Source organism: Eleutherodactylus coqui, chromosome 13, assembly GCF_035609145.1.
Source record: "Eleutherodactylus coqui strain aEleCoq1 chromosome 13, aEleCoq1.hap1, whole genome shotgun sequence".
Lineage (NCBI taxonomy): Eukaryota > Metazoa > Chordata > Amphibia > Anura > Eleutherodactylidae > Eleutherodactylus > Eleutherodactylus coqui.
In genome coordinates, this window is record NC_089849.1 from 15,121,722 (window position 1) to 15,247,807 (window position 126,086).

Here is a 126,086-nt window from a genome sequence, read left to right on the forward strand (position 1 = left end):
TTCGGTCAGGAGGGGGGAGGAATGAACCCCAGGAGGGGAGAGGATCCAGTCGGGGTCCACGCAGCGTCACCCAGACTCCCCGGGAGGATGTGGATTATAGGAAAACCCGAAGCCAAACTAAAGCCAAGGTGAGTGCTGCAAAGGCACCTACAAGTGTCAGCTGGGGAGAGCGCAGCAAAGGTGAATCTGTTACTGCCATGGCGTCTCGGATAGCCGCCAATATAAAGGACTATAAGGAGGTTGGTAGGCAGCTGCAGAAGTATCGCAGGGAACTGCAGACTGCCCTGAGCGATCTAGACAAAGCCCCACAGGGAAGAAAAAAGATCGCTGCAGCAGAAAAAGTTAAAGCCTGCAAGGAGGCTGTGGACTTCTACAAGGAGGAGAGATATAGAATACTCCAAGCCAGCGGCCCATTTAAAGAGAAGCTCCTAAATGATGAGCGATTTGCTGGAATGGCGCACGTGAGCAGCGACAGCAGCTCAGACGAGTCGGAGGATCCACAGGAGGGGATGGCGATATGCTCTGGGGAGCAGCCGTCCCTACAGCAGGGGGGAACTGCAGGGAGCAGCATTCCTGCTGAGCAGGTTAGCCTGCCCCCCACATCGGAGGAGTCCAGTGCTGAGGACGCGGACGACGACAGCAGCAGCGGTGAGGGGGCCCTCATCATGCAGCAAATCATGCTGCAGGAGTCCCCCGAAAGAATGCACAATATGTACTTTGGTGACGACATGCCTGAAACATCGGCAAGCAAAAAGAAACAGAAAAAAAAGATGAAGACCACCGTGCAGGAGAGGTTTGTGTACGTCACCAAGCACTCCGGTCCGGCTGCAAAGTCAGATCGGGGTGCTAGCCCTGGTATACCCCTAGTCCCGGGCTCTGCAGTGGGTCCGGTGCAGGGGATTGGGGAAGAGAGGGTTAATGCGGCCCAAAACTCCATTCCTGCTTGTGCCAGTAGTGGGAATGGAGGCGATAAGGAGGCAGAGAAGGTCCGTGGGAAAGATGGAATGAGGGGTCGCGGCCAATCCGGAGGTGCTGGTGCTGATGGTTGCCCTCCAGTGGGAGGGGGGGGCAGTCCGGCATCAGGTTCCACCAGTGGCGGCTTGGCTGTCCCTCCTGTGTCCCTAAAACGCCTGTCAGGTGTAGAGGGGGCGCAGTGGGTGGTGGCCAAGTCTGCCGATCCTCCCACCCATCATGATGGTAACGTCATAACAAATAAGCAGCTAAAAAGAACTGCAAGTCCCAGAATGGCCGGGAAAATGGACGGAGCTAGAGCTGCAGGAACAGCTCCTACAGAGCATAATGTTGGACTCAAGGCTAACTCTTTCAGTGCTGGTCTCCAGCCTCATCCAGCTGGAAAGTGTAACATTAAGAAAAAAGGTGAAGCAGGTCCTGGTCCAACAAAAGGAAAATGTATGAATGATGTGAATGGGACAACCGTTAGTGCTACCGCTGCCCCTGCTCCCGCTTCCGCTCCCGCAGAGGCTTCGGGAGCTCCGGATGCCCCCAATCCCCCGGGAGGTATGACATCGGCTGTACGGGAGGGTGGGGCTTCGGGTAGTAGTCAGGGGATGGGCCAGGATCCAGTCACCCCTCCAGCGGCGACAACAGCTGGTAGAAGTTATGCCAGTGTCGCCGCTGGAGGGAGGGGGGATGCGTCCTCCTCGTCTTTGGGCTCTGGGGACGGCGTTTTGCAACAGCGCCTCCTGGAGGCCTTGAGGAGGGGGGAGAGCTCGATGAATGTAGGGGGCAGAGTTGTGGATTTGTCTCTCTGGGTGGAGAGACATGGTCTTGGTGCCTTCCGAGAACAAAGGGGGGAGACCGTCTGGTCCCTGCCGACAACCGGGCAGGACATTGGCCGTAGGAATGTGGCTCGTCTTCAGTGGAGAGGCAATGACGCGTGCCCATCCAGGAGTAAGGTGGTGGAGCTTCTGCTGAAGATGGGTTTCAGGGCAAATGACATCTATGCCCTGATCCATCCTTATGGCACGTCTGAGTTCGACATCAGCTTTGCTCGCCCGGAGGGCCTGGAGCTCTTCTGGGGGAATTATGAGCTGATGAAGGACGAGCCCGGCTGGCGCGGTTTCGCTGCACAAGTGGTAACCCGCCAGACTGGAGTCAAGAGAGTGACCGTTTTGACTCGTAACGAGTCCCTCTCTTGTTACGATATCATGACTTGGATAAGTCGGTACGGAGAGGTGGTGGATATGCCCAATAAGAACCGGGATGAACACGGCATCTGGTCCGGAGCCTGGACGTTTATGGTAAAACTTAAGCGTTCAGGGAATTCGGTGGCCCACATACCATCCGCAGCCTTCCTTGGCAGGGATCGTATCTTGGCCTTCTACCAGGGGCAGCCGAAGCTCTGTCACAAGTGCGGCGACCCCACACATTTGAGTGCAGCCTGTAATGTCATCAAGTGCGCTCTGTGTGGCGAGGTAGGTCATCTTGCGGCATCTTGTACAGAGATTAGGTGTCACCTGTGTGGTGACCTCGGTCACCCATTCAGTCGCTGTCCGCGCTCTTTCGCCAATGCGGTCATGGCCCCAGCGGAGGAGAGCCGTGAGGTTGCTTCTGCAGGGGAGGGGACCAGCAGAGGCGAGGGAGCCCAGGAGCCAAGGAAGAACAAACATGCTGGGGCAGCCAAGCTAAGGCGCCAAGAGAAGCGCGGAAGGGGCAGGGAGCTGGTGGAAACCCAGGTGGCAGGTGGGTCAATGCTGGCCCCTGCTCCGGATGCAAATCATGTGGCTGAGGCTCCAGGGGACAGGGAGCTGGATGAGGAGGTCAGGAGGATCCAAAGGGAGGAGGCTGCCACTTATTCAGATTCTTCCCACTATGAAAGTGTGGGTGAGGGCAAGGATGAGTGGCAAAAGAAAAAGCGCAAGCAGGGCTCCAAGAAAATGAAAAAAAGGGAAGGGAAATCTTCCCCTGCAACGGGCCAGGTGCAGGAAGGCAATCCAAACTCTCCTCTTGTTGGGCTCTCCAACAGGTACCAAGCTCTCTCGTCCTCGGAGGAGGCAGAGGTGGCCAGGACAAGCGTGGGGCCTACAGGGGGTGCTGAGCCTTCCTCTTGTGGGGGTTTGGTGACCTCCAGGGGGAGGGCTGGCCCAGAGCCCAGTGGCAAGGAGGACGAGGTTGAGGAGCCCCTTGCCATGGACCTTTCAGTGTCCAAGAAACGTGGCAAGGGGTCATCCTCAGACCCTGATGAGAAGGGGGGTGGGAAGAAGAAAGCCATCTAACTCGATCACCAATGATGGCGGCACCCGCTCCGTTGACGCTGGCATCCATTAATGTTGCCAGCATTAAGTCTGATATGGCTAGATTTGCGGCCTTTGATTTTCTCGGCCGCGTTGAAGCCGACATTTTGTTTTTACAAGAGACCAGGCTGCCAAATTTGGCAGCTGTGCATAAGGCAAGGAAGGAATGGAGGTCTGGTCCATCTTACTGGTCTCTTGCGGCCGAGCCATATAGCGGAGTGGCGGTACTTTTTACCGCAGCGGTTGAATGCCGACGGGTTATTGAGTTAGAAATAGGGAGGTGCCTGATCCTGGATGTTCTCATGAAGGGACAAGAGCTTCGGCTAATCAACATCTACGGTCCCCAAACCAAGCGGGACCGCAAGGATCTCTTTATGAGGATCAAGCCGTACCTTTTTTCCAGTCGGCAGGTGATCTTTGGGGGTGACTTTAACGCAGTCACGAGGACCCGTGACAGGGGAGGCTCCCTAGGCAAGCTGACTTATGATAGCGTCGCGCTTAATAGCATAGCTAGCGAAGCTCGCCTGGTGGATGTCCACATCCGGCACACCCCAGGCCACGCGGGTTTCACCTATTATAGAGGCGAGTGCAGGTCTAGAATAGACAGGTTTTATTTGAAGGAGGAAGCCATCTCTTCACCAGTCTCTGTTGTTGAGGTGGAATTCTCCGACCACTGTCTGATTTTGTTTTCCCTGAATGTTGCAGAGACCCCCCGGATGGGTAGAGGCTTATGGAGGCTGAATTCATCACTCCTGGAGGAAGCAGAGATAAGACAGTCCTTTGAGGATTTTCTGCAGAGCCAGGTACCATTACTGGATCTTTGTAGCAGTAAGTCAGAGTGGTGGGAGATGTTCAAGATCAGGGCGGCGAGATTCTTCCGCCAGCTCTCTAGCCTCAGGAGCCTGAGTAAGTACCGTCTTTATCAGGGCCTGAGGAGGAAACTCGAGCATCTCGTCTCGACTGGAGGTAGCCGCGAGGAGATCTCCAGAGTGAAGTCTTTGCTCAAAGGGTGCCAGTATAATAGGCACGCATCTTTGGTTTTTGAGAGGGACTTCGGGAAGTACCACTCGCCCGACCCTTACAGAAACTGCAAGATGTCAGTGAATCGTAAAGTTGTCACTGGACTGATCGACGATACGGGATCTCTGAACAGGTCCAGATCAGGGATTCTGGAAGTCATCAGATCCTTCTACTCGCACCTTTTGGGAAAGAGGGATCTAGATCGAGATGTGATGTCGGCTTTCCTGGCTGAAGCTGTTCCTGAGCCAGGGGATGACATCTCCCTTAATGTTTTGACAGAGGAGATCAACATAGAGGAAGTTAAACTGGCGATTGATGGGCTTGCGCTCAAAAAATCGCCAGGACCGGATGGCTTAACATCTGAGTACTATAAGACCTTTAAGGACCTCTTGAGTCCCCTCTTGACTGAGGTTTTCAATGAGTGTCTTTCCTCGGACACTCTCCCAAAGTCAATGAGGAGGTCGGCTTTGATCCTTCTGTCAAAGGGTAAAGACTCGAGCCGTATTGAGAACTGGCGTCCCATAGCGCTTCTCAATACGGACAGGAAGGTTCTGGCAAAAGTGCTGTTTAATCGGCTGGTCAAGTTTGCACCCCGGCTCCTCTCGGGCGCCCAGCATTGCTCTGTTCCAGGCCGTAGCACCTTTAGTGCTGTTCTAGGTGTCCGGGAGGCAGTGGAGCAGGGTAGGGCTGGTCACTGGGAGGGGTACTTGCTGTCCTTGGATCAGGCCAAAGCGTTTGATCGGGTTAATCACGAGTACCTCTGGTCTGTTCTTCTGAGATATGGCCTGCCAGTGGGGTTTGTCAATTGGCTCAAGACATTGTACGCGGGGGCTGAGACTTTCCCGCTAGTGAACGGTTGGGTCGGCCACCCATTTGAGGTTGGGTCTGGCGTCCGTCAGGGTTGTCCTCTGAGCCCCTTGCTGTACGTGTTTGCCATTGATCCTTTCCTTAGGATGATTGATGGTGGGCCTATGGCGGGGGTCGGGATGGATCGGGCGGTGCCGGAAGCCTCCCTCAGGGTGGCAGCGTACGCTGATGACGTCACCGTCTTTGTGTCCTCGAGGGGGGAGGCAGAGTACGTGATGGCAGAGGTGGATCGCTACTCGGAAGCATCCGGGTCCGGCATCAACTGGGATAAGTGCGAAAGTCTCTGGTTAGGAAGGGGAGATCCTACATTTAGTCTCCCGGACACTCTTCCAGTGCCCCAGGACTCGGCTAAAGTTCTCGGCATCAAATTTGGCCGGGGAGATTACCCCATGCAAAATTGGGTGGTCAGGCTCGATGGTGCCACTCAGAAGGTGGCCCAGTGGAAGGGTTGGTCTTTGACCCTTCGGGAAAGGGTTAACCTGATCAAAACATACCTGCTCCCTTTATTCATCTACCTGGGCAGCGTATGCATTTTGCCAGAACCTCTCTGGACCCGGGTCTACAACCTGTTCTTCCTAATGTTGTGGGGGAACAGGTTGAACCTAATTAGGAGAGATGTCACATATCGCACGAGGAGACTAGGGGGGTTATCTATGGTCAACCCCGTGGTGTTTCTCGTAAACACCTTTGTTAAGATCAATATAGGCAACCTCTGGCAAGAGAGGGCTCCTCCGTGGGTATTCTCCTGTTGGGGATGGCTTCGGCCTTTCTTCCAGGAATGGGAGACAGGAGGGCGAGTAAAGGATCTTCGCACGCCGCACGGGCATCTTCCGGCTTACGCTACCGTGGTTCTGAAGATGATACGTCGGTGGGGTCTGGGGATGTGGGAGATCAGAACTCTGTCGAGGAAACTCCTCGATAAGAGGGTTCTGTTGACCCATTTCCAGAAGCCCCTGGCGCTCAAGGACTGCCCAAGTCGGGACCTGGAGGGAGGGTTACGTTTATTGAATTCTGACAGGATCCCCTTGAAGTTTTGGGACTTGACTTGGCGCTGTTTCCACGGGAGACTGTATGTAAGGGGCAACTTGAAGAGCAGGCCACTGGTGGATAGGGGTTGCCCCCGCCAGGAGTGCAGCAACGTAATGGAAAGCATGGAGCATTTCCTGCTTCAGTGTCCCTTTAATACAGAGGTGTACAAACGGGTGGGAGCCTCCATTGGTTGGCCCAGGTTGGCACGCCTCTCGTATGCGGAATGGGTCTATGGGGCATTCGGGGACCTTGGTCGCAGGGACCGGTGCACTTTATTCTTAGTCAGCCTAGTGGTCAGGTTTCACATTTGGAACGCACGGTGTCTAGTTTCGACGGAAGAGAAAATCCTCCCCGTGGATGAGGTGAATAGAAACATCCTGGGTGACCTGGTGAAGGTGCGCTCTCTAGATTATGAGAGGTTGGGCACGACTAAGGCCTCTCTCCTATGGAGAGGGTTTGTATTTCGTTAGGGACAGTCTTCTTATTGTTAGGGTCTTTGTAGGGACAGAATAGGGAGAGGTAGGGACAGTTTTCTCTGAGGGTAAGTTTTAGGGAAGGAGTAGGGACATTGTAGGGACAGATTAACTATAGGGATAGTTTTTCTATTTGGTCGGTGCCCGGCTTATCATATCCAGTCCTGGTGGAGGGCTGTGTGTGACACTAGTAGAGTTTTTGTTTTTCGGTCAAAGATAAAGTATGTACGGCTGCAGGTAACTGAACCTTAGGCTTTCGGGTATTAATATGTAGTGTTGGTTTGTAGTTGTGTAGTATAAGAGATGTTATATGTTATGTTATGTTTTGTTTTGTATATAGGGCTAGGGGTTATAGATAGGTTGGGTGGGGGTTTATTGGGGGTAGGGGGGGGGGGGGATTTATGCCTCAGCCGTAGCTTGACACGTCCCGGACAATGAACACTGGGCACGGACTGTTGGTGCGGGCGTGGCCCTCAGGCTGCGGCGGGCAGGGTGTGTATGCGGTGCAGCTTGGCTCGTCCTGGACATAGACATTGAGCACGGACTTGGGATGCAGGCGTGGCTCCCGTGGCTGCACCGTAGGGGGTTGTTTGGGGTGTGTGGTGGTTTGGTCTGGATATAGGGTTAGTTTAGGATTATGTAAGGTTTTATTCTTTAGGTGGTGGGCATTAAAAAGAAAAGAAAAAAAAAAAAAATGGCAAAAAAAAAAAAAAAAGGTATTGGGTGGTTATTATTGCTATTACTTTTGTTATGGTTGTTTGCATTATTGTTATTATATAATTGCTTCGGTTATTAGTCGTTTTCTTTCTTCTTTTTTGGGATTTCTGGCTGGATCCTGTGAGTTAGGGATGTTTTCTCACATGTGTGTATATCGTTATATGTAGTATGTAGTGTATATGTATTGGTGAGGATGAGTGAGTGTAGTTTTGGAGTGCAGGTTGGTGTAGTGTGCTGTGTGTATTGTTTGGACCAGATGGACCTTTTTCTTTTGTCCTGCAGTAAGGCAAAGTACGGATAACACAAGTGATAATTTGTTTTTGTTTTGGTTTTATGTTTATGCCAAGTGAGCGATATTTATGTTCTGTTTATTGTTATGTTTTTCACTTTTATAATAAAAAGATCTACAGGATGTAACTCAGGATCAGTACAGGATAAGTAATGTATGTACACAGTGACTCCACCAGCAGAATAGTGAGTCCAGCTCTGGAGTATAATACAGGATAGAACTCAGGATGAGTACAGGATAAGTAATGTATGTACACAGTGACCACCAGCAGAATAGTGAGGGCAGCTCTGGAGTATAATACAGGATGTAACTCAGGATCAGTACAGGATAAGTAATGTATGTACACAGTGACTCCACCAGCAGAATAGTGAGTGCAGCTCTGGAGTATAATACAGGATGTAACTCAGGATCAGTACAGGATAAGTAATGTATGTACACAGTGACTCCACCAGCAGAATAGTGAGTGCAGCTCTGGAGTATAATACAGGATGTAATTTAGGATCAGTACAGGATAAGTAATGTATGTACACAGTGACTCCACCAGCAGAATAGTGAGTGCAGCTCTGGAGTATAATACAGGATGTAACTGAGGATCAGTACAGGATAAGTAATGTATGTACACAGTGACCCCAGCAGCAGAATAGTGAGTGCAGCTCTGGAGTATAATACAGGATGTAACTGAGGATCAGTACAGGATAAGTAATGTATGTACACAGTGACTCCAGCAGCAGAATAGTGAGTGCAGCTCTGGAGTATAATACAGGATGTAACTCAGGATCAGTACAGGATAAGTAATGTATGTACACAGTGACTCCACCAGCAGAATAGTGAGTCCAGCTCTGGAGTATAATACAGGATAGAACTCAGGATGAGTACAGGATAAGTAATGTATGTACACAGTGACCACCAGCAGAATAGTGAGGGCAGCTCTGGAGTATAATACAGGATGTAACTCAGGATCAGTACAGGATAAGTAATGTATGTACACAGTGACTCCACCAGCAGAATAGTGAGTCCAGCTCTGGAGTATAATACAGCTGTTTTTTTGAACAGCTGTTGGTTTGTTACAGTTTTATCTATTCTGGGAACAAACCTCTGTGAACTCCACAATCCGGATTCCAGGCTGATGCATTTTATCTGCCCTGACACATTGTAGCAAACTAGTACAGAAAAGAGATTTGTATGGATAATCGGGTTTACTTTACTATCTAGACTGGATAGAATTGTAGCAAAGCCTCAGCTGTGAGAACTGTTGGGTCTGTACAAGGTTTCAAGGACTGGAGGTGAGAAAGAATGTTCTCAATCACTGGCTGCAAGCGGAAAACCTGAAAGTGGATTAGCAGTTTGTAGCTGTTTCATTATACAATGGAGGGAGATTTCATTCCTCGTTTTGTGGTTATTAATGTTAATTGCAGATGATTCTGCAGGCTGGAATGTGATGCGATGTCAGCAGGATTATCTGAAAACCGAGCCGATATACATTCGTGTGAATGCAGCCTTAGGGCGGCTTCAGACGACCGTATATCGGACTGGTTTTCACGCCTGGCCGATATACGGTGTCCCTCTGTGTAGGGGGAGCGGTGCACTGAGCTCCCGCCCCCTCTCCGTCCCTCGGCACTATTTGCAATGGGAGGGGCAGGGTAGGGGCGTGGTTAAGCTGTAGGACTTAGCTCCGCCCTGCACCGCCCCCTCCCATTGCAAATAGTGGCAGGGGGCGGAGAGGGGGCGGGAGCTCAGTGCACTGCTCCTGGCTCTTCCGGACTCCTCCCCCTGCGGAGAGGGACACCGTATATTGGCCAGGCGTAAAAACCCAATGTTGTGCCGGAAAAAGCATGACTGAAATCGGTGGCCAAATTTATACGCTGCCGGAGCGATAGGTCTTGCCCGATCTTTTAGCCAATAAATACGCTGGCGCCTCCCATAGACTCCCATGGAAGCTGAGACTAAGGGAGGGGGAGGGAGTTTAGCTGCGTCCAGCACTGCAAAAAGATTACAGGCGCCTCCATATGGGCATTAAAAGTCATTCTGAGGATTTCTGCCGACCGATGGGTTTCCGCGCAGCAGCGTATTTTATCGTCAGGACGCCGCAGTTGCCCGTGTTAATAGACGAGAAAATGCTAATTAAATCTTTGACACGATCACTACTTTTCTTCATTCACACGTTTTTATGGTGCGTGTGGGCGCCCGTAAAAATACATACGCTCCTGTGAATGAGCCCTGATCAAGATCTTTGTTTGCTGTCAGGGAATGGAAACACTCTCATTTAAGCTTGAATCACACGGGCATTAGCACATTATGCGTGCATCTGCACGATGGGCATTGCAGTTTTGCACATGCCTGTGCGTGCTTTACTGTCATTTTTGCATGCGCATGTTGTGCATATTTGCACATGCAAAAAAACATATTTTCATTAGGGAATGAAGTTAAATAAGTGTAATATGTGCTCTGGTCGTGCGCAGTATGCTAGAAAATAAAATCAAATTATGCGTATAATACGCTGCAGATATGCCTTTGTGAGAATGAGCCCTTAGAGTTCCTTCACACAGACGTACATGCACGCCTCGGCACAATGGATTTGCTCTTTGAACTATTTTTTTTGCGCACACAGTGTCTGTATTTTACTGTACTTTTTCTACACGCAAGGCCTTTTTTTTGGCACAAGACAGAGCCACGCCCCACGCCTTCTATTCCGAGCGCCGGACGCAGCTAAACTCCTTCCCCCTCCCTTTTTTCCCCTCTCCCATAGAAGTCTATGGAAGCTTCTAGCCTATCTTCTTACACACTGTATAAAAGGGGCTGCTGTTTTCGGACGCTGATGTCCTATTTATCCCGGCGTGATTTTTTTACGCGCGTAAAAATCTCTCATCTGAATAAATCCATCGGATTCCAACGCTTCAGATGGTCAGGATTGTTGACGCGGCTACAATAGCCACATATATACGGTCGTGTGAATAAGACCTCAGGCCGGTTTCACATGGGCCATAAAATCACGTGATGCGAGAGTAAGTAAAAACGCAGAATTATGAAACCGATGCTTTTCAATGGATTCCCTCACATTTGGGATGTCTTCTCTCATGTGATCTGGAGTGGAAAAAAAATCGCATCCTGTCCGATCTTTCTGCGTTTTGCTCTTTTTATCTCCTATTTTCCCCTATGGAGCCTTCATTTGATCGCACTGCAGCGCACGAACTTGCGATCTTCGTATGATGGGATGCGTTTTTAACACAAGAAAGTCCTATTGTCTTTCTCGCGATAAAATCACAAGCGGCAGCGATGCTTTTGCGAATAAACAACTCGCAACCATCAGAAGCATCGAATTCCAATGCATTCATTCAGATGACCGATTTAGGCCATGTAAAAACATTGCGCCGGGAATTATAGGACATCGGCAATCGAATACACGGGCGGATAAAATAAGTCTTGCCCTATCTTTTAGTTGATATACGCTGATGATTCCCATAGGCTCCTATCGGAGCTGCAAAGAAAGGGCATAGTTAGACCTTAGAAGCCTTGCCAAGGATTTCTGCCGACTGATGGTTTTCTGTGCTGCGGCGTAATTTAGGGCGCAACTTCCTCACGTCTTTTTCTCATTCACGTGGTTTTCGGCCGCGACATGACCAGCATGACAATGCAGCGCTCATGTGAAAGAGGCCTCAGGGTACGTGTCCTATTTTTTTGCGTCCCCCGGAACACATCGTCCATTATTTTCAGTGGGACAGTCAAACACGTTGCATGCCGGCGATGTGATATTTCTCATTGAAATCAATGGAAAACACTTGCTGATCCTCCGAAGCGCGTGAAACAAGCGCCAGAAGATTGGAATTTCACTGAAGTGATGCGAGGCGTTTTTGCATGCAAATCATCTTGCATCCGTGGTAAAATGTATGTTGACATACGAGATATTGTGCCCGCCTGGATGAAAGTCGCCTAAAGCCTCATTCACACAAGCGTTTATATGCGGCTATGTAGCCAGGATAAAACGTTGGATGAAAATCGTTACCATGTGAAGCGTTGGATTCTAATACATTCATTCACATGGGTGGTTTTTGGGTGGGTGAAAAAATCACCCCATCAAATGCGTCAAATGACAGGACCTATCTATTGCCGAAAAACGCTGGAGGCTCCTATAGACTCTTATGGGAGCTGGAAAAAAAAGGGAGGGGAGGGAGTTTACCTGCGTCCGGCGCTACTGCTATTTAAGTATTAGAGTTATTACGAGGATTTCTGCCGACCAGCGGAATTCCGCGCTGCAGCATATTTTTCATGCGATACAGCCGTATGGATGAACAAGAAAACGCTAATTAATCTTGGGACTCGATCAGGGCTATTCATCGATGTGATTTTCGGCTGCGATGCGGCTGGCGTGAAAACGCATCACCCGTGTGAATGAGGCCTAAAAGGTACAATCATTGCTCAGTGAATTGAGGGGGCGCTGGAGCCCACCCGCCTCCATTTACAGTAAACAGGCAGTCGTTCATAGATAATACTGCCTGTTCAGATAGGCCGATCCGTCGGTTAGCATTCTGCATGCAGGAACTGAATGGCGAATGAGAAGTGAACTGATTGGGGTATTTCCCCTGAATGATATAGTTAAGGTTCTCACTGAATTGCAGGAATCCAAATGAATATCGGCTCGTGTAAAGGTGCCCTTCACATCCAGATGCTAAATACCTGTGCAGACCTAATACTTCTTACAGCTGAGGGTTTGTGCCCATTGTATCCAGTCTAGACTCCAGTAGTCTACAGAAGAGATGAGCGAGCGTACTCACTAACGCAAACTACTCGAGCGAGTATTGCCTTATGCGAGTACCTGCCCGCTCGTCTCTAAAGATTCTGGTGCCGGCGGGGGTGAGCGATGAGTTGCAGGAGTGAGCAGGGGGGTGTGGGGGGAGAAAGTGAGAGAGATCTACCCCCCCCCCCCCCCCACCTCCGTTCCTCCCCGCTCCCCCCCACCGGCACCCGAATCTTTTGAGACGAGCGGGCAGGTACTCGCATAAGGCAATACTCGGTCGAGTAGTTTGCCTTAGTGAGTACGCTCGCTCATCTCTAGTCTACAGTTTACTTGCCCTGGTACACTGTAAGAAACTAGCACAGAAGAGAGATTTGTTTTGGGGAGTGTATTTTCCTAATGGAGGATCATCTAGAGTGGATACAAATGTAGCAAACCCTCAGCTGTAAAAAAGATTAGGTCTGTTACTGTTAAAGGGGTTGTGGCATTAAAAATTATCTATTGTGTAAATCAAATTTTTATATTAAATATATTTTTTAAGAATTTTTTTGTATTTCGATGTCACAATCTATAATTAGAAAAAATCCTAACATCCTGCAGTTCTCACAGTGACCACTAGGCCTAATAATAGTCTGACACTTCATGTTCGGTAGAGAAAACTTCTCATTTCATTATCATCAGAGGCAGGATTACACTGAAAAATAACAACTGTATATAGATAACACAGGATCCATCATTCACAATAGGATGCAGTCACAGCTCACCTCCTCCTCCTTCCTGCACACTGCCCACTAGGCCTAATAATAGTATAACACTTTCTGTTCTGTAGAGAAAAGTCAGCCGCCCTCTCCTCATCATAGGAAGAATTACAATGAGGGCTGAAAGCTACAGTACTGTGCAAAGGTTTTAGGCAGGTGTAGAAAAAATGCTGCCCAATAATAATAATAATAAACTTTATTTGTATAGCGCCAACATATTCCGCAGCGCTTACATAGACAGGGGATACAGAAAGACAAAAGTACAAACATTACAGAACCACGGTTACATAGTAATCAGCTGATGGAAACAATAGGGGTGAGGGTCCTGCTCCAACGAGCTTACATACTACAAGTAATGGGGTGATACAGAAGGTAAAGGGCTGGAGATGTGCACGGTATGGCGGAGATGTGCACTGTATGGCGAGGTGGAGAGTGAGGGGTGATATACACATAGACAATGGTCAGACATTTAGCCGTGTGACGGCAGAAACAGTATGACTGCAGGAGCGGTTTATGTTGGCTAGCAGGGATTGCAGTCAGTAGGTCAGGGAGCATGTTATCAGGTGGAGTACAGAGGGGTTTGTTTAGGGTATGCGGTATGCCTCCCTGAAGAGGTGCGTTTTTAGAGCACGCCTGAAGTTCTGCGAGTCCTGGATTGCTCGGGTAGCCTTTGGTAGTGCGTTCCAGAGGACCGGTGCTGCTCTGGAGAAGTCTTGGAGGCGGGAATGAGAAGTTCGAATTAGAATGCTTCCAGAAATAGAAGAGTTAATAAATAGTTTATTGTTGTCAATTCTTAAAACATAAAGTGAAGAAATAAAAGAGAATCTAAATCCCATCAGTATTCGGTGTGATCACCTTTTACCTTCACAACTCGGTACACTTGCAGGCAGTCAGGGATTTTGTAGGATTATAGTCAGGTGTATGGGTAATCAATTATACCCAACAGGTGATAATGGTCATCACTATCACATGCAGTGGTGAAACACGGTCATTACCTAGAACAGCCGTGTAGGAGGCTTAAAACAGGGTCAGGGACAGCCAAACTGCTACAAAGGTGAGGTTGTGGAAGACAGTTTCATGTCACAGGTCATACACTATGGCAAGACTGAGCACAGCAACAAGACACATGGTAATTATTCTGCATCAGTAACATCTCTCCTAGGCAAATATTTCACAGCAGACAGGGGTTTCAGGATGTCCTCTTGAAGCTCTTTTGAAAAAGCACAAAGAAATGGGCAACATTCATGAAAGGATTGCAACTAAAACGCCATAGCTTCCATGTACAAACAAGTCCAAGTGACTCAAATATGCATGAAAACATAGGAACTGGGTTACGGAAAAACGGTAGCAGGCGTTCTGGACTGATGATCCACAATATGAAATATTTGGATGTAACAAAAGGCAATGAGTGTCTGCAGGCAGCAGTGAAGCATGGTGGAGAGCAGTACAATAATGAGTGTCTGCAGGCAGCAGTGAAGCATGGTGGAGAGTGGTACGATAATAATAAATATCTGCAAGCAGCAGTGAAGCATGGTGGAGAGGGGTACAATAATAAGTGTCTGCAGGCAGCAGTGAAGCGTGGTGGAGAGCAGTACAATAATGTGTCTGCAGGCAGCAGTGAAGCATGGTGGAGAGCGGTACAATAATGAGTGTCTGCAGGCAGCAGTAAAGCATGGTGGAGAGCGGTATAATAATGAGTGTCTGCAGGCAGCAGTGAAGCATGGTGGAGAGCGGTATAATAATGAGTGTCTGCAGGCAGCAGTGAGGCATGGTGGAGAGCGGTACAATAATGAGTGTCTGCAGGCAGCAGTGAAGCATGATGGAGAGGGGTACGATAATGATTGTCTGCAGGCAGCAGTGAAGCATGGTGGTGAGAGGTACAATAATGAGTGTCTTCAATAAAACATGGTGGAGGCTCCTTACAAGTTTTCGGCTGCATTTCAGCAAATGGAGTTGGTGATTTGGTCAGGATTAGTGGAGTCTTTAATGTTCAGAAACACAGGCAGATACTTATCCATCATGTGATACCAACAGGGAGGCGTCTGATTGGCTCCAAGTGTATACTGCACCAGGACAACAACCCCAACATCCAGCCAATGTCATTGAAGGTATTGTGTGTGACTATAAGAAAAAAACTTTTAAAGGCTGGACAGGTGATGAGATAAAAATCACAATGTACTCACCTGTCTTTAGCCCCCATGACCCAGCTGAGCCGCACTCACTGCCCTGTCTTCATCCACAGATAGCTACCACAAGTTAGGTGAACACTGCGGCCAATCAGAGGCTGCATCATCACCATCTGGGCTCCTGCCATCGGAGCTCACATCCCAGGCTTCATGATGCCAGGAGTTCGCTATCGCCTCTGATGCAGTATTTCGGAATAAACACTTTGAAGTCTGACTTGGAGCTGAGCGCTGAATCATGGAGGCGGGCCGCGCCGGCCTCTTCCCACCCGCATCATACAGAGTGACCGCTATATCCCTATACACAAAAGGGGAGAGAGGTGTCACTCTGTATGGTGTAGGGAAAGACCAGCGCAACAAGTACAGCGCCACTCAATTCACGTGGGGCATTCGGAGTGCACCATTGTCGAGATCGGTGGGTCTCAGTGGTCAGACCCGCAGTAAACAGACATTAATCCCCCTTTGGATAGGGATAAATGTCATTGGTGGGAAAATTCCTTTAAGGCTCTGTTCACATCCATGTTGGGTCCTCCATCGTAGAATCTGTCCTATCAGTCTAGGGTTGCCACCTGGCCAATAACTCACCAGCCGGCCAGTAATTAGGTGCAAAAACTGGTAAAAAATAAATGTCAACCATGCAGTATGCCCTCACTCTAGCTCCTGTTCGGCCATCGCTACTGTATACAGACGCTATGAACCTCTGACCTCCTGGCATGTATATCCTGTATGTCTGAGAAGATATAGGTGGAGGAGAAGAACACGTGGAATCTCTGTGGGTAGAAATACAGAGAGAAAAAAATACCAAAATACGGATAGGAGTTTTGTATAGACCACCAAAAGCAACAGAAGAAACTGAAACCTTACTATTAAGGCAGATAGAAGAAGTGTCACACTGCAACAAAGTAATTATCATGGGGGACTTTAGTTATCCGGATATAATATGGGGAGACAAAAGCTGCAAATCTAATAAGGGGAATAAGTTCTTGAGAACAATTAAAGATAACTCTAGAGATGAGCGAACACCAAAATGTTCGGGTGTTCGTTATCCGGAACGAACTTCCCGCGATGTCCGGGTGTTCGTTTCGAATAACGAACCCCATTGAAGTCAATGGGCGACCAGAACATTTTTGTATTTCGCCGATGCTCGCTAAGGTTTTCATGTGTGAAAATCTGGGCAATTCAAGAAAGTGATGGGAATGACACAGAAACGGATAGGGCAGGCGAGGGGCTACATGTTGGGCTGCATCTCAAGTTCACAGGTCCCACTATTAAGCCACAATAGCGGCAAGAGTGCCCCCCCCCCCCACTGTCAGCATAAAGATCGTTCTCCTCTGCCACAGCTGTAACAGCTGTAGCAGAGAAGAACGATGTTTGCCCATTGAATTCAATGGAGCGGCAATACAGCAGGTTCCACTGAATGCAATGGGCTGCCGGCGATCGCAGGATGAATGGTCGGAAAGGGGTTAAATATATAACCCCTTTCCTGCAATTCATCCAGAAATGTGTTACACTAAAAATATATACCGGCGTATAAGGCGACCGGGCGTATAAGACGACCCCCCAACTGTCACCTTATACGCCGGCAATACAGTGGAGCAAAGAATAAAAAGCATTACTTACGTTTTTAGATGATCTGCGGCGCTCCTGCAGGCTGTCACTCCCTCCTAATCCACGGCAGACAAGCTTTCTCTATGAAAGGCTTTAAATCCCCGCCTCCAGAAAGACACGTGCCTTCAGCCAATCACAGCCAATGACAATGATGTCATTGAATGGCTGTGATTGGCTGTGTTTCTGGAGGCGGGGATTTCAAGCCTTTCGTGGAGAAAGGAATACTTTGCCGTGGATTAGGAGGGAGTGACAGCCTGCAGGAGCGCCGCAGATCATCTAAAAACGTAAGTAATGCTTTTTATTCTTTGCTCCACTGTATTGCCGGCATATAAGGTGACAGTTGGGGGGTCGTCTTATACGCCCGGTCGCCTTATACGCCGGTATATATTTTTAGTGTAACACATTTCTGGATGAATTGCAGGAAAGGGGTTATATATTTAACCCCTTTCCGACCATTCATCCTGCGATCGCCGGCAGCCCATTGCATTCAGTGGAACATGCTGTATTGCCGCTCCATTGAATTCAATGGGCAAACATCGTTCTTCTCTGCTACAGCTGTTACAGCTGTGCCAGAGAAGAAGGATTTGTCTTCTATATGTTCTCAATGGGGTCGGCGCTGCTGCCGCTGGCCCCATTGAGCGCATATAGAATGCATCCATAGCGAACCGCGGGAGGGGCAGACTTTTATATCAGGCGGACACCTTATCTCCCCAGCCACTCACAGCATGGGGGTGGTATAGGGCTTAAACGTTGCAGGGGGAAGTTGTAATGCCTTCCCTGTCTTTATATTGGCCAAAAAAAAGCGCTAACGTCTCAGGGAAGAAAGTTAAAGTAACCCGGACACCGCATGGTGTTCGTTACGGATAACGAACATACCGAACACCCTAATATTCGCACGAATATCAAGCTCGGACGAACACGTTCGCTCATCTCTAATAACTACCTTACCCAACTTGTGCGGGAGCCAACTAGAGGGAGGGCCCCCCTGGACTTACTATTAACTAAAAAACTGGACCGACTCATGGGGGTGCAGGTGCAGGGACACTTGGGAAATAGTGACCACAATGTAATTAATTTCCAGCTGTCATTAAATAGGATGCATTATCAGGGAGCGACAAAAAATATATAACTTTAGTAAAGCAAAATTAGATCAGCTCAGAATTACTGTCAGTAACATTAATTGGGACAATGTCCTCAAAAACAGCAGTGCAGACGACAAATGGGAGAAGATTAAAACCATCCTAAATACCTCATGTGAGCAGTACATGCCCTTTAAAAATAAAAGAACCACAAGTAGAAGGAAACCAATGTGACTTGACAAGACGGTAAGGGGGCCAATAAACAAAAAAAAGAAAGTGTTTAACCCCTTAGTGACCAAGCCTGTTTGCGCCTTAATGACCAGACCAAATTTTGGAAATCTGACATGTGTCACTTTGACATAGCATAACTCCGTAAAGGTTTTGCATATCCAAGTGATTCTGACATTGTTTTTTCGCCACATATTGTACTTCATTTAGGTGGTGAAAATAGTCCGATAGAATTTGTGTATATTTATTAAAAGCGCCAAAATTGGGAAAATTTTGAAAAAATTTTCATTTTTTCACATTTTTAAAAGCGATATCTCAAATATGTGCAAACATACTGTACATTCACTGAGGGGGGTCAGGAGTATTTTTACCTCACAGATTTTTTTCAGGAATTAATGCAATTTAGAGGAGAAAAATAAAATTTCATGTTTTTGCAAATATGCCATTTAAAAGATGGGATTTTTTTTTCTATAATGCATATGAAAATGCGTATTTGCACCCAAAATGGATACCCTTGTTTGTCCTGTGTTCAGAAACATACCCATTGTATCCCTAATCTTCTGTCCATATGCACAATGGGGCCCAAACCGAAAAGAGCAGACGGTGACTTTCAGAACAGTCATTTTGCTTGAAGGCGATTTCAGCCCCATTGCCCAATTGTAGAGCCCTTGATGGACCAAACCGACAGAGAACCCCACAAATGACCCCATTTTGAAAACTAGACCCCTTGTCGAATTCCTCTAGGGGTGTACTGTGTATTTTGACCCCACGGTTTTTGAATGAATCTAAGCAAAGCAGAAGGAAAAAATTACGATTTTCATTTTTTTGGCAATCATGTCACTTTTAAACCCGTTTTTTTTTGTACAGCACACCTATAAATGAAGACTTTCACCCCAAAATAGATACCCCCGTTTGTCCTGTGTTCAGAAACATACCCATTGTGGCCCTAATATTATGTCTGTATGCACAACGGGGCCCAAAACGAAAGGAGCGGCCGGTGGCTTTTAGAACAGACATTTTGCGTGAAGGCGTTTTAGGCCCCATTGCCCACTTGTAGAACCCTTGAGCCGCCAAAACGACAGAGGACCCCCACAAATGACCCCATTTTCAAAATTAGACCACTTAACGCATACACCTAGGGGTGTACTGTATATTTTAACCCCACAGTTTTTGAATGAATCTGAGCAAAGCAGATGGAAAAAATTACGATTTTAATTCTTTTGGCAGTTGTGTCATTTTAAAAACATTTTTTTTGTACAGCGTACATAAGAATGAAAAAGTTCACCCCAAAATGGATACCCCCTTTTGTCCCGTTTTCAGAGACATACCCATTGTGGCCTTAATATTATGTCTGTATGCACAACGGAGCTCAAAAGGAAAGGCGCATAAAATTTCAACTGTCTTAAATTTTACGTAATCGCCATTATCTATTGGATAACGGCGATCATGTGACCGGGGACCGCTAACTGCTAACATTTAGTAGCCAGGAGCAAGGAGACTTTGAATTTCCAGGGCCCTCAACAGCTTTTGCGCTTGCGTCCGCCATTTTGCTAATGGGCACATGCGCCAAAGTTGGGGAAAGGTCCGTGGATAAAGATCCCGTCGGGGGACATCACCAGAGGCCTTACGTAAGTAATTTCACCTCCCCTTACGAATCTGATCTGTGATTGGAGGTGAAATTTTCACTTTTTTTACTTTTACGTGATCGCTGTTTTCAATTGGAAAACGGCGATCACGTGACCAGGAACTGCGTTTTACGGGCCCCGGTGAAATCTCCAGGCTCTCGGCTACATTTGGTAGCCAGGAGCAGGGAGATTTTAAATTACCCTAGCAATCTGCGCCTTTTGCACATGCGTCCGCCATCTTGGCGGTGGGCGCGTGCGCAGAAGCCGTGGTGAAGTCCACGGATAAATGCGGTGCCATAGGTACGTTATTTCATCTCCCCGCACGGATATGATCCGTGAAGGGAGATGAAACAAACTTTTTTTTTTAAACTTTTTAAAAACTTTTTTCAACTTTACATGATTGCTGCTATCCATTGGATAGCGGCAATCATGTGACCGGGAACCGCATACAGCGGCTCCCGGTGACATCCCTCTGCTTTCGGCTACACATGGGAGCCGGGAGCAGAAGGATTTTTAAATTTCCCGGGCCGCGCGCGCCCGATGTATGACGTCTGGCGCGCATGCGCAGAAGGCGCCGACGGGACCTGGAGGCTGGGACACCGCCGGTCATCATGGAGAAGGCGGGTGAGTACTTTCAGCTGCCCCGATGGATCCGATCCGGGGCAGCTGAATCTTTCACTTTTATAAACTTTTTACTAACTTTTATATGATCGCCGGCATTCGGTAAATGCCGGCGATCATGTGACCGGGGGAGGGGACCCGCGTCCCGGAATGGCAGCTCCAGGTTGCCGGCTACCTCCCGGAGCCGGCAGCATGGAGCTGCCATGTCCTCAGCTTGCAGGGCCTTAATCCCTGCAGGAAACCTATTTCTACGTCCTCAGGGAATAAGGCCCAGCAAGTGAGGACGTAAAAAGACTATGGGCCGGTCGTTAAGGGGTTAAACTACTAAAACAAGAAGGCAGCGAAGAAGCACTAAAATCGTACAGGGAAAAGAACAAATTATGCAAAGATAAGATCAAAATTGCTAAGGAAGAGGCAGAAAGACTGATCGCCAAAGAGAGCAAAAACAACCCGAAACTATTCTTCAATTATATAAATGGTAAATGGATTTGCACCGAAAGCACCGGCCCTTTAACAAATAATGCAGGAGCAACCATAGAAGACGATGTGGGAAAGGCAAATCTATTAAATATTTTTTTTCTCAACTACATTCACGAATGAAAAAGAAATGTCACACAAGATGCAGGGGATAAAACAAACCCCTGCTAAATATTGCATGCCTAGCACAGGAGGAAGTGCAGAGTCAGTTAGAGAGGATTAAAATCGATAAATTTTGCTGTGTCCTGATGAAGTACACCCAAGGGTTCCAAGGGAATTAGGTGATGTGATAGACAGACTGCTATTTCTTATATTTATGGACACTATTAAGACCAGGGTTGTACCATTGGATTGGTGCATTGCCAATGTGACATCAAAATACAAAAAGTTGTCTAAAAGTGAGCCTGGTAACTACAGGCCGGTAAGTCTCACTTCAATAATTGGAAAAATATGCGAGGGGTTTCTGAGAGATGCCATCCTAGAATACCTCAAGGAGAATAACGGAATAACTCCTCACCAGCATGGGTTCATGAGGGGTCGATCATGTCAGACCGATCTGATTGGCTTCTACGATGAAGTGAGTACTAGGCTGGACCTGGGCGAGTCTATTGATCTCGTATATCTGGACTTCTCTAAAGCATTTGACACCGTGCCGCATAATAGGCTGATATATAAAATGAGACAGCTCGGATTGGGTGAAAACGTGTGTAATTGGGTAAAAAATTGGCTCAATGATAGAAAGCAGAGGGTGGTAATAAATGGGTCGTACTCTGATTGGGCCACCGTCGCTAGTGGGGGGCCACAGGGTTCAGTATTAGGCCCCATTCTGTTCAATATATTTATCAATGACCTGATAGAGGGGCTGCACAGCAAAATATCAATATTTGCAGATGACACAAAATTATATAAGACAATTAATACAATAGAGGACAATGTGCGGCTACAAACGGACCGAGATCAGCCGGGGGCTTGGGCAGAAAAATGGCAAATGAAGTTCAATGTGGATAAATGTAAGGTTCTGCACATGGGCAGCAAAAACGGATGTCACCAATATACACCGAATGGGGTACTGCTAGGGAAAAGTGATATGGAAAAAGACCTGGGGGTACTAGTGGATTGTAGACTTAAAGGGGTTCTGACACTAAAAAAAAAAAATTTTACTCACCTTGCCTGGCCAGGACCGATCGCCAGGCATGTTCCTTCCAGCCGGCATCTTCTTCTGTGGCTTGTAGAAGCACAGCAGGACCGCTTCCTGCTCTGCTCCGTCCGTCAGCCACTTCCGAGGTGAACGGACGGGCCGCCCACAGCAAGCACGTCACAAGCAGTGCTTGCTGTGGGCGGCCCGTCCTGGCTGAACTCCGAGATTCTGCGCGTGCGCAGTGGAGACGCGGCCCGTCCTGACTCCTGTCAGAGGGCACCTCTCCACTGCGCATGCGCGCGATCCCGAAGCGGCGCGGCTCGTGGAGGAAAAAGCAGAAGAACAGCGCCTGCCGGGAGATGACCCCCCCTCCCCCCCCCCCCCCCCGATGTCAACAACAACAGGAGACAAGGTAAGTATTAGTTTTTATGCTTTAACAGCCATTAAATCGTGGGTTCCCTGTGTCCATTAGGCAAACCAGGGAACAATGGCTGCTAAAGCATAAAAACATTATTCATGTCAGAACCCCTTTAACTGGAGCAATCAATGCCAGTCAGCTGCTGCAAAAGCAAACAAAGTCTTGGGGTGCATTAAAAGAGGTATAGGGGCGAAGGACGAGAACATTATCCTCCCACTATATAAGGCACTTGTCAGGCCTCACATGGAATACTGTGTACAGTTCTGGTCACCGGTGCTCAGGAAAGATGCTACAGTACTGGAGGGGGTCAAAGAAGGGCACTATTACTATTTAGCCCACTATTGGGGGCAATGCTACTATTGTGGCCACTATTACTATTGAGGCCACCACTGAGGGCATCATTACTAGTGGGGGCCACTACTGGGGTTGTTATTACTATTGGAGTAACTGTTACTTTTGGGGCCACTACTAAGGGTACTTTTACTACTGGGATGCTGTTTCCTTTTTTTGTCTGCGCATTTCTCGTACGTACAAAAACATTGCACTGCTCTATTTTCCTGCCTATTTGCGCACCAAAATGCCCATAGAAGTCTATGGGAGTTGAGCAATATGCAACGGGATGCGCAATACGCTGCGCAAACCTTGCGAGAGAAGCACACGCCAGGACCACATTAGGCTTGATAGTCATTTAAATCAGGGTAGCGGGTGTACCCCACCCATGTGAACGTGCTGTGTCTGCGCAAATACGTAAAGAACGCAGGGACAGACGAAAACAAGCCTCATTCACTGCGCAAATACATTGCACGTCTGCTCGTCTGAAGCCGCCATTAGGGCTTAAACACATGAACGTATTTTTCTCCCATTATGCAGCCGTGATAATCACAGCCGCATACGAGACGAAACGAAACCGCGGATATCAATGGATGTCAGTGGTTTCATTTTCACTATCGGGATTCTCAGCCGTTAATTGTTAAACTGAGTAGAGAGGACTCGCGCCCATCTTCCCGTGGTTTTTTAGCGGCGGGGTAGTTGCGCATGCGGCCGCCTGAAACCGTCCTCACAAGCACAGAGTGAAAGTGGACCAAAATTGCGTATGCCTATGAGAACGATCCCTGAGTTCACACTAACGCTACAGCTTTCCGTTGTCCGGCCGGGTCCTAGAAGACCAACAATGACGTTTATAGAGATTTTTTTTATTTTTTACTACTTTTGCGCAATTAAAGAAAAAAAAACATTTTTAAAGAAAAACAATTGACTCTGTAGTGCCGCTTTCTAAGACACATCTTTATATTTCCGGCCTCGGAGTTCTGCGAGGTCTTGCGGTTTCTATCTGTAGCGGTTTGAGGTACACGAGACTTCTGGATTGATTCTTATGGTGTTTTTTTTGGAGGCGAACAAGAGAAAACTCGCAGTTCTGGCGTTAGTATTTTATATTATTATTATAGCGTTCACCATGCGAGATTAATGACAACATATTTTCATCATCCGGTCGTTACCCGCGCGGTAATACCGATTGTGTGCTGTTTAACCCCTTAAGGACACGGCCTGTTTTGGCGCTGAGGGCCAAACGATTTTTGGTAGATTTTAATCTCCCTTTTTCAAAAGCCATAATTTTTTGACTTTTCCGTCAACGCGGCCGTATGAGGGCTTGTAGTTTTTATTGGTACCATTTTTGGGTACATAGACTCTACTGTAAAACTTTTATTATTTGTTTTTATGATAACTGAGAGAAAACGCATCCATTCTGATCTGTCATGAAGAGGCACTCAATCGTGAGGATGGTACACTGCATTGTACGAAGCCTGCGGGTTTTGCGCAGAGAACACGCTGCACTAATCTGCCACCATGATGCCACTCGTATATATTGCGCAAAATATGCGTGCAATAATTATCGCATGTTCTACCTTGGCACATATTACACGCACACACACGCCAAGACAGCGCATGGCGATTGGCCGCACGCAGCCGGGACGCTATATCATTGCATACTTGCTGCGTGCCGCGAGTGTTTCTCTAACGGGCCGTACACGGTGATCTACGCTCATGTGAAGCCGCCCTCTGACAGCAGCCCATCAGACTCTACGACAGACATGGAGGCCTGTGTCCGGCTGCCATGGGAACCCATTAGTACCTTGCGATCGATCGCACTGCGGGGTGTCAATGGGGGACAGAAAAGACCCTCCCGCTGTCAGCTGCTAACATGCTGCAGATGCTATTGATTGTGGCAGGGAAGGGGTTAAACTGCCAGGATCTGAGGTTTCTCTGTGTCTGGCGGTTAGAGCAGGAGCCGGGCTGTCACTAGTCAGCTAGGCCACCATCTTAAAGGGGTTTTTTGAAGCAGCGCCAGCTGTCAGTGCCGGAGCGGAAGACGTTACTCCGAACCATGTAGTGACCGGCGCATGACGCTCTGGCGGTGGGCGATGACACGTAATGACGCGACACTTCGTGACGGCCGGCTTCTGTTGACTACAATGGAAGCCGGCTGTGAGTTTTTCCGCGGCAGTTAGAGCATGCTGCGGTTTCTTTCACGCTGCGGAATTCCGCTGTAGAACATTGAGCTATTGGGTTCAGTAGAATCTAATAGCTGCGGATAACGCAGCAGATTTCCACGTGACAGAAATCCGGCGGTGGGCATTAGCCCTTATGGAGGCCGTCCACAGCAACCAATCACAGCGCAGCTTTTATTTTAACTCAGTACTATAAAAAATGAAAGCTGAGCTGTGATTGGTTACTATTGGCAACAAAAATTACAGGGAAAGTCGGTGAGTTTTTGATTTTTAATCCCGCCAGTATTCGTCGCCGCGGGCTGGAGAACGCTCATGCGGAATGCCACTCCAGAACTGTGGATTTGTAGATGACACAAACAAACAGATTTGGCGTTTTATATATAAGATATTGTATGTGATGACTGTCTCGCACTGCAAGTTCCAGCATGGCCCCATGACATGAGCGCCCCCCACTGGTTACATAATGTTATCCTCCTCTGTGTAATATGCCGTTTATTTCATGTGGACGCAGAGCCCTGACATCAGCTCACACGCTGTCCCGCCCCTCCCTGCCCAGCGACCATTTCTATTGGACGCGGCTGCTGTCTGTCTTGTGGTGCTGGGCGGTGATTGGCGGGTGCGGGGCGGCAGGGCCTGGTTGCTACTTCCGCCTGGGTGTCAGTGGAGCAACGGAGTCCTGAGAGGCAGCAGGTAAACAGGGGCCTGAGGGGCCGGGGCATGCCGGGAAGTACCGGGAGGAGAGGGTCGGTGCACCGGCTGTGTGTGCTGTAGATATGTGTCATCTGCTATAGCGCCCCTCATTGGTTGGGTCACACCTGCGTGTAGCAGAGCGGAGTTGGTCACTCTGCACGGCTCCACTCTTCCCCGTCCAGTCCCCTAACAGCAGGGAAAGTTCTGCAACTTTCTGCTCCCTTCTGCGCATCATTTCTCCCCCATTTTCAGTGCCCCTGCTTGCTGTAAGTGAATAACGACACGTTCCGCCCTGAAACCTCTGACAGCGGAGGGTTTGTTACTGTTGCGTGCGTTCTAAGCGATCCTGTAGACGGATGCAAGTAACCACTCCGCTTTCCTGCAGTCCCATGTAAAACCGCCCGTGGGGCGTATTCGCACGGCCATTTTTCTTTTCTGTTTACGTTTGAAGCTGGCAGACCGGCCGCAGTAAAGTCGCCGCGTTTATTTACGGAGTCTCTTCTGCCAGGTTTGTGGCGTAGGTGTGTGGGTTGGCGCGTTTTATGGCGCTCGGTATGTGTTTGGCGCAATCTTTCAGTTTTTGGTATATTTTGCGCGCAGTTCGAAAAGCTACTTCGTTTTGGTGTAAGTCACCCTTTTTGGCGCACCCCTCGTCTTGGCGCTCGCATCTGGTCTTTCGTTTATAAACTCTTCAAACGTTATTTATTTCAGTGCGAAAACGTCTTTTTTTTTTTTACGGCCGCGAACCCAGAAGCTCGGCCACTCGTAAATTGTCTACAACTTTTTAAAAATGCGCCAAATCTTGACGAGGTTCATAAAAAAAAAACGCACGCCGGCCGGGAAACGCTCATAGAGGAGGCGTAATAAGCTGAGGTGCGCCAGAATTCACGTAGCTGCGCCAAAATGGGAATTTGTTTGACTTTACCGCCGAGAGCGTGCGGGGGTGGTCTTTATAGCGAGCGGACGTAGAAAGGACGCTATCCCACTAAAATAAGTGTTTGAAGAGTTTATAAAAACGAGCGATGCAAGCGCCAAAATGACGAGATGCGCAAATGCATAGCGAGCGCCATAAAAGGCGCCAAACTCTCGGCAGTTTTACTTGGTCTAATCCGCACTTTTTACGCACGCTTTCTGACATTTAGCTTCACAAATGAAACATCCGACGCAAATGATAAAAATACGCAAACGCGTCGTAAAAATAGTGCGCCGTAATTCCAACACGCATTCCGCCACAAATCGGGGTCATTTATGAAGCCCCTTCCGTCCTTGACCAAAATCGCAGTCGCCCGTGTGAAGGTAGCCTAACGCTCCGCCCCGCCGTACGCATCCTCCGCTGTACTGACTCCTGCAGGGCATGCTGGGAGCAGTAGTCTGACAGTGGCTGGAGAGCTACAGATTGAAAGTGCTGCTGGGGCACGCTGGGAGTTGTAGTGTCTCAGCGGCAGGGGTACGGCCGGCAGGGCATGCTGGGAGTTGTAGTCCGCTGATTCTGGTTTACGTGGTGTAAGTGTATCCTCATCCGCAATGTATTTCCTTTGTAGCAATCATTCAGAACTAGAAAAAGATGGCCGCTTGGTATCTAAAAACAGCGCCACTCTTGTCCGTGGCAGTGTCCGGTACTGCAGGTGAGGCTCGCCCTAAATATTGCAGTACCAGTCACAGCCATTGGACAAGACTGGCGCTGTACCAGCATGAAAGCAGCCATGTTTTGTAACCTCTGTACGTTTTTCTGCTCTGCGTATCTTGTGTTCGCATCGGGTGGCGTTGTTTACTCTTTATCGCACGTCTGATACGCCCTGTTTGCTTTGTGTCATTTTGTCTCTGCATATCAGTTTGCACTTTAGTTTTTGCCCTTGTGAATTTTTGGAAATCTCTTAAAATGTTGTGCATTGAGAACCTACGGAGCAGGAAATGTGAAAAGGAAGACCTGCAGTGTAAAGCATGGGGGAGAGGCGGAGCCCTCGCAGGATACAGACAAGTGTAATACAGTTGCATTATTGAACCTGGTAATTTCAGACTTCGTGGGACACCACAGCTACTATAAGCTCTCTGGCGCCCCCTGCCTGGGATGTTTTGCGCACCTGATCATGTGACCGGACTGTTATCATGATGACTAAGCATTCGTAATGTCTGATTATACTAAACAATCATGGCCAAGGTTTTACAGCAGATTGCTATTTGCGATGACTGGTGGGGTCATGTGACCTGCGCTTGTTTTTCTCATGTCAGCATAGCAGAGCCGAGCTGATGACAGGACGCGAACCGCTGACTCCGACACGTCGAGGTTTTGTCTGTGTCCATAAATAGACTAGGGGCTCATTCACACGGGCAGAGTTTCATATGCCGCATGTAATACGGACACCATAAACCCCACCGGCCCTCTGCCATGTAATCGCAGATGGGTCGCCATGGCCTGTGATCGCTACGTATTATCAGTCTCATCATAGCGAGGCGCAAGCAGAAATAGGACGTGCCGCGATTTAAATACTGCGCGAGTTTTCACGCAGTCAAATCGCGTCTGTCGGCATAGGATTGCATAAACTAATGCAATCCTATGACAGCGTGCCATGGCAGAAATCCCGCCGCGGAGTTTCCGTCAGTGGGCATTGGGCCTCATGCTGCGTGATTAACGCTGCGAACACTAATTCCATAAAACTGGTAGAATTGATGTGTTTTTTCTCTGCCCTCCAAAGAAAAGTAATCAGCCGTACAATACATGGGTATTAGTGTATCTTGACACCACCGGAAGTTGTGGTGGAGTCAAGCTGAGTGTTTAACAGGGGGTTGACGCCCCCTGTTCCTGATTGGCTGTCCGGCTGTCTCCCCGTCCTGGCCCTGACAGCTGCTGTAGGCAGCGGCCGGGAGTTTTCAGCGCTGCTGCCGACCGCACTATGACTTTCATGAAACCCAGAGCAGCCGGTCTTCAGTTTACCCTGCTGCTGTTGTCCCATGGAGCGGTGGCAGCACCAGGGGAGTCAACTGCACTGTTGTGGAAAGGGAGCTCTGAGCACAGCCGCCGGTTGGCATTTCAGTGCGACGTATGGGTGAGCGCTGCAGAGTGCCGGAGGGGCCCTGGTTAATTTTCAGGATGGCAATGGCGGCAGCTGCGGCCCTGGACTCTATGTGCAGGAGGCTAAGCGCTGCACAGCTTCGGCGGGGGAGACCAGCGGCTTAGCAGATAGCAATGCCGGCCGCAACAGCAGCAGTACTTGGGAACAAAACAGACCATGTCACTAAGGGGTTAATATAGTGATACTATGTTTCACAGACTGAATACACAGTGTCAGAAACAAAAGTGCTGCATTATAATCTCCGCATGCTGGCAGCTCATCCATAGGTGGCGCTCTCGGGGGGTCTATTCAGTGCAGGACCCTGTCGTCCCACGTAGCCGGCAGATGAGCGTCTGCTGAAGCGGCTGACAGGTCGTTTTTGTTTTTTTCTTAAATACTCCTTGTCAGACCAATCCCTTCCCTAGTAAGAGTGTGTATTACTGAGCTGTCAGCGTCCCTCGTACCACTACTAGTGGGGACCGAATGTCATATGCGATGCCCCCCAGACCATCAGACCAGCAGGGGGCAGTGTGCCGCTCCACAGCAAAGGCAGGATTGAGGCGCTCACCCTGAGGTCTCCAGACTCGAACACGGCCGTCATCAGCGCCCAAACTAAACCTGGACTCATCGCTGAAGACACCCGGTTCCTCTGTAGCGTCCAGTTTAATCGTTCACAACATCACTGCAAACGGGAACGACGGTGGGTATCAGAGGCCGTACATGTAATGGGGGCAGCGAGACCAAATGTCCTTCAGCCAAGAGCCTGGAAAGGGTTCTGACAGACTGAGGGGTCTGTAACAATCATAGAATCCTAGAATGGTAGAGTTGGAAGGGCCCTCCAGGGTCATCGGGTCCAACTCCCTCCTCAGTGCCGGATCACTAAATCATCCCAGACAGGTATTTGTCCAGCCTGTGTTTGAACATTTCCATTGAAGGAGAACTCACCACCTCCCGTGGTAACCTGTTCCACTCATTGATCCCCCTCACTGTCTAATATCTAATTTGTGTCTCCTCTCTTTCAGTTTCATCCCATTGCTTCTAGTCTTTCCTTGTGCAGATGAGAATAGGGCTGATCCCTCTGCACTGTGACAATCCTTCAGATATTTGTAAACCGCTATTAAGTCTCCTCTCAGCCTTCTCTACTGCAAAGTAAACATTCCCAGATCCTTTAACTGTTCTTCATAGGACATGATTTGCAGACCACTCACCATCTTGGTAACTTCTCTGAACTTGCTCCAGTTTGTCTATGTTGTTTTTAAAGTGGGTGCCCAGAACTGGACACAGGATTCCAGATGAGGTCTGACCAAGGTAGAGTACAGGGGGATAATGACCTCACATGATCTAGGCTCTATGCTTCTCTTAATACATCCCAGAATTGTGTTTGCCTTTTTGGCTGCTGCATCACATTGTTGACCCATGTTCAGTCTGTGATCTATTAGTATACCCAAGTCTTTTTCACATATGTTGCTGCTTAGCCCAATTCCTCTCATTCTCTATGTGATTTCTTCATTTTTCTTGCCCAGATGTAGGACTTTGCATTTCGCCTTGTTAAATACCATTCTGTTAGTCGCTGACCACTGTGCAAGCTTTTCTGGATCTTTTTGAATCCTCTCTCTCTTCCCTAGAGTTGGCTATCCCTCCTAGTTTTGTGTCGTCTGCACCTGTCTCTGGATCGCGGACAATGAAACAGTTGGAAGTGCTGGCGCTTGTTGGCCGTTCAGATGCTCCTTTCTACTGGTGGTCTGTAGGGGGCGGCCTGAGCCCGGTCACCTTGTGTGCCCCCATCCACTGGTCCCAACACCCCCTAACAGTCTGGTCAGACGCTCCTCTCTACTGGTGGTCTGTAGGGGGCGTCCTGAGCCCAGTCACCTTGTATGCCCTCACACATCCACTGGTCCCAACACCTCCTAACAGTCTCGTCAGACGCTCCTCTCTACTGGTGGTCTGTACGGGGTGCCCTGAGCCCGGGGGAACCACTTTTAGGGTCTCCGGTGACAAGACCGTCCATCTAATCACCACAACTCCCATCATTTACAGATCTGCCTGAGATGGAACTGCATGCTGAATTTTGCAGCAAAACGGCCACTTCTTCTGGGGGCGCGATCTTCCTTTTTCTTTTCCCCTGACAGTGTACATTCCTAGAAAGTGTGAGTTCAGGAGTTACTTGTCATTGTTCTGTGTTGGCAGGACCACAGAGTTGCCCTTCAGCATGAATGATGTAACTGTAGTCACAGGATCTGGCAGAGAGGAGCAGCAGTGATACAATCATTATTAGATGTAACTACGGCTCTTTGGATCTGTTTCTATGAATTCTGTGCACTGAGTGGCCCCTTTATTGGAGCCCCCGGCCCTCTCAGGATTGGAGCTTTCCCATATAGATATTCTCCCCATGACCCCGGAGTGCGGCACAAAATCACATGACAAGTTTTCGTGGATCAGTGTCAGTGTGAATCCACATTAGTCATCCTGGTCATCGGTGCTTGACTAGCGGGGACTAGGATTTTACTACCAACCACGTGGGGTTGCCTTGTGTAACGGTGGGGGAGAGTATACCAGGAATGGTGTTAGAGAAGAAAAGCATCCAGCAAAAGGGATCATGTGGACGGAAACAACTCCTTTCAGAAAGGGGTCAGAGGAGGATGTCAGGAATCTTTACCGACAGGCCTTGCAAACGTAGGAGCAGCCAATTACAACCGTGGTGCTCCACTAACGCGCCTGAATGCACTATTCGCAGTTCCAGCGCCGTTGTATCTAAGAAACAGAAAGGTGAGACTCCAGTGGGTAAAAGAGGGCACAAATTGCACCCCCGGGTCCTCGGATACCTGTGCATGGACCCCATGATGAATTGCTGCAGTTCTGAAGGAGGTCCAACGCGCTTCTAGATGGGGAATTTCTATTAAGTCTATTCAGTGTGTAATGCATGCAGCATCCTCCATCATGATGAAGTCGGGCACTAAGGATTCAGATGATGATGGTGGTTTGTGGCCGACCCCGAAATATACGTCACTTCCTGTTAGGAGGGAGATGCTTTAAAAACTATATCACAACGTTACTTAAAGGAGTAATCCGACCCGTAGACATTTACAGCAGGAGTATCTGATCAATGCACAGTGCCTGATGTCAAGAGAATAGCGAGTGCAGCTCTGAAGTATAATACAGGATGTAACTCAGGAGCAGTACAGGATAAGTAATGTATGTACACAGTGACTCCACCAGCAGAATAGTGAATGCAGCTCTGGAGTATAATACAGGATGTAACTCAGGATCAGTACAGGATAAGTAATGTATGTACACAGTGACTCCACCAGCAGAATAGCGAGTGCAGCTCTGGAGTATAATACAGATGTAACTCACGATCAGTACAGGATAAGTAACATATGTACACAGTGACTCCACCAGCAGAATACTGAGTGCAGCTCCGGGGTATAATACAGGATGTAACTCAGGATCAGTACAGGATAAGTAATGTATGTACACAGTGACTCCACCAACAGAATAGTAAGTGCAGCTCTGGAGTATAATACAGGATGTAACTCAGGATCAGTAATGTATGTACACAGTGACTCCACCAGCAGAATAGTGAGTGCAGCTCTGGAGTATAATATAGGATGTAACTCAGGATCAGTACAGGATAAGTAATGTATGTACACAGTGACTCCACCATCAGAATAGTGAGCGCAGCTCTGGGGTATAATACAGGATGTAACTCAGGATCAGTACAGGATAAGTAATGTATGTACACAGTGACTCCACCAGCAGAATAGTGAGTGCAGCTCTGGAGTATAATACAGGATGTAACTCAGGATCAGTACAGGATAAGTAATGTATGTACACAGTGACTCCACCAACAGAATAGCGAGTGCAGCTCTGCATTATAATACAGGATGTAACTCAGGATAAGTAATGTATGTACACAGTGACTCCACCAACAGAATAGTGAGTGCAGATCTGGAGTATAATACAGGATGTAACTCAGGATCAGTACAGGATAAGTAATGTATGTACACAGTGACTCCACCAGCAGAATAGTGAATGCTGCCCTGGAGTATAATACAGGATGTAATTCAGGATCAGTACAGAATAAGTAATGTATGTACACAGTGACTCCACCAGCAGAATAGTGAGTGCAGCTCTGGAGTATAATACAGGATGTAACTCAGGAGCAGTATAGGATAAGTAATGTATGTACACAGTGACTCCACCAACAGAATAGTGAGTGCAGCTCTGCAGTATAATACAGGATGTAACTCAGGATCAGTACAGGATAAGTAATGTATGTACAGTGACTCTACCAGCAGAATAGTGAGTGCAGCTCTGGAGTATAATACAGGAGGTAACTCAGGATCAGTACAGGATAAGTAATGTATGTACACAGTGACTCCACCAACAGAATAGTGAGTGCAGCTCTGGAGTATAATACAGGATGTAACTCAGGAGCAGTATAGGATAAGTAATGTATGTACACAGTGACTCCACCAACAGAATAGTGAGTGCAGCTCTGCAGTATAATACAGGATGTAACTCAGGAGCAGTACAGGATAAGTAATGTATGTACAGTGACTCTACCAGCAGAATAGTGAGTGCAGCTCTGGAGTATAATACAGGAGGTAACTCAGGATCAGTACAGGATAAGTAATGTATGTACACAGTGACTCCACCAACAGAATAGTGAGTGCAGCTCTGGGGTATAATACAGGATGTAACTCAGGATCAGTACAGGATAAGTAACGTATGTACACAGTGACTCCACCAGCAGAATAGTGAGTGCAGATCTGGAGTATAATACAGGATGTAACTCAGGATCAGTAATGTATGTACACAGTGACTCCACCAGCAGAATAGTGAGTGCAGCTCTGGAGTATAATACAGATGTAACTCAGGATCAGTACAGGATAAGTAACGTATGTACACAGTAACTCCACCAGCAGAATAGTGAGTGCAGCTCTGGAGTATAATACAGGATGTAACTCAGGATCAGTACAGGATAAGTAATGTATGTACACAGTGACTCCACCAGCAGAATAGTGAGTGCAGCTCTGGAGTATAATACAGGATGTAACTCAGGATCAGTACAGGATAAGTAATGTATGTACACAGTGACTCCACCAGAAGAATAGTGAGGGGGGATGACACGTGCTTCAGCTAACACTTCTGGGTATGGCCTTTGTTTCAGGGAAGTTGTGGCCGCCAGTAACCGTAGTTCTGTAGGAATACCGACCATAGCTGTGATTTTCTGGTTTGGATCTCACCATCTTGTAACCGCTTGTGTATATAACGGCGCCCCACATCGCTGTATACCTGCGCCGCTGTAACATCGGGGGCCGCTGATGTGCAAAGTCACCACAACTCTGAAAAAGTTGCAACCAATGTAACTTTTTTCCTATATGCTGCTATGTCGTATAATGAAAACTTCTGCAACTTCTTAATAGTCTGTTTTACTTCCTCACCGCTCTCAACATCTCTGCTTGCTTGCAGACATTGTCCTACGAGCAAATTAGTGTTTTGTGCGCTAATATACTTATCGTCCTCCATCGTAGTTTTAACATAACGCAAGCTGCGCATCTATCGGCGCACGTCTGTGTAACCGCTTAGAACTGGTGGTAAGATCTGGTTAGAAATATTGTCGCCGTTCACTGACAGCCAGCAGAAAATTTGTAAGATTGTGAAGTATTGATTCATGCAGTGAGGGCTCATTCACAAGAGCAGATGCGATTCGGTCTATGAGAAGCGCTCAGTTTTTATAGTTTGTGCGTTTTGAATGCGTTGGAGCGTTAGTTTTTTCTCTGTGCTTATTGCGCCCGCAGTTGCTACATTTTTCACACGTGCAGAAAAAAAGCAAAACGCACGAAGGCCGAACTGATGTCACTTTCTTTTTACGCAGTTTGCTGACAACATGTGTAAGAACACAGCGATCATGCATGCAACTGCGTATTTGTGCGTTTTTACGCGATTGTAGGGACTTTAATTGGGGGAATTTCTGTAAATATAGACATAAACGCTGCTTATTTTTATTTTTTTTCCGTGAACCATCAGTCCGCAGAATAAAGCTAACCGTCCATCCGAATACACTGATGCAAATCAATGGTGTCTGTAGAAAATACGGACAGGAAATCCGGCGCTGCGAACGGACCCAAGTTAGAAAACTTCCCATTAGGTATTTTTCTATTGCGCTAGCATCTGTAGACGCGGACTGGTCCGTGATCTGCCCTCACCTCCTTGTGCCGGCCGAGGAGCGCCGGAGGAGTCTGGCAGGTACAAGCCTTCTGTGTATGGCGAACGCCTTTGTTTTCCTCGGAGGGATCCCCGGAGACGTGAGTCGCTCTCTTCTGGGCTCCCGCTGACTGTTCGTACTACTCCGCTCCCAGCTGCTCGTTGGATTTCATTATGATGGTTCATTTATCTTGTATAGTGAAGGGTTAATACCCTCCTACGAAATTCGGAATTAATGGGGTATTCTGGGAGTCTTTGCACTGAACAGGTCATTAGTAGTTGATGAACACTTCTCTGGGACGGGGGAACCTGGTGGGTATCGAGCATCCCCCCCCGCCCCCCTCGGGCCCTCACATTCGAGCTCCTGCTGGTGGCATCTAAAGGGTTAAAAAGCCAGAAGCAACGGCTTAAAAATCCGCAAACCTTTCTCAACAGAAATCGACACGTTGGCTTTAAAGTCTGCGCCGCGCGCCAATTACCACACAGAAGGGTCTGCAGCGTGTTGATGAGACGCGGTCGTCTGTTTCGGGGTCGGAGTCGCTGCGATTTTGCAGAATTGCTGTTGTGTATTTGTGCGCCGCTGCGTCTTACTGTACTTGAAAGTGCGCAAAAAAAAAAAGCGCAGCGATGCTCTCAGCCATCGAAATCGCCAGTTAGTGTCACTACTTCAAAATGTTCTTCGCTGGGCGAATGCGCTGGAAAATAGAGCATGATTGATATATATATATATATTTTTTTTCGCCCCCCCAAAAGCAGACTTTGCTGGATCCAAACTGCGCAGAACCCCCTTCCCTCCTTCCCCTCCCTTCCTTGCTGAGCAGCAGAATTGTTAATGCAGCTCTGGAGTAATGCAGGCCGATGTACCAAGTACAACCTGAGAAACGCGCGCACTCTCTAACCTTTGGCGTGACAGCTGACCGGGATGTCTCACAGTTTTGTGCCGTTTCCTGACAGTCGGCGGTATCTGCTGACCGGCGACAGCTTAGATCCTCGTCAGTAGCGCTCGCTGTGTTATAAGTGCGTAGTCCCTTTAATACACTAACCCCCGGGGCGCTGGGCTCATGTTTGCCGCCCACACCCATCCAGGAGGAGAATTCATAATTTTTTGCCTCGTTAGCTGCATCTGTGATACAGGACGCCCATCGTTGCTCCTCAGCTGCGCGGACGGCGTTTCAAGTTCCGTTTTTCCCCTTGCGGCGCAGGCTTCGTAATCGCTGATTTAACTTCCATCTCCGTTGCACTAATGCTCTGATTTATACGAGAGGCGTATCGATCGGACGGCTTAATCCCGCGCCGCTGCCGCCTGGGAGGTCAGAATTAATTGTCGCTTCGTCTGATATTCCATTCATCTGTTTCTTAGGATATCTGTTCCTGGGAAAGCTGGGTGGTGATACGGCCGCCATCACTGCACCTCCAGGGGATGTCGTCGGTGTGTAGGTGGCGCAACCGCTAATACATGAGTGACTGCAAGATTAAGATGTGTGATTTACAGATCCCCTATGGAAGGCCACCCGGCTTTCCTAGACTCCTGAATGACTAAGCTTTGCATTGCTTTAGATTCAACTCCTGTGTCACTGCCTGAGTGGCAACCAATATGGCCGTCACCGTCGCCCCTCCTAGGGTTGTCATTTATTACTTTGGGGGCGAGCACCAGTTCTGCATTGTTAATGTTCTCGCATAGGTTGTCACCAAGCTTTTCTAGGCTCCTGAACGGCACACCTACCTACTCAGTAATTTACCTTGTTCATTCTCCTGGTAATATAACTAGGAAAAATTCTTCCTTCAGAAGCCTGGAAAAGCTGGGTGACCATTTATATGCCTGCCGTCAACACTCCTGCAGGGGTTGTCACTAAGCTTTCTTGGTTTACTGCATGGATAATGTACAACAGTATTGGATTGGGTGTTATCTCTGTGTGACTAGGGAGACTTGCCATTCAGGATCCTGGGAGAGCTGGGTTAAAAAAAATTATGACTACCTTTTCTGCTCTTCCAGGGGTTGTCACTAAGACTCCCTTAACTTCCTGAAAGTTACCCACACTCGCTATGCAACATTATGGAATTGGGGGTTTATCTCTGCCCAGCTAGGTGAATTTGCCTTTCAGGAGCTTGGGAAAGTGGAGTGACAACTAATATGGCTACCTTTTAATCTTCATTTGTTATTGCTAAGCTTTAAGTATCCTGGATGGCATGTATTGGGGGTTTAGCTTTGCATAACTAAGTAGACTTTCAGGATGCTGGGAAAGTTGCTTGACAACCGAATTGGCTGCCTTTACTGCTCCTACAGGGGTTGTCACTTAGCTTTCTTGGATTTCTGCATGGCACATCCTGGGAGCGCTGGCTGGAAACCCCTGTTGGGCAGGTATGACGTGAACCCGTATTCACTGTCACCCAGCTTTCCCAGGCACGGACAGTACTAAGGAGCAGTTGCAGTGAATGTGGGATGTTGGCATTTGTCTTCTGCAGAGTTTCTCCTGCCGGATCCGTCTTTGGCGCCGCGATGTTAATGCTTCCCTGTCCCTTCTAATGTTCTACTAGTCAGGGCTGAGCGGCGGCAGCAAACGGGGCGGCATCGTCCAGCGGGGAGGGGGGGATCTGAAGTGTATCCGTATCCCGCTGGAATCCAATACATCTACACTTGTTACGGTTCGCCATGTGGTGAGGAGGCCTCGGTGCAGCCGCTTATCTCCAGGCGGTGCTGTTCTCCATCCACCGGACTGCCACACCGCCTGCGGGAAATGATGAATATTAATAACCGATGTTCCGACGCCGCTCAGTCAGCGGAGCGTCCCGACCGCACAGCGGGTCCGTCTCTTGTAATTAAAGTGAAAAATGTCCTCAATTACGCATGCCATTAGTTTATACAGCGCTCGCTTAATTACACCATTAAATAACATCTCCGCCTAAAACTTGGGTCATAAAAAATGTATTCAGGTTTATCCGCACTCGGGAAAGCTGGGTGACGACTGATGTCTCCTACAGCCTCATTTTAGCCAGTGGCAGACTTGGCTGAGATGGCACCCCCCTTTTTTTTCTTCTTAATTTCGCCTCTACCCCCCCCCCCCTCCAAAAAAAAAAAAATGAATAAAAGTGATCAAAACAGCCATATGTACCCCAATATGGTAGCGATAAAGACTACAGTTCGTCTTGCAAAAAAAAACAAAAAAAGCCCTCGCGGAGCTCCGTCCATGGAATAATAAAAAAAAAGTTATGGGACTTTGAATACAGCGATGCAAAAAAAAAATTCCACTCAAAGTTTTTTTTCGTGCAAAAGTGGAAAATAATTTTTAAAAAATGTACAATTTTGGTTTGTCGTAATCGTACCGATCTGCAGAAACCATTGATCCCAGCACTTAGCTATTAAAAAAATGGGAAAATTTGATGATTTTTTTTTTTTCTCCTTAACTTACTTTTGTTTTTGAAAGGCATCTAATACATCTATAAGGCCTCCTTCCCACGAGCGTGACGGGCTCCGCCGCGTAATATTCCGCAGTGAAGCCCGTCACGGCGCCCCCCAGAGACCCCATACTTACCAGCGGAAGATAGCGTGAAGACGCTTCCCCGCCCACCGCCGTCGCGTCATATGACACGCCCCCCGCGTCACATGACGCGGCCGGCCGTGTCACGTGACGCGCCGGCCGCGTCATATGACACGCGGCGGTAGGCGGGGAAGCGTTTTTTCACGCTATCTTCCGCTGGTTGCAGCGGGAGATAGCGTGAACGGACGGCTTCCATTGACTGCAATGGAAGCCGTCAGCGCGTACACCCGCAGCAAATAGAACATGCTGCGGGTGAGAACGGGAGATTTCACGGTGCGTAATTCCGCAGTGGAATTACGCATCGTGAGCATTGTGCTATTAGGTTCAATAGCAGGGGGCAACGCAGCGGATTTTTGCCGCGGATTTACGCGGCGTAAATCCGTTCGTGGGAAGGAGGCCTAAGTAGGCACACTTGGCACCAATAAAACCTACAGCTCGCCGCGCGAAGAACAAGCCCCAAAAAATAAGTTATGGCTTTTGAAATGTAGCGATTAACATTCCCCTAAAAAGTTGCGTCCTTATGGCCAGACGAGGCGGCGTTACTAAGGGGTTAAGTAACCTCAACCGTCAAGGTGGGATTTCTTTTTGCCTTGACATGTATAGGATGGTCCTAGTGGGTTCTATGGATTTGGTTGCCCACCTCAGTCTGCAGCTTGCCCTGCCCTCTCCCCCAGCTGCTGCGGTTTGTGGCACTCACTGGGTGGTGTATTCTATGGATTTGGTTGCCCACCTCAGTCCCCAGCTGCTGCGGTTTGTGGCACTCACTGGGTGGTGTGTTATGTTGCCCACCTCAGTCTGCAGCGTGCCCTGCATCCTCCCCTAACTGCTGCGGTTTATGGCACTCATTGGGGGGGGGGGGGGTTCTATGGATTTGGTTGCCCACCTCAGTCCTCAGCTTGCCCTGCCCTCTCCCCCAGCAGCTGCGGTTTGTGGCACTCACTGGGTGATGTGTTATATGGATTTGGTTACCCACCTCCGTCTGCAGCTTGCCCTGCTCTCTCCCCCAGCTGCTGCGGTTTGTGGCACTCACTGGGTGGTGTGTTATAGGTTGCCTACCTCAGTCTGCAGCTTGCCCTGCACCTTTCCCAGCTGCTGCGGGTTGTGGCACTCACTGGGTGGTGTGTTATATGGATTTGGTTGCCCACCTCAGTCTGCAGCTTGCCCTGCCCTCTCCCCCAGCTGCTGTGGTTCGTGGCACTCACTGGGTGGTGTGTTCTATGGATTTGGTTGCCCACCTCAGTCCTCAGCTTGCCCTGCACTCTCCCCCAGCTGCTGCGGTTTGTGGCACTCACTGGGTGGTGTGTTATATGGATTTGGTTGCCCACCTCAGTCCCCAGCTGCTGCGGTTTGTGGCACTCACTGGGTGGTGTTATATGGATTTGGTAGCCCACCTCATCCTGCAGCTTGCCCTGCCCTCTCCCCCAGCTGCTGCAGTTTGTGGTGCTCACTGGGTGGTGTGTTATATGGATTTGGTTGCCCACCTCAGTCCCCAGCTGCTGCGATTTGTGGCACTCACTGGGTGGTGCGTTATATGGATTTGGTAGCCCACCTCATTCTGCAGCTTGCCCTGCACCTTTCCCAGCTGCTGCGGGTTGTGGCACTCACTGGGTGGTGTGTTATATGGATTTGGTTGCCCACTTCATTCTGCAGCTTGCCCTGCCCTCTCCCCCAGCTGCTGCGGTTCGTGGCACTCACTGGGTGGTGTGTTATATGGATTTGGTTGCCCACCTCAGTCTGCAGCTTGCCCTGCCCTCTCCCCCAGCTGCTGCGGTTCGTGGCACTCACTGGGTGGTGACAGTTTTGTAGCTTCGCTGATGCCAACATTTCTAGAAAACCGAGTGCAGGGAAGATGTCACTGACTCCCAGTAACCCCTGGCAGCGCGGTACAGTAGCAGGCGCCGCTTCCTTCTGGTTTATGGCGGGGGGTTGTGCACACCTTGTTCTGTATCCCGTGTTATCAGCGGACATTACGGGCGCAGCACAAGGGGGGACAAAGTAACAAATGTTTCATCATAGTAAATACAAAGTCTCAACACCAATACAAGCCTGTTGCAGTAAGGCCGGGCTCACCCCAGCGCGTCGGTGTAGTGTATTCCACGGATCTCCCATAGGCGGCCGTGTTACCGCTCACACAAACTGCATGAAATATTGACATGCAAGAAAAATGGTAGCATGTTCTATGTTGGCACGTATTTCGCGCACATAAACTGCATGATGGTACATGGCGATGGGCAGCATGCAGCCAGTGTGCACGGTCATTATGTGCTGACTGCACGCCGCGAGGTACAGTCGTGTGAGCCCTGCCTGCTACAATCGGGGAGAATCTCTGCCGCCAAATGGTTCCGTCTCTATACCGACCCGCACACCGCTGGATGGATCCCATTGACTATCATTGGGTCGGCTCACTTTCCGCCCGGCTTTTGGACTGATCTGTAACTTGGTAACTGAACCTCTGACCAAAGGATCCAACGCAGATGTGAAACCGGCATATGGCTGCTTTCAGACCTGCATCAGGGAGTTCTGCTTTCCTGCTCCATGTGGGGAGCAGGAAAGGGGAATCCTCTGGCCCAACAGGATCCGTCTTGTGACGGAATCAATCTGCACTGAACGCACCCCAATGACTATAATATGGTCAATTTGGGTTTTGCTCAGCTGTCTGGGATTTTACTGGACAAAAAAGTGCTGCATACTCCAGAGCTGCACTCACTATTCTGCTGGTGGAGTCACTGTGTACATACATTACTTATCCTGTACTGATGCTGAGTTACATCCTGTATTATACTCCAGAGCTGCACTCACTATTCTGCTGGTGGAGTCACTGTGTACATACATTACTTATCCTGTACTGATGCTGAGTTACATCCTGTATTATACCCCAGAGCTGCACTCACTATTCTGCTGGTGGAGTCACTGTGTACATACATTACTTATCCTGTACTGACCCTGAGTTACATCCTGTATTATACTCCAGAGCTGCACTCACTATTCTGCTGGTGGAGTCACTGTGTACATTACTTATCCTGTACTGATCCTGAGTTACATCCTATATTATACTGCAGAGCTGCACTCACTATTCTGCTGGTGGAGTCACTGTGTACATACATTACTTATCCTGTACTGATCCTGAGTTACATCCTATATTATACTCCAGAGCTGCACTCACTGTTCTGCTGGTGGAGTCACTGTGTACATACATTACTTATCCTGTACTGATCCTGAGTTACATCCTATATTATACTGCAGAGCTGCACTCACTATTCTGCTGGTGGAGTCACTGTGTACATACATTACTTATCCTGTACTGATCCTGAGTTACATCCTCTATTATACTCCAGAGCTGCACTCACTGTTCTGCTGGTGGAGTCACTGTGTACATACATTACTTATCCTGTACTGATCCTGAGTTACATCCTGTATTATACTCCAGAGCTGCACTCACTATTCTGCTGGTATCAAGCTGCATGATGTTTGTGCTGTCATCTGTTTTGCCCGCCTAGCGGTTATGTTATCGCGCCGGCCCTGTTGTTCTCGGTCTAATGAGCCACATCGTGTAACGCTGATTGCTGACTACTTATGCCGAGCAGAATATGGGGTTTGCTCCTTTAATTACAGCACTCGGCTGGGACATTACAGCCGGCGCTGGCCGTGACGCTCGTGGCCGTTAGCTGTAATGACAGTGCTGTGCACCTCATACTTGGGCTATAAATCTTTGCCCCCGGGGGGCAGTAGCGGTTGCAGAGCCTGTTTTACAAGGCCGGGTAGCGATGATTCATGTTTAATTGACATTTGTACATCAAGCCGGTCGGATTACAAAAATTCCGATGTGATTAGCGCTCGCTCTTATTGTAACGCAGTAAGACCGGTTGCTTCGAAAAAAAGAAAAGCGCAACGCCTTTATTGCAGTGTATATCGTAGCGATCCGGCTGCATGAGGGAAGCCATTCTGAGTGCGGCAGGATTACTGGAAAGAGTAAGCAGTGTGTTCCATTCCTCTGGACCATCCCTTGAAGCACTGCCTGACATGAATTGCGCAATTATGCCTCCTGTAACTCGCCATGTGACCCGTCCTTGGCTGACATTGCGCAACTGAAGCCCTGGACTATCTCTTCATGTACTCTCATGAACAAGATTATAAAGCGCCTTTTACGCGGCCCGCTGATCGGACAAGAACGTCCCTCAGGCTGTGTGAAGGCGCCCCTGATTACATGACAAATGGGTGAAGGCTTCATAGTCAGGTGATGGCACCAAAAACCATCGTTGTCTTACTGAGTGACCTGGGGGAGGGCTGCCGACGGAGAAGAAACGGTGTGGGGGACAAGCAATCGGGTGAAGGACATACAAAACGAGTGGCACTAATTACACGGCTCGGTCCCTAGGACTGTAGGGAAGGTACGATACATCCAACACGGCCCCCGCATGGCTCTTCTCCTCCTCATGCAATGGATGTCATTTTAGCTCATCAAAATGCCGTGAGCGATGGATTTATGGCATCGATCGTGATTCAGCCTCCAGCGGCCAATGCTGGTGAGATGTGGTATTACATGGCGTTCATTCAAATACAACCCCAAAGTTGTGATGCTATATATATATAAATAAAAAGTACATAGGAAGAATGCAAAAATTTGGAAATGTCATCTAACCAGGGTGGGGTGGGGGGGGAGGGGATACATTGTTCCGTTTCACTTTAAAAAACTAATTTATAAATTGATGGCCGCATCACATCTGACAATACTTGGGGCGGGGCCGTGTCTACCGTTGTGTAGCATCACATCTGACAATATTTGGGGCGGGGCCGTGTCTACCGTTGTGTAGCATCACATCTCACAATAGTTGGGGCGGGCCGTGTCTACCGTTGTGTAGCATCACATCTCCCAATAGTTGGGCGGGGCCGTGTCTACCGTTGTGTAGCATCACATCTCACAATAGTTGGGCGGGGCCGTGTCTACCGTTGTGTAGCATCACATCTCACAATAGTTGGGCGGGGCCGTGTCTACCATTGTGTAGCATCACATCTGACAATAGTTGGGCGGGGCCGTGTCTACCATTGTGTAGCATCACATCTCACAATAGTTGGGGCGGGCCGTGTCTACCATTGTGTAGCATCACATCTGACAATAGTTGGGCGGGGCCGTGTCTACCGTTGTGTAGCATCACATCTCACAATAGTTGGGGCGGGCCGTGTCTACCGTTGTGTAGCATCACATCTCACAATAGTTGGGCGGGGCCGTGTCTACCGTTGTGTAGCATCACATCTCACAATAGTTGGGCGGGGCCGTGTCTACCATTGTGTAGCATCACATCTGACAATAGTTGGGCGGGGCCGTGTCTACCGTTGTGTAGCATCACATCTCACAATAGTTGGGGCGGGCCGTGTCTACCGTTGTGTAGCATCACATCTCACAATAGTTGGGCGGGGCCGTGTCTACCGTTGTGTAGCATCACATCTCACAATAGTTGGGGCGGGCCGTGTCTACCGTTGTGTAGCATCACATCTCACAATAGTTGGGCGGGGCCGTGTCTACCGTTGTGTAGCATCACATCTCACAATAGTTGGGCGGGGCCGTGTCTACCGTTGTGTAGCATCACATCTCACAATAGTTGGGGCGGGCCGTGTCTACCGTTGTGTAGCATCACATCTCACAATAGTTGGGCGGGGCCGTGTCTACCGTTGTGTAGCATCACATCTCACAATAGTTGGGCGGGGCCGTGTCTACCGTTGTGTAGCATCACATCTCACAATAGTTGGGGCGGGCCGTGTCTACCGTTGTGTAGCATCACATCTCACAATAGTTGGGCGGGGCCGTGTCTACCGTTGTGTAGCATCACATCTCACAATAGTTGGGCGGGGCCGTGTCTACCGTTGTGTAGCATCACATCTGACAATATTTGGGGCAGGGCCGTGTCTACCGTTGTGTAGCATCACATCTCACAATAGTTGGGCGGGGCCGTGTCTACCATTGTGTAGCATCACATCTGACAATAGTTGGGCGGGGCCGTGTCTACCGTTGTGTAGCATCACATCTCCCAATAGTTGGGCGGGGCCGTGTCTACCATTGTGTAGCATCACAGCTCACAATAGTTGGGGCGGGGCCGTGTCTACCGTTGTGTAGCATCACATCTCAATAGTTGGGGCGGGGCCGTGTCTACCATTGTGTAGCATCACATCTCAATAGTTGGGGCGGGGCCGTGTCTACCGTTGTGTAGCATCACATCTCAATAGTTGGGCGGGGCCGTGTCTACCGTTGTGTAGCATCACATCTGACAATAGTTGGGCGGGGCCGTGTCTACCATTGTGTAGCATCACATCTGACAATAGTTGGGGCGGAGCCGTGTCTACCATTGTGTAGCATCACATCTCACAATAGTTGGGGCGGGGCCGTGTCTACCATTGTGTAGCATCACATCTCACAATAGTTGGGGCGGGGCCGTGTCTACCATTGTGTAGCATCACATCTGACAATAGTTGGGCGGGGCCGTGTCTGCCATTGTGTAGCATCACATCTCCCAATAGTTGGGGCGGGGCCGTGTCTACCATTGTGTAGCATCACATCTCCCAATAGTTGGGGCGGGGCCGTGTCTACCATTGTGTAGCATCACATCTGACAATAGTTGGGCCGGGCCGTGTCTACCATTGTGTAGCATCACAGCTCACAATAGTTGGGCGGGGCCGTGTCTACCGTTGTGTAGCATCACATCTCACAATAGTTGGGCGGGGCCGGGTGTACCATTGTGTAGCATCACATCTGACAATAGTTGGGGCGGGGCTGTGTCTACCGTTGTGTAGCATCACATCTCAATAGTTGGGGCGGGGCTGTGTCTACCGTTGTGTAGCATCACATCTCAATAGTTGGGGCGGGGCTGTGTCTACCGTTGTGTAGCATCACATCTGACAATAGTTGGGGCGGGGCTGTGTCTACCGTTGTGTAGCATCACATCTCACAATAGTTGGGGCGGGGCTGTGTCTACCGTTGTGTAGCATCACATCTCAATAGTTGGGGCGGGGCCGTGTCTACCATTGTGTAGCATCACATCTCAATAGTTGGGGCGGGGCCGTGTCTACCGTTGTGTAGCATCACATCTCAATAGTTGGGCGGGGCCGTGTCTACCGTTGTGTAGCATCACATCTGACAATAGTTGGGCGGGGCCGTGTCTACCATTGCGTAGCATCACATCTGACAATAGTTGGGGCGGAGCCGTGTCTACCATTGTGTAGCATCACATCTCACAATAGTTGGGGCGGGGCCGTGTCTACCATTGTGTAGCATCACATCTCACAATAGTTGGGCGGGGCCGTGTCTACCATTGTGTAGCATCACATCTGACAATAGTTGGGCCGGGCCGTGTCTACCATTGTGTAGCATCACATCTCACAATAGTTGGGGCGGGCCGTGTCTACCATTGTGTAGCATCACATCTCCCAATAGTTGGGGCGGGGCCGTGTCTACCATTGTGTAGCATCACATCTCCCAATAGTTGGGGCGGGGCCGTGTCTACCATTGTGTAGCATCACATCTGACAATAGTTGGGGCGGGGCCGTGTCTATCATTGTGTAGCATCACCTCTCACAATAGTTGGGGGGGGGCGTGTCTACCATTGTGTAGCATCACATCTGACAATAGTTGGGGCGGGGCCGTGTCTACCATTGTGTAACATCACATCTCACAATAGTTGGGGCGGGGCCATGTCTACCGTTGTGTAGCATCACATCTCACAATAGTTGGAGCAGGGCCATGTCTACCGTTGTGTAGCATCACATCTCACAATAGTTGGGGTGGGGCCGTGTCTACCATTGTGTAGCATCACATCTCACAATAGTTGGGGCAGGGCCGTGTCTACCATTGTGTAGCATCACATCTCACAATAGTTGGGGTGGGGCCGTGTCTACTATTGTGTAGCATCACATCTCACAATAGTTGGGCGGAGCCGTGTCTACCATTGTGTAGCATCACATCTCACAATAGTTGGGGCGGGCCGTGTCTACCATTGTGTAGCATCACATCTGACAATAGTTGGGCGGGGCCGTGTCTACCATTGTGTAGCATCACATCTGACAATAGTTGGGGTGGGGTCGTGTCTACTATTGTGTAGCATCACATCTGACAGTAGTTGGGCGGGGCCGTGTCTACCATTGTGTAACATTACATCTGACAATAGTTGGGCGGGGCCGTGTCTACCATTGTGTAGCATCACATCTGACAATAGTTGGGCGGGGCCTTGTCTACCATTGTGTAGCATCACATCTCACAATAGTTGGGCCGGGCCGTGTCTACCATTGTGTAGCATCACATCTCACAATAGTTGGGCAGGGCCGTGTCTACCATTGTGTAGCATCACATCTCACAATAGTTGGGGTGGGGCCGTGTCTACCATTGTGTAGCATCACATCTCACAATAGTTGGGCGGGGCCTTGTCTACCATTGTGTAGCATCACATCTCACAATAGTTGGGCCGGGCCGTGTCTACCATTGTGTAGCATCACATCTCACAATAGTTGGGCAGGGCCGTGTCTACCGTTGTGTAGCATCACATCTCACAATAGTTGGGGTGGGGCCGTGTCTACCATTGTGTAGCATCACATCTCACAATAGTTGGGGCGGGGCCGTGTCTACCATTGTGTAGCATCACATCTCACAATAGTTGGGGTGGGGCCGTGTCTACCATTGTGTAGCATCACATCTCACAATAGTTGGGCGGGGCCGTGTCCACCGTTGTGTAGCATCACATCTCACAATAGTTGGGCGGGCCGTGTCTACCATTGTGTAGCATCACATCTCACAATAGTTGGGGCGGGGCTGTGTCCACCGTTGTGTAGCATCACATCTCACAATAGTTGGGCGGGGCCGTGTCTACCGTTGTGTAGCATCACATCTCACAATAGTTGGGGTGGGGCCGTGTCTATCATTGTGTAGCATCACATCTCACAATAGTTGGGGCGGGGCCATGTCTACCATTGTGTAGCATCACATCTCACAATAGTTGGGCGGGGCCGTGTCTACCGTTGTGTAGCATCACATCTCACAATAGTTGGGGTGGGGCCGTGTCTATCATTGTGTAGCATCACATCTCACAATAGTTGGGTGGGGCCATGTCTACCATTGTGTAGCATCACATCTCACAATAGTTGGGTGGGGCTGTGTCTACCATTGTGTAGCATCACATCTCACAATAGTTTGTAAACATCTGAGAAGTGAGGAGACCAATTACTGGGGTTTTGGGATGAATGTTGTCCCGTTCTTGCCTGATGTAGGATTCCCGCTTCTCCGCAGTCCTCGGTCGTCTTTGCCAGGACTTTTGCTTCATAATGCACCAAATGTCTTCTATTGGTGAGCGGTCCGGCCGGCCGGTTCACCCCGGACTCTTCTACTGTGAAGCCCTGCTGTTGTGGTGGATGCAGTATGTGGTTTAGGATTGCCTTGCTGAAACTTATAAGGTCTTCCCTGAAGGAGACGCCGTCTGGATGGGGCGTATGTTGTTCTATAACCTCTATATACTGCTCAGCACTGATAGCGCCCGTCAGGATGTGTACGCTGCCCGTGCCATAGGCACTAATGCCATCCCAGAGATGCAGAACTGTGCACTGATAACAAGCTGGATGGCTCCTCTCCCCTTGAGTCTGCAGGAGTAGGTGTTCGTCGTTTCCAAAAAGAATATCAAATTTTGATTTTTGTCTGACCACAGAACAGTTTTCCATTATAAATGCATTTTGGCCCAGAGAAGACGCCGGTGCTTCTGGGTTGTGTTGATGTACGGCTTCTTTGCATGATACTGCTACTAGTTACTAGTTCTGTAAGTTTTCCTGAGCCCCTGCAGGGACTCACATTACAGAATCGTGCCGGCCTTGTCCCGTGTGCACATAAACCCCTCCGGATTCTGCTGATGATCTGATGTACTGCAGTTGGTGGAATCTTCAAAGTCTTCACAATTTTACTTTGAGGATCAGTTCCCTGAAATTGTTCCACAATTTTTAGACAGTTTTTCACAGATTGGTGAACTGCCGACCATCTTTGCTTCTGAGAGACTCGGCCTCTCTAACAAGCCCTTTTTATACAGTAATATGACTTAGTCACAAGCTGACTGTCCAGCTGTTTTCATTGGTACCTCTTCTGTGAGATGTGTTGCTGCCATCAACTTCTAAATTATTTTTTTTATGAAATAGAAACATACCCCCCCCCCCCCCCCTCCCTCCCACAATATATTTTTCTATTGTGAATGAAATGGTTAGATGACATTTCCATATCTTTGCATTCCTTTCTTTCTTAGCATTTATTTACATTTTGCACAGCGTCCCAACTTTTTTTGCGGTTGTGAATGAGCCTCTATGTAGTACATAAAGCTGCCGTGGTTACGTGTGTGTCTGTGTGTGAGTGTCTGTGTGTGAGTGTCTGTGTGTGTGTGTGTGTCCCCTGACTTTTAATGATGCCATTCTAATACCCCAAAATGACACCCGGGTTTTATGTTTGCCAATTTGGCTTCGATGGGCAGCGATAGGCAGACCGGATGGCTGTCTGCTTCTCCAGCCTTCCCATGCCCCTGTATGTCTCCCTGGTTAGACTGCCCTTTAGCTGTCCTGTTGGCAGCCAGTCTGGCATTCGAAAAGCTGGATGACCATCTCCGTGGCTTGTGCATGGAATCCCTCAACCACTGGGAGTCTATCTATCCCGATCTTCCTAGTCTCGCATTCACTACGCGTTTCGCAGCCGGCAGGTTGTGTCTGAGGATCTCCTGGGTGCCAGGTAATGGGCGTAGGTTATAGATGATGCCAGCGAGCTGGAGACTACACCGAGTATATTTGTACAGCCAACCACAATTAGTGCTTTAATTATTTCTGGCCCTGCTTAACCCCGTACAGTGTGCCGCGACAAAGTCTAAAAGCGCGTCCCCTGCCTGGAGTTCATGGTTAATTATTACACCTCTTATTTACTTCTGGTGTTTGTATAGGAGATCGGGATCAGCTTAATACGCTATTAATTAACAGGGTGTCTCTGGGTTATGGGGGCGTCTGGCGAGGGGCTGCTTACATGGGGGGCGTCTGGCGAGGGGCTGCTTACATGGGGGGCGTCTGGCGAGGGGCTGCTTACATGGGGGGCGTCTGGCGAGGGGCTGCTTACATGGGGGGCGTCTGGCGAGGGGCTGCTTACATGGGGGGCGTCTGGCGAGGGGCTGCTTACATGGGGGGCGTCTGGCGAGGGGCTGCTTACATGGGGGGCGTCTGGCGAGGGGCTGCTTACATGGGGGGCGTCTGGCGAGGGGCTGCTTACATGGGGGGCGTCTGGCGAGGGGCTGCTTACATGGGGGGCGTCTGGCGAGGGGCTGCTTACATGGGGGCGTCTGGAGAGGTGGGGCTGCTTACATGGGGGCGTCTGGAGAGGTGGGGCTGCTTACATGGGGGCGTCTGGAGAGGTGGGGCTGCTTACATGGGGGCGTCTGGAGAGGTGGGGCTGCTTACAGGGGGGCGTCTGGAGAGGTGGGGCTGCTTACAGGGGGGCGTCTGGAGAGGTGGGGCTGCTTACATGGGGGCGTCTGGAGAGGTGGGGCTGCTTACATGGGGGCGTCTGGAGAGGTGGGGCTGCTTACATGGGGGCGTCTGGAGAGGTGGGGCTGCTTACATGGGGGCGTCTGGAGAGGTGGGGCTGCTTACATGGGGGCGTCTGGAGAGGCCCGCAGCTGATTCCATGCTTTCTGTATTGCAGATAACCTCAGCCGCTCGCCGTCGGTTATGCGCAGTACAGAGTTGTTGTCGCCCCCCCCCCCCCCCCCCCCCCTCCCCAATATTTGTATTGCCTATACGCTATTTTAATGGAGTCTGTCCACGCGAAATCCACTGGAAAATAGAGCATTCTGCAATTTTATTTATTTATTTTTCCCTCCGTTTTTGGAATACACAATTTGTATCCGCCAGTATGAACGAAAAAACGTTTTTAGAAAAAAACCTACTTTCTAAATGCTTTTCACTGCCCGTGTTTTGCCGCCGTTGCCAATTGCGGATTCTGTCATCTGAGCCTGCCCGTGTGAGCCCGGACGTGGGCTGGATTCACACAGAGGAGTTTCCTGCGTCAGTTTTGTGCATTGTGAGACGCGAAAAGCTCGCCCTGACATAGACCCGTCGTCTCCAATGGCTCCACTCACACCAGCGCCTTCTCTCTTGCAGTGATGCTGCGAGACGGAAAAAATGCAGCTTGTCCGATTTTTCTGCGAGATCGCGTAATACGGAGTGTGAATACGCCTGTGTGAATCAGCCCTCGGGGATTGTTCGCAGGGCGGAATTGGATGTGGATTTTTCTTCTAAAATTGGGGTATTTCTGCCACAGATCCGCACGGGGATTTTTAATGTGATTCTGCGCAGATTCGCACGCAGAAGCGACACATCGGTTACGAACATAGATGCGTGTTGGGATATTTTGCGTGCAGATTTTGGCCAATGCTGCGTCTGCGGCAGAAATGTCACAAACTCCCACCATTTCTTTAGAGGTGGAATCGGCATAGAATAATGTGCTTCGGATTGTGCCAGTGCCTTGGGTCGCGCCATTCTTATCTTGTAGGGCAAATGAGCGCCAAGTGTTCCCGGCTCTTTGATTACCAGTGCATCCATCAGACTGCACAATGCTTCCATTCGCGACGACGTCGTCTCCTCTTCGTTACCGGGGGCGGGTAACGTCTGACTCTGCTTCATAATGGAGATCAGTGATTGCAGCTATTTCCCAAGAATGAGAGGTGCCCAGTAAGTGCGGGCCATAAGCTGGCATCCATGAAGTCCCTGCCCTTTGTACACCTCGCCCGTCACCACCACCGATCAGATGGCTTAGTCAGGTCCCTGGATCGACCCTGTCGGAGTGCCAAGGGGACGATCAAACATGACCAGGAAGTAATAGTCCTAACATAGATGAACCTGCGGAAGGATCATTAACCAGATGGGTTCAGTCGGTCTGGTGAACCAGAGACACAGAAAGGAGATGGCGGGGTGCTGAACCGAAAATTATAGGGACCTCCCTTCCAATGAGGTACCCCTAGAACCCACTACCAGCTTCCTTCACTCTAGGGGGAAGACTGGGAACCTTAAAAGTCAGGAAACTACAGCTTCTCGTGAGGCAATTTCGGGTACTGCACGCTGAGATCCCCCCCACTCTGTTTGACCACCCGTCCGCTGTTGTGGTGGACCACGTAAAGGGGGCGAGATGGTAGGTTTAGAAATCTCTCAGTCCGACCTTCGTTCTTCTTCCCTGGTGACTGGGCAGAAGGGTAGGTCCCTCAGAGGTTACAAGTGTGTAGAAAGGGGAAAAGAACTCCAGTAATGGGCGATGGCGTTGCCAGACAGGTGAGAGCTGTAATAATGGCGCCTAGCAGCCATAGAATCAGATGAGTCTCTTAGCCGTGGCCCACTCATTTTTGGCTTGTCTGACGATGTAGCTCATCTTCATTGAAGGGAAAGGGACCAAGCTGCAGTACCACACACAGCCTGTAGGCAAGTGTGGCGCTTTTCCTTAAAGAATGTGGCTTTGCTTTTGTAATCCTGGATAGTTTTGCAGAATGGGATGCTTCCTGATGAGGTTGTGGGTGTAACTCCTAATCTGGATCGTAGACCGTCCTCTCCGACCTCCTCTGTGTAACCGGTTCTACCGGTCGGACCGCTGCTGTTTTGGTTTTACAGTACGGGCGTATCTCACAACAATGGGGAAAATAAGACTGGCAACACTGGGGAATTAAAGGGGATGTCCCAGGATCTTAAGGGATATGGGATAAATGTGATCGGTGGGGGTCCAACCGCTGCGACTTCTACTGATCAGAGAATGGGGTCCCATGACCCCCAGTATGAGTGGCGGTCGAGCGTGTCCATTCATCTACATGTGACTGCCAGACATTGGAGGGCGCCGCTCTCTACTTTTTCTTCATTGGCACCATGAATAGAGCAGCAGCTTGTGTGCTGAAATACTACCCCATTCAGACGGGGGACATGGGAGCCCCTCATGCTTGTGATTGGTGATTGGGCCCCCACTGATCAGACTTGTGTCCCCTATATGTAGGGAATAAGTTTCAAGGAGTTTTCTAGAACGGATGTCCATATCGGATCGGGGAAGGTCTACACTCGGGACCCCTGGTGGTCAGCTGTGTGAAGTGAGGGCTACAGTCCCGTACATTACATTGGCGCCTGGTGCAGCCGCTCGCCACCGGTCACTTGTGCGGGACGGAGCTGCTCTCAGGCCCCGGGACTGATGAACGTCACTCGCCTGCAAGGAGGCTGCGGTGCCGGCACCTCTACAGTCAGCTGATTGGTGGGCTTCCTTAGGGTGTATCTGGCGATATTCACGCACGAGTTCTGTCCAATTGCGGTATGACCGGCGCACAAGTGCGATGCGATTTCTAGTTTTACTCCTGGAAAATGTGTGTGAAAATCACAAGTACGGCGATGTAGTATGTGTGTATAATATATATATATAGTCTATTCACAACCGTATCGGGCCTCGGGTCGCGCTCACGCGGGCGTGTTTTTTGCTGTGAAATACACAGCACTGAACCTCCACGTACGCTGCAGGTCCTGTCATACGCAGCATGTCCTATTTTCGCATACATCACCCACTGAAATGAATGGGGGGTATAGAACCCCCCCAGTAAATATGCAATTGAACCTGTAAGGCTGGGTTCTCACAGAGCGGATTCTCGGCGGAAATCTCGCGGTTTCGCCGCAGCGAAAAACCGCGAGATTTCTGCCGGGAGAACCGCCGCTGCAAAATCTGCGGCGGTTTTGAAGCGGCCCAGCTGCTCGCCCTTCTGCTGCAACCGGCGCTCCCATAGAGGAAAGCGCGGCCGCAGCGGGGGAAAAAAAAATGGACATGCTGCGGTCGGCAAATCCATGCCGCAGCGGCGGCTTCTGCCAGCTTAGCCGCAGCAGATTTGCCCTCCCATGTGGACGAGATTTTCTCAGGCTGGCTAATCCCGGGATCAGCGGCCGCATGCGGATTTGCCGCGGCGAAATTCCACATGAAATTTCCTCGGCAAATCCGCCCCGTGTGAATCCAGCCTAAGGGCTAATGCCCACGACCAGATTTTTACCGCGGTTCCCGTGGCGCAAATCTGCAGCGGAATATTGCATCAATAAGGTTCTATTGAACCTAACCTGCCAGTGCCGGCACGCCGAATTTTACCGCGGGTTTCCGTAGCGGGAACCAAATCGCAGCATGTTCTATTTCCCGCAGATGGTCTCCATTACCATGGTACTATTGGAGACCGCGGAAAAACACGTGTTCTTCCGCAATTGCCAGCGCCCGCATTTTGTTAGCAATCGCACTACTCCCGCAGCGGAAATCCGCAACAGAATTCCGCGACAGCCGTGGGCATGCGCCCTAATACTAGGTTTATTACGCCCGTTGCCATGCCACCAGGAGGGGGAAAAGAAGTTGTGCCGTCATCGGCTTACTTGTGTCCGTTTGTACTGCTCTGCGCGCAGTCAGGCGCTACGTTCTTACATACGGACATATGAGGGTGGCCTTATACAGAGTAATTGGGGGATTTTAAAGAGACGGCGTCCTAATTCCTCGGAAATTCCCCAGCTTAAAGGGCTTTACAAGGCCCGTCTCCTGGGTGCGGGCGTCCCGGTCACCAGTTGCTATAGGGCTTTTATTGCTGAGTTGTCAAACACTTGCCTTCCTCACACGCGGCAGACAGACCTGCTCCACCTGTCCGGCCGCTCCTGAGCCTCCACATTCTGATCCGATCACCTGAACACACAGAGCCGGGCACGCTGCAGGCTCAGCCACATCCCGGTCGGCGGCCTCCCTTCCTCGGACACTGCGGGTAAGTACTTTCTGCATCTACCCTTATTATAGTCTCCTAAATACACAGCCGATGCCACGCACCCTGTTCTCTTCGCCGTATGAAGTGTGTGTATGTGTATATATATATATATATATATATATATATATGTGTGTGTGTGTGATATGCTAATCAGTGTCCGTGCATAACGATGGACACTTATCCCGAAATCGCACTTTGAATTGCTGGACTGCTGATTGTAGTCATCGCTCTCTGTTATCAGCCACACAGTGTGCTGGCATCAGTGGAAATTGCTCTTAAACGCTGTGTGCAAGGCAATGATATAATGCACAATCGGAGGGCCCACCAGCCCAGCGCTGATATCTGTGCCCTTGAGAACGGGGGTCATCTCCATTATCCAGTAGAAGTAAATAAGTTCTGGGGGTCACTTTGGATCCAAAGAGGGTCTTGTGTCCTGGCGGCTCACTGGACGATCGGTTATGGTATAGGCTCGTTTGCCTAGTGCCTGTCAGGTTTAGTATTGGGCCCATTCACACGTGCGTTGTTCCTGTCTGTATTTTTTACTGACTGAATACGGACAGCGCATTGAATTAAAGGGATTGTACTTTTGTAAACTCCTAATGGCCTATCCTTAGGCCTACTATCCAACAGTAGATTGGTGGTGGTCTGCTGCCTGGGACCCCCGACAATCTGCTGTTTGCCAGGGTAGTGTGCTCATGCAGTGAGTTGGTTTCTGCAGTAAGCAGACAGCTCTGTTTGCTCTGCAGTGGCCAGGATTGGTATTACGCCCATCTGCTTCAATGGGAACTTGGCTTGCAATACCAAGCCTGGCCACTGCAGTGAGAGCAGAGCTGTCTGCTACCTGCAGAAGTCATGCTTCATGCACAAGGAGCCCAGCCCAGCAATCAGCCTATCGGTTGGGCCCTGGGCAGCAGACCCCCACCGATCTATTATTGATGATGTATCCGTAGGATAAGTGTTCAGTAGTTTACAACTTAACAGCCCCTTTAACTTGGTATATTTACACAGTGGTTTTTTTATGTGGTCTGATGTTGCATGGTTAAAAAAAAATATAAAAAATTTAAAAAAGGGACGCAATAAGTGTTTCTGTTTGGTTACCAAACTGGTAATTCTCAAATGTTTATCAGTCTACAACCCTGCCGGCCCGCCGCCCCTGGCGTGGGTGATGTAGCGGGCGCTGTCCACGTGCCCCAAGGCCGGAAACGGTGAACCTCTGCGGCTCGGCCCATAGAAGGGACTGGATCTGCATGCAACGGTATCCATGTCAGAGGAGGCGAAGACCTCTGGGGGTCATTCACATTGTCCGTAGTTGGGCGTCCATAGGATTCGCATCCATAGGAGACAGTTAACCCCTTAAAGGGGTTGTCCCGCGAAAGCAAGTGGGGTTATACACTTCTGTATGGCCATATTAATGCACTTTGTAATATACATCGTGCATTAATTATGAGCCATACAGAAGTTATTCACTTACCTGCTCCGTTGCTGGCGTCCTCGTCTCCATGGTGCCGTCTAATTTTCAGCGTCTAATCGCCGGATTAGACGCGCTTGCGCAGTCCGGTCTTCTTCTTTTCTCAATGGGGCCGCTCGTGCCGGAGAGCGGCTCCGTGTAGCTCCGCCCCGTCACGTGCCGATTCCAGCCAATCAGGAGGCTGGAATCGGCAATGGACCGCACAGAAGCCCTGCGGTCCACCGAGGGAGAAGATCCCGGCGGCCATCTTCACCGGGTAAGTAAGAAGTCACCGGAGCGCGGGGATTCAGGTAAGCGCTGTGCGGTTTGTTTGTTTTTTAAAGTCCCTGCATCGGGTTTGTCTCGCACCGAACGGGGGGGCTGTTGAAAAAAAAAAAAAAAACGTTTCGGCGCAGGACAACCCCTTTAAGGACATGGCCCCCCCCCCTTTTTTTTTTTTTTTCCATTTTCAGTCTTTCCTCCCCTTTTAAAAATTCACAACTCCTTTATTTATCCATCGCCGTCGCTGTATGCGGGCTTGTTGTTTTTTGCGGGACGAGTTGTATTTTTCAATGGTGCTATAATGTACTGAAAAACCTTTGAAAAATTCTAAGTGGAGTAAAATGGGAAAAAAACTCGACATTCGGCCATCTTTGGGTGCGTCTTGTTTCTACGGCGCACAAACTGCAACAAAAATGACCTGATAGCTTTATTCGCAGTACAATTACTACAATACCATATATATATTATTTTTTTATTTTTTTGCTGCACTACTTTTATTTTCAAATCTATTTAATTTTTTTTACCTGATTTTCTGATCTGGCTCTACTGGGACCCTGCAGCTCTCCTCTAACAGGGGGCACCAGGCGGTTACGTGATCGCTGGTCACATAGTGGAAGTAATACTTCCACTTTCATCCCTTAGTACATAGTACTCATTGTATCCCGGAAAAGAAAAGGTAGAAGTGGTTAAAAACTGCTTCTTCCTTCTCCTCAGGGTCCTCTGCTGTGTCCGACAGCCGAGGAACCACCTGCTCCAGCTTGATTGCAGGAACAGAGGCTTTAATCCCGCGCCCTACATCTGCTATTGGTGGGGATTAAAGCCCAGGAACAAGTGCCGTATATTTACCATGCTTGGTCCTTAAGGGGTTAAGAAATGAATCGGCACGGCATGTTGGGCCTAAAAGCCTGGTATTAAAGGGGGCCTGTCCCTTTAAATGTAATGTGTTGCATGTCTACTACTTCCTTATGTAATACATGGGGATCAGCGCATGGATTCGGTGATATGTATAGCTCAGCGCCGCCGCCTCGTATAATTAGGTCTATTGTAGCTGTTACTAATCTTGGAGCGAGGCGTTTATAGGAGCGCGACGCCTTCATTAATGCAGGTAATGTGCCTCGCCCCACGTGCGCCCGCTGCCGCCGATCACTTCCTTCACACTCGCACTGTGGGCTCCGTTTCCTGCGATGGATTCAGGGAAGCAGAAGCCCCTGGCGAATGGATCCGTCTTATGGCGGCATTGGAAGGACCTCGTTGGGTTTCTACCCGCCGGTTTCCGGATTGAAATGGCGCAGCGCTTGTTTCAGCAATTTCACGGAAATCGTTGGGGGCGAATCTGAAGTAAACCTCTGATGTGAATATAAACACGCTAAGGGCTCATTCACACGGGCGGATGCAGATTTCAGTCCGTGAATGCGCTGCGTATTCCGTGTACGGTCCATTGGTTTCCAGCGTAAATACGCAATGAAGACGCACGTACCGCGGCCTACTGTGACACGGACCGGGATAGGACCTGCTTCATTCATGCACGTAAAAAGCGCAGGTCTGAGCGCCCCAATGTAAATCAATGGATTCACTGCCGCATATTACGTGCGTGGGGAAAAAAAAGACTTAACACAGCGCCACCCTTGTCCATAGGGTTGTGTCTGGTATTACAGCTCCCATTCACTGCAGTGGAGCAGAGCTGTAATCCCCGGGGGTCTGCTGCTTAGTCACATGACTTGCTTCTAAAGATGGAGTCCCGCGGCCTCATACGTGTTCTGATGACGGCTGTTTCCGGCGACTCCTTGTCTTTGTGCAGGCTGACTAATCACTTACAATGTAGTAATGAGTCACCTTCTAGCTGCCATCCGGGGAAACCTGCTTGAGCGATGTGTAAGACGGCGGCCGCACCGTGCGGGGACCTTCCCCGCCAGATACCAGTGAGGGGACCGGTCTTGGTACAAGAACCGGATATATGTTGTTTCCGCAGCCCCGGAGTTGCAGAATAAGCCGCGCTGCGCCATTTCTATAACTCCCATTGACTGCTATCTAGGGATGCTCGGCTGTTTCAGTATGTCTGACCACCCCCAGCTGCTGCACTCGGGGGCGGTGGGGGCACCTCTGGCATCTGCACCTACCTAACTTTTATGGCATATCTTGTGGACATCCCATAAAATTGTGAGATGCTACTCCCTCTTTAACCCCTTCCCTCCCCGGGACGTAAACTCGTGTCCTATGAATGGGCCAGGCTCAAAAGCCTCCCACCGCAACAGAACGCCAATCCCTGCTGTTCGCAATCCATTGCAGCATGTAAAGAGTTTACCGTGTAATCCCAGAGGGCTGATGGGTGCCCAGGTCTGCCGTGGCCTATTTTCTATTATTAGCGATAGTACATTGCAGTACAGAAGTACTGCGGTGTACTATTAGCAAAGCGATCAGATGTGAAGAAAATAATAGTGAGAGAATTTTTTTATTTTTGGAAACTGTCATCTTTGTTTAAAAAAGAAAAAGAAACGTACCAACCTGCACAAAAATGTGTGATGAACGCTGTAAAAAAACTAAAAGGCAGATTTTATTTCTTTTTTCTTTTTTTTTTTTTTTTCCTCCCTGCCCTCCAAAAATCTTTTTATAAAATGTATACCACATGTGTCAAACACAAGGCCCGCGGGCCGAATCCGGCCCGCTGCCTTGTGTTATGTGGCCCGCGGCGTGCCGACGGCCGCTCACCACTGTAGTGATTACCAGCTGGGGTGCCGCAGCTCCCCGCTGGTAATCACACTGACAGCGCTGATCCCTTCTCCCCTGAGTCCCCTGCTCTTCAGTTCCGCAGGAGAGGACTCAGGGAGGAAGCGTGCCGTGCTGCTCACTGATGTCAGTGCACACCCGGACGCATATGAACTTTTTCCACAAGACTTCTGCACTAGTCAGCAATTCCAGCAACCTGATTGGTTGTCTGGGTTGGCTGATTCCCCAAACAACCAATTAGGTTGCTGGAATTGCTCAATAGTGCAGAAGTCTTGTGGGAAAAGTTCATATGCCACCCGGGCTCAGCACCGTTCCTCCTCGGATCGTGGAGGTAAGCACATGGCTGGGGAAGGGGGAAGTTAATATTGCTGCTGGGGGGTGAGGGTTAATATTGTTGTTGCTGGGAGAAAGTTAATAATGCTGATTGCTGCCGGGGCTGAGGGAGTTAATATTGCTGGTGTGTTGGGGGGTGGGGGTTAAATTGTTGCTGGCAGGGGGTTAATATTGCTGCGGGGGTCGGGTGGGGTGGTAATATTGCTGGTGGGGGTGAATATTGTTGCTGGCAGGGGGTTAATATTGCTGCGGGGGTCGGGTGGGGTGGTAATATTGCTGGTGGGGGTTAATATTGTTGCTGGCAGGGGGTTAATATTGCTGCCGGGTTGGGAAGGGGAGGGTGGGGGGGTGTTAATATTGCTGCTGGGTGGGTGGGGGTTAATACTGTTGCTGGGAGGGGGTTAATATTGGTGCAGGGGGGAGGGGTTAATATTGCTGGTGGGGGTTAATGTTGCTGTGTGGGGGGGTTAATATTGTTGCTGGGAGGGAGTAATATTACTGTAGGGGTCGCTATTACTACTGGGGCCACTGTGGGGATCGCTATTACTAACTGGTCTACTGTGGGGGTCAATATTTTTACTGGGGCCACTATCAGAGTCACTATTACTACTGCGACCACTATGGGGGTCACTATTAGGGCTCGTTCACACGGGCGTAATTGCATTTCGGTCGCACAAATACGCTACGTATTTGCGCAATCGAAAATCGCTTATGCCTGCGTATTTGGGCACGCAGAAAAGAACGCAGATGGGCCCACTGAGATGGTGCGCAAATATGCATTGAATACATAGGCTTCCTGCGCATTCACCACGTATTTGCGCGGCCCATTCACTTCAATGGCCTATTGGGGTGCGTAGTTTGAAACAAAATAGGTCATGCTGTGTGAGAATATACATCATGTGAATGAACTGATTGAAATCAATGGCTTCTGTTCTCTGCATATTATGTACGCAAATACGCTGGTGTGAACGAGCCCTTACTGTACTGTCTTATAATCGGCCCTTTGAAGTTCACCAAAAACCTGATGTGGCCCCCGGTGAAAATGAGTTTGACACCCCTGATGTATACAATACATTATATGTACCCAAAATATAGTACAAAGAAAAAACCTACAGCTCGCTGCACAAAAAGCAAGCCCTCATACGACCATGTGAATGGGAGGGGGGGGGGATATATATGGCTTTTGAAAAGTGGAGATAGAAATCCCCCCAAAAAACATTGCATTTTTGGGTCCAAAATACGACGCGTCACTAAGGGGTTAATCTGCTGTAACAGCTTAGTGGCTAATCATACTGACTCTTACTGCATCCCTTTCATGTTCTAACATCGGAAGTGTGTCCGGCCCGACCGCATCATATGCACCAGCGATGCTTCGAGTCCAGAGACCTGCGGTCGGGCCGGGCACACTGACTTCTGCTGCATCCATTTCATATTCGATTAGCCGCTTGCGTTGCTCCGCTGCCCAGGAGCCGGGAGACCTCTGCGGTCTTGGTAGTGTTGGGCCCGATGTCGGCGGCACACGTGGATTTTCAATGCGGATCTCTGCAGCAGTTGCACTGCGGATCGTCTCTTTTAATCCGCAGGGTTTAATTCAGTTGCTGACACCAAATTGTTTTCTCCGGGCGGCTAGAGCTGCGGATTTGATTTATTAACATTGGACATTGGGTGTAAGGCTGCGGATTCCGTGTGCACATCAGTGGGCAGAGCTCGTGGCGCGGAGTCTGCATGAAGAAGGCACACGCCGCTGCTTGGTTGTAAATCCGTCCGGATACGATGCAGATTCCGGTTTGAAGGTAATGGAATGCTGATTTGACGCAGAATTGGTGCAGATCCCATGTTGTATCCGCTGTGTGAAGATACCCCATTGGCTCATTCACAGGGGCGTATGCGGGTTCCGGTCTGTGAATATCCTACGTATTCGGGGTGTATTCCGGCCCTTCTCACGGATGCACGATTTCCTCTTTGCGCACGTAAGCGCTGTGGATTTACGCACCATAAGGCCGCCTGCAGACGAGCGGGTCGGATCTGGAAGCGAGAATTCTCGCCGCGGTACCCGACCCGAGAGCCTGCAGAGACGAGCGCGTACTCACCCGTGCCTGGCGGCCCCGGCTCTCTCATGTGCCGGCTGCCGCGCAGCTGGCGCATGCGCAGACCGGAGCCGGCGGCCAGGTGAGTGCGAGCCTCGCACAAAAATAGGACATGCCGCGGTTTGTTTGCCGCGCGAGATTTCGCGCGGCCAAACCGCGGCCGTCTGCATAGGAGTGCGTATTGTAATGCACTCCTATGCAAACTTTCAGTGGCGGAAATCCCGCCGCGGGATTTCCGCCCGTGTGCAGGCGGCCTAAGAGCAGGAGGAGCCCCTTGTTTTTATGCGCGGGTTCACCGCTGGTCTTTTGCGCACTTGCGTTCACCTCTCCTGCACCCTGTAATACAGATGCCTATCAGACATGCATGCTGCGTCCTTAAAGGAGATGTCTCGAGGAAGCAGTTAATTTTTTTTTTTGCCCAGTCCCCCCCATTAAACACACATTACTAAGCCCCCCTGTAAATTACATTTCTAGCTGGTTCGTACTTACCGTTCCAGCGTTTCAGCAAGTTATAAAAGTTTCCTCAAGATGGCCGCCGGCTCTTTCCCAGTCGCTCGCTGCAGCCCGACGTGCGCGCTCCCGAGACGCCGCCAGCTGTGTCTCCATGGCAACCGGACGCATCGCAGCCGCCGACCAGACGCCCCGCAGCCGCCGACCAGACAGCAGGTAACCGGCGCTAGCCCCCGGCTCCCCAGCGCTAGTTCCCCCGGCGCAGCGACAGCCCCCCCGGCCTAGCGACAGCCCCCCCCATCGCAGCGACAGCCCCCCCGGCCTAGCGCTAGCTCCCCCGGCGCAGCGACAGCCCCCCCCGGCCTAGCGACAGCCCCCCCCATCGCAGCGACAGCTCCCCCGGCTTAGCGCTAGCTCCCCCGGCCTAGCGACAGCCCCCCCGGCCTAGCGACAGCCCCCCCGGCCTAGCGACAGCTCCCCCGGCCTAGCGACAGCCCCCCCGGCCTAGCGACAGCTCCCCCGGCCTAGCGACAGCCCCCCCGGCCTAGCGACAGCTCCCCCGGCCTAGCGACAGCCCCCCCCATCGCAGCGACAGCCCCCCCGGCCTAGCGCTAGCTCCCCCGGCCTAGCGCTAGCTCCCCCGGCCTAGCGACAGCCCCCCCGGCCTAGCGACAGCCCCCCCGGCGCAGCCCGGCGCAGCGGCAGCCCCCCCCCGGCGCAGCGGCAGCCCCCCCCCCCGGCGCAGCCCGGCGCAGCGGCAGCCCCCCCCCCCCGACCCATCACTTACCTGGGAGGCTTCTCGGGGCTGCTGGGCTGGGCTGGTCTTCTCCGCTGGGCAGCTCCAGTTTCTGCACCTTCCTCTAACAGAGGATGGTGCAGAATGGCCGCTTCAGCGCGCTCCCGAGCAGTGACAGCTCGTCTGCGCATGCGCAGAAGAGCTGTAGCGGGGAGCACACTGAAGCGGCTCGTGCTGAATGGAGAAGACCGGACTGCGCAAGCGCGTCTAAAAAAGCAAGCTGCCAGCGAATTTAGACGGAACCATGGAGACGAGGACGCTAGCAACGGAGCAGGTAAGTGGAATAACTTCTGTATGGCTCATATTTAATGCACAATGTACATTACAAAGTGCATTAATATGGCCATACAGAAGTGTATAGACCCACTTGGTTTCGCGAGACCACCCCTTTAAGGGGCTGCAGGAATTCTCCAATATCCTTCCCGAACCCGGATCCCTCGCCCCCATTCCTGGCAGGCTGCGCTGTAGTTGCCGCACCCTCCTGTAGTGCTGCCAGAATAAGCATTTTTGTCATTTTTCAATAAGTTGTTTGAGGTAATTGCTGTCACTTCCTTTCAGCGGAGGGTGAGAATCCACAAGTATCTGCGTGCTGTATGACCCAGGGACTAAAACATGTATGTAAATCTCCGAAAAGAGGAGGACTCCAATCTATACCCTCCTGAAGGGTCCAGGGCCAGCGGCCACTTCTTACCTACTCTTGGGTTTACCCATTTATCCAGTGATGCCCAGTAGGCTGCCACCCACCCAGGACTGTAAAGAGGGACCTAGGTTGCAGGAGGGAGCAGAATCGGAGGGCGCCCCACCCTGAACAGTCCTATTGTCACACTAGGTCATGCAAATGACCTGTCAGTCAGTGGGACATCACTTCGCCGGTGGTTTCCGGCAGCCCTGGGGAACTTGGCTGCCATCAACCCAGCCCGTGGTTCATCTTGTACTGCGGCCCTTCTTACAAGTGATCCGGCACAAGCGGTCGGCTCTACTTTCCGTTTATGATCTGCTGATGAACGAGAAGCTCTTATTTGTCAGCTGATCGTCTTTTCCATATGAGCACACAAATGCTAATCGGTCGGTAGAACAGTGCCTTCTGTGGGGGGCGATCGATCGATCTTAGTCACATTCGTTCCAGCCCATACCTGTGACTCTTTGCCACACATGAACTGCCGGACCAAGGGTCGATCGACACTCCTTTACAACAGCCTCAGAATTGTGTAATGTAAAATGGCCCTTGCAGTCTCTGCTATACTCCAGAGCAGCATTCACAATTCTGCTGCTGATTCTAATTGGAAAGAGCTTGTTGTCAGATGCCCCTCTAATAGTCTAGCTGAACTGCTTTAAGTCAGTCGGCAGTGTTTGCTGCATCAGATGACTAACAGCACCCGGTGTAAAGAATGCAGATCTCCAGAGCCCAGCTGTGTAGACAGTGAACCAGCAGGAAATACTAGAAGATTTCAGCTCTTAAAGGGTGCGAAATATTGAATACAGCTGAGACTTTTCAGGAAACCAGGGGTTTCTAATGTCACAGGGATTGGGGGTTAAAGGGGTTGTCTCGCGGCAGCAAGTGGGGTTATACACTTCTGTATGGCCATATTAATGCACTTTCTAATATACATTGTGCATTAAATATGAGCCATACAGAAGTTATTCACTTACCTGCTCCGTTGCTGGCGTCCCCGTCTCCATGGTGCCGTCTAACTTCAGCGTCTAATCGCCCGATTAGACGCGCTTGCGCAGATGGGTCTTTTCCCTTCGGCTCGGCAGCAGCGGTGTTCTGGCTCCGCCCCTTGTACGCGTCATCGCGTAGCTCCGCCCCCATGACATGTGCCAATTCCAGCCTCCTGATTGGCTGGAATCGGCACATGTGACGGGGGCGGAGCCAGAACGCCGCTGCTGCCGAGCCAAGCCGAAGGGAAAAGACCCATCTGCGCAAGCGCGTCTAATCGGGCGATTAGACGCTGAAGTTAGACGGCACCATGGAGACGAGGACGCCAGCGCAGGGAAGGTAAGTGAATAACTTCTGTATGGCTCATATTTAATGCACGATGTATATTACAAAGTGCATTAATATGGCCATACAGAAGTGTATAACCCCACTTGCTGCCGCGGGACAACCCCTTTAAGTAGAGGCCTGCACTCCCTGTATCAGCCCCTCCACTCTTCTGCATTCATGGCTGCCAGCACCATCCTTTTGTGAGCCGCTCTCCCAATGTTATCAGGATGCATGGGCCTTGATGCCACCGCTCGCCCCCACCGGATCTTTATCTCTGCCAATGATTTATTTTGAGATGCCTTCCTGAATAAACGACCCGAGGAGCTCGTTATTAATCCTTCAGTACAGGATCTGATATATCTGAGAGCTTACAGAAGACGGGCCCTGTATCAGGACAGGGGGAGAGAACCTAGAGACGCTAGATCTAACTCGCCCCTCCACTGCTGACCATAGGTTTAAAGGGATTGTCTGACCTTTTCAGGTTGTGTGCGGAATGCTTGCCGGCGGCCCGTGTGCGGAATGCTTGCCGGCGGCCCGTGTGCGGAATGCTTGCCGGCGGCCCGTGTGCGGAATGCTTGCCGGCGGCCCGTGTGCGGAATGCTTGCCGGCGGCCCGTGTGCGGAATGCTTGCCGGCGGCGTCGGCCCGTGTGCGGAATGCTTGCCGGCGGCGTCGGCCCGTGTGCGGAATGCTTGCCGGCGGCGGCGGCCCATATACATCACATCAGACAGGAGACGGAGTGGTGGTGCTGAACACGGGGAAGCTGATTAGTATAAGCGGATTTGTTGTTTTTACACCTGGGCAGCCTAGTGAGATCAAAACTGAAGAGGTTGGACGGCCCCGTCTAAGATATGTGTCAGTAGATCCTGACTATTTCATTGGGTTCTGCCTGCAATCTGTGTCCATGAGGGCCTGACCTCGGCAGGTGATATTAGGGGAAAGAAGAATTCGGGACGTTGAGTTGCAGTTCCCAATCCTTCTATTCTCAAAGAGGTAAGACTGCGCCAAAGCGGTCTGACTGCGACTCCACCCCCTAAACACACGAAGGTCCGACCGAGCTGTTCATGAGTGTATAGAAGCGAAGGGGACAGCTGCCAAACAATCATTTGTCCGACAGTTATTAAAGGTGTACGGGCGGCTTCATTCTGGACTGATGAAGACACTAGTAGGCTGTCCAATGATCAGTTAGTTCCTCTCACGTAAAGAGGTTGTCCGGTTACCGGGCAACTCTGCTTCAGTCGGGCTGAAGGGGTTAAAATAATAAACCAACACATGCTGCAGTCCTGCTGTGATCCCAGTGGTGGTTGTGATCGCTGATGTCACAGGAACTCAGGTGACCGCTACAGTATCACATTCCTGAACTCCTGGCATCATGGCGCTCGGGATGTGATCACCGATGCCAGGAGAGCGAGTGGTGATGCCTCTCATTGGCTACAGCGGTCACCTGTGTTCCTGATGTCATTGATCACAAGAACCACCGGGATCACAGCGGGGCTGCAGTGCTGGATCCCATCAGCCGCGGAGGGGTAAGAAAGTTTATTATTTTAACCCCTTCAGCTCTGTTAAAGAGGGGTAAGGAAAAAACACATTATTTGGAATCCCGTGTCCATAAAAAGCTGATCGATCAAAGTAATGCATTATTGTGAACGTCATCAGAAAAAAATACTCAACGCCAGAACGGAAAAATAAAAGTGCCATGTTATGTGAAAGTGGGGGAAAAGCCAATAATTGAAGAAAAAAAATAGTCGCATCCTTAAGGGGTTAATATCCATGTTGGACTCTCCTGAAGGTCCATATTATAAGAGGCTGCCAGTCACACTTGGTGCCACCCATCTCCTCCAGTAGATCTGACCCACAGCTGGTACAGTATATAGTCGCGGTGGATTGGAAGGGTTAACCTATCCGGGGAGGCTGGGATGTGAAGGCCGGGGCTCTCTTGCTCAATCCTCTCTGGGCCGCAGCGCCTCGTACTGGAGCGCTCCAGCTGCATCCAATATGTCAGCTGCTTCTAGCGTTACAGGACATTCGCTTCTGCCTTTCTCGGAAATCTCCTGATCCGCGGCGCTCATTCCAGGTCACGTGTAAGACGTATGTGCGCATGTATGACTGCCGGTGACAGACGGTCCTTGGCTTCTAGCGAAGACTTCACATAGCCGGTCCTTACTCCAAGGGGCTCATCACCCAGCTTTCCCAGTCTCCTGAATGTCAAATGCACGGCGGTATGGGCCATCTCGTACCTTGTGTGCGCGCCGGCGCACGTTGGCCATTCAGGATTGCGGTAAAGCTGGGTGACAAAATTCACATTGGCTGTCGACGGGGGAACGTTCGCTTTAGGCTCTTGTGTCCTTGGGGCGCTTTCACACAGGCGCAATTCTATGAGGATGCAGCGGAATTAGCTGTCCGGCGCATATTTCTGCACCGTTGAAATGACGATTTTTCAAGCAGAATTGGAAATTGCGTATATTGGCCTGCAATTCTGCATCCAAATCTACATTTCTGGAATTTTATGTGACTATTTAATCTAAAACAAATGTCCAAATCCGGGGTTTTCTGAGCAGATTTCGCCCTGTCCATGAGCAGATATCAGTGTGGGGATTTTCCTGCGACTTTTGCGCATTGCAGGGTATGTTCCCATTTCTGCAGCAAATTCTGGCCCAAAAACACGTATGAAAATCTGCGACCTTCTTGGCCCAGATTAGCGCTCGGATGTTACCCTGCAAAATGGCAAAATCTGCATCCGGACCCCAATGCAGAGACGAGTCTTCAGGACTTGCTACTTGATGCGTAAAATCTCGGAAACACACTTTTTCACATCTGAATTCGGCCCGTGTATTTTGCCCGTTAACAGGCTAATCCGTCCCAAAACTGCAGCAGAAAGCGATGGATTTTAACACTTTTTTTTTGAGGTAGAAAATTCCGCTGCGATTTCCGCCTTTGAACGGATCCTGAAATGTCTCTTCCTGACGCGGAAACGCTCATGTCCGCATCCGTGTCCGCGGCCCATCAGCCATCTGTGCGCGGCGGCCTGTTTACCGTGAATGGAGGAGGATCTCTCGTACGCTCCACCTACATTCTGCTCGCTCCTGTATGAAAGCACGGCGAGCAGGCCCGATCTCGCTCTGCACAAAAGAAATCGATTTATAATCTGTGTTCTCTGTATCCGTTGTCTGTGATCCTTTTTTTTTTTTTTCCGTCACATTTTACGTATTTTCTTTTGTGCAGCATAGCGCAGTAATGGCGGCGCGGACGCGGGTGACCTCTATGTGCGCTCACTCTTGTTCGGCAGACCCGTTGACTCTCGTCCGAGGCGTTGGACCTGGATGGGGCATGCTGTGACTTCTCATGGTCCGTGTCTGAATAGGCCCGCTGACTGTAATGAGTCCGCCTGCTGCTCGTGTGTTCTACTGTCCGCACACGCGTGTAAAGGCCCGTTTATACGTTCAAACAAACACAATTGAGCGATAATCGTCCGGTGTAAATGCAGCGACATAGTTTATTGTTCGTTCACCTCTCGTTTTCTCTCACTTTTTCAGTCAGCTTATAAAACACCCCTGATTCGTGAGCTTCTCGTTCCGTGTCAGCGCTCCCCGCTTAGCAAAGATGGTGAAGTACAGAGCGAGGAACTCGCAATCCATCGCTGAAGGCTGTCAGGCTAAATGTTTTGCACGACCTTAGCGGTGACGTCGGCGCGCCTGCAGGCAGATGGCTGTCGTCCCGGCTAAATAGGACATGGGTACCTACTCGTTAGCAGATATGACATCAGTGATGAGCGCCAATCAGTAACATCGGCGCTCGTCTAGCTGCCCTTTACATGGGCCGATTCAGTCTCATTTATGGGGCAACCATCGTATTGCTTCTGGCAGCACATTCCCCATTGCCCCGGGGCGATGTCCTGCTGACAAGGAGGATGCAGCCGTCCGATGGATGAGGGTGATCTGCAACACATTTGTGCCCGATAATCGACCTGTGTTAAAGGACCTTAAAGGGGTTGTCTGCCCTCTGTTCCAATGATGACCTCCGGATGGGTCATCAGTAGGTGATGGACGGGGGTCCGCCACTCAGGATCCCCATCCATCAGCTGGTCGTCCGCCCCCTGTCCAGTGTAACAGGCCAGACATTGTCATCAGAAGAAGTGTGGGCGCCGGTTTGACCCCCATTGAGTTCATTGGGAGCGCTGCGCTGCTGCGGCACCTCCTGCTTCTCTCCTGGTCAGCACATCACATCCAGTCCTGATTTCAATGGGAGTGAAGCCGGCGCCCGGGTTTCCTCCCTGTCCGCTGACGACAACGTGATGATTAGGGTCCCGAGTGGCAAAAGCATAGGGCACCAGTGGAAAAGAGGGCAGACAACCCATTTTAAAGGGGTTTTATCAGAATGACATTTTGGCTGGGGGATAACTTGCTGATCGGCGGGGGGCTCGGGGTCCGCTCACACATACTGGTAATGCTTCAGATTGTACATTGGTGTGCATTTTGGCATGAAATTTGCATTGTTTTCAGGCTGCGCTCCCATCACTGCCCACTGGGGTGCCCAGACTGCAGCGCACACCGGCAACTGCTTCTGAGCTCTGCCGCCGGTCATGTGATGCAGTAGGGGCATCACATAAACGCCAGCGATGGGGCTCCGAAGCAGCGGCCGGTGTGCGCTGCGCTCCAAGTACACCAGTGGGCAGTGATGGGAGGTGAGAGGAGCGACGGCTGAGATTACGGAAGTGTATTAGAAGAACGATGATAGTAAAGTCTGCCAGGGGGAGAAAATAGTAACGAAAATAAAAATGCCAAAAAAAACACCTTTCCCCCCTTTTAGTATTTGAAGAAAAAAAGTCCCATGTGGTATCGCTGCATTCGTTATCACCCGGAGGAAATGTCCATTATCTAACGTGCAGGATACAAAAAACGGGAAAATCACTTAATCTTGCCAATCTCGCCTTGCAAAAAACGGAATAGAAAGTGATCCAAACGTCGCATAAATCCAAAAATGGTGCTATTAAAAAGTACTCCTCCTCCTCACACCACAGCGCTGACAGAAGGCAAAGGTCAGGGGGCTTCGAAGGCCGAGAGAAACAAGAAATGCATTTTGTGTGAAAAAGCTGCAAAATAAATTTAAAAAAAACTCTCTAAATTCTGCATTGACCTAATCGCACCGGCCCGCAGAATTAATGTAACATATAATGTATCTTTTTTTTTAAAATACTATGTCCCCAAAAATGATACAATTTAGAAAATACAACTTGTCCCACAAAACAAGCAGCCCTCCTGGAATGTGAGGATGAAGAAAGGGGAATCGGTCATTAAGGTGCGACACAGGTGTGGTCACTAAGGGGTTAATGGGACTTGTCCAGGGTTAGGGCTACATATCGCGCCACATATGTGCAAAGGATGCATTGATGGACCTTCAATACCAGAGACAACCTGTAGCCAGGAGTGGCGCTGTTTCTGGGAAGAAGGCAGCCATGTTTATCTAATCCTACACATCCCTTTAAGACTTCTCACAGTTTTGCTTTAAAGGGAGTTTTCAGCAATTAAAACTAATGTCTTTACCAGAGGGCAAAGGGGGCGAGGAGTTGGTTGAGCCTGGCATCTGACCGCAGCGCTGCCTGTTGTGAGCCGGTAGCAATGCAGAAGCGAAAACGTACTGAAATACCCTCTGGTGGTAATTACCCGACTAAGGAAATGTAGATTTACAGCCTAATTAGAGCAGAAATGCTACTAGCGCTGTATATGATCCCCGGTGCCCCTCTGTGGGAAAGGGAGGATGAGCTGGAATGTAGACACAGCTGAGCGGGAGCTGCCCACAGAATGGAGGCTCATGCTGTACAGAACATCAACTACCCCAGTGTGGCCCTGTGAATCACAAGCCGGTCAAATGGGATGTCTAGTTGTAATCTATTGATGGTCTATCCTTAGGATAGGTCATCAACAGTAGATCTTTGGAAATCTATTGCCAGGGACCCCTTCCAATCAGCAGTTGTCTGTGCTGGAGTGCTCCTGATTTCTGCAGGAAGTGGACAGCTCTGTTCTTACTGTAGTGGCCAGGCTTGATATTGCAAGCATTGAAATAAATTGGAGCTTGGCCTGCAATACCACGCCTGACCACTGCAGTGAAAATGGAGCTGTCTGCTTCCTGCAGAAATTTACTTACTGCGCAAGCCCATCAGCCCACTGCTACAGTGAATGTGAACGGCTGAATGATAGACCAATACAATTGTAAGCGTTGTTTTCTGCTTGAATAAACGGGCCGCACAAAAGAATAGGGGAAAAAAGCTGAAATTTTGCCCGTGTAGTTCAAGTTTTCACCATACAGTCTAATTGAAATTTTTCTGTTTCCTGCAGGTCAGTACGATTACGGCAATACTAGATTTATGGACTGACTTTTGTTACTATTTTTCTACACAAAAAACACTAAAAAATATAAATTTATTTTAATTACTTGTATTCGAAGATCTGAAACCTTTTTCTTTTCTTTTTAAACAAATGAGCTGCTGGGAAGGGTGGGGGGGGGTGCTAGATAAGCTGTACTTTTGTACCATTTTGGGGTATATGTGATATTTTAATCCCTTTTTATTGCATTTCTCATGAGGTGGTTGAATATAAAACGTCCCTTTTTTTACGCTGTATACCCTGTAGCATAACAGACATACAGTTTTTATAATACGGGTTATTTTTTTTGTCCTAGATAAAGGAGGTTTGTAGGGAAAATGTTTTTATATTAAAAAACAACTTTTTTTTAAATAAATTTCTTACTTTTTTAAACTTTTTTTTTGTCCCTTTTTAACTTGAAGATGCGATCATTCGATTGCTGATATACTACACTGCACTACTTATGTAGTGCAGTATAGTGTACTTCTGGAGGCAGGGCCTGATAAGTTTTCATGCCTCGCTAATTCTAGGCCTTCCATGTGAACCTACGATGACATTGTGCAGTGCTGATGGGTGACCGGAGGAGAAGCTGCCTCTGTGTCGCCTGCTCACATGCGTGATCGCAGCATGTAAGAGGTTAAACGGCTGCGTACGGAGGCTTCTCTGCTCTCGGCTGTTGGTGCCAGATCCCCGGTGTCATCTGACCGGCTCTTCCCAGCACGGGATTTCTGTACAGGCGTTAGATTGGCCTGCAGGAAAAACCCACCTGGCCGGTCACCGAGGTGCTCGTTGTGTTCAGCTACTTAAATTATATTTTTGGCTTTTTTTTTTCTTCCGCTGAAAGTTTGTAAGTTTGACGACCGTAATTTACGATGTTAGGGGGGGTAATTTGGATTGTGCTGCGTCTGAGCCGGACTGTAAATCCTATCTTTATGGTTTTGCAGCGTTTTTTGCGCTATTTATGCTGAAATGTTCAGAAATTCCTGCTTGAACCATGTAAGAAGCTGCAACCTGTGAACACAAGCTATGGGCCTATCTACTTGTACGCCGCCCTCGCCTCGTGGCCTCCGTTACCATTGGCAGCTGTCAGTAGTTATCTCTGATGGTCCGTTATATTGGCGGCAGCGGTGACTTTGCTCCTGATCGCTGTCTGTAACACCATGTTCTCAGATAAAGCACAATTACTCCGAGCCGTAGAAGAAAGTAGAACGGTTCCCCTCGCAGATAGAAGTCTATGAGTCATCTGTCTGTCAAACTGTTACAACTTCTGTCCGGCCATTCTGTCTGATCCCAGGTACGGCTGCAGGAGTTGTCGCCCGGCGTGGAAACTCTTCTGAATGCCAGATCTGCCTGTTAAAGGGGTTCTACCAAGTTATGCCTCCTCTACAGGATATTCTCAGGATGGGGGATAGCTTGCTAATCGGTGTGGCTGTTATTGCTGAGACCCCTGTCAAGCTCAAGAATGGGAGTGCCGAGTCCCCCCGTCGTCCTCGCTGCAGTGTTATTGCACCCCCTGCAGCGAGGAGGAGACTAAATGGAGCGCTGGTCATGCAAGCACACTAGCGCTCTATTCACTGTCAGTGGGGCTGCGGAGATACCTGTGCAGGTAGGTGTTGTTTTTCGGATGGGGCATTCAGTGCTGATATATTTCATGATCTGCCTTTATGGACGGTCTGTCTTCTGATACAGAGCTCCAAATCCCCTGCATAGACATGGCTAAAGCAACTCTCCAGTCCCAGGAGAAAATTCTGTCCAAGGACTGGACGGGTTGTTGCATTACCAGCCGCCGGCCTTCTGAGCTGTTCATCCACCAGTTTCGGGCCCGATTCTCAGTCATCCAAGATGGCCACCTAAATAATGCATAGGTAATGTGTTAAACTACCTATGCGCTACTCCTGCTGTCTGATTGGCCAGTGCTGCTCAGGTAGTCAGCGCTGGCCATGAAATGCCTCAGACTACCTATGCATAATGTAGTGGCCATCTTGGATAAGTGAAAATATGGCCTGGACTTGATGGATCTGTGTGACATCGACGCAGAAGACCAACGGCAGACAATATAACACCCAATCCCAGGACAATGTTCCTGGATTGGAAGCTTGCTTTAAATGATCGCAGCCACCACTAGAGGGAGCTCACTGTGTACAGAGCTATATCTGTATACAGTGAGGTTCTTTGCGCCCTCTGGTGGTGGCTGCAGGTGCACAGAATTATGTCCTTTTAGACAAACAGCGTATTTGGGTCCTTGTTAAGTCATGGACGGCACACAGAGCCATTATAGCTGAGGGGGTATGTCCGCTTTCTGGGCACTCATTGCGTGTCCTCTTCTTGTCTGCGATTTTAGGATATATGAACACGTCTGTGGAGCTGACCGCACACGGATGCCAGTGCCCATAGCTCTCGGGTGCACACGCAGCAGGTGTACGCCTGACCTTAACCCCCGAAGTCATGTTTAAATGTGGATTTTGAATGTGTCATGTAAATATATTTGGCGCAGAAGTGTATTTTTAACCCCTTACTTACTACTTTTAGCTTTAAGAACCAGTAAATCATTTCCCTTTTATTTTCCCAACAGTCTTATTTTTCTTTGTCGCTGTACGACAACTTCTATTTTGTGGGACGAGTTCTATCTCTTATAGGAACCAAATTCGGGTACATTTAGGCCGCCTGTCCAAAGGCGGGGTGGATTATCGCGAATGGATTTCAGCCGCAGCAGATCATTTAAAGTCACTGCGGTTAAGCTATCATTATGATGAGTTCATCGTGGACAATCGCGGTGTATTTCCCGCTCGTGTCCATCGGGCTGCACTTTCCATAGTTTATCCTATGGAAAGCATTTCAAGAGTGATCCGCGTGAGTCAGCGCCGCGGATCACGCTATGAACGATCGCCCATGGACAGTCAGCATTAATGTATTCAATAAGCTTTTTGGAATTTTATTTTTGCCGGGGGTGATGGGGGGGGGGGGGGGGTGACAGCCATTTCATAATTTCTTGCAATTTTTGCTTTTGTGGCGCTCAGTGCGGTATAAATATTATGTTACCTTTTATTCTACCAATTTATAGAATATTTTCTTGTTTTTCTGCTTTTGAACCATATAAACTTTTTGTCAAAAAAAAAAAGACTTTGTGGTGCCCCACTTCAGGACTGGAGCATTTTTATGATTGCAGCATTTGCTGGGTTCAACAGTATGGATGAGTGATTTAGGTGAGCAAGTCCTCATCATCTCTCCTTTCCAGGGAAAAACCCATATGTGACAATTGGAGAGCAAATGTGCTCTCTGATGGGAGGGGGGGACAACCTGAACAAAATTCATGCATTCCCTCCCCTGGGACAGGAAGATGTGCAGGAGAATGTCAGATCTTCTCTGCTTTACACTGCACACTGTGTATTCAGTATTCCCAACCCCACTTCAAACGGCTGCCGCTCCGATTCCGTAAGGGCCAAGAATCTTCGCTTTAAAATGACACCAAAAGCCTATTGGTGCTGATGCGACAGAACAAACGGAGGTCGTCCTAAACTGCTGGGGGTTGTAGAGACCGTCGCCTGCTTCTAGTCCTATTAGCTAAGCTTATGGGCTTGAAAGTAGGTGACCCAGGGATGTAAGTTTTATACCTACCTTCCCCTAATGTGAGCGCTGAAAGCCGCCACTGATTGCATTGAGCGATACTGCTAAGTAGTCCGTCCATTCATTTATAACTGGAATTAGGAGCGTCCCGGAATGAATGGCGCAGCGGCCCTTCGTGTGCCCCTCCACTCCATTCACTTTAATGGGACTGTTAGGGATAGCGAGGCGCTTGAACTTGGCCTTTTCTAGCAACCCACTGAATGGAGTGGCAGGGTGAATGTGTAACCGCCACTCCATACCCTGGTTCTTAGGAGGGTGGGGGTCTCCGCATGTGGATCCTATCCTGTGGCATTCCCTCTTCATAAAGTTTTATTGTCCATCAGCCTTCTGGTACATTTTGTCTGGATGTGTTTGCTGTCAGTGAATGGCAACATTTGTTTCTATTCCGGCGTAGTAAACCCGTGGAGCGCTAGTCCTGCCGCAGCTGGGAGGTGTAGACATTGGCCAGACTGATACATTGTTGCAAATGATCAGAAAGGTTTGTGCAGCTGCTGGTGGGGATCGGCTACACTGGATACAATTGTAGCAAACCCTCAGCTGAGAGCGGGTCTAAGGACACATTAAAGGGGTTTTCCGGGACATGGAAAAAGTTATAAGGGCTTGAAATGAAGAACAATTGAATTGTCTCCTATCCCAGCCGCTCCCTGTCCAGCGCTGCAGCTGCCGTACCCGCCAGTGCCGGGCGGTTATGTGCCGTTCATTGGGCGTGTGACCACTCGTCAGACACTACCGTGAAAAAATCATCGCTGCAGTCTGAGTGGCTGAGCAGTCATGTGCGCAATGATTGTCATGTGACCGCCAGCCGCTTCTTTTTCCGGTTCCGGGCATCGGGGCTGGACGGGGACGGGGAGGGGGAGGGGTTGGGGTGGGTGACTATTGATTTTTCTCTTGATATTAAGCCCTTATAACTTTTCCTATGTCCTGGAAACCCCCTTTAAGATCTGCGGCCTCTGGCACGTATCCGGCGTGCATTCCCAGTGCGATTTTTATCAAGGAAAATGCCGGCAGCCATGATGGAAGTCGGACGGTCCATCTTCCGATAGAACGGATCAGTTCCGATATGGATTCTGTTGTCTTGGATGGAAAAAAATGCAAAATGGCGTCTGAGCCGACCTTTGATTTGGTCATCGTATAATGTGTGTTAGTGCTGGGGTCACTGCCGGGTATGGAGTGGCGTTCTGGTGCTGGGGTCACTGCCGCGTACGGTCTGGTGTTCGGGTGCTGGGGTCAATGCCGGTTACGGTCTGGTGTTCGGGTGCTGGGGTCAATGCCGGTTACGGTCTGGTGTTCGGGTGCTGGGGTCACTGCCGCGTACGGTCTGGTGTTCGGGTGCTGGGGTCAATGCCGGTTACGGTCTGGTGTTCGGGTGCTGGGGTCAATGCCGGGGGTGGTGTGTCGTTCTAGAGCCGGGGTCACTGCCGGGGGTGGTGTGTCTTTCTGGGGCTGGGGTCACTGCCGGGGGTGGTGTGGCGTTCTGGGGCCGGGGTCACTGCCGGGGGTGGTGTGGCGTTCTGGGGCCGGGGTCACTGCCGGGGGTGGTGTGGCGTTCTGGGGCCGGGGTCACTGCCGGGGGTGGTGTGGCGTTCTGGGGCCGGGGTCACTGCCGGGGGTGGTGTGGCGTTCTGGGGCCGGGGTCACTGCCGGGGGTGGTGTGGCGTTCTGGGGCCGGGGTCACTGCCGGGGGTGGTGTGGCGTTCTGGGGCTGGGGTCACTGCCGGGGGTGGTGTGGCGTTCTGGGGCTGGGGTCACTGCCGGGGGTGGTGTGGGGTTCTGCGGCTGGGGCCACTGACGGGTACGGTCTGGCGTTCTGCGGCTGGGGCCACTGCCGGGTACGGTCTGGCGTTCCGCGGCTGGGGTCACTGCCGGGTACGGTTTGGCGTTCTGCGGCTGGGGTCACTGCCGGGTACGGTTTGGCGTTCTGCGGCTGGGGTCACTGCCGGGTACGGTCTGGCGTTCTGCGGCTGGGGTCACTGCCGGGTACGGTCTGGCGTTCTGCGGCTGGGGTCACTGCCGGGTACGGTCTGGCGTTCTGCGGCTGGGGTCACTGCCGGGTACGGTCTGGCGTTCTGCGGCTGGGGTCACTGCCGGGTACGGTCTGGCGTTCTGCGGCTGGGGTCACTGCCGGGTACGGTCTGGCGTTCTGCGGCTGGGGTCACTGCTGGGTACGGTCTGGCGTTCTGCGGCTGGGGTCACTGCCGGGTACGGTCTGGCGTTCTGCGGCTGGGGTCACTGCCGGGTACGGTGTGGCGTTCTGCGGCTGGGGTCACTGCCGGGTACGGTCTGGCGTTCTGCGGCTGGGGTCACTGCCGGGTACGGTCTGGCGTTCTGCGGCTGGGGTCACTGCCGGGTACGGTCTGGCGTTCTGCGGCTGGGGTCACTGCCGGGTACGGTGTGGCGTTCTGCGGCTGGGGTCACTGCCGGGTACGGTGTGGCGTTCTGCGGCTGGGGTCACTGCCGGGTACGGTGTGGCGTTCTGCGGCTGGGGTCACTGCCGGGTACGGTGTGGCGTTCTGCGGCTGGGGTCACTGCCGGGTACGGTGTGGCGTTCGGGTGCTGGGGTCACTGCCGGGTACGGTCTGGCGTTCGGGTGCTGGGGTCACTGCCGGGTACGGTCTGGCGTTCGGGTGCTGGGGTCACTGCCGGGTACGGTGTGGCGTTCGGGTGCTGGGGTCACTGCCGGGTACGGTGTGGCGTTCGGGTGCTGGGGTCACTGCCGGGTACGGTGTGGCGTTCGGGTGCTGGGGTCACTGCCGGGTACGGTCTGGCGTTCTAGTGCTGGGGTCACTGCCGGCTACGGTCTGGCGTTCTAGTGCTGGGGTCACTGCCGGCTACGGTCTGGCATTACATAGTCACATGTACAGCTTCCTCTTGTGAGTACAAGTTGCTGCTGTTTACCTTATTCCGGTAGCGCCGGAGTTGGCAGAGACGGCCGTGTTTACCCCGGCAGCTCTTGTTCGCCATGTGAGGCTCCCACTTGTCCCATCTATAAATGGAAACCTTGCCCTGCCTAGTGCTGCTCCGCCGGGACCGCCGCTACATGCGAGTCTCGTTAGTGACAGCGGGGGAGGGGAGACCACAGAAAAGCATCACGTATTGCGGCTGCTTTACTGCACGCAGCGGGGGGTACTGTGTGACCATATTGGTCGTCGCTGACTGGAGTCTTCAGTCTTATCAGCTCTTGGGAAAGCTGGGTGACAATGTATCTGGCATCCATTAGTCGCTGCATGTTGTGTGCGGATATTAACACGGATGCCGTAAAATCGTGTGACGCGAGAGCGGTGAAGGCGCAGGATTGTGAGAGCTTATGCGATGCTGCGATTAAAAAAAAAATCGGAGCTTGTCGCGTCTGTCTTTTTTGTTTCCCTATTGCGCCTCCTTTTTATCGCATCACGTCGCACCAACTTGCGATTTACATGCGATGTGTTTTTAATATTAGAAAGTCCTATTGACTTTTGCGCTAAAAAATGGAGCGAGAATTGCGAGCGGCAGCGATTGTTTTTGCGAGAAAAAGCATCGCTGATGCTCAAAAATCGTGGGAGCGCAGACGGGATTTTCTTGCAACGGCCGGTGAGAAGGAGCCCTGAGCCTCGGCTACACGCACACGGGTGCGCACATTGTCGGGGCGCGGATCTCCGCCTGATATCACGCTGGCCAGCGTGCGTTTTTCACGCCGTTGCGAGGCATTTTTTTTATTCAAAAACGCCTTATTGTTTCTGTGAAATTGCGATCCTTAGAAACGTGTTTCACGCATTTCAGAGAATCGCAAGTGCGTCCTGTTGATTTCAATGGGAAACCTCAGATCGCACCCGCGTGCGCATCGTACGGCGGGCGACTACCATACGATGGAAACAACGGGAGAAGCGCTCCGCAGGATCGCCCAGAGATACAAGGTGGTGTGGATGTCTTTTTTTCCATTGCATCATCATGTCAAGAAATCCGTATTTCGTGTCCGTGTGCGTTCTGTGCGCGTCACTCGTGTGAATAAGCCCTAGACGGATGTCCGCGGTTGAGCTTGGAGTTCTGCCGCATGTCTGCATGCCGATTCTACTTTGGCTTTACGTACATTAAATGGTACAGATGTTCACACGGCCGCCAATGTGGCTTTTGCGCAGAAGCGCTTAGAGAATTGACATGTGAATTGCAGATTTTTGCATCGCTTAGTGCAAAGTATGAACTCTGCGCTTTAATGTTAAACCCGCTTCGGAATTGGCGCCAAAAATAAATCCTACGAACGGGACCTTTGGCGGTATTCGCATGATAGACCGATTCCGTCTTTTCCAGTGCATCTTTCAATGGAAACCGCATCAACAAGTGACGCGCAACTGCTTTTTTTTTTTTCGCGATCCGGATCTGTAATTGCGTCCCGTATAGACGGCGGCGTGGCTTTAAGGGCACGTTCCCACGTAGTAGGGATTGGTGTGGATCCGCAGTAGACTTCACCCCTTCTGTTGTGGGGTGACATCCACCGCGGAGTCTCGTCCAAGTCCTGGTGCGGATTTTGGTGTGGTTTTTCGTTGCAGGACAATTTGCGCCATTTTCTATTGCGTAGGAACATGGGCTACAATTACCGCCCTTTCAGGATGTGGATTTGGATTATCTGTGCATACTGGGTCCTGTCCACAAGGAAACGTCGCTGCAGGATTACAAGATCCAGCGCTTGTGAATGGAACGAGTACAAATGTTGTATTTTCGCGTCCTAGGCCTTGTTCACACTGCGGATTTTGCTGCAGCAGCAGTAAGTGCCGTAGTCTCTGTGATACGGATCCGCATACAGCTTTGGCCTCGCCAATGGGCAAAATCTGTGTGCGGAATTCCCACCACTGCAGTCAGTGTGGACAGTGCTGGGAGCAGATAGCGCTGTCTGCATTGCAGTGGAACAGTTTGGTACTGCAGACATTTCAACAGATGGGAGCTGAGCCTGTAGTACCGAACCCGGCCACTGCAATTCTCACAGCACTGTCTGCTTCCAGCGCTGTCCACACTGACAACGGGCCCAGCAATCAGCTGATCGACAGGGATCCTGAGTGGCAGACCAAGTATTGATGACCTGTCCCAAGGCTAGGTCATTAATGGTAAAAGTTTTGGCCAGCCGCTCTTAGCAGGTTTGTGACGCAGCAGCCTGACGACCCTGTGGGAGCTCTAACTGGTGCTATTAGTAGTCACCCAGCTTTCCCTGGATCAGATACAAATCTCTTCTTGCGACATCCCCAGGATCTATATCCCTCATATCCTCGTCTGTCTAATAGAATATCTCGCAGTCATTTGCGTAAATAGCCGCTGAGGCGCTCAGTATCGGCGCCTATCCGGTCGCACCTGCTCTTCCTCGCCGTTCGCCAACCACAAAGACTTGGATTCTTCCTACACGGCGGCCCGGGGGACATCTCTGTGTTTCGGCCTTGTGTAAGATGTATTTGGTTGTCGTTTTACCCCTCCCCACTGTCCTCCTCCCCGGGGAAATTTAAATGGCTGCCCTGCTAAAACAACAAAGGTTGCCATGGTGACCGCTACGTGCGATATGTAACAAGATGTAAACTTTTTCTGGGGAAATAAATATATATTTTTTTATGTGAAATGAGAGAAAGTCGGTGAAGACTGTGAATTATAATGTAATTGCCTTCAGGGGGTTTTCGCTGGCAGATCGATGGTTGACATCTCCGTAGGAGACCGATCCCGCTGCTGGCGTTTGATTATGAAGATGGTAATATCTTAAAGGAACGTACTACAATAATGTGGGATCTGCATTACTTGTTCCCTGATCATGGAGAGCTGCTGCCGGATGTCCTGTCAGCAGGACAGACCGTTCAGTGTGAATGGGAGGAGCCATCTGAATGCCCCACCCACCCCGCTGGTATCCCAGTAGTGCCTACAGTTTAATCCGCAGCGACTTCCTTGCTCGGACTCAACCCGCACCCACCTGTCAGCGCTATATGAGGGCCCCACCTCTGATTGCATCATCCCTTCACTGCTGGATAGTGAGACCCTACGCAGGACCCTCCTCACAAGAAAGTGGAGAATTTGCCCACTGGTCGTTTTAACCCTTTGCAAGCCAATTTTGGATTCAGGGTTTTCTAGGGGGTTTTCTTTTTCTGCCATTATACAATGGCGCCGTCTGCTGGCTAGAGTCAGTACTGCGGTTATGGGACATGCTGCAGAGGCCCTCGAGCAGCCAGTAATATACAGTAAGAATACCCTGAAGGACATTTTCCGACATCGGAGCTGTATAGCCTTCAATCAGAATGTCGTCAGACAGTGGATTGGAAAGGGTTAAGACCGTATTCACACGAGCTTGTGAATTTTGTGCGCATCCGGTGTTGCGTTTTTGCGCGTGCAGCTGCATTTTTTCGTACGTTATCTTGCATGTGCGGTTGCAGCAGAGAACCGCTGTGTGCGGGCAGCTTTGGTGCCTCCTGCTACTTTGTGCTGACTTGGTTGGTTATGATTGTAATGTGGAGATGATGCGCTTAAAGCGGTTACTTAACGGGGTTGTCCAGTTGAAGATCCACCACCTGGGAAACCTACTGCTCAGCTGTTCTCTGGGCTGCTGCACTGAAACGATTTCTGCAGGAAGCAGACAGCTCTATTCCCACCGCAGTGGCCAGAGTTAGTATTGCAAATAACTAGGAACTTGACCCGCAATACCAAATCTAGCCATTACAGTGGGAACGGAGCTGTCTGCTTCCTGTAAAAATTGGCTCAGTGCACAAACGCAGCGGATAACAGTTGAGCAGTATGAGATCCTACTGACAGACCCCCACCAATCTATTACTGATGAGCTATCCTAAGGATCCATAGTTGACCACTGGGTTCCTGCATCAGGGGTTTACTTTGAAGGGCCCCCTTTTCCTCTCCCGAGACAAAAAGGGCCCGGCACTTGTTTGCCCTTGCCACCACCAAGACCTTTGCAGTAATTCTCCCTTATTTGCATTGTTTAGAGGAGGGGCCCCTTGCAGGTTCTTGGTACAGGGGGGATGGGGCCCCGTTGTGCAGGCTGACTGTTGTATGGCCTCTGATAAGTGGGATATTGGCTACAGCTCTTCTTCTTTCCTCCTCCAGCTCCAGTGGGTGCGAGGTGGCAGCAGAGTTCCTCCGCCAGAAGTTGCCCCCCGGCCGGGCTGCTGAGCCCTGAAGAAGATGCAGTAATCGCCTGAGCAGCCTGAAGGATGAACAGTGAGGAGGAGTTCTTCGATGCCGTTGCAGGTAAATCAGGACCGCGACCGTGGAACAGATGAGCAGCGCTAAACCGCTCGCCGCAAAGCGCAGACCTGCTGCAAATAGCAGCGCTGGTTGTTCTGTACTACCGCCCGCATTCCGGCCTTGGACTGAAGGGAAGGGCCGGGCGTCCTGCGCCAAGAGCTATATTAACCCCATTCGCTTTAACCCATGCCCAGACTGGTCCTTGACGTGATTTCTGCCGGCTGAGCCCAGTCCATGTCAGGATCCATCACTGAGGCCGCAGCTAAAGAATTGGACAAGTTTGATATTTAGCTGTTGCAAGTCCCTAAAATGAGCGGCAGCACAGATTACGTCCCGCTTGCATCCTCTACTGTAATAGCATGCCCCCAGAGGACGCAGCCTAGTTTGGTACTTGCACTATTACGCTTCCATGTCCGACCCGGGTGTAGTAGCCGCTAGCTCCCATTGATATCAATAGGTGTGAAGCCAGCTAGGTCACTTACACTCCCGTCCGCTATAACGACGTCCGGTCTCGCTGCGCTACCAGCGGACCAGGCGATCGGCTCCTTGCCGGAGACCCCAAGTGGTTGGTTCACGGCAATCTAACTAGTGATGACCGAGCCTGGGGTCAGGCCTTCAGTAGCTTGTTCCTGGAAAACCCCATTAGTTCTTTTAGGGAGGGTAAGGTGACAAAACTCAAGGGCCACTGTTAGGTCGCCCTTTACCATGGCAAATCATCAGCCCTCCAGGATTAGGTGGCAGAAGGCCAATGATGTCACAAAGGGGGCTCCCTCCCTCTGTAAACTCTGTACTAGCCACCATCAACATTGACCTTGGTGTGTAAGGGGTTAACGGCAAGGATTGGTGTTATCTCTGATCCCTGCAGGACCCCCGGCTATTAGTCACAGCCGACTTCTGCTGGCACGGGCTCAGCTTCTGCGGGAACCCCTTCCTGCCCATGACGTATATGTACATCATGGGGCTTAAAGAGGTGTCCCACAAAATAGTTAATCCCGCATCCACAGGATAGAAGATGGCTATCTGATCAGTGGCGGTCCAACCGCTGGGACCCCCGACGATCATGAGAATGGAGATCCTAAAGGTCCTCGCGTGAATGCAGCGGTGGTCAGGCATGCGCTCTGCTGCGCCATTCTTTTCAGTGGACGACTACAGGCGCTGGGCTATCTCCAGCCGTCCCATCAAAATGAATGGAGCTGCGGTGGGAATGTCTGACCACCGCTGCGTTCATGAATAGAATTCGAGATGTACTGTGAAGTTTTACACTGGAAGACCGTTGAAATCTGTTGGAACATAATGTTACACAAGGGTCCTATAGCTTCTGTATGGAAGAGTATGCGACATCCAACATGCAGAATCTGTGGCGGGCCCCTCAGTGCCATTTATAACACCAGTGTCGTCTTATGTGCCCGGTCTGTAGGGCCCCCATAGGCACCAGGATACAACCACTGCCTTTCCATAGGGATTATCACACCGCTCTTTATGGGGCAGAGTTGCATCTCTTCTCTATGGTTCCTATTCAGCAGCAGAAGGGTTAACTCTACGTGCCGCCCTATGGTGAAGGTCCCGCGGCACGGGATATACAGACCCAGGTGCTGCGTGTCATGTGAGGTCACTAGATGCTGTGTTGTCACCTGCCCAAATATCTGATCGGCAGTAATCCTAAGCGGTGGACCCCACCGATCAACTAGTGGCGACCAATCCTTAAGATAAGCCATCACCGGGGAAGTACCAGAAGTCTCCCTTAAGCAATGCTGATGCATCTTTCTTGCTAACACTCAGTTGTTCATCCTGGAAATGTATGATTACATCCAGAGTGTTGGCCTTCGGCCGGTCAGTGAGGCTCGTCCCTCCGTATGACACGGTCAGCATTGATTGGACAGCGCTTTTTGTTTAGGTAGACCACCCCAATGACTGCGATGATGGTGGTCAATTTATTATATTTCCAGGAGGAATAAGAGAGGAAAGCTGCAATACTGAGGTTTAAGAAAAGAACAGACCTGGCGGTTTACACTTTCAGTGACCCCTATTTATTAACATGAGACTTCCTTCTGTATCTATAATGGCCGACCGCGCCATTGTTTCTTCTGTGTCTCCGATTTCTTAATTTCTTCCTTGAGACAGATTTGTTTTCTTCTCTTCAGCTCTTCCATTTCCTCTGAACCCTCATTGCTGTCTCTCATCTTTCGTCGTGCCCGCCTCCCCCCTAGTTGTAGATATTTATCCACCGCTAGACATCAGCGACTAATTACCGTGTAGCGGGCCGTCAGCGGACGGAGCGCTCGCAGGGCTTGTCAGCTAATGCAAAAGAGATAATACATGAATAAATAACTGTGCTGGCGCCGTGCCCCCGGAGGCTGGCACAGGGCATGGAGCCTACAAACTGAAACTTTTAGGAGCCAAATGACATTTTTAGTTGCCACATTTAAATACATTTATAGTGAATGCTTTAAAACGAAGACTTCCTGTCCGATAAATGCTGTCTACACATCCAGAGTGCAGCGCCCCCTAGCATAATATACACAGGGTTGTACCCTGGTATACACAGTCGAAGCACCCTCTTACAGTATGATCCTCCCACCCGGACCGTATCGTTCCCCTTCCTGCTTTGGTTAAAAGAATTACCTGCAGTCCCATGTAAAACCACAGATGACGCTTGGCACACAATATAGTGGTAGTACAAACAGAAACTTGGCTGGGGACACTTAGGCTGCCTGTCCACGGGCGTTGCAATATCCTGTGGCGGATCTCTGCCGCGGGAGCTGCCGCCCCGGAGCAGGAGCTGACAGGCAGATCTCCGCTGGTCAGCCTATCTGACAGATAGGCTGATCGCGGCAAATCGCAGCATGCTGCAATTTGCCGGCCGCGAGCAGAGAATCGCAATGGTTCTCCGCTCGTGGACAGGGGGGAAGCGCTCTCCATAGCAACGCTATGGAGAGCTAGAACTGCGTTCCCAAGGGCCGGATTATCGCCGCGGGAAATGCAATGAAAACCCGCCCGTGGACAGACAGCCTTAATGTGCCCGATCCTGCTGCACCCAACAAGGTCAACCCTGCCGCCTCTGACAGGCTCAGTCCTACTACCTGCAGCAACTTGTGCCCTGCTGCCCCCCCCCCCCCCCCCCCCCGTCGGCCACCTGTGTGCCCTTGCCCTGCCCCCCCCCCCCCCCCCCCCAGTCGGCCACCTCTGTGCCCTTGCTCGCACCCCCTCCCCCAGCCGACTACCTCTGTGCCCTTGCCCTGCTGCTCCCTGGCTGTCCACCTCTGTGCCCTGGTGCCCCCGACCAGCTCAGTCCTACTGCCTCTTGCAGTCAGTGTTCTGGTTGCCCCCAGCTGGTTCCTCCTTGTGCCACTGTATATAGTGCCACTCTGGAGGTGGCAGCCTGCCCGGGGTTAATTTTATGCCAATGTTGTCTCTTCCCTCTGCTGTTCGTTAATTAGAGGATAATGAGGAAATCCCTCCGCCATCTGGAGAAGACACAGGGAGAAAACAATTTTCCTTTCCCATGGACTTCAAAGTCGTCGGAGTTCGGGCTGGTGTTTTGGTGCCCTTCCAAATGTTTAGCAGAGCTGAGTTAGTCACCTGGCACAAATGATTGTAGAATTTGTGATTTTACTTAGAACTGCAGCTACTGAATTACCTCGTGGTGCAGAAATGAGACCCTTCACTGATTCAGCTCTGCTACATCTGTATGTTTATGTGTAATGTAGCCCGGCGGGCGACGGGGCCGGTTCTGTGCTGGGGGCAAACACTGGGACTACTCAGTGCTGTGTATGTTTGAGTTGTTGCCCAGCATTGCATTGTTCTACTCTCTCCAATCATTGTGCTGCTTGTGTCAGTCTCCTGGCATTCTATTCACTGATATGAACCTGATCCGTGTAGTTGTGACCTTAGCAGATTACGTAAAATCCGAGGCCGCTGCGATAAGGCTGCAGTTTCAGCAGGAAAGGGTTTCTGTGCGGACTTTTACCCGTGACATACAGCGTGGAACGCCGCTCGCTATTGCGCAATATCCCCACAAGGCAAAGAAAAGTACACAAACACTGGGCTGACCTTCAACTTGTTCTCAGAGCGGAGCAGGGTTCAGTGCCGGCCGGACGTAACGCTCTCCTTCCTCCCCGGACAGGCACCGACTCTGACAATTCATCTGGAGAGTTTGCGGACACGAGCCAGCGCATCGCAGAGATGACCCTCCCCGACCAGAACGTGGCGGCAAACGGCCAGAGGGGTCCGCAGGAGAACGGGGTGAAGAAGCACCGGTAAGTCCTTTCTATAGTCCTATTCATTTCTTGAAGGGACACTAAACTTACAACCTCACTTCTTTCCGTTTCCCAGTCAGTTGAATTGGCTATTGTTCCCTGTTATCAGCCGTTTCCAAAAACTATTTTCCATCATAATCGTTACTGTCACTCGTGTGACTGATGGCAGCAGCTATTAGGACGTTCAGGTGGGAGCGCCACATCAGCCCAATGCCCGCACCCCCCCATCCCCCGTCTGCATCTTGACTTGAACCACCAAATTTATAGTGTTTTTTGTATTTTTTTTTTTTCTATCGGTGCCATTTTGATAGCTTTTTATCCCCCGCGCAGACGATCTGCGCCTGTTGAAAAAATAGAACATTCGCTTGTCCCCTCAGATGAGCCGATAGCTCTGGCACTTTCCGCGGGTGGATTAAAAATTGCAGCATTTCTATGTTTCTATAACTGACGGTTTCCAATTAAATCAATGGAAGCCGTCCGATTAGGTTGTGGGTACCCCGTCATCACCTGGCGACGACGCAGGAAAAACAAATCTGTACTGCGCATGACCGCCGCCGAGCCACCGTGGTCATCCACAGTACAGAAAGAGCAGGTACGCGGGGTCACCGACCGGGGTCAGAGCCGGATTACAGCCGCATGCAGGATCTGACTCGTTGGTGTGCAGCCTGCCTGACCTCGGGACTGGGAGAATAAACTGCAATCACTGAGGAAGGATGGGTGGTCAGTAGAGATGAGCGAACGGACTTGTTTAGGGCGATTTCGCACTCAAGCAACGCTTTTTTACGAGTAACTGACTACTCGGGCGAAAAGATTCGGGGGGCACTGAGGGTGAGTGGGGGGGGGGATATCCAGCCTGTCGGGGCGAATTCCCGATATATTGAAAAAAGAATAAAGGTCATTACAGTAAATATCGAGTCTGTGCCTAAACTTGATTTGTCAAAAGTGTAAAAACTTATGAAATGCTTAACTGTTCTTCAGTGACCACAGGAACATCTGACTAACAGATGGAGAAACACTGAAGCTGTGAACTTTAAGGAAACCAAAATTTATGTCATTCTCAAAACTTTTGGCCACGACTTGTGCAGATTTTTATTCGTAGTGTAGAGCCTGAGGGGAGGGTGTCCGAGGCAAAACTTTAGAGTTTACTAAAGAGGTTATGTGCCATCCTCCCATCCTGAGCTGGGCAGAACATTGTGCGCCAGTTTTGCCCAGAGTGCTTTTACTCATCCTGAGTTCTATCCTGTATTATACTCCAGAGCTGCACTCACTATTCTGCTGGTGGAGTCACTGTGTACATACATTACTTATCCTGTACTGATCCTGAGTTACATCCTGTATTATACTCCAGAGCTGCGCTCACTATTCTGCTTGTGTAGTCACTGTGTACATACATTACTTATCCTGTACTGATCCTGAGTTACATCCTGTATTATACTCCAGAGCTGCACTCACTATTCTGCTGGTGGAGTCACTGTGTACATACATTACTTATCCTGTACTGACCCTGAGTTACATCCTGTATTATACTGCAGAGCTGCACTCACTATTCTGCTGGTGGAGTCACTGTGTACATACATTACTTATCCTGTACTGATCCTGAGTTACATCCTGTATTATACTCCAGAGCTGCACTCACTATTCTGCTGGTGGAGTCACTGTGTACATACATTACTTATCCTGTACTGATCCTGAGTTACATCCTGTATTATACTCCAGAGCTGCACTCACTATTCTGCTGGTGGAGTCACTGTGTACATACATTACTTAACCTGTACTGCTCCTGAGTTACATCCTGTATTATACTCCAGAGCTGCGCTCACTATTCTGCTGGTGGAGTCACTCTGTACATACATTACTTATCCTGTACTGACCCTGAGTTACATCCTGTATTATACTCCAGAGCTGCGCTCACTATTCTGCTGGTGGAGTCACTCTGTACATACATTACTTATCCTGTACTGACCCTGAGTTACATCCTGTATTATACTCCAGAGCTGCACTCACTATTCTGCTGGTGGAGTCACTGTGTACATACATTACTTATCCTGTACTAATCCTGAGTTACATCCTGTATTATACTCCAGAGCTGCACTCACTATTCTGCTTGTAGAGTCACTGTGTACATACATTACTTATCCTGTACTGATCCTGAGTTACATCCTGTATTATACTCCAGAGCTGCACTCACTATTCTGCACCCACTGTATTCGTAAATGAAAACAACTGAACAATCAGTATTTAATTAAACCTAACGAGCCAATGATTATTCTTATGTTTGCATGAAATGAATGAAAAGCAAGCTAATTATTAATTAGCATTAAGTTGTTGGGTGTGTTTACACTAAGCAATTATTCAAATTTGAACAATCCAGCAATTTAGTGTTTTTTTTTTGTTTTTTTTTAATGATAATGATTGCGTGTAAACGCACCTTTTATCCTCTGCTGATACTGAGTTACATCCTGTATTTGCAGGATAGTGTTTGCAGTTCTGGTTTATGTGATGGACACTTGGTGTATAGGGGTGCGTCCTCTGTATCTACAAAGAATATTCTAGACTCCTAGGAAACCTGCTGACAGATTCTACATATACATTTCCTTCCATTGGACCCAGAGACCCCCCTGCATTACCTGATAGAACGAAACCTTTGGTATTATTTAATTAAAATATGTGATGAATCATTAAAAGGACATCCGAGGCCGACCTCACTTACGTATATTAGATCTGTCCATTCTTCATATGTTAGACCAACACTGCAGATGGGTCTCATTACTGGTATGATAATTAATAATCCTGTCCTGTAAGCCCCCTGACATGTCTGTGGAATGTTTATTATTCCATAGAACATATTTATCTCGCTTCCCTTATTTATATATATATATATATATATATATATATATGTATGTGTGTGGCTCCTCCCCCGAGGAGCTCATTCATGAGAATGAAGCTTGCTTATAAGGTGAAGAGTTACCTGGCAATGGAACGCTGCCCAATGTGCAGGCGGCGGTGGAGACTGATGACTGTCATGCCATGAGCACATGACTACCTAGTGATGCTGTATGACGTTTAGACCGGCGGTGTGAAAGGTGGGGGGGGGGGGAGGTTTGCCTAGTGAAGCGGCAGCAGTCTCCTAATGGTGACTTGCACTGTCTATTAGTATAACAAGTGTCGATCGGATGTTAAGAGAGTCTTGTATCGACGATGTAAAAAAAATCGTCAATTTAGGATGTTTGAGGTGGGACCATCCTAAAGTCCGAACCATCGGATGATGCCGTATTAACGAACATGTCAGGGACCTCCGGACCGTTTCAATAATCCGCTATGGCACCAGTAATGGGACCAGTCTGCAGGATCGATGGATGTAATATCTGTGTCCGGCACCGGTGTGATCGCATCCTCTGTACTGCGCTGCGGTATATGTTGGTACTGTGATTAGAATCAATGCCTATAATAAGCAAATATTGCACGCCGCCGGCCGCCCGCGGACGGTTCACACGCAGACAGCATAATTATAAAGGGGCGATTGACTTTAATTAGCACAAAGAACAGCAGCAATTAGCTGTTTAACCAGAGCGCAGGGAACGTCACGTATCAACAAAAGATGCCAGTCTGCAGGGCGTAAAGGCTTTTTATAGGAAGCTTTCAGTAGTGATTGCATGCCAGGGCATTAATGTTCCAAGTTCAACCACCACCGCCTTTTATAGTGCAACGGTCTGCAGGTGTTAGTCCGCCGGGCCACCGCTTTCCTAGCCGGTCTACGCTCTGATCCCTGCCGTTATTGGCACTGAACACTGCGGTTAGGAGAGGGGGCTTCCCGTGTCCCCCAAACATTGATGGAAAAATAAAGTCATGGCTTTTAGAAGGCGGGGATGACCAAATGTGACTGAGAAATCTCTGAAAGGGTTAACGAGGCGATCAATTGAAACTTTTTTTCATTTCGGCTGCATCTCGGAGAAGTCTCCTCTAAGCGGAGCTCAGACAGCGCCCGCCATTTGGAAGGACCGGACAGGAGAGGAGGATGCAGGATTTTTTTTTGTTTATAGCCTTTGACGGGGGTGGAAGTCTCTGCAGCAGCGCCGAACCTCTGAGCGCCGATCCCCGGCTCAGGCTGGCTCAGTCTCAAAGGTTTTAATCACCGCGCCGTGCGGCTGACAGAAGACTTCGCCGTCTCACCCATCAAGTCTGTAATCTGCTCGTCACCTCTCGGACTTGGCAGGATTTTTAGGAGCACGTTCAGAACCCATTACATCAGATTTCCAAATCTATCGCCTGACCCCTGGATAACGTTTAACCGCTGCCTTTCCTGCAGCTACCTGGCACTGTGATAGCAGTCATTACAGGTTATGTAGGGGTCTGCTTATTTTTAGCGGTCCTTTTACATTAAAATTTGACTTGCCGTCGCCGAATAAAGTGTATCCACTAACCTCCAACGTAAAATATCTCAACATCCATAAAGTATTGGGCCGCTTTCACACGAGCGACAGATTTTCTCGTGATGCGACAGCGCTACAAGTCGCATGTCTGTGAAGCCCCTGCTTTCCAATGGGTTCCTTCACATGAGCGATGCTGTGTGGGCTGCTACATCGCAAGAAAAAAATTGTGTCATGCTTATACAGCCGCGATTTGCAATACTTTGTAGCCCATGTTTCCTTATGGAGCCTTTCTGTTGCATCGTACGAAATGCGTTTTTGCGCGGTGCGATGCCACTTTTACTGTAGGAAGCCCTAAAAACTAGAGATGAGCGAACATACTCGTTTAGGGCGATTTCGTAATCGAGCACCGCTTTTTTCGAGTAACTGACTACTGGGGCAAAAAGATTCGGGGGGGGGGGGGGGCGCCGGGGGTGAGCGGGAGGTTGCAGAGGGGAGTGGGGGGGGGGGGGAGAGAGAGCTCCCCCCTGTTCCCCACTGCTACCCCCCGCTCCACCACGCCGCACTCTGGAGGCGTTCCCAACTGTGCCGAGGGCTCTAATTCTCACCATATTGCCCCACCCAGCGCCTCCCCATCCTCCCCTGAGTGACAGCTTTGCAATCATAAGGCTATCATGACATTGCCTGCCTCCGCACAACTCTCGTGTGCTGTTCATGCCTAGCTCTTAATAAGCGGTTATGAAGAGCTAGGTCACGGACGTGCTGCGCATGCGCCAGGCAGTGTATAAACAGTGTGATACGATCTAGTTGCAGGACTGTCTCAAGAGAAAGAGACAAGCCCAATGCGACAAGAACCAGGGCAGCTGGCGCTGTTGGGACCGCCCCCCCAGGGCAGCTGGCGCTGTTGGGACCGCCCCCCCAGGGCAGCTGGCGCTGTTGGGACCGCCCCCCCAGGGCAGCTGGCGCTGTTGGGACCGCCCCCCCAGGGCAGCTGGCGCTGTTGGGACCGCCCCCCCAGGGCAGCTGGCGCTGTTGGGACCGCCCCCCCAGGGCAGCTGGCGCTGTTGGGACCGCCCCCCCAGGGCAGCTGGCGCTGTTGGGACCGCCCCCCCCAGGGCAGCTGGCGCTGTTGGGACCGCCCCCCCAGGGCAGCTGGCGCTGTTGGGACCGCCCCCCCAGGGCAGCTGGCGCTGTTGGGACCGCCCCCCCCAGGGCAGCTGGCGCTGTTGGGACCGCCCCCCCCAGGGCAGCTGGCGCTGTTGGGACCGCCCCCCCCAGGGCAGCTGGCGCTGTTGGGACCGCCCCCCCCAGGGCAGCTGGCGCTGTTGGGACCGCCCCCCCCAGGGCAGCTGGCGCTGTTGGGACCGCCCCCCCCAGGGCAGCTGGCGCTGTTGGGACCGCCCCCCCCAGGGCAGCTGGCGCTGTTGGGACCGCCCCCCCCAGGGCAGCTGGCGCTGTTGGGACCGCCCCCCCCAGGGCAGCTGGCGCTGTTGGGACCGCCCCCCCCAGGGCAGCTGGCGCTGTTGGGACCGCCCCCCCCAGGGCAGCTGGCGCTGTTGGGACCGCCCCCCCCAGGGCAGCTGGCGCTGTTGGGACCGCCCCCCCCAGGGCAGCTGGCGCTGTTGGGACCGCCCCCCCCAGGGCAGCTGGCGCTGTTGGGACCGCCCCCCCCAGGGCAGCTGGCGCTGTTGGGACCGCCCCCCCCCAGGGCAGCTGGCGCTGTTGGGACCGCCCCCCCCCCCAGGGCAGCTGGCGCTGTTGGGACCGCCCCCCCCCCCAGGGCAGCTGGCGCTGTTGGGACCGCCCCCCCCCCCCAGGGCAGCTGGCGCTGTTGGGACCGCCCCCCCCCCAGGGCAGCTGGCGCTGTTGGGACCGCCCCCCCCAGGGCAGCTGGCGCTGTTGGGACCGCCCCCCCCCCAGGGCAGCTGGCGCTGTTGGGACCGCCCCCCCCCCAGGGCAGCTGGCGCTGTTGGGACCGCCCCCCCCCCCCAGGGCAGCTGGCGCTGTTGGGACCGCCCCCCCCAGGGCAGCTGGCGCTGTTGGGACCGCCCCCCCCCAGGGCAGCTGGCGCTGTTGGGACCGCCCCCCCCCCCAGGGCAGCTGGCGCTGTTGGGACCGCCCCCCCCCCCCCCCCAGGGCAGCTGGCGCTGTTGGGACCGCCCCCCCCCAGGGCAGCTGGCGCTGTTGGGACCGCCCCCCCCCCCCGGGTGGGACCGCCCCCCCCCCCCCGGGCAGCTGGCGCTGTTGGGACCGCCCCCCCCCCCAGGGCAGCTGGCGCTGTTGGGACCGCCCCCCCCCCAGGGCAGCTGGCGCTGTTGGGACCGCCCCCCCCCCCCCCCCAGGGCAGCTGGCAACTCGCTTGCATACTTGATTAAACCTGATTTTCATGGGACTAGTAACACTGTCTCTGCCGGTGTGTAAGGGCTCTACAGACAACTTGCAGTGGTTCCGACAGCATGGTTTTGATGAGACTCCCTCAGGAGAAACACTACAACCCCCTCCATTCAGTTATCTACGGAATATCCTGTCAATGTTCTATAAGTGTATCTGCGTATATTGTACAGCACTAACAATGTATCCCTCCGTTGTTCTCAGGACCACCCTGCCTGCGCCCATGTTCTCTAGGAATAACTTCAGCGTCTGGAGCATACTGAAGAAGTGCATCGGACTGGTAAGTCAGGAGAATCCCCCCTCCTCTATTATTATGGTGGCGGGAGGGATGTTTCTAGGGCTTCCTCCCCTGGGGATCACATGGACATCATCGTTGACCTTGTCTAGATTGCCGTCATGATCATGTGACCTTGACGTGTGACTGCAGTGACTAATAGTATTGGCACATCAGCATAGAATAACACAGCAGACTGCACTTTCCTATACTTCTTTTCTTTTTTCACCGTATAGCAACACATATTGCCCTGGCGTAGGGCACTTTTTTGGGTGCATGGGTTTCTATAGATACACACTGCTTAAAAAACATTAAGGGAGCAATTAAATGCCCTAACAGATCATGCTGGGTGATGTTGCACCGCGGCGTCTTCAGACGTTCGTCACACGTGCTCAACGTGAACCTGCCGTCATCTGCAAAGAGGACTGGGCGCCAATGGCGGATCTTTCAATTCTTGTGTTCTGCGGTGAATGCCAATCAAGTTGCTTGGTGCTGGATGTGAGTGCAAGTCCCACTAAGGGACGTCGGGGCCTCATGCCACACTCATGGAGTCTGTGGGGCATACTGTAGACCTCCGGCAGCTCCTCCTGTTCCTCCGGGCCTGATGCCATGTTGATGCTCTTCTGTCCAGCTCTCCTCTTGTAGCAGCCATGTCCTGGTATCTGCTTCAGCAAACCTTCTTGCAATGCCACATAAGGACAGAGGCATGTGCCCTCGTTCAGCCCAGGACTGAGGGGGATGGCAGCCCAGCAGTTTAAGATGCCAGGTGATGCTGCCGCCAGCCAGCACTCCTACGGTAAATCGGTCTCCGTGGCTGCAGCATCAGCTGTTGTTGTAAACCACTGGTATACTACTCTTCCCAACTCATGTAGTACAGTACGGTGACCGCCTGCAGCAAGGTGTGATGCGCTGGTTTGCATGGAAGACCTGAAGGCGTTCATCAGGCCGCCTGCTGCTACGAGAACCCATTGGTACCTCGCAATCGCATTGTCAGATGCAGATGACTAACAGGGAGCCCCTCCCACCTGTCAACCGCTTACATGGCACGGTCACTGTTGATCGTAGTATGTAAGAGGTTAAACGGCCAGGATCGGAGGGATCTCGTGACCTGGCTGTTGGAGCAGGAGCCTGGCTGTTAGTAAGCAACAATAGCTCCCTCTTTCCAGCATAGGTCTTCTGTGCCAGCCTTAGACTACGCTGCTGGGTTTTTATGGTGGACTAGCCTAAGGCCCCTTATGGACTGCCATAAAAACATGTGGTGTTGGTCACTAAGGGGTTAAGGGGTTAGCCAGGGGCATTGGTTTTTTGAAGAAATCTGTTCAGCCTGCTGTGCCAAAATAAAATGGGCTTCACACTGGTCCCCCTGATCTTCACTCCTGGAGGCAAAGCCGGTACATCACTGGCACTAGGTCATGTGACTGCTGCAGGGAGTTGGTGATTGGCTGCAGCTCTGACATGGCCCTGGCATCAATGACATCATTTACAGCTCCCTGCAAGTAAAGACATAACTTTTTTTATTTTTTTATTTTGGGAAGTGGGTCCAGGGGGCCTAACTGGATCTTTGCATTGGGTGCAGGAAAGCATAGCCACACCTCTACCCGCCTGGAGCAGCCGGACCAGCTGTACAACCGGATGGGGCTGCAGGTACCCCTCATGTACCCGTAGTGACGAAGACAGCAGCAACACGCAGAACTGGAGAGGGAGGGAGGAATTGTCTCCTTTGTGGGGAGTGCTGCGGTCGCCTCTCCTGTTGTCCCCGTCACGTGTCCTGAAGCCAGTGAGATGGATTCCCACTAATCTCTGCCTCCTTACCGCACAGACTGGCATCCCTGGAGGCCATGGTCAAATTTTGCCTTTTTTTATTGTGCTTTTGAACTGCGGCAGAAAATGTGGGTTTTAAGAGTTGCATATAGTGAACAATGCATGCGGCTAAAACCAAAGAAAAAGCTAAAAAAAATGGAGCATACTTAAATTATTAATTTTTTTGCTTTGGTTCAAAAACGCAGCAAAATTGTGACCACAGCGTCAGTGACTCGGGGGTTATACTGTGAGGCTTAAAGCGACCTTTAGGGCCTGAAGAAACAAAGATGGCCGCTTCTGACTACCTGGTACACACTGTGCAAGTATACATTGATGGTGTAACACGCTACATGCCGCTCATGTGCGTACACCACATGTGATCACAACCAGCAGCCTTCAATGGAGTCGAGTTGCACTTTCATCACAGGTCCTTCAGTAAGTTACAAGTAATGATGTCATTAGAGGCGCAGACAGTCCGACAGACGTGGTCTGACCAGAGCTTTTGCCCCAGGTGAATGAACACCTGCACCAGGTGCACTTACCTCCCTGAGCTGATCCCACGGTTTGGCTGCACTAATCCCGATGTCTCACGCTTCAGGTGCCGGCTCTGTTCCCTGTAATCCCTGCAGTTTACAGATGAGCTCTAATCCTGATGTTATGTAAGAGATCTCTGCCACCTGGCTGCCCATCTGACTGCGCCACCCAACTATGTGGATGGTAGAGTGTGGTGACTTACCCATCTTCTCCTCATGCCCAAGTCATGAAGAATGGTCGCTGTATAAAGGCCAGGATGGCGATGCCAGAGCCTTGTCTGTGCAACCAAATTGGGCATTCCTGCTGCTTTTAACAAACCCCACGCTGCTGCATCGGTAAAGTGGGCATTGGGGGTCATGCTATACTAGTCATGCAGCGATAATAAGATGTGGCTGAGAGCTGCCGCGCCTTTCTTATCTCACATTCATTGGCCTGTATGTTCCTCTGTTCTTGGGAAAGCTGGGTGACGGTGCTATGCCATCAGATAGGGGATGACTTGCTGATCGGTGGGTCTATAGACGTGGCTGTCGGGCTTGTTTTTTGCAGGATGAGTTATATTTTTCGCTGGTTCTATTTAATGTACCGTATAATCTGCTGAAAAATGTCTACAAAAAGGGAGTAAAATAGAGAAGAAGCACAATTTCGCCATCTTCGTGGGGGAAGGTTGACGACTATCAACTGCATTTGCTGTTTCCAGCTATTTGGGCAATATTTGCCGTTGTAAGGGTACTAGAATGCTGTCCAATCTGTGTCAGACTGGGAAGTTATGCACCCCGGTGACAAGCGGAATGGTAACACACAGTGCACTTCCAGGAAGAACAACAGAGGGACGGCAGATTCACTTTATGGGAAAACGATTTATTTTATGGGGTTGCAGGTATTTAATAAAACAGGTGAGTTCTCTTTTTAAAGGGGTGCTGTTGTATGTTCATGAGCTGCAATGCCAGACACTACCAATAAACATGAGTGGCGCTGTTTCTTTTTTCTAAGCCGCTACTCTCATACTAGGAGATGAGTAGGATTTAATAGATGTTTTGGATGTATTTGGGATCATTGCTGTTCTATGGGACAATGCCCTTTGACGGCTGCCCAGTACCTGGTGGTAACTAAAGGCATTTTTGTGTTTTCTAACCCAAACCATAAAGTATGACTGTCCCCGCCGGCCGCGATCATCTTGTCTCATCAGCTTCTCTCTTTCTTCCTCCAGGAACTGTCGAAAATCACCATGCCGATCGTGTTTAACGAGCCCCTGAGCTTCCTGCAGAGAATCACGGAGTACATGGAGCACACATACCTGCTCAACAAAGCCTGTTCCTACACAGATCCGCTGCTCAGAATGCAGGTGAGGATCCGGAACGCGTCGCGCATACTTACAGCCGCGTCTGCCATAACCAAGCTGGGGAAAAGGCAAGCTGCACAAAGACCTTTCCATCTCGCCACGGGGTAGCAGGCAGCGCCAAGCTTTAAAAACTTCGCCGTCAGACGTCATCGGTAAACAACAAGAATTAATCTCCCGTGAACAGAGGGGGGGATGGGGAGACATGAGCAGCATGGGGGTTTTCAATGACTAATGGTGTATATAGTACCTACAGATATACGGCATGATATTACTAAACTTAGTGTACTGCTAATGCCGTGTTTCCCTGATAATAAGCCCTACTTTGATTTTCGGGAGGGGGGCTTAAAATATAAACCCTTCTCCGAAAATAGGCCCTAGCTACACTACATGTGTAAAAAAAAAAAAAGCAATACTCTCCTAGCAGCCGGCATTGGGATCTCTCATGCCGGTGTCTGTCGCTGCTGCAGGCTTCCGTGTCCTCCTGCACGCCGATGGAGCAGTTGTTCCTGGTAGAGGGGCTTGAATACCTCCCCTCCAGCAAGCTAATGTTCTGATTGGCTGACGCGGCGCTTGATTAGCCAATGAAAGCCGGCGCTGGATTAACCAATCACAGCCATTCAATGAATGGCTGTGATTGGATTATCAAGCGCTGGCTCTCATTGGCTGATGCGCCGCTCGATTAACCAATCAGAGCATTAGTTTGGAGGCGGGGTATTCTCCGCTACCATGAAGAACTGCTCTGTCAGCATGCAGGAGGACACTGAAGCCTGCAGCAGCGACAGACCAGCGCAAGAGACCCGAACACTGGCTGCTAGGTAAGTATTATAAGCCGTTATATGGCATATCATTAAAGGGATTAGGCTAGGATTGAACAATATTCCCTATCCACATGGTTAAGGGATCATTTTCAGGAAGGTGGAGATCCGACTACACCCACTGATCCACAGACCGGGGTCAGGTGTGTTGTGAATTGAGGACAGCAGAGGTCTCACGTGCTCAACACCCCTCCATTCATTTCAGTGGGACACTCGACAGTCCCATTGAAACGAATGGAGAGTCAGCCAGCATGTATGTGTGACCACTGCTGCCCTCATCAGGAAGCGCCGGGGTCCCAGCTGATGGTCCCCTTTCAGTCGAAGTTATCTCTTATCCTGTGGGCAGGGGATAACTTTCAGTCTTGGCACAACCCCTTTAAGCAGTTATATAATAGGCTTAGTCCGATATAATCTCTAATCCATGGCATAATTGGGAGCGCAGCAGCTTAGTGTGGCTTTATGTAAGTGAACACACCTAGACTCGCCCAGTCATCACAACACAGAGGGCAGCTCTGGAATGAGCCGTTTCCAACATGATCATTGGCGCGGTGCCTGCGAGCTTACGCTGGAATGTGGAGCTTGTGGGGAAATGGCGCAGGTGTGGTCTCTACACGGAGGAAGCGTGGTCGATCATTGCAGTCCGTTACAGGGTAACTGTCGTACGCACACCGGATTAGGTCTTGGCTTAATTAAAATCATTGTGTAATTAAAAGTTCTGCAACTTTCTAATGAACTTTGCGGATCAATTCTTCATTATTTCCAGTAAATTGCTTTTTAGTAGCAACAAAAACCTCCGATTACGTAAATTAGGATCAATGGAAACAAACTCAAAAAGTTTAACTTGGCAAAACTAACAGTAAGGCGGTCCTTGTTGCCCATAGCAACCAATCACAGCGCAGCGTTCATTTCCCAAGCTGCTCAGCTTATTAGAAAGTTTTGCTAAATGAGGCCCAAAAAGTTTTATACTGCCATAGTTGTCACAATGATGTCAGAAGTGAGCGGCGATTACCAAACAGACGGATTGGCCGTGCAGCAAGAGGCCGGGGGCGTTGGACATCTGGACAATGTTTTATAGTTCCTTCCCGGACATCTCCTAGAAATTGTAGATTTGTGTAAAATGAAAAATGTTATATTTCTCCTCGGAAGAAAAATTTTATTAAGTTCCGATTCCCATTTGAAAATGAAGGAAGGGTCTGAAGATGAAGAAGCGTCGTCCCCGGGCTCCCGGTCCAGCACATGGGCCCAGGAAATACTGTGTAGCAGGGAGAGGCTTGTAGGCAAGATTGTTCACATGGAGTAAGGGAGTGCGCAAAAGTGGCTGAGGGAGTTAATTGTAAGAAGTGTTGGAGTTGACTAGGACAGGAGCCAGTCCCCATGTGGAGACGCAGACCAGGGGGACCTGTGACCTCTCCAACCGTTAAACTAGGGGATGTCAAATAAGAGAACGCATTAGACCTGGTCCAAACAATGGATTCCCAGTTAGTGGGTTGAAAGGACTTGGCTTAGCCGAGAGAGCGGCCAATGATGAAGCATACCGTCCCATACAGAGAGCCATATTTTCAGTTCTTCAGCATTTTCTGGGTATGTTCACACGGTGTATTTTAGTGCGTATTCCACTCCAAAATACTCTTTCAATGCACTTCCTATTGGTTCGTAATGGAGAACCGTGTCCCTGTCCTGACCATGCATTTTTGCCCACGCTTGTGTAAAACGCGGGGAAAGGAAAATGTCGCTATTTTTCCACATCAGATTTTGGCTTCGGAATAGGAGGGACTTCAAAAAGTGCGTCGCCCCGTTTGGATGCTTGTTTTCACGGGTGTTTTGATGCATTTCCACAAGAGTCCATTAAGCGTTCACAGGGGCGGATTTTAAGGCTGTGGAAGGACCCTGTGAGGTCAGAAGCCATTGAAAGGTGTCATATCTACACGATGACTTCATTTCTCTTGCTGAGAACAATCACTATTACTGATCTCTGTCCGGTTTTGATTTTGCTACAATGTTTCAGTGCACATAAAATGTATCAGTCCGGAGCTCCAGGTGTTTAGATGGGACTATCTAGACTGGATACAACTGTGGCAACCTTTCAGCTGTGAGAGGTGTTGGGTCTGTAGGAGTCGGCTTTAGGATATAAAAGAGCATTCCCATTTGCTGAGAACAAGTATGGATCTAATAAGGCCTCCTGTCCACGGGCGTAACGATATCCCGCAGCAGTTCGCCACTGCGAGAGCCGCTGCCAGGGAGCAGGGAAGAGCTGCCAGCTATCTGACAGGTAGGCTCACCGCGGAGAATCGCGGGTAATCGCAGCATGGTGCCATTTATATCCCATGATCGCTATGATTCTCTGCTCGTGGACAGCGGGGTTGCGCTTTCCATAGTAAGTCTATGGAAAAGCATTCACCGGGGCCGGATTGTCGCCGCAGAAAACGCAGTGAAAAATTGCCCATGGACAGGAGGCCTCACTAGGGAGGAACTGGCACAAGACAATTAGGAAGTTGCAGAACTTTTGCCATGCAGTGAATAAGCTCCATCTACATTGATTGGCGCCCATAAGGAAGACCTTTTTACTACACCCCCGTCGGCTGAAGTGAATGTGGAGTACGGCAGTCTGTTCCATTCGCTGCAATTAAAGTGACATATCAATCATGCATGTCCCCCTCCTGGCATCTCTGAGGTTGCACAGCCCATATGAGAGCTCTGTAGATATTACCTTATGGAGAAGGAAAGTCTCTAGATTACCGCATAGGAAGTTTACAGGACGCCGCAGATTCGCTTTTCTGACAGATGGTAACAAATGAGGCTAGACGCCTGGGGGGGAACTAACCTTTCTGCTGCCTATTCTGCAGAACAGGGAAATGTCACAATAATTACATAAACCCCACAGAAATATCCCTCTGGTCACGTTCTTACAGCGCTAACCACCAACACGGCGCAGATAATGGCGGCAGGAAGCCTGGCAGGTTCTCGCCGCGTAATTTCTCTGGTCTTGGGGGTCGGGGTTGAGACTTGATATCTCGCATGGGAATTTCTAATTCTGTTTGATTTCATTGACTGGACTGCAAGAAGCTCAACTTCTCACGGCTGAGGATTTGCTGCAGTTGCATCCAGTCCGGGCAATCCTCTGAGCGAAGACTGGTCTCTCATTTGTCTTTGGGTTCTGTTCTGTCTGGAGCCAGAGAATTGCATAAACTGGATACAAATGTAGCAAACCCTCAGCTGTAAAATGAGGAGGGTCAGTACAGGTTTTGTGCCTCTGCGGAGGAATGTGGGATCTAGCATTCCCCCCCCCCCCCCCCCGCTACATTTGGGGGATTGGTAGGTTTAATGTGCCAATGATTGACTTTGTGTGAAATTCCCCATTAATTAAGGTTTCCCCAAGACTTTACAAGGAGTAATATTTATTTTAATGCTTTTCCCCTTACAGTCAGTGGCCGCTTTTGCCGTCTCGGCTGTGGCATCGCAGTGGGAGAGAACAGGGAAACCGTTCAACCCTCTTCTTGGAGAAACTTACGAATTAAGAAGGTGAGTGAAGGATTGGGAGAGCTTCACTCAAGACCCCCGGCCTCATGTGGGATGAAAATAACCAAACCTTCAATCTCTTATAGGGAAGACTTGGGGTTCCGATTAATCTCTGAACAAGTCAGCCATCACCCGCCCGTTAGTGCCTTTCACGCTGAGGGACTGAACAAGGACTTCATCTTCCATGGCTCCATCTATCCCAAGCTGAAGTTCTGGGGAAAGAGTGTAGAAGCCGAACCCCGAGGGACAATCACTTTAGAGCTACTCAAGTGAGTATGAGGAGCCGGCGGTGGGATTGGACTTGATCTTTACTGTCTGCACTCACATGTTTTGTACTGCGGATTGTCTTGGTAATTTTAAAGGGATGGTCCGATTACAAACTGTTGATGGCCTAACTGCAAGATAGGCCATCAAGAGTAGATTGGTGGGGCTCCGCCCCCTAATAACCCTGCCAATCAGCTGTTTGCCCCCAAAAATGCATACTGCTGCAATTGTAGTGACCCATAAAAAGGGGCTGAACCACAATTTAAAGTTCTCATCTATCCAAAGTCGGTTAGAAGATAACCTCCTCTCCCCACATTGACACCCCTGCTGATCTCAAACGGCACTCCTGTCACTGAAGGGTCACTTCTTCTGCAATGACATTGCAGTGAATGGAGCGCTAGCGGAGCACGCACGGTCAGCTCTCCATTCATTTCATTGGGGCTCCTCCTAACTGTCTAAAAGCACCCTAAGGATAGGCCATCAATAGTTTTACAAGTGGAAGTCCTTTAAAGGGCTAATGAGGCTTTTTTCCTCTTGAGCTGGACGGTGGCGGTTCCCTGCCCACGGGGGGGTCTCTCTCTTTTAAATCTCGGTGATCGTTTTCCTATTTAATCGCCCTCAGTTGACTGTATTGGAAATCCATGCTAGTTTTTACCACAAACGCCCTCTTTGAAGGCGGCGATCTCCTCCCAGTTTCTTGCCCTTTTGAGGGGGTATTCTCATCTTGGGGATTCCCTTCCACTGCGTTCCGAAATATCACAATAAAGCTCTTACTCCTTAGATTCATATTTTAGAAATGTCCCATTTTCCAGATGATATTTACTGTTTCTTCCAGTTGTTTACTGCTCGTTGCCAAGGAAACCAGCCATCCCTGCTATCCAGGGGAGACTGCCGGCACTTGTAACTTCATCTGTTGTCTTCTGGGCGGCAAGAACAACAAGGACTGGTTCTCGCTACGCAGAAGCGCTTCTACCGAAAGTAACCGAGCGCAGCGGTAGTGGGTGAGCGGGCGGGGGCCATCAGGCTAGTGCACATGCGCCCCCAGACACCTAGATGATACCGACGGAGTTACAAGTACACAAGCGCCAGCCGATCCGCCAGGTAGCCGAGGTGGCCGGTTTTCCTGGCAATGAGCAGTAAATAACTTGAAGGAACAATAAAGAATATCTGCAGAACGGGACATTTTTGAAAGGTGTATCTTTATTTTGATATTTCGAACACGTTGGAACGGGATCCCTGAGATGGAATACACCGGAAGGATGGGGCCCTTTTTTCTTCCATTTTCTGTTTTTTCTCCTCCCTTTTCATAAACTAATACCTCTTTATGTTTCAGTCTGAGGCCTTGTTCCTGCGGACGAGTTGCACCATATAATGTACTGAAAAACTTATAAAACTTTCTACACTGAGTGAAATTTTAAAAAAATGCGGTTTTGTCATCTTTACCGCGCACAAACTGCTGCAAAAGTGACCCGATAACTTTATTCTGCGGGTCGGTACGATGACGACGACGCTAAATTTATTTAGTTTTTTTCTGTACTACTTTTAAAAAAATTTAAATATCTTTAAAAAATGTTTGTCGCCATCTTCAGGCCGACATAACTTTATTCTTCTCTATGGTACTTACTTATTGCAGGGCGACCGGTGGCTTCTATTGGTACCATTTTGCAGTACATATAACTTTCGATTTTATTTCTTTTTATTCCATTTTTTCCTTCCTGGCAGGGTGACTGGCATTGTAGTATTTTTTATTTATTTTTTTTAATCCTGACAACTTTCACCAAGCAGAATAAATAATGCGTTACTTTGAATTTACTTTTATGGACGTGGCGGTACCAAATATGTTCTAGATTTTTCTTTTCATATTTTTTTAATATCTTTTTTTTGTTTGTTTCGGTCCCCACAGGGGACTTGAACTTGCAATCATGTAGTTGCTCATGCCATATACTGCAATACTTCAGTATTGCAATATATGACATTCTTCCAGCATTCTATTAATACAGGCCACGTGCCCATCCTAAGATGCAGAAATACATTGCAGCCCTGGGCTGCCATGACAGCTGAACGACATCTTGCCATCTTGTTGTGAGGGGGTCATTTTTGGCTTCTACTCCTGCTCCATACAACCCCGCCACTGGAGGGCGTGCATGTACGCCCAGAAGCGTTAAAGGGTTAAGGTGGTCTTTTATCGAGACACATTCTCTGATGCTCAGTGCTGTACCTGATGGCCTAGTTCATTCTTAGATACATGGTTTATATGAGATCATATTGATGGAAGCTCTGCAGCTGAGATCCGCTTTCAGTTCAGTAGAACCCCCCCACCCCCACCCCAAAATCTCCAATCCCGGAGAATAATCTAGACTCTTGATGACTGTTTCTCCTCTCCAGGCACAAAGATGTCTATACATGGACGAATCCCACCTGCTGCGTACACAACGTCATCATCGGAAAACTGTGGATAGAGCAGTACGGCGTAGTGGAGATCATAAACCACAGGTAACACACTCTAGCCCTGCAGACGGGTAATCTGAAAAGGGGACATACATTTGTGTGCCTTTTTTCAGTGACATTCAGCTGCAATACCAGACGTGGCCCATAGACAAGGGTGGCGCTGTTTCTCATGTATGCATGGCTAATACTTTTCGTCTTGGTTTATTCCAGCACCGGTGATAAGTGTGTCCTAAACTTCAAGCCCTGCGGTCTGTTTGGGAAGGAGCTGCACAGAGTAGAAGGTTATATCCAGGATAAGAAGTAAGTGCTGAGTCTCTGCAGGGTCAGATTAACTATTTAATGACCAAGAGTAATCGATGCGCCTGCGTCCAGGTCACATTCTGCAGTTCTCATATTCCCACTATCTACATGAGGGCTCGTTTTTTGCAGGCTACCTATTAAAGATAGGCTACAGGCACGTCCCTAATAGGCAAACGATCACTGCAGCCCTCAAGGGTCTTCGGAAGGCCCCAGACTGCCATGGCACCCAGGGCTATTTGGGACCTTTAAATCCTGATTGACTGGGACTTTTAAATGCCGATGTTGGAGCTAAGGACAGCATTTGAAGGGTTAAGAGCCGCGATCCACCGAGTTATCTCTGATCCATTCACAGTATATACGGATCGGCAGCTGATTTGCCTCTGCACATAACGGCACTCCTCTCGCCTCCGAGTACTGAGCGATCGGCTCGGCTCCAATAGGGAACATCAGTGAAGCATGACTCCACCTTGGCTACATTGTCTAATGTACTGTCCATCTTATCTGAGGTTCAGGCTCCAGCGTTGTCCCTCTTCCATACTTTACACTGCAGCTCTGCTTGCACAGATGTACTGCTGTGTAAAAAGCACTAGCCAAGTGCAGATTTTTGCACCAACTCATTAATTATGATTGCTATTTTGCCTACATTTTTTTCCTCCCACAGTAAAAAGAAGCTTTGTATGATCTACGGGAAATGGACGGAGTGTTTATGGAGCGTAGATCCTGCGACGTATGAAGCCTACAAGAAGTCCGAGAAGAAAGGAGGCGAACAGAAGAAGAATAAGCAGGTGAGCGGGGATATCCTATGACTTAGAATTGCTTCACAACAGCTCTGTCCTTCTTGGTTGCTGATGCCCAGGCCATGTGACTGCTGCAGCCAATCACTGACTATAGAAGGTTACTGTTGTTGCCAGTGATTGGCTGCAGAAGTCACATGTCCGGGGCAGCAGCAACCAGGAAGGACAGAGCTGTTATGAAGCAATTTTTAGTTCTAGAAAACCCCTTTTAAGCAATGTATCATCTAGTTTGATGCTCAGAGGCCTCTGCTATCTGGACTCGTTCCTACTGGAGAAGTAAGTTGAGGGGTACGAGGCTGAGAGTGATGTCCTCTAGGGTGAAGAAGGTCTGAGCTGTAGCAAAATTAGAACATAAGACTCCAGATGATGTCCTTCTTCACTCTCTTAAATTTGTTACATTGTGTTGGCAGAATGAGGAAACTGTGAACCCCGAGAGCGATGAAGCGGATGATATGCCTGAAGTCCAAGAGACTGTGCAAGTCATAGCCGGCAGCAAACTGCTTTGGAGGATCAGCAGTCGACCCCCAAACTCTTCTCAGGTTAGCACCAGGTTCATAGATGCTGGGTCATTTATAAAATGGCAAGGTTTCTCCCCTTCACCCAAGAGAATAGTGAGTTCAGCTCTGGAGGATAATACAGGATGTAACTGAGGATCAGTACAGGATAAGTAATGTATGTACACAGTGACTCCTCCAGCAGAATAGTGAGTGCAGCTCTGGAGTATAATACAGGATGTAACTAAGGATCAGTACAGGATAAGTAATGTATGTACACAGTGACTCCACCAGCAGAATAGTGAGCGCAGCTCTGGAGTATAATACAGGATGGAACTCAGGATCAGTACAGGATAAGTAATGTATGTACACAGTGACTCCACCAGCAGAATAGTGAGTGCAGCTCTGGAGTATAATACAGGATGTAACTGAGGATCAGTACAGGATAAGTAATGTATGTACACAGTGACTCCACCAGCAGAATAGTGAGTGCAGCTCTGGAGTATAATACAGGATGTAACTCAGGATCAGTACAGGGTAAGTAATGTATGTACACAGTGACTCCACCAGCAGAATAATGAGTGCAACTCTGGAGTATAATACAGGATGTAACTGAAGATCAGTACAGGATAAGTAATGTATGTACACAGTGACTCCACCAGCAGAATAGTGAGTGCAGCTCTGCAGTATAATACAGGATGTAACTCAGGATCAGTACATGATAAGTAATGTATGTACACAGTGACTCCACTAGCAGAATAGTGAGTGCAGCTCTGGAGTATCCTGTAACTCTGGATCAGTACTTTAATTTGGCCATATATCAGGTTTTAGTTTCCTTCCCCCAACATAGCGTCAGGATCCCAGTACAAGAATCTTGAGGGCTTCTCCTGGTTATAAAGTATCATAGTTCCTTGTCATCTCACAAACGTTTATCTTTCATCGTTGCTCTTGTGTTCTAACATTTGGATTTTCACCTCTGAAGATGTATAACTTCACCAGCTTTGCTGTGGCCCTCAACGAGCTGGACAAAGACGTGGAATCCACGTTGGCCCCCACTGACTGTCGTTTAAGACCTGACATCAGGTATATGGAGAATGGAGATCTAGGTAAGCGTTGCGGTGGTTTCCTGGTGCGCCTGCCTTCAGGTGTCGCTTTGGTCAACTTATGATAATCTCTGTGTGTCTTTCAGATCAAGCCAGTAAAGAGAAGGAAAGGTTAGAAGAGAAGCAGAGGGCATCCCGAAGGGAGCGAGCAAAGACCAACGAGGAGTGGAGGACAAGGTATTGTGCCAGGGAGGGTTTTGCACAGCATTCTAAATTGTATAAAACTGCGACTTGTTGTGTGTTTATAAATGGCTACATAAGGCCGCCTGCAGACGGGCAGAAATCCCGCGGCGGGATTTCCGCCACTAAAAGCCTGCATAGGAGTGCATTACAATACGCACTCCTATGCAGACAGCCGCGGTTTGGCCGCGCGAAATGTCACGCGGCAAACAAACCGTGGCATGTCCTATTTCTGGCGGGGCTCGCCGCCGGATCCGACCCGCCCGTCTGCAGGCGGCCTTAATGTTACTGGAGAGATCACTTGCACTCACGCCTCGCACCAGACACACCGTCCTCAACAACCTCTTGGATTCAGGGGATATAGGACTCTCGCTGTTACTTTACCGAGGAGGACGAGCAGGATGGAGTTAACTGTTTTGTTGCCTGCCCCTTCCTCGGTAGGATAGGAGGCACATCCAGGCATTAATGCCAGCTACAGTGTACCCCTCTCACGTCAGCGCTCCCTTCCTCCTTAAATGCAGGCGAATACATGAGCATACACTGCTGGAATCCATGTAAGCGGTAAATATCTACTCTGCATATAGAGTTGACCATTCTCCCTTCTCTCTCCCTCCTTTCCTCCTTCTGGCCACTACAACCCTCATCCTACAAGGACACCTTCTCCACTAGGGGAACACACAAGCCAGTTAGAAGCTGCAGGACTATCCCCTGCATCACAGTGGGGTCCTCAGCCGGTATCTGCTGGCATGTTGCCTCAGGGGGTGCGAGTCCCCAGTTTCTGTGGGGCCTAGGGTTGGTTGTGGGAGAAGTGGATTCATTCCAGCCCCCTACAGTTAGCGGAAGGCTCCCTTCTGGGTGGTGGCCTAAGCCTGCTTCAGCAGTGGATCTGTGCCGTGGGGCCATGGCTGTTGGTCTCTGCGGGCCTCCACTCTATGCAGCTGTAGAGCATTGGGTGCAGGAGTTGGCTCGTACTTTTCTTCGCACCCAGTGTTGTGGTGCTGCCTGCACTCTATGCACGGCCGGCGGGTGCTTCTGTTGGGCACCGCAACACGCTTCTTCCTGCGCACACCACCGGCCTCTTCTTTCCCCAGTGGTCAGAGACATATATTCAGCCCCAGACTTTCAGGCCGCTGCCAACGGTATTCTGTGCACACAATGTGGAGGGAGGGCTTCCCCTCTTTTCCACCAATCCCTGCTCACGTGCCTTCATTCCTAAGCTACCATTTGCTAGTGGGTTGCCGTCCAACCATGCCCGCCCCCACATCCTCTTTGTGTCCCTCAAGCTCAGTTTCTTATAGAAAGCTGCAGACCACCCAACAAGGATGCTTGAGTCCATCGCTCTTTAGATCTGCTCCGGAACTGATAAGCTCTGCCTGGTGGAGAGCTCCCCTGCTCCGTTGCCCTTCCTGCAGTACCACACTTGTATTGGCCTATATAGTAGTCCATTAAAAACTGCCGGCATCTGTTTTAACGCCATGTCTGACTCCATAGCAGAAGACTCCAGACGGGCTGGCCAGAGCCACATGCTTTGTGCTACAACACTATATTTACAAGCGGCCATTGCAAACTGCTTTGTTCTAATTGCATCCCCTCACGTCAGGCGGCCATAAAACCAAGTACTCCTCCCGTCCAGCCTAACTGAAGTGGGCACGCTCCCTGTCACAGGCGGACTTGGACCTTAAGAGGCATCTACCACGCTACTAGAAAGACCAATCAGCCGTTTCAAAACGGGTCAGATGGAGAAGATTCTTTTGCGCAGGACCCTTCCTGTGGTAGACCACAGAACTCGACTGTTTTAACTCAAGGTTATCATGTAGATCCCCTGCATCATCTTACTGTCCAGCCCTTCATGAAGCACTCTCAGAACGTCCCTCCAGATACAGTAGCCGGTCAGAGGCTGAAGTCCCCCTCTGATTCTTATCTGGATGACGAACGGGCCTCTAAACTTTCCACTATGGTGGATAGCCGGATATTTGCCATAAGAGATACCCTTCAGATCACACTCTTACTAGGTTGGTCGCGACTTTTTAGTTCCGACATTCTCCAAAGGTATTCCCTCCTCATGCAGAGTTCGATGTCTTGACCAGGGAATGGAGCCTTGGCAAGAAACGCTTTACTAAACCTAAGCGTCTGGACCTCATGTATACTTTTCCAGACTTGGTAAAAAAAAAAAAAGTGTTCGTCTTCACCAGTAGTAGATCCTCCATTGTTCTATTTGGCGAAACACACCACCGTCCCTATGGTAGACGTCAAGACGTCGGTGACAGGAAAATGGAGTTGCTACCCAAAACGTCCTTTGAGGCAGTGGGGTCAGCACTCAGGCCAGTTTTCGTCTTTACTGAATGGACTAAAAAACTATGCCCAAAAATTATTTCCGTCTCTCTTCTGGAAAAATTGAAGATCTTGTGCATCAGATAGCCCAGGTGGGGAAGTTTATATGTAAAGCTTTCCCCAATATGGCCAGACTTTTAGCTTATGCATCGCCGGTTGGTCTTCATATCACTCTGGACACCATGTCCAGGTTTGGATGGATCATCGACCTTTCCAAGTCTTCCCTCACACCGTCTCAATGTCTGGACTTGCTCGGTCTTTCTCCTACAACACGTCTCAGGCCTGTGTACTACTTCCACTGCCAAAACTACTTCTCCTTTAGAAGCACGTACTCTCTGCAAACTCCGAATCCCAGGACCATTCATCACTGCATAAATGTGCTGGGACTGAAGTTCTCCTCCTTCGAGGTGATTCTTTTTAGTCAATTTCACATTCAACCCCTCCAGTGTGCAATTCTCTCAAAGTGGAACAGATCGGTGTACTTTGGGCCATTCTCCCGTCGCTTCATCACTTCGCACCCCAGCTAACAGGTCTCACAGTTCAGATCCAAACCGACAATACAACGGCCATCGGGTACATAAACCAACAAGGCGGGACCCGCAGCACGAAGGTCATGACAGAACCAGTGAAAATCTTGACATGGGCAGAAGATGATTTGCCAGTGTACTCGGCAGTCCACATATCAGAGGTGGACAATTGGCTAACCGACTTCCTCAGTAGAGAAATAATCAACTCAGGAGAGTAGGAGCTACATCCCAAAGTCTTTTGAGCACTTCGTCAAAGGTGGGGTCAACCGGACGTCGACCTCATGGCTTCCAGAATCAATCGCCAGGCCTCTAAGACCCACAGACTCAAGCAGCGGATTCACTAGTAATTCCATGGACAGACCTCCGGTTTCCATATGTTTTCTCCCCTTTCCTGCTAATCCCACAACTTCTCAAGAAGATCAAGATGAAAGGCCTCCCGCTAATCCTCATCACCCCAGATTGGCCGCGCTGCGCCGACCTAACCGGTCTTGTTAGTACTTTCACATATATTCCTCCTTATTTGAGCATTCTCTTTGCAGTCGCATAGTTTTTTTTTATGTTATATTGACTGTTCTTTTTGGTATCCTACTTGGCTGCTCCTAATGCTTGCATACAAACCGGTTGGCTTGGTGCCTGCAGGGGGAATATAGCTAGTAGGAGGAGCTAACACTTTTCTGCTTAGTGTTCGCCTCCTAGTGGCAGTAGTTGTACCCACAGTACTCTGCGTTCCTCATTGTCTTCATAACTCTCCGTAATCTATCCTTCCTACATCTTAACCCTTTCCAATCCATTTATTTTTTCTCACCCATTCTCCCCAGCTCCAAATAAATTGGAGCTGGGAGAATGGGTGAGAAAAAATACATTTTCCCTGCACCCTCCCGATCTGACAGAGTTCAGGAGGGTGCAGGGAGGGACCTGTTGACCTGTCCGGCGTCTTGTGCATTCTCCTTCTGCCTCCCGGCTCGGCGATCATGTGACTGCTGGGGTCAGGTGACACCTGGCGGTCACATGATCGCCGGGTCGGGAGACAGAAGGAGAATGCACAAGACGCCGGTCAGGTAAGCAGGTCCTTCCACGGTGCAGGCTCCCGGCTCGGCGTTCATGTGACCGCCGGGGGTCTGGTAACACCGGCGGTCACATGATCGCCGGCCGGAATCTATGCATTACATAGCGCTAATTGAGCGCTATGTAATGTGTAAAGGAGTGGGCAGAAAGGGTTAAAAACCCTTTCTGCCTTCTCCTCGGGGGTCCTTGATGACGACCAGTGCAGGAGTACATCTGCACCCGATGTGCCTGACGATCGGGTGCAGATCCACTCCTGCACTGCAGTGTCGGGCCTGCCCCGACATCGGAGCTGTGGAGGAAAATGATGATGTCGGGGCAGGCCCGACATTGGACTGGAAAGGGTTAAGCCCCGTTTAGACGGAACGATTCTTGTTCAGAAAATCATTCAAACGAGCCAAACTGCACAAACCATTCAGTTTCAACTTGGGCACGTGCCAAACGAGAATCGCGAGGTTCTCGCTCGTTGTTCAGTTTTCAGCCGGGGTAAAAACCCGCGCCGCTCGTGCGCTTCTTGTGCAGATTAAACATTGATTGTTCGCCTTTTCATGTAGGAATATGACGAGCGCACGAGAACCGCACGATCCACAGTGATGACGTCATCGGCACAGGGAAACGAGAATCGGGATATTCTCAGCCGGTGTAAAGCCCCGCACGGCCATATCCACCATGACCGAAGGTTTCACCTCTGTCTCTTCTCTTCTAGGTGGTTTACGCAGGGGACAAACCAGCACACGAAGACGTCTGACTGGCTCTTCACCGGAGGATACTTTGATAGAAAATTCACGGACTGTCCTGACATTTATTGATGCCCCCTCCCTGGACTTCTTGTTCTACATCAGACCTAGGCATCATATCAACCTTTGCACCGGAGCCGACGCTCGCTAACTGTGTCTCTGGGTGTACATATATATATATTTATATATAAGCACCTCTTTATTTTCTTTATAGGATAACTTCTTGTTCAGCAATCAGGGAATTCATTATTTAACGACTTTGGTTGCCAAAAAATAAAGGCTGGATGTGTTGGTCTGTAGATACGATAACAGAAGCGTATACAGACGCACACAAGGTTGGAGCCCAAAGCATCGGGGGGGATCGGTTGCTTCCCAAATCTTTCATTTTTCTTTGTCTGACTTTAATGACTAGTCACTAGTGAGCACGTGTCAATCACATCAACTATCCCAGCCGCTGGTCTGTAACACCGCTGGATCAATCTAAAGGGGGCCTTTTGGCTTCTACGAGCCTCCTAAGCTAAATGGCACATAGGAGCGGATGTGCTGAGTTAGGGGATCTATTACATTTACCTTCCCCACCGGTCCCTCGCTGTACCCTGTCAAAGCTGGCACTGCATGTACCGGCCGACTACTTGTGGTGCACATAGAACAAGAGGACTACTTCTCTAATGCTATGCACACGCCTATGTAGTCCGCTGGGTTCATGCAATGTCAGCTTGGGACGATGGGAAGGTAAGTGTGATGAATCCCCAGACTCCTCTGAACCCATACGTTTAGCTTATGGGCCTCCTAGGCGCTGACACTCCCTTTAATGAGGGTTTTAGTAATTAGTAATCATTGGTGACTGGATCCACAAGCCTTGGAGATTAGCTTTTGCCTCCTGACCTATCGTTTTCTATGTATTGGTCATTTGGGTTACTGTTTTTGGGGTACAGATCATAAAGGGACAAGTGATTTCTCGGATCCGGACTGATCTATTGCAGAGCCCGCTCACGATCTGGAAGCTGCGCTATTCCAGATATCAATAGAAAAGTTTTATCATATGGAGTTGAGTAGCTCACAGCGCCACCTCTGGGTCGTATGAATGTACTGTGTCGGATGATAGAATTTTTTGCAGTTTGTCTTAATTGTGTCGCATCTATCCAATCAGGAGGATGAGTCCTAATAGTGAACAACGTCACATGCGGTCCCTGTCGCACACGCAATATCCAAAGGTTTGGTTCTGCGTAATGATTGTGCCTAGATGGTGGCATTCAGTTAGAGAGCAGTGCTGCTCGAGACATTTAGCAGTTTAGTTTGAGGGTCTCTCACGCTCTCTGGTTTTACACTGATCTAGACGGCCATTGTGGTCACTGTTAGAGCAGACGATGAGGGGTGAGGACTTATTTGCAATCCCCCCACTTCCACACTCAGTCGGTGCCTACAAGCCACTATTTCCTACCTTGTGGTCGGCTCATGCTGGCATGTTACCTCCGTACCGCACTCCTCCTCACCTGCATTGACGTAAGCATGTGCACTAACTCACTCTACGTATGCCAAGCATTGTTATTACTAAAGCACCCCTTTAATGGGAAAAGTAAATTTGTATTTAGAGCCCTGAGCACAATACAGTTTATATACAATTAATGCACTTAAAAACTTGTACATATATTACTGATCCTGTTCCATCCTGTATTATACTCCAGAGCTGCACTCAGTATTCTGCTGGTGGAGTCACTGTGTACACACATTACTTATCCTGTACTGATCCTGAGTTACATCCTGTATTATACCCCAGAGCTGCACTCACTATTCTGCTGGTGGAGTCACTGTGTACATACATTACTTATCCTGTACTGCTCCTGAGTTACATCCTGTATTATACTCCAGAGCTGCACTCACTATTCTGTTGGTGGAGTCACTGTGTACATGCATTACTTATCCTGTACTAATCTTGAGTTATCCAGAATAGGGAGTACATACTCCAGAGCTGCACTCACTATTCTGCTTGTTATCAGAAACAGCCACCACACCCCTAACAGTTTATTTAAGCTCCTGTCATGCAAGGGGAAGTTAGTTTTCCCTTGCATCTGATGACTGTACAATGCTGTGTCCGTGGTACTGGTTGATTTTAGCTGTGAAGTGTTCAGAATAGTGAATGCAATAAGTGCAGCGCTGGAGGATGTAACTCAGGATCAGTACAGGATAAGTAATGTATGTACACAGTGACTACACCAGCAGAATAGTGAGTGCAGCTCTGCAGTATAATACAGGATGTAACTTAGGATCAGTACAGGATAAGTAATGTATGTACACAGTGACTCCACCAGCAGAATAGTGAGTGCAGCTCTGGAGTATAATACAGGATGTAAGTCAGGATTGGTACAGGGTAAGTAATGTATGTACACAGTGACTCCACCAGCAGAATAGTGAGTGCAGCTCTGCAGTATAATACAGGATGTAACTCAGGATCAGTACAGGATAAGTAATGTATGTACACAGTGACTCCACCAGCAGAATAGTGAGGGCAGCTCTGGAGTATAATATAGGATGGAACTCAGGATAAGCAATGTATGTACACAGATACCCCAGAGCTGCACTCACTAATCTGCTGCTGGAGTCAAATAAAGGACATAACAGGATAAGTAAAGTATGTTGGTTAACAGTGTAACTGAACTCAGAAGAATATTGATCCCCACCGCTGTCTCTGCTCCATCGTTGCTCCGTTCCTCTCGTTCTGGCTTTGTGTGTGAATGTTCTCGCACCCACTGACAACCCGAGAAAGAACATTCAGTTTTTAGCTGTAAAAGTTGCCATTTATTTGCAGCTCAGGGCCATGGAAGCTTGATGTGCGGATGTGCCCGGCTGTGCCCGGCGGTCTGCTCCAGTGTCTGCCTATAAGACACCATGGCTCTGCAGTCCAGTACAGTGTCATCTGTGTATAAGAGTAGAACGATCAGTGGGTCCGTTTCTACAACATAACCCCTGCCTGTGGGGCTGCTAAAGCACCCAATGCCCATGAGACCAATACACAGGAAATGGCCCATGCCCATAGCGCCCGTGGCAAGAAAGACAAACCATGCCATTAGGCCCAGTCACTGGACATAGCCAATGCCCTTGGGGCCCAGAAAATAACCCTTGCTGACAAATACCAAGCCATTGCACTTTGGGCTCGTGCCATAAACTAACCCTGCACATGGCTAATGCTCAGAACAGACAGGACTCTGGATGCCTACTTGTAAAGGAAGAGACTTGGCATTTCTGTGGCCATTTTCTTACCAGCAAATGCCAAGAGGGATCAGGAGAAATGAGCAAACTGTGACTAATAGCAACGACGTTCTATAAAATCATGATGTAAAGAACCGTTCCCCTAAAATAAAACCATCCCTAAAAATCCTCATCGCCGCCTCCTGTCAGGTTTTTACCCTCCGGCCATTTCTGGGACAGCTGACGACCACTGTGGCCATTTTTACAATTTGGGTAAGTTGGGTGCCAAACCCTATGCCATCCCCTGCATAGCAAATCTGCCTAGTTGTGCTGGCGTAGATCTCCTGCTCCCTTCATCACTACAGATCCGGACAGCTTTGACATTCAGGACTGTAGAAAAGATGGCCGACACGCTTTCGGCAGCCATATTGGTTATCACCCAGCTTTCCCAGGAATGGCTAGAAGGCCTGACACTCATAAAATTGGGGATTTTTGTATTTTAGGGGAACTTCTCATTTATTTGTATGTGTTTCTCCGTCTGATTGTACAACGTAAAACGCTAAATAGGAAAATTCTGTCAATGTGGATTTGGGCCGGTACATCTGGTATCGGCTTTTTAAAGGATTGCATACAGCATATGTACATAGGTCATGCAGCCAGCAATGTTCAGTGTACATCACAACCACTATGTTAGCACCCTGTCCGTGTGCGTGTTTGAAAACAAATATATATATTTAAGAGAGCAGATCGTGCATACAGGTATATACTTGTATGTGTGTGTATGTACATACATACCTATATACGTATATGTTTATATATAGAGAACAGCTGTATAACGAAGCAATATTTAATGTAAAGCCAATGGATTTAATTACAGAGGGGTATTTTATAGTAAGGGGTGGGTGGGGGAGGGGAGGAATAATAATGTGTCTAAAATGGGTTTATTAAAAATAGTTGTGATTATGATGTACCGCCATCTTGTCTGGTGTCCGAACATCATTTAATGGCCATGTAATGTTTGCTGTGTGTTGTATATTAAATTGAATGCAAACCTATGGCGGAATCAAGATCTATATCCTGAAACTCTGCTATTTCTTGTTAGTTTCCCACTACCAAGTCTGTGCAGTATCGGAAGGCAGTCTCATGTACAGCCGCTAGAACTTCCTCTGATCGCTTCACTACATAAGCTTCAATCGGTGTCAAACAGACAGGAAGGTAGCTCAGATGCCCGGGAGAATAGAGTCAGGACATAAACCTAGTCAGCAGAGGTAGGTTATATATACTTCATGTATACTGCTGGAGTTGGAATTTAAAGGAGTTGTCTAGTTTTTGATTACCCTTTAAGTTTGCTCACAGCAAGACAAATTCTAATCATTGTATACATATAGGAAAACAAACCATGTAATACTTCATTTCTCCTGTGGGGCTGCTGCAGGGAAATTGAGCACTTGCTGCCAGGTTCTTCAACAGATCATTATGGATCACTGGTAAAATCTGGCATTGGGACACCCTTTGATCAGCTTAAAGTGAACCTCTGGGCTTGGAGAAGCAAAGATGGCCACACGGCTTCTCTGAATACCTGGTGCAGACTGTATATTAGTATGTATCGGTAGTCTAAGATACTACATGCGGATCTGAATGGATGGCACTGATCACTTGGAAAGCACTGGTTAATCAGGGAAGGTGTAGTGTCTTATACCGGCTATAATCACCTGTGCACTTGCATTCCTACCGCAGCTCCCCTACATTGACAGTCTGGAAAGGTGGAGGAAGGGTCGGCACGGAGAGTCACTATGCTGCACTCCAGCGCAGCGGAGGCGATGGCGGCGCCAGCACCAAAAGATGATACGTAGAAAAAGGGCCGACAGGGACACTGAGAGCGGGGCTGCTGGCTCGGCTGCTACAGTCAGTGCTAGGAAAAAACAGGACCTGTGAGCCACAGAAAGGGGACAATGCCCTGCAGCCAATTAGGAAGTGGGGGCGTCAACCCCATCAAACAGCTTGTAGCTTGGCTCCACCTGTACTTCTGGTGGCGTCAAGATACACTAATACCGGGTTTGTCTATGAAAAGGGAAAAAGTTGTCAGAGTTGTAGTTCCACTGTAAAACCCAATTTTTCATGTACTAACATAATGAATGGTCATTTGCTCGGTCCTCCAATCCCTTGTTTGTTTACAGGCTGCAGACCCGCCCAGTTTTCTGGACGTCCCAGACACTGCAGCCAATGACAGAGCTCAGCTATCGAGTGCTGAGCCCTGTCATTGGCTGCATTCCCTGTGACTTCCCTCTGATGTCATATTTACAGGCTGCACCAGCCGGTTTAGGGGGAGACCTGGAGCGGCGGCATAGGACACAGTGGGAGGCCACGAGAGGTGAGTTTATGCCTATTTATTATGTTGGGGAATGGGGTTTTACAGAGGAGCTACAACTCGGACAACCCCTGTAACCCAGCCGGCTGTGTCAGAACCTATATACCATGACCTGGGTCAGTAGTATGGCCCCATCTCAGAGGCTGACTTGGTAACTCATTTTAATAAGGAAAGGCTGTTTTATACAGGCTGACAATTGGGTGGGAACATTCGTAGGAACCCTTGTTGGCCTGTGTAAAGCTGCACCTGATCAGCTGAACGAATGAGCAAATGGTCATCAGCTGCTCCTATTATCGCTGCAGGAGAAAAAGAACTGTGGGCTCATGTAAAGGCTGGGTAGACGAGTGCCGATCTTATTGATCAGCGCTTGTCTATCACAGCATATTGTTGCAATTACAATGAGCCCAAATGCCAGACTCGGAGGTCCCGTCCTAGGCACAGAAGGGGTCCATCACATGACCTGCTATCGGCACTGAGCCGGAAGTGCAGATAATGACACTACTGGTCCAGGTAACTTTCCCCCTCCTTGGAGAACCGATTTAAAGCGTCCCTCAGGTCTTGGACCAACAAAGATGGCCACAGCGCTTCTCTGACTACTTCATGCACACTGAATTAGTATACAGCAGTAGTCTAAGACACTCCTTGCTGCTCTGACTGGCCAGGGTTGCTCACATGGACAACACTAGCCAATCAAAGCAGCGTGTAGTGTCTTGCACACTGCATTAGTATGCATCATTAGTCGATGAGGTAGTCGGAGAAGTGCTGCAGAAATCTTTGGGACTGGAGAGTCCGTTTTAAGGTAAGATCTTAAAGGGGTTGTCCAAAGAAAAAGGTTTTGTCTAAAGTGGACAACTCCTTTAAAAAAAAACAAAAAAAAAACTGTTCAGCCACTTTATATCAGAGGCTTCTATTGGTACATCTGACTAGCCTGGTCAGAAGTTTGTGGGCGACCTGTCCCTACTGCAGTAGGCTTATCTGCCTATCGGGCTATGGGTAAAGCTGGATGATTCCAGCCACAGTGGGATATAATACGGCAGCCATATTGGTTGCCACCTCCACTTCGTAGAAACGGTAAGGCAAATCCAAGTGGACCACTCGCTGACTATGGTAAACAACTGAGGTTAATTAACAAGCCTTAATCCGCTATATGACAAATGAGTGCTACAATTAGCGGGGCGATGTGGGCGTCGTGTCAGCTTCTGAATGCGCAAACTGCAAAAATATGGCGGGGCTCGAGGCTGAGAAGACCACCTGATGTGCTGCTGGAAGAAACCGCAGCAGCGCCCCCGTCAGGAGTTTCAGATTAGCAGTAAAACCTGCCAAAAGCACAGAGCAGACCTTGGTTAGACGCACAAGACGCACATCCTGCAGCGGCCGTGCTCCTTCCATCAGATAAGGCCAAGAAGCCGCGGATGTCTTTGCACAAAAGTCTATCAATGTCATCTGTGGCTTATTGCAGTAGTCTGCAACCTGTGACCCTCTGCCTGCTGCAGGACTACAACTCTCATCATACCGACCTTCAGCCCTGACAGCTGTAGTTTTCCAACAGCTGCAGGTTAATGTTGACCTGTTTTCGGTCGCCAGCTGTTGGAGAAAGACTTGTGTTACCTAATATGGCTGAGGAGCAAAGAGCGTTGCCATTCCGGCCCAAGAACATCTGTTACTGGGACTTAGAGGGCAAGTGTAATAATGGGGTGTTACTTTAAGCTCCTGGACTCCAATGCAAAATCCGTAACAAGGCCCCCTATCTACCGTGTAGTTTTATTGGGCTCTCCTAGAGACATCTAGGCTTGGGTGAGACTGCTACTACTTCACGCCCCACGTCCCTTCTCTTCATTGATCTGTTCTGGCCGGTCAGCAGCACTGAGCGTGCTCAGAAGTGGTTGCATCGAAAATTGTAGCTTCCAAGCTTTCTGCCATATTAGGACTCCGTAAACTTCCAGGGTGTACCCAGCCATAGTATGGCACCCACAGTAGCATTGCTTAGGGAGAGTAATCCATAATACTGGCGCTGTACGGAGGCATCCTCCAGTGGCACATGTAGTGCTTATGGCTCAAGCACAGACTCGGAGCAATGCCATGTGGCTCTGCCGTATGCGGGAGGTCTGTCATCGGATTTCAGGATACCTGGAAACCAGCAATATTCTGAATGCAGCTTTGGATGTGAACATGGAAATGAAGCCTGTACAGACCTGCCCAACATTTTGCGTAGGTTTGTAGATACAATGTGTGAGAGATTTCCCCCCCAAATGACGCACTTTATCACTAGACCGTCCCCATTGTCTACCTGATCCCACCAATATTACAGTATCGTACATTTTTGTAGCTTTTATTAATTTTTCTGTATTTTAGGCAGACCTGATGTAAACTGTAGATCCTCTGTACCATCACATCCCCCAGACCACCATCAGCTACTGTGAGCCTCGTCCTCCATGCGCTCCACTACCTGTTGATGTATAGAACGCAGATCACAATAAACAAACCTTTGTGGAACCGTTTGCATCTCCTTTATTGTGCCTCTCTGTAACCGGTTTGGCCAGAGATCGCCCTTACACAAAGGAATGGGGATCGTTCGCAAGGCACATCTGCCGGGTTATATTACGTGCCTATTTACAACATCATTCTCAATTACCTCTTCTTAAAATATCAATATCTTTACCTAAATCCTCTGATGGGACACCAACATACAATAATAGTCCTACTCACATAGACCCCTTAACCCTTTCCAATCCAGTTTCCCCGCACACTCCCCTGCTTTTATTTATTTTGGGTGGTAAAGCATCTAGTGGATTCCTTGGAATTACTCAACAAAAACACTCAAAAAATTGCTAATAAAATCATCATGACGGGTCATTTTTTCAAAGTTGAACGGGAGTTATGAGTGTTTCACATAACGAAGATCATTTGTAATAATCCTGTAAATGGATATTGATATTACATACATTTATATAACAAGACTCCATTCATTTCTATTTTCTTTAATGATATCTATCTTTGTAATAGAGAGGCACACTACAACTACATACAATGTGTATAGCACGTTTCTAACACTATGCAGGACAGAGCTCCGATGTCTGAGGCTGTTCTGCATGTCTATTACACTATGCAGGACAGAGCTCCGATGTCGGAGGCTGTTCTGCATGTCTATTACACTATGCAGGACAGAGCTCCGATGTCGGAGGCTGTTCTGCATGTCTATTACACTATGCAGGACAGAGCTCCGATGTTTGAGGCTGTTCTGCATGTCTATTACACTATGCAGGACAGAGCTCCGATGTCGGAGGCTGTTCTGCATGTCTATTACACTATGCAGGACAGAGCTCCGATGTCGGAGGCTGTTCTGCATGTCTATTACACTATGCAGGACAGAGCTCCGATGTCTGAGGCTGTTCTGCATGTCTATTACACTATGCAGGACAGAGCTCCGATGTCTGAGGCTGTTCTGCATGTCTATTACACTATGCAGGACAGAGCTCCGATGTCGGAGGCTGTTCTGCATGTCTATTACACTATACAGGACAGCGCTCCGCCGGGGCGCTGTCCTGCATTGTGTAGTATACATATGCAGAAAAGCCTCCTATGTTGGACCGCTGTCATGCGTAGCATTAGAAACGTGTTGGCCCTCGCCCGACATTGGAGCTATGCAGGGAAATGTCAAATGCGGTCCAACACTGGATTGGAAAGTGTTAATAGATGGCAGTGGTGGAGAAAGACAGAGGAGAAGGCTTCACAGCACATCTACTGGGGACTAATATATCCAAGCAGTCAATGAAGATAACGATGACCAAAGAACGCTTCTTGTATAGAGATGAGCGAGCACCAAAATGCTCGGGTCCTCGTTATTCGAGTTGAGCTTTTTGTAAAGAGCTGTACTCTAGTAACGAACTCCATTGACTACAATGGGAGACTCCAGCATTGTTGAATGGGATCCGCCGGTTGCCAAGCAGTTTTTTTTTTTTTTTCTGTGTTTGTTCGTTCTCGCTCTCTCTCCTCCGCCAAGCCAGTCAAAAACTACCGCTCACGTGCGCAGCATCGCAGCGGGGAGGGATCAAATCTGACACATCAGCGGAGGGGAGGGGCCAAAACTGGGGCAGGGTCAAACATGGCGTGATACTCGCTCGATTGAGCATCAAGCTCGGAAGAGTACGTTCGCTCAACTCTATTCTTGTATTATAATGATCAATAATCTTCAATAGTGCACAGCCGCTGTGAATAATTTACTTACAGAAACTGAAGTGTCACTTCACACCAGTGAGCATTCCAATACTTACAATATATCCCCTGATCTTCTCAAAAAATACTCCATGCAGTTATCCAGTATAGGGAAAAGGCATATGAGGTGTTAAATTAAAACTCGCTTAACGTACATCCTACAGTATATTGTCTGTACCTGACAGTAGGAAGATCGCCCTGAAAAGTGCGACCCTGTTCAAAAGATGGCTCTCTGCTAAGGTGCCCTAGTGTTGCCCTTACACCAACACCAGCGTTCTCCAGGAGGAAATAAAAACAAATTCCAACGCTGTTTCCCCTAACATAGGCTGTGCTTCATCACGGTTTTAACAGTCTGCAGGACAGCGCTCCGATGGTGGAGGCTGTTCTGCAAATGTATTTTGCAGTATGCAGAACAGCCTCCGACATTAGAGCACTGTACTGCATACTGTTAGAAACGCGTCGGCCCTCGCCCGGCAGCGGAGCGATACAGGGAAGCCTTAATGTTGAACAAGATCCAACGCTGCATTGAAATAGGTTAAGGGGTCTCTTTAGAGTAGGACTGTCAGGGAAATTAGATAATAAAGATATTTATATTTTAAGAAGAGCTCATTGGGCATTATGATGTTTGTAATGTGATTCTATCATGTATTTTGGTTACCCGCCTATTCAATCAAAACGCCAGGGAAAGCTGTGTGCAGACACTCAATCAACAGGGACGTTTTGGTTCTGACAACTGCTGTTGTTGTGCTCAGGACTTAAAGGGGCACTAACTTTTCAGGCAACTTGTGCTCATCTACTAGCTTGTGTGTCTCATCAATCTTCCAATACACTTTCATTAAAAATTTAGTTGTGTAACCACTGTAAATCAAATTTACAGAAATTGCCACTATGGGTTTCCCAGCCCTCTGCAATACACTGCCCATAGTTAGGTATATAGCTTCTGTAGTTACTGGGATGGCAGACGGGCTACTTCACAGACTGACAGATCTGCAAACAGTGTCTGCGATCTTCACATTTTTGCCTCTTCTGCTATTACAGCAGGTGTGTGTGCGCACATTATATTGAGCTTCCAAACCATTTGGCCTGAATGTATTTGAATGCCCGATCCCCTCAATTCTCCTGGGACAGCAGAGAGGGGGGTCGGGTATTCAGGTACTACCTGCCTGTTGATTGGACCAGGAATAGTGCAATGCAAGCTGGGACTAAGGAAAAGGAAGTACAGTACAGTGAACTACTGGCAGAGTGGTAGTCTTGGAATATGCCCCCTGCCTGAAGGTAGATTGCAAGCGACAAGGCAGCCGAAAAATGGGGAAGGCCTCCTGAAAATCAGAACTTGAAACGGTGCAAACAGCAGCAAATGAGCAAGTAGGGAGAACCTGTTATATTTTAGAAAACGTGTTGAAAACTCTGTTACACTTTAATGAAACGGCTCAGCTGGCTTCTCTACACTATTTCCATAACTCTTATAGAAGTCAATGGGAGTTAAAGAAATAGCCTAGCATAGTGAACCGCATTGTTTCCATAACTCCTTGGACCCCCTTCTCTTCTCTATCTTCACAGCCCCAATCGGACAAACCATCCGCAGATTTGGCCCCCAATACCACCTCTACACTGATACACCCAGTTGTACACCTCTTCCCGTGACATCTCTGCACCTTTCCTCCAAAACATCACTGACTGTCTGCTCTTTCTAACACCATGTCCTCCTTCTTTCTCACAGTTAACTTTTCTAAAACTGACCACATTGTCTAGAAAGCCGACCTCCCCCAAACATCTCCATATCAGAATCTGGCACCATCCTAACCCCGAGACAGCATGCCCACTGCCTTGGAGTTACACTGGATTTGAACCTCTCCTTTAGCCCCCCCATATCCAATCTCTTGCCCGAACATGGCACCTGCACCTCAGGAATATTGCTAAAATTTGGCCGTTCCTCACCATGGACACACTAAGGACACTCGTTGTCGCCCTCATCCATTCCCGACTCGACTCTTGCAACTCCCTGCTCATTGGCCTTCCCCGAAACCAGACTCTCCCCTCTCCAATGCGGCAGCTAGACTCCTCTTTCTATCCAGCCGCTTCTCAGACGCCTCTGTATTATGCCAGTCACTGCACTGGCTGCCCATAAACTACAGAACTCCATTCAAACTCCTCACCCTCACAATGCTCTCCTTGGTGCCGTGTCATTGCTTCCCTCCTGTCCGTACATCACCCAGCCCGCGCGCTCCAATCTCCTAACACACTCAGACTAAACACCCCTCTAATACGAATGTCCTATGCTAATCACCTCAAGCACTTCTCTAGAGCACTCTACCCCCCAAAATCCGGCTAATTGCGGACACACGGAACTTCAGACTCACCTTAAAGATGCACCACTTCAAAGTAGCATACCAAACCTCCTAACTTATTCCCCCACCCCCACAATATACCCCCTGCTCCTCCCTATGGCTTTCCACTTTTGCCTATCATGTACACTTCCTGTCTCATACCTCCTGTACTACCCCCACCCCGTTTGTGTCCTAAAAACTGTATATCACATGTTATGGTCGCATTGCTGTGTTCCCCCTTGCTCCACCTCCTGTCCCTGTACCTTCTGTAACCGCACCCCCTTTTTTCCCAAATAATTATTATTAATAAGAGATGTGGAAAGTGCATACTCTATGTTTCCGTAACAGCCATGCTCTGTTTCCATATATCTCAATCATGTGCGGCTGCCACACTAAGCCGGGCCAAGGTGCCCAAACTCTTGCCTTTTATGGCATATACCAGAATTGTCTAACCTACACTGTGCACTGCACTCTGATTAGCCAGTGCTGATCACATGAGCAGCACTAGCCATTCATAAAGCGGGTATAGTAGATTAATAGTCCAACACTACGAATTCACTGTGGGGATGAGGTAGTCTGAAGATTGTGTCAGCCATCTTGGCCAAAAACAGGACCTGGAACTTGTGAATGAAAGAGACAGCAGAGAACTACTGCGGGTAATATCCCCCCTCTGGTCCAGGGACAGAATTTTTTCCAAAACTGGAGAGTCGCTTTGATACATACATTATAAGTCACCTCCAGTAGTTTTAGGACCGTCTTAATCTACAAATGGACAGATCTGCCCCGTCATTGTGAGCTTTTGCCTTTATCTTCAGCCTTTCTGGAGTCATCAAAGTTTTGTTACTTTCATCTTGACAATATGAGCTACATCCTCGTCTTCTCTTAATGAGCTTTAACTTGAGTGAGCAGTGAAAATCTTTCCTTGTTAGAAGCAGTTTTGGATTATTGCGTATTCTGTTCCATAAAACATGAATGTACATGTTACGAATACTCAAGGCTGTAATATTTCAGTGCTTCACTCCAAGCTTCATATTCTTCTGATGCCTCCTTGACTTCCATTGCCATATGATTTATTCATAAGAAGGTCATTGCGAGATTATAGGCCATTCATTGCTTTCTGAGGAACATGTATTCAGGCAATGTGAAGGATCATTATATTCATGAGTTTGTCTACTTACTCATGCCTTGCAAAACGTAGTTCCACTTATCCAACGTGTGAACTGTGTTTAAGTGAAGCCCCCCCAGTCATCCTATCCATATAACCTTGCTATACATGTTCCCAAGCCTTGGCCATTAATGTGGAGTTGATTCCCTTTATGGTAGCTCTCTTCTACGAAGACCTTCCAGTAGATTATGAAACCTCAGATGGGCCTCTGAGGTAGGGTCATAAGATCCAAATTGACATTGGTGTTTCTGTTCAGCTCATGAGAGTCCAAACGGGTTGAGGTCAGGCGTCTGTGCCATCAAATCTTCCCTGACTTTTCAAAGTGGGCCACAAAAGTTACAAGCACCACTCAAGTCGATGCTCGGCATTGTGAAGGGTGACCTCGGACTTGTATGTGGCTGGTCATCTACGGAAACCTAATCAGAGAAGCTCCAAAAAAAAAAGTTCTTGTGCTGATGTTTCCTCCAGACGTAGAGCAGAACTTGGTTGTTATTTGAGAAGACAATCAAGTTTTACACAGTGCATGCTTATGAATTTGGTGGTCCTATCTCGAGAACATGTGTGGTCACAGAGCAGTGATGACACTACACTTCCACTTCACAAAGATAGCGGCAGCTCAGAAATCCAATATAAGTTGACCTCCTACCATGGTGCTGGTCATTGAGCTCTTCAATGGAGATTAACATGACTGGAGTTTATGCACGGTGACCAAAGAAAGTGAGATTACTAATTTAAAGCAAGGGTTCACATACTTTGGCTAATGTACAGGCTTGATTATATCAACTATTGCGAATTTTTTACTTGTTTGGGATGCATGTTCCAATTTTGATCATTGTGCAACTTTTTATGAGAGTATAGGACCCCTGTAGTATAACTTTGTTTTCCAGGGTGGCCGGACATAGTTTTTCAGACTTTAGTTATCCAAGACACCTACACAGGCTGATATTAGGATTTTGCTTACACTCAAGTCACTTCTGACCAATTAGGGTTTTACAGAAATTGTGAGTCAATAGTTGCTCGATGGCATAAACTAGCTGTACCGTGTTTCCCCGAACATAAGACAGTGTCTTATATAAATTTTTGTTCAAAAAGGTTTAACTTTTTTACATGTATAGCTGCCTGGACACTATTTAAATTGACTTTTTTAATTAACTGTCAGCGGGGCTTAATTTTGAAATAGGGCTTATATTTCAAGTATCCTCAAAAAGCCTGAAAAATCATTTTGCATCCTCAAAAATTCTGGAAAATCATGCTATGTCTTATTTTCAGGGTATGTCTTATTTTAAGGGAAACAGGGTAATTGCAAAGAGTATTAGAAAGTTTCTCCTACAATGTGAGATTTCTCAGTTGGACACAGGAATAAACTGCATTCACAAAATGACCAGTTATTTCATATGGGGGTGGGGGTGGGGGTGCAAACGCTGTCGCAAGATGGAAATTTTTTGCAATAGTCAGAAGGCCGCTGGAGACATTTTCCTATATTGTGACTGGGACTTGTGTGTAATTTGTAGGTGATTCAAGCTTAACGGATGAACGGGTCTGATTGTAATTTGGTTTTGCTGGTGGGTCTGAGATTCACTTTTGGTGAACATGTGAGTTCCGAAGGTAAATCGATTCTTTCATTGTATTCTATGGTGTGACAAATATGCAAATGAGCAGAACAATTCAGCCATCTGTACCAATGGATAACATTTATATCCTACTCATAAGAGAAAGCGTCAAT

General features: G+C 49.6%; 1 protein-coding gene and 1 long non-coding RNA gene across 3 annotated transcripts; both read left to right on the top strand.

Annotated features, from left to right (window-relative positions):
* The first annotated feature begins 25,640 nt into the window (after positions 1 to 25,640).
* On the top strand, positions 25,641 to 112,845 carry OSBPL2 (oxysterol binding protein like 2). 2 transcript variants are annotated; one of them, XM_066586942.1, is made up of 14 exons: positions 25,641 to 25,710; positions 81,433 to 81,576; positions 85,697 to 85,829; positions 92,792 to 92,867; positions 96,403 to 96,537; positions 100,771 to 100,868; positions 100,952 to 101,134; positions 103,515 to 103,622; positions 103,788 to 103,877; positions 104,539 to 104,662; positions 105,082 to 105,210; positions 106,148 to 106,271; positions 106,355 to 106,445; positions 111,075 to 112,845. In XM_066586942.1, exons 2-14 carry the CDS (start codon positions 81,540 to 81,542, stop codon positions 111,175 to 111,177), a joined length of 1,431 nt encoding a protein of 476 aa, XP_066443039.1. In that variant the 5' UTR covers positions 25,641 to 25,710; positions 81,433 to 81,539; the 3' UTR covers positions 111,178 to 112,845. The 2 variants fall into 2 exon arrangements, with proteins under 2 accessions (XP_066443039.1, XP_066443038.1); XM_066586941.1 differs by lacking the exon at positions 25,641 to 25,710 and adding an exon at positions 54,144 to 54,291.
* Positions 112,846 to 112,887: 42 nt separating this feature from the next.
* On the top strand, positions 112,888 to 119,152 carry LOC136588046 (uncharacterized). The gene is made up of 2 exons (XR_010787533.1): positions 112,888 to 115,559; positions 119,012 to 119,152. It is a non-coding gene; the product is annotated as an uncharacterized lncRNA (long non-coding RNA).
* Positions 119,153 to 126,086: the final 6,934 nt, after the last annotated feature.

What these genes read in the sequence shown, in the direction of transcription:
- OSBPL2 (XM_066586942.1), top strand. Translation starts at nt 81,540, where the DNA reads ATGAACAGTGAGGAGGAGTTCTTCGATGCCGTTGCAG. An exon ending in ATCACTTTAGAGCTACTCAA is followed by an intron (nt 101,135 to 103,514) that starts GTGAGTATGAGG and finishes TCTCCTCTCCAG; the next exon opens with GCACAAAGATGTCTATACAT. An exon ending in GGTTATATCCAGGATAAGAA is followed by an intron (nt 103,878 to 104,538) that starts GTAAGTGCTGAG and finishes TTCCTCCCACAG; the next exon opens with TAAAAAGAAGCTTTGTATGA.